The sequence below is a fragment of the Melozone crissalis genome, unplaced genomic scaffold (assembly GCF_028551555.1).
Source record: "Melozone crissalis strain CALT ecotype California unplaced genomic scaffold, PUWL_Pcris_2 ptg000006l_1, whole genome shotgun sequence".
Lineage (NCBI taxonomy): Eukaryota > Metazoa > Chordata > Aves > Passeriformes > Passerellidae > Melozone > Melozone crissalis.
In genome coordinates this window covers 38817895-38925148 of record NW_026535784.1, presented here as the reverse complement: position 1 = coordinate 38925148, position 107254 = coordinate 38817895, and the positions used below count along the sequence as shown (strand labels likewise).

General features: G+C 41.0%; 1 protein-coding gene across 1 annotated transcript; it reads left to right on the top strand.

Annotated features, from left to right (window-relative positions):
* Positions 1-53449: 53449 nt before the first annotated feature.
* EMCN (endomucin) lies at positions 53450-106896 on the top strand. The gene is made up of 12 exons (XM_054295564.1): positions 53450-53633; positions 69422-69481; positions 71772-71870; positions 72270-72377; positions 79231-79353; positions 85250-85282; positions 87962-88033; positions 89551-89646; positions 91307-91331; positions 92313-92374; positions 103838-103900; positions 105168-106896. Exons 1-11 carry the CDS (start codon positions 53450-53452, stop codon positions 103894-103896), a joined length of 921 nt encoding a protein of 306 aa, XP_054151539.1. The 3' UTR covers positions 103897-103900; positions 105168-106896.
* Positions 106897-107254: the final 358 nt, after the last annotated feature.

Here is a 107254-nt window from a genome sequence, read left to right as displayed (position 1 = left end):
CTGGGCTGCTTTTCATGGGGACCAGCATGCAGTCCCTTGAGGAAGCTGTGGTGCAGCTCACATTGCTCTGTTAGAAGTAAAATCTAAATTAAGATGGTGGAGGTGGTGGGTTTCTAGCCGAGGAGAGGAACAAAAAGACTTGCCTCCAAGAGGAACATAACCAGCCGGGCTCTGTAGAAGGATTTTAGGACTTGCTAGACATTTCTTTTTTAAACCTAAAAAATCTGAAAAGCAAATTAATAGGCTCTTTGAGTCATTCTGTGAAACCCATAAAAAGCTGTGAAATTTCACTCAACAGCTAAACTTCTGTGTAGATTATTTGGGCTATTTTTCCCCCACAGAGAGGGGAAAAGCAAGAGCAGGATGTTACCAACTGGGAGGGACTAAGGCCAAAAGAGACCCTATGCCAGAACTAGATTTCATTCCTCTTCATCATTTCAGTGGAAAACCTATGAATAGCTTTAGTCCCAGAAGGCTTAAGTGGAGGACCATATGTGATAGAGCAGTTTTGCACTGGACAGCTATGTGGAGGGGTGAAAATTGTCTTGCAAAGCTGGCCCTTGGCAGGGGGGGTATAATGACAAGGACATATGTGTGTGACAAGGCATTCGTGTGTGCTGCATCCTCTGGGAAAATCAGGACAGTGAAAAAAGGAGTTTTGTGTAAAGGACAATGAGTGTGGCTTGTCTCTGTTTTATGCTACTTCACATCAAATCACCACTGCATCATTTTGGCTTTTTTATCAGACCAAAATTTTGAGCACTGTAGGCCATCAATCATTTTACTCACATGCCAAAACTTTTGCTAGAATGAGAAATAATGAGATATAGCACTGCATCCCGGTGAAAGATGTCCTGGTGTTTTCTTGGGATACTGGAGCACACGCAGGGACTAGCCCCTGTTCTACTGATGGTTCCTTACAGCCTCTCTGCCTCCATGCCCTTCTTTTCTTTCAGGAAATCCAGCTCATCTGAGGGTCACTCAAGCATCTGCAGGTAGAACTCTCACAGCTGACAAGCTTCCCTCATTTAGTAATTTTTTCCTTTCCCTAGGCCCTTCCACATTACATTCACTGCAGGGCCAAAGAAGCCTCATGTTCTTCAGAAATGCATTGTGTAGGTTTTTTATGGTGTAGCATTGACAGAAAGCCTGTGCTCTTCAAAACCTCCCGAGGGGCCTGGATGGATTGCATGGGAGATCTGTATTACTCAGGCTCTGAAACATCTCAATCCCAGATCTCTGCATTTTTTTGAGGAAACGAAACTGTCTTCAGAAAGGAAAGAATTTTCTTCTACTGAAGGACAAAGTCATATCTTCTGTGCAAATTTGAGAGGGCAAATTTCTCCTCTCAGATCAGCATGACAGATTGTATCTTGGGTTGGGAGCAGCTCAGACATATGGGGACCGGGATGGGGAGCTGGTTTCCATGCAGTGCGCCTGTAACCCTACAAGGCTGGTGCTAGCATGGCAATCCAGTAGTCATCCCCTTGAAGTTCAAGCTGAATAAGAATTCAGCAGCTCTAGTCATTATTTGAAACTCTTGAACTGGCAAGATTATTCTGATATTTCAACCTCCAGACCCCCAAGTTCAATCCCCTAGGATTTCTGATACTCGTTATGTCCTTTACTGATGGAACACAGCAAATAGACAAAGCCAGGGATTCTGCTGTGACAAGGTCACAGCAATCCAAGGTGAAACAAGATCTGTTCCATGCCTTTACATAAGTAAAATTCGAATTTAGGTTTAAAAAAATAGCAAGGACTTGAGAATCCTCTGTTCTTTTTTCTCTCTTGCTCTTCCCATTGCACTCATTATTCTGCTTTCCTGCATGGCATCTGTAGGAGTCCAGCTACTATCCCAGGGGCACAGCAAATCTTTCCTGTCATGATACAGAAACATAGTATTGGGGGATTCTTAAAGCCAGATGGAACTGGTTCAGTTTTAAATAAGTCTGAGGAATAATGCTGCTCAGTTAACATAGAAAAATTTTTGTCCTTTGCTATCAGTATCTTTGTCCCTTTCCATATACCATTATAGCATTTCTGTGCTGTATGTAAAGGCTCACCCTTACCCACACTAAAAAAATCCTTCAGGTCAAAGCGTTTATTGTATTCCACTTGTGTCCTTCAGCTTATTCTAATGAGAAGTATGAAAGTCCTTAACATTATATCCTGTGGTGTTTGGGCAGTCAGTGTGAAATGCCACCTGAGCAGAGGTAATGGGGCCCAGTTCACTGACAACCACAGTGGTGGCTGCTGAGAACCTGGGGTTGGAGGATGCTTTGCCCCCAACACTGAGTCCTTCTGGAGATCCCCTTGTTCTGCACAGGGGTCAGAAAGGAGAAGGATTTCCATGTTTAGCAGAATAAGAACCTGCAGTTCAGGGCTTGTGCTTTCCACCCAATGTTTTACCAGAACCTGTAGCAGATTCTCCTTCAGCGCCTTCTGTTTCTCTGTCCCTACCGTGCCCCTCTCCCAGGGGTGGGGAAAGAAAATATTCTGATGTTTCAGGCCCTGAAAACACAGTGTGAAACCACTGATCACTGCTCTGCATCCCAGTAAGACTGTGAATCAGGGTGGCTAGAAGGTGATCACACAGCTTGGTCTCCTGCCTTCCCTGCAAGAAAGGGAAGGCAGCATCCCAGCAAGAAAAATAATGCTTGCTGGGATGCAGCTGAGGGTGGGAATACCTTTAAGCCTTGCATCAAAATCTTTCAAACTTTGGCTTTAATCACTCCTCCAAGAGGCTGAGTAGGAAGTTAAAACAGCTGGAGCCACAGTTTCAGGATATTCCTGAAGGTGATTAGTCTTTTGCAGGATTTTTTAAAGGGTATAAATATATCCTGTGCAAATTCAAAAATCTTGCCATGGTGTCTGCTACAGACAAGAGAAAACACATTTTTTTCCCCCAAAAAGCCCATCTGAGCCTTAAATGAGAGCAAGCATTGTGACATGTTTATGTTTCGTGGGGAGGGGCGCAGTGGTGGAGGAAGCATAATCAATGCAAGGGAAGATTGTGTTGGCACTGCTCTCTTCTGCTGGCAAAATCAGCACCTGAAAAGCCCTGGAGCCACTCTCATGCAGGAGAAGAGATGCTGCCATGCTGATGAGCTATGACTTGTGGGGAAACAAGTCCAAGAGAGAAGTCTTCAAATCACCCTGAGTTTGAATCTGGTGTTAAGAAAAACAAAAGCAGCCTCAGGTATTTCTGCTAAAAAGGAATGGAAACGTAGTTATAGGGAAGGTGGGAGCTGGGGGAGATGAGAGGTATGAAATGCATTTATTTCAATCTTGTGAAGTACCATAGCATATTGAAGCACTTCAGTGAAAATCTGGAGAGATGGATTTTGACACAAATGTGTCTTCTAAATCAGCTAGATGCACGTCTCCCTGCCAAGATTATGCATAGGTGAACTTTGAAAAGTGCTAGCCTCATCAAAATGAAAAAAACCAGATCTCTTCTTCCCATCTCCAGACAAGCTAAGGTCTGAAGGAAAATATATCATTAGCTGCAGGAATATGAACTTTGATGAGCATATAGGGCTGGATGGACCTCTGGAGATCAGCTACTGATTTCTTTCTTTTTTTTCCTGAGAGTCTGAGTAGCTCTACAAGGAAAATGTAATTTTGTGTTACTGAAATAAAATCAATTTCTCATTTCTTCCTACTTCACACAGGCCCTAACTTTACCAGCTACTGTTGCAAAAATAACTGGAGTGTTCATAACTGAGAATTTAAATGGAATATGAGGTGCTATAATCCGTCAGCACACTCAGCTTTTCTTGCACACGGTGCAGGAGCGTTTTCTGGAGTAGAGGCAGAACCTCCCTTCTAACACTGCCAGGATCCATTGTGCTGCTGTAAACTAAATTATCTCAGACAAACTACGGAGGTCCTACTGGTGTCAGGAAAAATTTTCAGCTTCTTATCTTTTCCTCTCCAATTTTCCAAGTGGGTATTTTCTGTGGAGTACTACCAAATGGAAACCACAACCACACTGGTCAAAATGCTGTTGTGGGGCTCGAGGAGCAGAGAGCTGTGTGAGTGTGTGGAGGAAGGTTAAGGAGGAACTGAGGAAGTGGAGACCAAATCATCCAGAGCTTGAACACCATCTACAGCTACTCTAGCCTGATAGGACTGCCACCTAGATGAATAGAAACCATGGTCTGTCTTTGTCTTTCTGTATTGTGTTGTGATGCTGACAAGATTTGTGTTTGTCTGCACTTCCAACACTTTCTTCTATTTTTTGGATGTTTCTGTGGATGAATTATAGTAGAAAGAGATAAATTATGAGCTAGAATATTTTCTTTTAAACTTAGACCTCAGATTAATAGAATATAAGAAAGAATATATTTGAAAATTATGTAAGTAGATTTTTGAGTCTGCAAAGTACCTTATTTTGCCATGAAAAGGACGAGTAACATTTCCCAAATACTTAATTTTGATTCAAAACTCACAAAACCGTGCTCTGATGTGGTGCAGAGGAAGGTTTGTAAGATGATCTTCTCTGATGTTCACACCTAAAAGTAGCTAATGTTTACATGAGCACTCCATCTTCTTGGCTTGCTGTTGCCCACTGGGCATGCTCCAATCTCTAGTGTACATGTTTCCAGCCAAGACTTCACCCTAAGTCTGAAATTTAGGAAGCTTCAGACTTTTTTACCAAACCTAAAGAAAATCCACATTAGTTGTTGGTACCAGTGACCCTGTGTTTCCTCAAGACTGTGCCTGGGAGCAATGACCCATCACCCCTGTCTTTGCTGATGCTCATGGTAAAAAAGAAAAACATTTTTCTGTTGATTTCAGCGAGGCAAGGAGTGGGCCCAGCTTCATTCACACCCACACTCTATGTTTAATTAGAAACTATTTTCCTCTAAGAGCAGGCATTTGAATTTCTTGAGATGTTGCAAAGAGCTTGAAGTAGGAGCTGCCGAGAGGTGGGGGTGTATCACGTGGGAGGAGGCAAATAACTGTTGGAGAAAAAAAATAATTAGGGTCTTGGATCAGTGTAGTTTTGTAATGTTCCATAATTAAAGGCTGTTTGCATGTTCTTCATGCAACAGAAGAAGTGTTTTCCATCCCTTTCAGTATAAATTTGACCACTATCTGGCAAAATCTATTTTGTAACCAGAATTAGTGTGGGCTAGGATCACCCAGCATCAGGGACGGTACAGCTGTGAGGAACAACCACCTTGAGCCGAAACTCACTTTTCTTTAGATGTCCTTTTCTAGCCTGCCAGGACATTTTTCCATTGTGTGCCTTCAGTCCTGTCCCAAAGGGAATAGTTATTTATTAGTGCTGTAAAGAGAAGGTGTGTGCTTGACTAAATTCACGGAGGCTGTGTCCACAGCCTCCTTACTGCTGGACAGTCAGGATTTAGGAGGGAGCCATTAACCATAAGCCTTGTGTGTGCAGTTATATATGGAATCACTGCAGGTTACAGCCCCTGTGTGACAGCTTAATGGCAGTACTAAAACACAGCTGAAGTCAGAGATTTCACCAGAGTCCTTCTCATTTGTGCCGTAAAGACATCCTTAGAAGTCTGCATTTGTAAATACCCTCATGTCTTGCACAGTGTGCAAAACACAGAACTGGGGATTGAAAGTTGATCTCTGACCAGGGGGAGATAATAAAAAAACCCTCCTTACTACAGCCAACAATATCCAATCCCTACAATGGGAAGGCTGCACCTGAGATAACCTTTGAGACCAAAGAAGGTATAATATTTAGAGAAGTGCAAACATGGAATGAAGTGTCCCCAAGGCTACTCCTTTCCTTGGGAGATCTAAAGGAGAAATTGCCTTTGGCTTTCCCATGAAAGCTTTCAACCCACCATGTCCATCTCAGCTGGGGGAGCACCAGTGCTGACCAAGTGCAAGCACTGCTCTCAGTTAAAGGTGTGAGTGGGGCTTGCTGGGAGTTAATGGCAATTTCAAGCCTCCTTATTAGGCTCTTCAAAGCAGGTAAAGACAGGCAGGCATGTGTGTGGAACCATCCCACGGAGACAAGCTGGACTGACAGCTGACTCTGAAAGCTGGTGATAGGAGTGGCAGGAGGTGCTGGTTTCCTGGTGTTCTGGAGCTGCTCAGAGATGCTGTCTGATGGCAGTGATGGGGAACCCGGGGGGATGATGATAAGGGGAAGATGTGCAGTGACTCCCTGAAGCACTCCAGTGCACACTGCTTTATTGGATCCTGGCACAGCCCTTCCTTCTGCTGCTTAATTCATTCTGATTACTTGGTAGCTGACTAAAATTGAGTAAAACTGTCACTTACCAGCCATGAAAATTAAGATGTGCAGTGCTACTTGTGTTTATTTTCCTTTCAGTTTGGAGGATAATGTGGCGCTGAGGCACAGGAGGCTGTGCCTGTACTGCAGCCTCCCCCTTCTGCTCTGGGGTGCCTTGGCTCCTCTCAGCCGAGTGAGGAGGAGGAGGGAGTGGTGGTGCAGCACAAGGAGTTACCCTCTGAGCGTCTCTCTTCCCAGGGACAGGGTGCTTAAACAAGCTGCTGTAGGCAATGCACTGTGTGCAGCTCGCAAAGTGGAAAATTACTGCTTCACGCTGCTGGGTAGAGGCTACCTTGGAAAAGATGATGGTGTTATTTAGCCTCAGCATGCTGGCTGTGAGGTCTTTTGTAAGAGGAACCAGGGAATGGGATGTCACTGAGGCTGTCAGGGAGGGTTTAAGGAGCATGAGTATTTCAAGGGAATGGCCAAAAAAAAATCTTTATTGAAGAGGCTGTGCAAGGGACTAGGAGCCAGAGCCACCTCACTCTGCAGTTTTCCATCTATTTAACCCTCTTGCACTTCACATTGCTGCTCTGATTATGAAAAATTATTAATCTGTTTCTGGATATTTTAATAACTGAGTAGCCCCTGTTAGGCTCATTGCAGTCCAGTCATATGCTTATAGAGCCTGTCCATTAGGAATTTCACATTGAAATATAGCTCTTCCACAATCAAATTTTACAAAGGAGGAGTTTTGGTTTTGTAGAAAGGAAAATGCAAATGAAGTTTTTCATTTGCTGTAGGGTTACCACTGACTGACATTTCACGTTTGTGGCATAGAAACAAAATCTGATTTCAGATTTTTTTGCCCAGGTGCACTGTAATCACTGATAATTAGTTTGGGACACTAGGCTCTGAGAATCACTCTTTTTCTGTATCAGTGGCTAAGTGAAATATGTTTGCTACACATTGTAGCAAACTCACTTTTGGGGAGGTAAACTTTAAATGAGTAGAGATTATTTGGTGCCATTTTCTAGCTGAAAACAGGGACCAGGGTACAAGGTAACTTTGACTTTCTGACCTGCTCTAGTCTTTTCTTCTGGCTTGACCCAGAATTGCTCTTTTTCTCCCAATGACTTACTATATTGTATTTTTTAAATTATGTTTTTGTGTAATTACTACTTGAGAAAGAGACCTATCCCTCTCTTTTAGGGCTTCTGGCACAAGGGGAAGCTAAGCATAATTGCAGCTTAAATATGTGATCATATTATAATACGGGTTTAATAATCAGGAGCCCATTATTGATAGAGGTGGAGTTTTATCAAGATACAGTTAAAAATGTCCTGGTTTCAAAACAAGCTTAAAAGCAGTATTAAGTTGATCTGCTAGAATTTTATTTTGGATAATACTAATTTCCAATACCCCACAGCCAAGATCTACAGGCTCTTTTCATTTTGGGGAGCCATATAATAAAGGCTGTAGCAGTGAGTTATGTGTCCTCTGTGGTGGCAGGCTGTGATTAAGGGGAGCTGGATTTCCTCCTCACACAACTGAGAGACCAGAAAAAAAGCCAGGCTTCTCACATGGAGCAATCTGATTTCTTGCTGTGCAGCACATTCATGACTAAGTAACCATTCCTGCTGATGCTGCAGTCACAGGGGAAGCCCAAAATGAAACCCCAGCCAGCAATCAATGTAGCTAATTTTCTTTTTACTGTTTTTTTCTCCTTTTTTTTTTTTTTCTTTTTGTGCAGTGGAAACAAATAATTGGATGCTATGGACAGCAGCTTGATCCAAGAACTATATTTTTTTCTTCCTAATAAAGATAAGAATGAATCCCCTCCTTTTTAAAAAATCTTTTATTGAGCTGCTCAGTGGGAAGTTCTGAATCCTTCATGCAGTATTAGGGAATTTATTCTAGTGAAAAATTTACCATTTCCAAGGGCCAGAAGCACAGCATTAAAAATCACTAAAGCAGTGCTGTTTACTCAAGACAATGAGTGTAGTCAAGTTTTGCCTTCTCCTGCTGACGAGCAAATTCATGCAGAGAAGATAAGGGGCCTGGCTAGGGAGTCTTCAGTGGGGAGCAAAGCCCCATGGGCAACTAATTTCCCAAAAATTATGTTTCTCTTTGAAGATATTAGTAAACAGGGAGAAGTTCCTCATTCTGATAAGGCTTATTTTATTTTGTTTCTGATACTTACTGCGAAAACCTCAATCCAAAGGTTCAGTGCCATTCCAGACAAGGGAAAAAGTTCATGAATGCTTCTAAACTGACTCAACATTTGGTAAAGGCCAACCTGTCAACCAACAACCTGCCAATCTTTGATAGGTCATTATCAAGTGATTCTTAAACTGATTTATAGTCTTGGCTCCTCCAGTGCTTGAAGAACTGGAAAATTCAGAACTCAAAGCTGGCTGCTGAATCTGGCCTGCTGAGTTACTGAACTTTGAGGAAGATGGCAGTGGAGACTCTATTGCTTATTGTTGCCTCACTTGAGGAGTTATGGAGGAGATTTTATAACAAAAGTGAAAATTACAAGTAGGAGTTTAAAATTAGGCATGAAAATGCAAATATATCATAAAAATGCAAAATTCAAGATCATAACCTGAGTGTAGGTTGGAGAAATTCTTCAATCTAAAAAAACTGAACATTGTTAGACTGTTAAGGGTCCTTCAAGATAAAATATCTGGGAAAATAGTGGAAAGAATGAGGATGGGTTAAGAAACAAGGATGGCAGTAAAGCTCAAAGAAAAGGACCATTTAAGCAGCATTTTTTTTTTTTTTAATATCAGATAAGGTATAGAGGATTCATGAGAAGAAAATTGCTCCCTTTATAAGATTTTTTTTTAAAATAAATTTAGAAAATAGAGATGAACATGAGGCTGGTTCCACACAAGTAGCAGAGAACAGACTCCAGCCAGTTGTCCCAGCTGAGGAGCCCAACAGTGCTGTTTCCAAAAAGGAAATGAGAAAGGAAGTCTGAGGCACTATGGAAAAGTTGTCTGGCAGTTAATTCCTTCAAATATGGCTCAAAAGTTGTTTTCCATAGGACAATATCCCAGGCATGAGAATTGCAAATCTATGTTTATTTAAGAGGCAGTGACCTGGTCTGTTTGTGGGGGTTTGTAAAATCTTCTGTCTGTCAGAAGGTAGGCCTGATGACAGAACACCAGGATAGTATTCGTATAAGATGTGGATAATTGGAAGTGCAAATGGGAGAGTATCCTGTGTCTTGGGTGAATGCCCTTCCATCTGGCAATTGCCACCTCTGTGGTTTGCCTCTCCCCTTCTTGAATGTCATATAAATTCTGTTCTAGACTTGAGCAGTGTTGCCAGTGAGTTTCATCAAAACCAATGTATTACTGCAGAAAGGGTCAGTTTTGACTTGTAATACTTTTTTTTTTTTAATGAAAAGTTTTTGACAGAAAATTCTCAAACCAGCTCTTATCTCAAATGTCAGTGTTGTTCTTTCTGTAAAGGAAAAGCTTTGTGGAAGCAGGACTAAGTTTTTGTTTTACCCATTTCCTCCAAATATGCATTCCCAAAGACAGATCCCTTCAAATGAGAATGCTTATTCTGAGCCATCACAACCTTTATCCTAGATTTTTATGGCTGCCTTGTTTTGGAAACACACAGCAGCTGCTGGTAGTGATACATTAAAATTTAGACTTTGGCACAGCTGAACCCTAAGTTTAAAGTCTGAACCACACTAAGGTAAAACTAGGAAATAGAAGTGCTTCAAAACAAACCTCTTGTGTTCCTCTAGACACAGAGAAGGCAAAGAAGTGAGCAACCCTGGACCTTCCCCCAGCTGGTGCCGTCACATAATCTCCACACACAGCACCAGGTAAAGAGGATGTGTGCAGAGGAGTCACCCAGGTCAGGGTTTCAAGACACAAAAAAAGAAAAAAAAAAAAAAGCTGCCTGGTCATCCAGGCTTTGTTGGGTCAAATAGAAAATGTGCATTGCAAGGCTCAGCCATGTGGAGAGGTCAAGTGAATGCCTTCAGTGGTTCTCCAGTTTTCTCCTCCTCCTCCTTTGATGACTGGCTTGTCAGCAAACTCACTTGAGCCCAGTGCTTTTCATTTAAAAGCTGACTTTTTGCAGTCATCTTGACTTGTAAGGAATGGGATGGGACTTAAGCCTACAGACCTCTAAAAAGTTAATTTCTCCTATGAAATATCCTTTATTCTGGCAGAAAGCCCTTGAACTGCTAGTAAAGGCAAGCCTGAGAGTGTTGACTGTAAAATGCCCTGCTCTAGAGAGAGCCTTGGTATGCAAACACTGTCACTCAGGTCTGTAATGATAGTGAACTACTGAGAGGAAAGGTGGACAAAAGATTTTATTAAAGACTGAAATAAAGATTGTTCTGTGTGGCTATCGCAGGTAGAAACCTGAATTATTTTCCCACTGAGTACTGTAGCATCAGGTGTCTGACAGAGCACAGGGAGTAGATCTCCATGTAGTACTTACATGAAAAACTCACCATGACTTTTGGCAGACTTTCATATTTAATATTAAAAAACCCCCAAACAACACAAGGCCTTAATATTTGTAATTTAGAGCAAATCTAGACAACAGCCCTAGCAGTTTCACCAATTCAAAGGACAGTGCTTGGCTCATGGACACTGCTGTGGGTGTGCTCTCAGAATTGAAGGTGCCAGTTATATTTTAGGAACAGCTTGGGCAGAAGTGGGAACCTGTTGTTGCAATCAGCAAAGGCCTGTCAGTGAATGCTGAAATTCTGCAGGACAAATCACAATGTTTTAGTCACATATTCTCTTTCTGCTCCATCTTCAGCAATGAATCTGTCCTTGAGAGTGGTGTGTCTGTTTAGCATCCAGTGAATAGGGGTTGATGAGTTTGGGTTTTTAGAATTTGTAATGTGGAGAACGGAAATATAAAGCTTGGTAAATACTAAAAAATTAAAATGTACTGACAAATGTTCAATTGCTTTGAATTATGAAGTGTATCAGTCAGCAGGGTATACAGCCTGTTGTTTAAACTTACTTTTTACAAGGGGGGCAGAAATACAGACTGGAAGAGGAGGAGATTAGATTAAAGAATATTTAGGTGAGATGAATGAACTCCAGTCAGCAGGGCCTGATGAAATTCACCCCAGAGTACTTAAAGGTGCTATCTGAAGCAATTGCTGAGCCATTAGCGATTATCTTTAAGAACTCACAGAGGAGAAAGGAGGTCCCTGAAGACAAGAGAAGGGCAAACACAGTGTATAATATTTTAAAGAGAGGGAAAAGGAGGACCCAGGGAATTACAGACCTGTCAATCTAACTTAGTCCTTGAAAGATTCAGGAACAAATCATTAAGCAATCACTCTGAAGTAGCCAGCTGATACAGGAAAACATAGTCCTGTCAAGAACGTTTGATGTCAAATCAATCTAATTTCCTTCTTTGTCACAGTAGCATGCCTATGAATAAAGAGGGAGCAGCAAATGCACTGGTGCTTGATTTTTAGTAACGCTTTTTGACATACATGACAGACTAAAGAATATGGTATAGATATAATTACAATGGGGTAGGTGCACAGCCTGTTGAAAAATAGCTCCTCAGCAATAGCTATCACTGGATCACTTTCAGGGAAGATATTTCAAGAAGGTCATTCAGCAGTTTCCTTATACTCAGTTCTTTTAAATAGTTTTGGTTTTTTTATTGACAACTAAACAACAAGCAAACAAAGTCAATCTCTCGATGTCAAAACTAGGAGATGATAGAAGTTCTTGGAGGTCAGGATCTGAATTTGAAATGATCTTCACAACTTGGAGAAACTACTCCCAAATATTTAAATTAAATTCATTCAGGAACAATCCAAAGTTCTGTGGTTGGGAAAGAGAGATGTAGATAGATAGGGGTGGGTGAAAGGTGGAGAAACAACCAGGCAGTAGCATATTTGAGTATTGAAGGGAATAATGAATTAAATGTTCTGGGCTATGGTTCAGAATCATCATCCTCGAGATACAACCAATATTTATTTTCCTCTCTTCACTGGAGTACTGCAACCAGTGCTCCCTTTCCCTGCAGGTGAAGAGAAGGACAAAAAAACCCAGGTAAATCAGACAGAACATAGGGCATGGAAAAGCACAAACTGTGAAGAGATGCCAAGGGAATTGGGTTTGTTCACTTTAGCCAAGGGAAGGCTGACAGTAACATGGCAGTAGATATCCAGTGCAGAGGTGGGGGCTGTGAACAAAACAGAGAGCAATTGTTCTCCTTGGTCGTGGAGAGGACAGATTTTTGTGTAGATTTACCAGTTAATGTCAGGGTGAGAAGGGCTGGTGCAGTCATGCAAGGATGCTCCTTTCTGCTGGTTTATTTTTTTCCTTTACCTTAGGACTAGTCAGACACTCCCTTTTGGGAACTCCTGGCTTTGTGTCAGTGTGGGGAACTCATGCCATGCAGTTTCTCCTACAGCTGCACATTTCTACTCCGGAAAAAATATGAAAAAATGTTCTTATATCTCAAGTTTCCATTTAAATGTTGCTTTCATTATGTGCCAGAAATGGTTTGATTTGATGGTCTTGCATTGCTCACCATGAAAATGTCAACATTTATTCCCCATTACCATCCTCTGCATTGAAGATACTGCAGAATTTTAGTTCATAATGAGCCAGCTGGTCCATTACACATACCCTTTTTGTAACATCAATTACTGCCTGCTTTAGACTCTCCTTCCTTCTCCATGGCAGCATCACTCCAAACCTTATTTCGTGGAAGATAAGAGACAAAACAGGCTTATATAAATATTAATTGACAATGTTGTGAAAAAGATTATCTGGGAATCTGTCCCTTGGAGAGAGCAGCAGAGCAGGCTGTTGGATTAAAAACATCTTAATGCAGCTCTCCAGCAGAACACAGACACCCCTAATGCCACTAACTATTGCAACCCAGACAGTCCCTTCTTTAAATTATACATAGGCTGAGAGAAGTCCTTGATTATAGGGTGCATGAGAAATAACCCCACAGTTACCGTCTGCTGGTTTGTTAGAGTGGCAAACACCCTCAGATTTGCTTTCAGCTATTAATTAACCAACCAGTCATTAACTGCTTCTAACAATTGATTTACAGGGAATTATTGCTTAAATAGCAGGAGGTATTTAAGAGGAAAATAAATTAAAACAGAGAACTGTTGGATCCTTGGGCACAAAAAGGACTCCTTGTAATATAGAGCATGGCTGCTACAGCACTGTAATTACAGAGTGATAAACAGTGATTGGGAAGTACGTTCCTTTCCAGAGACAATGACATTATGTCTCCTGGAAAGAGCCCTTTTGTCTACACTAATTGAATGATCTGAAATGAATGATGTTATCAGAAACCTAACTGAGGCAACTAATGTTATATTTATGGGTTATCAAAAATGTTTAATCACAGCTGTGGTCTCTCCGAGATGTGTCATGGACACTGCAGCATCCCAAAAATATGATTGAGGGCTGGTGTGGCACATTATCTTAATTAGAAAAGAGAATTACAAGTTCTTCCATTGGTTCTGCCTCCCTCCACACTGGCAGAACAAATGAGACCTATTAACCTAAGCACAAGAAAACACTGCCTCCTAATGACACCTTTTCCTCTCCCTGGACAGGGAGCGAACTAGTGGTTGCATAATTATTTTCCAAGGAAATCGTGACCCAAGTGAATTTAGGGAGCTTGTGACATGAGAAACCTCACTCTTGAGCCCCACTGTTGAATATGCCCGTGTTTGTGCTGCCAAGGTCAGCGTTTGGGTTGACTGAGCAGGCGCTGCTGAGCAGCTCATGGTGCATCTGCCCTTTCCTGGACAAATTAAACCGTATTTCACTGCCCTCTCCTGGAGTGAGAGGCTGCCTGCTCTGCTGCCTTCCAGGCCTTTTTGGTACCTCAGCACCAGGAAAAATGGTTGTAGTACTGGAGGCACAGGGAGGGCACTGCGGCTTTTTCAGACCTGAGCCTGTGATTTCCCTTGCTCTGAGGCTCTGAGTGAGACAGATGGGAAAGGGATGGGAAATATCACTGAAAACATAGATCCTGTGCTTCAGCTTTTGGGAATATTTGCTTTCATTGGCTATATGTTTCCCCTTCACCTGCATTTTTGGGAGCTGGTTTCTTGTAAATAGACTTGTGAAAGTGTGACCCATCCCATGGGGGCACTGAGAATAATGCTGAAGGTGTTCTGCTGGAGGATTAGGTTACTGAAGTAGAAAGGAGCTTAGGAAAATATCTGACTTGCTGTGGTAAGAAAAGGCACATCTTGGTCATTTTTAGAAAGTAAATTGGCAAAGCCCTGACTAGAGTCCTGTTCTGCTGCCTCCTGCCAGCAGCTGTGTCCTAACCTGTAGTCTTGCCTCTCTCACTTTTGTTTGCCTGGATAAATCAGTGGAAATTCTATACCTAAGATGTGGGGACATGGATTCTCCCTCAGGTTTCAAATCTTCAGTCAAAATCTCAGATTTTGTATCTAAGTTTCATAAACGCTACAATAATTATTTCCTCAGTCCTGAAATGAATGCAGACATTTCTGAGTAAAACTTTAAACTCACAAGCTTTCTCTTGTTCAGCTTCAGCTGGTTTGATCAGCATATATATATACATTTCTTTTTTGGTTTTAGCTTTGTTATGGATATCCTGGAAAGGAAAATCCATGGTAACCTCTTGCCTTTGACATCTCCCCTGCCCTTTCATTCAATACATATAGCTACAAAAGTATTTCACTTTTTGATTTCCTGTAGGATAGAGAGCTGTTTATAAAAGGCTGCAGAGAACAACAAATATTAAGCAGGAAGAGAGGGTTGGGATATTTTGTGTTTCTTCATCCTACCATTCCTGAGTGGCTGGATCTCAGTACGTTTCTGCACCAGGAGGTGGCACTGATAATTGCAGGGATCTGCAGCAGACCCAAACAAACCTCTTGACACAAAGTATGACTGCAGTCATGGAAATCTTCAAAAAGGATGTATATGTGTGTTTTAGCTTTATTTAGCTGCCTGCAGAATAATGGGAGACAGCCTGTATTTAGCCAAAATTATCAAAATTCTCAATTCATTCTCAAAATGACAGGAGTTTTATGAGTTGCCATAGGATGTGCAAAAACGAGTAGCTGCTGGCAAGGAGAGTATCAGTAGCAGGGTTCCCTAATGCATTTATAGTATTTCAAAACCTCATCAAACTGTTATCCAGTCAGACATACCTATTCCTTCCAAAATACGCCTGACAAAGTTCTGGTGTTCCTGCGAGTGGCAGGAGTCATACTGGTACGGCTTTTGGGCTGAAAACTCTTCTGTGATGGTTGTAGAACTAGAGCAAAATCCAGCCTAAATACCTTCAGGCACTGCAGTGCATGACTCCTAGATATCTGGGACAGGGTAAGTGTTTTTCATCTTGATATGAATAAACAGATATTGGAGAGAATCCTGCTAAAGGTGTGTCTCAGACTTTGATCCATGGATGGTGGTATTCTGTAAGACGTCGGGAGGTATCCTGTTTAAAAATTGCAAAATTATTTTAAAACTCTCATATATGCAAGCAAGGAAAGGAACAAATTGGAGAATTATAGTAAGAAGTGAACAGTCAGATGTTAGCATGCCCAAGTCGTGGTTCTGATTGAAAATATTACAGTAACACTGCACAGATTAGTCCTTGGGAAAAACAAATGTTTGTTTTTGATATCTATTATCACTCTTGCTTCTATGGTGTCTTCTCAGGACTGTGAGGAATAGCAGCAGCTCCTGCCTCTCCTGAGGATGCAGCTTTCCCCCACCCTGGGTATGTGAAAAAGAAGAGAGGGCTTTTCTTGTCTTGGAAAATATGAAGGGACCTTGTAGTAGCTCTTGCTTGAAGGCATTTTGGAGATACTAGAAGTGTGTCATTCAAAGCCTAAGAAATTTTACAGCTGCATTTGTGATCTCCAAAGAGTTCTGTAATTGCAAAGCTGTAAGCATGAAAAGGGATATCTTCCTCAAAACTCATTCTGGAGCTTCCCTACTTAGTTTCCTAAGCCTAATGGAGGCATAAGCACAAGGTGCTGAAACTCAGCAGCTGTGCACATGCCCAGATGTGAACCTCTCCTTGCACAAGGCTTGCTTCCAGTTCTTGCCTGGGCATCTCAAGCACAGCCCTCTGAAGGCTTACCCTGGCATGCCTGAGGAGTAAGATATAGCAGGAAAAGTAAATAAATTGTGCTGCTCTGTTGGAGGGTTCAATATTTTTAGGCAGTTGATATGACTGGCTTTGGGGGAATATGAAGCCCAGTTCCTCTCATTAGACAGCCTATCCAACTTGAAGTGCAAGGAGCAAGCAGACTCTGTTTTCCAATTTTAGCTCTGTGAGTATGAAGGAGTCAATAAAACTAATGAAACAATGATTGATTTAGTTTGTGTAGTGATGGTTGCCTCTGATTGTATCACCAGCTCCTCTCTAAACAGTTACCATAGTAATGAAAAATATCTGTAAGGATTTAGAGGTTTTAGGGACAAAAAATGAATAATTTAGTCTAAGAAATATCCAAGAAAGAAGTGATTAGGAGGAGATGATACTGGATTACTTCTCTGGTTGGTATTTCTCTGTGCACATCATGACATAGCCACAGACATATCCATTTGCACACCTGTTCTTTGCTCTTATATCTACATCTCCCAAGATCAGTAGGGATTGTTTATTGAACAAATTTGCTTCCTTCTTCAACTAGACTTAGACAAACTCAGAAGAAAATGCCTTGCCTAAACAGTTCCCTTTTTATGCTGTAGGAATGAACCTGACATTTATTTAATGTCATATCTCTTTTTTTCTCACATTTAATCAATTTTAATTGATCTCTAGTGGTCTTAGTTCAACTTAATGAAGTATGGCATGTTTGAAACAACCATAAAGCTGATGAAGTAGATACAGTAACTGCTTTGTTGGGTTTTTTTCCCCCTGTTGTTATCTAATTAATGCTTTTTCTTCTTTTCCATAATTTCTTCTTTCCTTTGGAATACGAATTCAAGGGACTTAATGGAGATAGAATGATTCCACTGCTGTTATGTTGAACTAAAGTACTAGAAAAGCTGCTAAAATCCATGCCAGAGCATTAGTAGCAGCATTTGAAATGAGCTTATTTTATGTTCTCTCCAGTCAAATTTCTTTTTTTTTTTGTGACTATTAGAGAATTTAGGTCAAACTACAGTAAAAAGAGGCTCTGAATAGAGCCTATGAGTGTTTTTAAGACCCTGATTAGTTTGTGGGTTTCAGGTACTTGAATGAGCTTTGTGTGAGGTGTTGCCTGCTGTCATGGATAATTCACAGACTGGTCATTATATTATCCCTTCTTCTTTTTAAATTTAAAATACAGAAAAGCATTTATTCACCCCCTCAGTTCTTCTTAAAGGCTTGATGTGTCATTAAGTCCCTGTTTAAGAGTCCAAATAAATGTTTCAAGGGTTGAGTGTGAGCAGGAAATGTCTGCAACAAGGACCGTGAGCAGCTCTGAAATTGCCCACAAAGGCTTTCCTTGCTCCAAGCTATGCAAAATATTTGAGCAGAGGAAAGAGGAGAAGGCTGACATTTGAATTAAGAATTGTTGAGCTCTGAGTGTTTTTGAGATTGAAGATCTGGCAGCAATTAAGGTGAACTGAAGTGCAGCTTATCTGTTTGGCTGGATTTCCAGGGCTAACACATCCCTCATCCAGGAAGTGTACAGATTCCCAAGAGAGGAGCTGGGATGGAAAAATATTTTTTTTTACTGAGAGTACTTTCGCAGGTGTTCTTCCCTTTTGACAATTATTCCCAAATAGCTTCTTTCCTTCAGCTGTGTGCAAGGCTCACCTGCACCTGGGTGTCAGAAATTTGCACTCGAAGGGCCATTTCTTGATGAAATATCTGGGCAGGGAGCTCCACAATAGCCTTGAGATTGGTCTGTAGCTGTCTGGGCCTTTTATCCAGCGCTTCTCACCAGAAGTTAATTCTGTTTCCCCCACAGGATTTTGTTCATGTTGATTTAATCCAGAACATTTAAGGTACTGACAAATAGTAAAGAATAACAACAAAGCACTGACTGAAAGCCTGAAAAAAAGAAGAGTCTGGGGTGACCTTATGGTGTCCTTTCAGGGGGCCAACTGGAAAGCTTGAGGAGGACTTCTGACAAGGGCATTTATTGTTAGAACAAGGGGGAATGGACTCAAACTGAGAGAGTATGTTTAGATTACACATTAGGAAGAAATTCTTTACTTCAAGAGGGGTGAGGCACTGGCACAGGTGGCCCAGAGCAGTTGCAGGTGCCCCATCCCTGGAAGCATTCATGGCCAGATTGGATGAGGCTTTGAGCAGCCTGTTCTAGTGGAAGGTGTCCCTGTCCATGGCAGGGGGTGGAAACTGGACGGTCTTTAAAAACTCCTCCAACCCAAACCATTCTATGGTTCTGTGAAAGAGGAAATCTTCCTCTCAGCTGGTTTCATCTGAAACATCTGATGTTATTTCTGCTGAAGTGTAGCTCCTCTACGAAGAAAACACTTCTTAAAGAAAAAGAAGCATCACATGGCATGAAAAGAAGCTTTCATTTGGTATCCATGTTGGAAGGGGGGTACAGATGCAAAATATTGGTCACTGTAAACTATTTATAGAAAAGTATTCCTTAATTTCCTGGCAATAAAATGAAAGGCAGAGAGAAATTCAGCTAAAGCGAGTTTAATAGACTCTAAAATATTTGTAGGAATGAGTCCAACCTTTGAATCTTAGATTATTCAGTTATGATGCTTTGAGGTTTAATTTCTGTATGCAAAAATACCCTTCTTGGGAATGATAATTTGATTTCTGTAGCTTATTCCCACAAGGGCTGAGTAGGTTTGTGACCAATCTGGCCATACCAGGTGAATTTGTTTCAATTTAAATGGCTCCAAGACCACTGAAGGAATGAGAAAGAACACCTCTTACATCTTGCTCTATATCTGAAACCCATATCCATGTACAGGAATGTCTCCTTGGAGAATTAACACTGGCTGTTAAATACATAGAGGTAAAAGAGACCTTTTAAATGCAATGTTCATCTCTTTGTGCACATTCTTTTCTCAAGATGTTTTGGCCTTGAGTGCAGGAAGTTTCTCCTGTCACTTTAGGAGCAAGCTTCAAGTCCACATAAGTTCAGGTATGCTGCAGGAAAGAAATAAAAAATAAAAATATGCAGGTGATAGGATCTGATTCAGGATAGGATCTGGGTACCTGCACTGGGACTTGTCTGAAATTGCTTTGCTTTTCTCAAAGACAGTAGCCTGTGTTTCTGGATGGATCCAGGGAAACTTGAAAGGCATTGTTTTGAAGGGCTGCTGGCTTTTCCTACAGTTCATCACAGATCTTGTTAGGAAAGGAAGGAGAGGAAACTGGGCAACTGCACTGCTCAGCCATGAGGAAATGCACAATGAGTGTGATGAAGCCAGCAGCTGCAGGACAATGGGAACAGGCCGGGGCTATTTTTGTTAGTGAACAATCAATCAAACGTGTGAGACCTTATCATCTTCCCTTCTCGCCTTCTCCCCCCACTTTTCTTCAACACTGGAAATCTTCCCAAAGAGAAACAGCTTTCCTTTTCTCTTAGCAGAGCTGATTACCGTAATAATTTTCTCTTTCATCTCAGAGCAGGTTTCTTCTGGAAGCCTTTGATGGCTTCCTCTGAGCACAGTTATTGTCTTGCTGTGGCTGAGTGACTTGCAGCTGGGTCATGCCTGGCACTGTGAAACCTGGGAGAGCATTAATCAGTATTTACAAGTGAGTAAGGGTCCCCTCACCTCTCACTTGCTGGATGTAGAGGCTGGAAGCATTTCTCCCAGAGTTACCCTCAGGGTAGAAATCTGAATTTGAACTGGGCATAGCTTTCACAGATGGAAAATAAACAGCAAGTGTTTCCATCCTATAAGATGTAATGAGAAAAAATACATAATTAAGATGGTAATCAGTGCTCCAATAGCTGAATTCTCTGTTATTTTTATGAGTCTTTTCTCAGAACAGTCCTTTTAAATGTCATGGCAATATTAGCTCCAACTTACAAATGGAAAAATAGAAGGACATAAACACATGATTTATGGTGTTAAGTAAAAAACAAAAGAAAAAAACATATTTTTTGCTCTCTCTAAACAGAATTGCTTTCTTACTTTATATTCAGATATAAGTGAACCCTCACAGTATAGTTACGTCTAATTTATATCATTACAATATTCTATGTACCAACACTAGATATAGTACCCTAGATTCTCATACTTCATAAATATGAAGGGAATGTTAATTTGTAAATGAGTTTTTCCAACATCTTGTGATATTTCAAGCATGCACTGAAACAGCACTTCAGGTTTGCTATTAACTTTTTTTAAATCTTCAGTTCTTTACTGTGTAAGTCCTTCTCCCTGTGTTAAGCAGCCTATTAGTCATGGAAGATCAATACTTTTTGCTCTTCTATCAATTATCTTGGCATCACTGAGATCTGGCCAGAATTTTGTATCACAGTTCTTGCTACTCCTTAAATTTCATTATAATGATATGTTTACATCAGTAACAGTTCGATCAAAATTGGATGTGTTTATAACACTTACCACAGTTTAGATTAACAGCTTACTTCCATTTTACTACAAGGAAACTGCTAAATTGACTGTAATTCCTAATCAATATAGGCATAATTCTTAGAATTTAAATAGGTTTTTAAGTGTTGCCCGTGCTGCTAAAGGTGACACGGATGTCCTGCAATTTGTTACCCAGCTGCTGCAGAATCCATTTCCAAGCAGTCGATTGTTTCATTCCAATTCCAGTTACCAAACCCAGCAAGACTTAATTACTAGCTCTTTTTTTTTTTTCTATTTCCCAGTGCCTTTCCTTCACCTAGGCTTGGTTTAATGAGCAGCAATGTTATATCATGAAACAATCTCAAAATGTCTAATGACTCAATCCATCATCATTATAACACATCCATGCCTACTGCAGAGGAGATACTGCTGGTGGGTACAACTGTCTGATTCCCTCTTTAACCCCTGAGGATCATAAACTTTCTCTTATCATCCCATTAGAGTGATAACTCAGGGTAATAACTCCTCACTTCACTACACTTGTCCAAATATGCTTCTCTGTTCCCAATTTGTGTCTACCAGTTCACCATGATTTTTCTCAAAAAAAGGCTCAATTTCAGTGGGAAGAGCTGCAGCTTAAACTCAGCTCAGTACTTAGCATTAAGATCACAGATTTCTCAGAGTTTTCAGAATATTGGAGTTGATGGTCTGCCCTTGAATAACCATTCTTTGTCAGTGTTTGACTGTGTTTCATGGGAGGACCTAAGCGTGTTTCTGAGCGTGCCTCAGGCACACGCTGCTCCCATATTAGAGAGCAGCAGTCCCTACTCAGTATATCCTCCTTGCTCTCTTGTGGGAAGAAAACCTACCCACCTGGTACCAGGACGTTTTTGGGATAGGTCACTCAATGAAACTGCCAGGCACTTTCTGAGCATACCGTGGGACTTGGCCACTACTCAGCCCAAATGCACCCAAAAGAGGCTTGACTAACTTCTCTCCCTCTCACAAACCCTCCCTTGTTGCCTTCACAGCCATCACATGAGATGGCAAGTTTTGGACTTGCATGATTGAGCACAACCTTGGATAGATAAACACTGTTCCATTGATCAGAGGTAAGTTGGCATCCTGAGGGAGGCCAGCACTGTAGGCTAGGCAAGAGCTCTACTGAAAATAGATGCCTATTTCCTATTAATTTAATTTCTCTTGCTGCTCAGATCGAGTGATGGAAGCCAGGTGTTGGTCAAATCCTACCAGAGGTATTTTCTTTCTGGATGTAGCTCTACTGGACCAAACTGATACAAAGACTAGAGAATAAGAGCTTCCAAACAAGTAAGTGTCTAAGTGTTATAGCACCATGCTTATTATTTCTTGCCTTTTCTATTTCCTGACTGACTCTTTCTGAACAGAATAAAACAAGACTCAGCAAAGCTTTTTAACAGCTTACATGATTCCATAACTTGATTTCCCTGGTTTCAGGGAAAAAAGGAGCTTCAAAACCTCTTCTCTGAAGCAGCTGGAACTCAACTTATCTCTTGCCCCTGTGGCCCTACCCTGGAAAGATTGCTGCCCTCTGACTTTAGCTCTGAATTGCACAGTGAAATGCTCAGAAACTGGAGCCAGGTTTGGTCAGTGCTTCTGAGTATTTAAGAGCTCTGTCATCAAGACAAGAACTTTCTTTTCAAATCAACTCAGAGAGAAAAAAAAATACACGAGAGGAACAGGAAAGATAATCTCTCAGCTCACACAACACAAAGCTGATTTTGGTGTCCTTGGAGATGGACAATATTTTTAATCTAATTGTCACAAGCGAGTCTGAGTTTAGTGAACCTGGGATCTGTTTCCACTCTCTCAGGCATAGTGAATCAAAAGCAGTTTCATAACAAATCCCAAATATACTGGGCTCTCCATCTTATTGGAGCAGGCAAGACTGATGGGCCCCAGCTATGTAACTATCACCAAACCTGCTTCAGGAGTTCCAGTGTGAGCAGATGGGCCCCTTCAAAAGCACCCATCCCTCTCCACTGCTCCCTGCTTTCACAGGCATGGACTGAGTGGGTGTAAACAGTGCTCAGGCTGGGCTGCCTGGATCCTGTCCCATCTTCTAAGCAGCTCTCCTGTATCTAATGATGGAAAAAATCTTTCCCATTTCCAGTCTTTCTGCCTGAGATTGTAAATGTGAGTCCTTTTCCCAGTGAAGAAGTTTGACAGGCTAGCAATGGCAGGTTGTTAATACTTAGATGACTTCAAGTACAATATCAGATTTGTTGCCTGGCTTGGGGTTTGTCTAGACGAGTTGTTTTATTAGATAGCAGATAGTTTGGAAATCGTTTGCAGTGACAGGGCCGAGTATAATTGGAATTCTCTGTTCCCAGATCAGAAGAAATGGGGTTGGGAAAGTGGGGACCAAAACTCCCACATTTCTCATTCAGATGGAAAAATGCATATAGATGTAGATTTAGATATAGGGGGGTGTGTGTGTGTGTGTGCGCGCATTATTGAGAGAAATGAGGTTCACTCTGTTTATCGGGGATCCTTGAGCACCTCTGATAAATCACAGGAAGAATTTCCTTGGTACCCCCTTAGTGCCAATATTGGTATAGTGAATTTACAATATTTGAGAGTTCTTCACTTTGGGTCATTCTTCACCTTTCTCCTTTGCCCTTCTCTTTCTCAGTCCCCATTCCACCCCACTCTGCCCATCTGTCTCTGCCCATTTTCTTCGGCCTTCATTCTCCTCTGCCCTTCTTCTCTGCCCTTTTTTTTCTTCTCCTTCCTTTCTCTGCCTCCCTCCTGTCTCTGCCCTTCTTCAGCTTTCTCTGACCTTCTCTTTTTTCCTGATCCTTTGTACTTCTTCCTCTTTCATCTCCACCCCTCTTCTCTGCTGTTCTGTTCCATCTGCCCAGCTCTCTCTGACCTTCTCTGACATTCTTTGAACTTATCTGACCTTCTCTTCACTTCTGTTGTTTTCTCTGCCCTTCTTTAACCTCTGCCCATCTCCACTCTTTCTGCTTTTCTGCCATTCTTCTCTTCATTTTTCACCCTTCTTTGCTGCACTCCTCTGCAGCACTCACCCCAGCTCTGCCCCACTCTGATCTTTTTTGACATTCTTTGATTTTATTGCCCTTCTTTCTCCCCTTTACACACCTTTCAGCCCTTTTCTCACTGCCTGTCCATCTCTACACACTGCTCTCATCCCTCTTTTGCCTTTCTCTGTCCTTCTTCACCTCCTCTAGCCTGCTCTCCCACATGCCATAAAACCATAGCTACAGGCCATACCCTCAACTCCCTTTCCCTTCTTCTCTGCCATCTTCTCTGCTGTTCCCTGCTTTCCTGTGCCACTCTTCTCCCCTTTCTTCCCCTTTTCACCTGCCTATATCATCAGGATACCTGGAGTTAACACTGTTAATTTATTTAGTGCTATTCCCCAGGATGAATAAATGTATTTTTTCTGTACACTTGAAGCTAACGCTTGATGATAGCTGCACATCACCATAGAAACCAGGACAGGTTCTTCTGTAAGTCAAAGGTTAATTTATAATTATTTTTGAAATCATCTTGCTCAGATGCATCAGTGTAGACAGGACTTGTCCAAAAGGACTTGTCTTCTCCTTTACCAAATTATCTATCTTTCTATTCTAGCTCTTCCAAAAATACATTAACATGGCTCCTATTTACTTTAGACAGAGTTTCCATAAGGTGTTATACAAGATAACTGTCTGGTTTTGAGTGTTCGTAGCTATGTTTGCAATTGACAGAGTTACTGACAGCCCCAGCTCTCTGTGGGATGGCTGTGGACCAGAGCACAGATGACTCATTGTGTATGATGTTGTTTCACACCAAAGTGTTTGCTCTGTGTACCGAACATGTGTGCAAGTCAATAGCAAAAAGTTTGAGAACAAACACAGCTTAGATGGAAAAAAAATTCAAATTGACTGAAATCATTGTGCCCAAGTCAGAAACAGCAATATAAATGTCTTTTTAAAGGACAAGTTTTACTTGGGATCGTTCTTGCATCTTCTGCCACTGTTTGAGGGTCAGGCAGTGTGAAGAGCTCTTGGCATTTCCTTGCAGCAAAAGTCTTTTCATTCCAAAGATGGGCAGAAGGGGGTTTGGGTCACTGCTCAGATTTCCCCCATTCAGCAGCAATACCCAATCACTGGATGGTATTTTTCCCTTGGAAACACAGACTTTTGCCAAAACTGTTTTTCTCCCCCAGCTGCCTTTTCATAGTTCAGCAGATATCTGAATAACTGGTTTTGTATTTGGAGCTATTTAGTTGCCTTGTTGCCAATTAACCCTCCCCTAAAGCCCTTGCACATCTATAAGGTGTAGTTAATAAAGTCCTTTTGATCTGTTAATGTCCTCCTAGGAACAGCCTCAGTCACATGGAGGTGTCCCCTCAGCTGCCTCCTCTCTCCCCAGCTGAACTAAAACACATCTCTGAGAACAGCACATTTCTTCAGTCCCTCAGAATGCTTGACTGTACCTCTGGGCCACAACTTCTTTTATTAAAAAAACCCTCTACAATGTATGTTGGAAGATTTCCCATCTGCAGGACACTATACACTTACAAAGGCAATCTCCTAGTGTAGGGGCAATCTCCCCTTTATGAAGATGTGGTAAAGGACATAGAAATAATCCACTTATCTGGTTGGCAGAAAACAAATTGCCTTTGTGCTAGTGTAGGAGATTAAACTGTGTAATTTACTTATAAAATCAGGTGTCTCATGGAGTATGGGTATAAACCTACAAAGACTTCAGGAATCTTTACTGGGCTTTGGATGGTGTCCATAAGATCTTGTTGTAGGTGACAGCCAGGTTCAGAGAGTGCTGTCTCATGGGGATCACTAGGATGAGTCATTCTTACTTATGTGGAGGCTTCCGTATGTGGTAATGTGCTCAGGGGACTGGGGAGCAAAGGAAATCCTCTCAGTAATTTCCCCCAGTCTGTGGCAATGTCCCTTCTGCAAAGTATTTCCACACCCTAGACCTGCTCTTGCAGCTTGTGTGTTTCTGGAAGCACAGCAGCCAATGAAGCCAAGATGTTCACACCCTCAAGGAGTGTCCTGAGACATGGCTGAGCTTTGTCAGCTGCAAGGCTCCAGATATGGCCAGGCTGGGGCAGACAGGGAATTCCCATTTTCCTATGCTACAGACAAGCCACAAGGCTGCAGTACCATCCCTTTCTTTTCTGTGCTTGCAGAGGCTGAGCTGCAATAATGTCAGTTCCACTGCAGGCAAGGAGCCACCTCCTGGGACCAGCCTGAGGGACAAATCCAACCTTGAAAAACAGCCAGCAGGATGACATGCAGATCAAAGGGGTATTGCAGAGCTCAGCTGCAAGAGATCCCTTAGAGAGTTTTTAAAGCATTTTAGCCACCCTTAACTTCCTTTAAATGGAGCACAGGTTCTCTCTGGAAGAAAAAGAAGAGCAGAGTTTGGTACATGCCCTGAAATGCGCAGGCACCTGAGGAGCAGTGCCATCTTCTACACCTGTTTGCTCAGTGACTGTGATGTTTGCAAGAGGTTTATTATTCCTATTGTACCTTTAGGAAAATTACCCCACAAATCTCTGAAGCTGGAAAAACTCTGTTTTGGTGACATTTAAACTTTTTAGGTGTCATCACAAGAATTTTAATGTAGTGTGTGTGTGTGTGTATGTGTATCCAATGTCCCACAAAGTGTGGGCAATGTGTATGGGTGTGAAAGAATTTTCCCAAGAGCAAGAGGCAGAGCAGTTATTTCAGTATTTCATGTGCCTTGGTAAATTTGTTTTTAATGAGAGAAAGAATGGGGTTTTTGTTTTGTTTTGTTTTGTTTTTTTTCCCAGTTTCCATGCTGTAGTTGGATTTATCAGTCCGTCAATGGACATAAACAGTGTAAGTGCGTGACAGTATCTGCATGCCAGTGCAGGTTTCCAAAAACGTACAAGCTACAGTGAGCCATCCTATTTTGCAGTCAAATTCCATGTCTCTGATGGATTTCCCCTCACTGTTGCTAGGAGATGAAGGTAATGCCTAACAAAGGATATATTGACAAGAAATTTTCCAGAACAAATCTATCTTGTTATGGTAAGTAGAGACTGACATAAAATGGATATTGCTGGATTTATTTCCTCAGTGGTGGCACTGGCAAAATTGCATACATCAAGTGAAGGTGAAATTTCCCCATCACAAATGCAGTTTTGTTTTGTTGACATAAAGACTTTGAGTGTGTTTAATGCCGAAAGCACTGCTGCCTTCCAGTGTATTTTGTTTCTAGGCTAATAGGATGAACACATCCTACACCAGCAATTTTCCTTCTTCCCTTCTCTGCTACTTCTCCCTTTCAGGAAGAAAAAGGGCTTATCAGACTGGTTCCCCTCTTTTCATGACTCTTCTGGGAAACGTGGATTCCTTCGTTTAAAGCAGGGGAAAAATGTGCATGACTTGGGACATGTTGAGATTTGGCAAAGAAGCACCTAAATGCAATGGAAAAGCAGATCAGCCTCTTGCTTTATAGCTCCAGGCACATCTGCATTAAAACAAAACAAAACACAAAGTTAAATGGAAATCTGATAAACAGAGGAACTTCAGGAATTCTCATGGAAAGTTTAAATTCCTAGAGAATGACAAATTTTCCCCCTTTCTTCTGGTGACATAATGAACACACAAATAGATTTGAACAGCAAAAACCAACATGACTTGAGCCATATAAAATATAAATTTTGCTGGGGAAAAAGTTTTGTTCTGGTGTGACATTTATATTTTCCCATCCACTGCCATCCCAGCAGTTCCTATGCCACCACAGGAGTCTCTGGCTCTGAACACATGCAAGTAAACAACTTGCTGTCTAGAAAGATGAGGCCAAGGCTGAAAAGCAGATTGCCTTTTTCAGGGTAGGAAAGGAGTCAGGGAGAAACACATTCCCCTTCATTTTCCTGTATGCATCATTGCACAGAGGGAACAGAGAATCTAAACTTTTTTGAGTTTAAGCTACTGTGTCCCTGACTCCACAACTATTGGGTGCAAATATTGGGCTGGTTTCATCTTGGGTGTGAATCTGCTCACACAGGCAGGGCCATCTGCACAGGCCAGTGGCAGGTGTGGTCCCCTCCTCCTCTGTTCACAAATGAATGGTGTGGAAGCGAATGAAGGCAGAAATTGTCACTTCTTATCATCTCACTCCTTGGCTGGTCCCCTTTTGGGATGCCTGTTTTCCTTCTGCCTTGCAGGGCACCATGAAGGTGAACCCACCAGTTGGCCAGAAAAATGCAAGTGGGAAAGGAGGTGGCACATCCTGCCTGGAGTCACTTGGTACCATCACAGCCCTTCCCTGTTTTGGGAGGAGGGAGGGAAATGCTGTTTCTGTGGTATTGATGAGAAAGCCTTGGAGAAGCACTCTTTCCACCACAGCTCTGAACGTCTGTGTCAACCTTTGTAGCACTGGTAATCACAACCAAAAGTTGCCACAAGTCAGAAATGTGCATTAAATTTGTCAATTCGCTTGCACAGGGTTTTAACTAGACAGGAATGCACTGAGATGTTATCTCTATTTGTTTTGATGGAGAGAGGGGACAGCTGGGAAGGGCCTTGCAGCTCCTACTGTTACTGCACTTATCCGGTTTTCTGCTGTAATATCCTGTTTTTAGATGCTTACATTTCAGCCAAGCATTAACCATTTAGGATGAGACTGACCATGCTGGGATGGCGCAGGCCTGCACCTGTGAAATAGAAGTTTTAAAAAAAAGTGATGTAATTTTTTTCCAGATCAAAGCCAAGTGAGGGGGCGGGGGGCAATATTTTGTTCCATATTAAAAGATCAGTGCAATTTCTTTGCTTTGAGATTTGGCATGGTGGTAGCCGTTAGGTGAAAAGGCTCTTTGCTGAACATATGGCAAACCAAGCACATTTAGCCAAAGTAAAAAAAAATAGTTACAATAAGCCCTTAAAGCACAGGCAGAGCACACTTGCATTCAGCAGAGACTTGTTTCTCAAGACTGAGTTGCTTAAGGATTTGCTCTTATCGATGTGTCCTGTTGGTTTCCCCCAAGTTACAGCTCTGCAGGGTGTGGATCCTCTCCCCACAAACCTGTGCAGTGTACGAGGCACCTCTTGGCAATGTGGAGAGGTACAGCTAGAGAGTGGAAAACAGAGCAGAACTTGGGCAGCTTGGGCAGCCTCCACCAGAGCCTGAAACGTGACTGCTCTCTGCTAGGTAGCAATGCCTCCTCTGGGCTGGGGCTGACTGCAGTGGGACGACAGACTGCAAACAAAGCGCAGCACCTTTACAATACACCAGGCAACCTGGAGTGGGAGGTTTGGGAAACAGCCTTTTTGATGGGGAGAGATGGAGAAAAGATAGCAAAGATGACAAAGGAGATTTTTTGAGGAAGGGAGATTTGCTGGGTAAAATCTGAAGGCAGATTGTGAAAATCAGGAGCTCTGAAGAGAACCAACAAGTTGCATATGAGAGTAGAGCCATGGCACAGGGAAAATGACTACCAGGACACAGTAAAGTAACAACATCAAGAAATTAACAGAACAGGAAAGGAAAAACAGAGAAGAGAAATCTTTTCCTTCTTCTTTTACATTTATGCCAAGTGCTTATTTTCTTTATCCAGCCCAGTGTAGTTCATATCCAAGGGTCATTCATGGGGATGGTTAAAAATCAGAATCAAATTTTCTTCAGCCCTTTGCAGCTTTAGGCTGAGCACAGTACCCACTCTCTCTGCTAGCCACATTGGTTTCTGCAATCTTCAAGGCACTGGTGACTTCTTTTCCAAAGGTTCAATAGGTAGGATGTTGTTAAGCTCCCATTTTCTACTGTCTGTTGTAGAACAGCAATTTGCAGATGCTCCTGAAAGCCATACTTATACCACTGCTCAGCTTCAGAGAGCTCCAAGTGCTGTGAAAGGCAACACTCTTTGTGACTTTTGGGTGTCAGCCAAAAGTTGAACATGGACATTCAAAGCACTCGAGTCCCTATTAGTTTAAACAGAGTTTAGACCATCAGGTGTGATGGCCACAAAGTTTTGGGAAAATATTGGTGACCAGGGTGTGCTGACAATGGAAAATTTTTTACCAAAGAATTCATCGGAAAAATGCTTTTTTATGGCATTGACTCTGCATCACTGTCATTTGTCAGGTATTTACTGAACTTCAACAAATTGTCTTCAGCAGGCTTGAATCAGCATTCAGTAAGTTGGTCAAATGTGACTGAACTCTGTGGCCTCTTAACTGTGAGGCCACAGGTAAGATGTTAAATGTATTTTGCGTTCCACTGAGTGTTTTTTGAAAAAAAAAAGCATTTTTCCGGCATGTCCCCAGTATTACACAGACTGCCATTACTCACATATTATTTAGCTCATGCACTGGCAAATTAAAATGGAAAAAGCCTTTTCACAGAAGCTGCAAATAGAAGAAAATCTTAGCTGTATGCAAAAGTCTATTTCTTCTGTGGTCCTGCCCTTACAAGGAGCAGCCACAACTCTTTTCCTATCCATCCAAATTAGATATTTTTCAGTACTTGAACATAATATTCATCTGCCTTGAGTGGCTCCTGACTTTGTGAAGAGCAGATGTCCTGTGATAGCTGTGGGCTGCTGCACTGAGTGTCTCAAAGCTCACCAGAGTGACTTTAACTGCTTTAGTTTCTCCTACATTCCTAACACTTCTGACATCTTAGTTTATTAAGTGTGTCTTGTGTTCTTCTCTTCTATTTCCCTCTCTCCTCTGCTCACCTGTGAAGAGTGTTATTAATTCAAATATATTTCAGCTACCTCTGTTCACTGAAACCATATATATGTATTATGGGACTCTTTACAGAAATGGCTGGAGCTGGCTTCACTTTTGCACTCTGCTCTCTGAGAGCTGGCATTTCTGGAGTCTGTCCAGGTGTATAGACATAAGAAAAGATTCTAGAAATTTTATGGAATATGTAGAGTATAAGACAGGAAAACTCTGGAAACATAAACAGTAGTTTATAGTTATCTGTAAACTGTGAAATACCAGATTATTTTCTGATTCAAGTATGAGCATACACACATGGTGTGATAATCTTCATACGAATTATATCGAACCCTTAAAAAACCATTGCAATGTCGCACAAAGATTTTTTTGAGGAAAAAAATATTAAGGTAACTTTGTTTTCCCTAACAGACATTATGAGTTAATTGCTTTGAAAGGAAAATCTCTTCTTGTGTTCCTGCTTCACTCTGTGTGAGAGACTAAAGTGTTAATAATGGTTAATGACTCAAAACAATCGGCCATTTGTGGAGGTGAGTAATTAGTTCATGTATGCTGACCTAAGAGGAGCTGTCATGTCTTAGAAGGGGTTGTAAACCATCAAAGACCCCCAGAGTGCCCACAGACTCCTTTCTGGAGCCTTTCATCCCCACCCCTGATGAATGAGGACTGCAGCCATCACCTTAACCAACAGCTCATCACAGGATCCATGTGTGGTGACATCTTTCTACTCTTATCTTTTATTACTCTTTCTTTCCTTTTTTTACACATTTTCTTGTTGTTTCTATGCTTTTATATTGCTGTATTCCTACAGGTAGTAACACAAAAGGCTACATATCTTTTTTTCTATTGCAACCAAATTGTTCAAAAATAAGCCCTACATATATATATTCATGAACACTGATCATTCAGTGTTGTTTCAGTCTAATTCACCCCAATGGACCTATTAAGGAGAACCTGAGTTACCCTTTCCTTCAGAGGCAGGTCATAACGTGAAGATATGGGTTCTTTTCTAAGAGAAAAATTTATTTATGAGGCAGTAATTAGTTCTTAATTCTTCATTGCAGTTACCTCAGTCAACCCATTAGCATGAACTTCATAATGTATGAAACCTGCCCTGTTTTTCAAAGCACAAAGTCTAAAGACAAAAGTCTAAAAGTTCCTTTTAGGAGAAATAGTGGTTGTCTTTAGTCACTAAAAAAGTTTCTTTATTGCTTTCTCTTCTATATTCAGAATGTCTTAGAAACTGCAAATGTACAGTCTGTATTTAATGTAAAAATTAATTTCTAATAGCAGAACCTTAATGAAGATGTTCTAGAGAAGAATACAAAGTTAAGCAGATTGTGGGAATATAAATTCTATGTAGATGGAATGGGATGTCAACTGTAATTTCAGAATTTCTTTGACAACCAAGGAAGGATATTCAAAACCTTGAAAGATATTCAAAATTAAAGTGGAACCTTTAATTCTTATTGAGACATAGCTGTGATAGCACTGTTGTGGTCTCATTCCAAATGGGGCTTTATAATTAATTACTAAGTCATGAAGATTGTAACATTTATTATTATTAGACCATATTTTTAAATTATTATTATTATTATATTATGATCTTCCTTTCTGCCTTTCATTTGTGTCCTGATGATGTGGTTTTCCTTCTGTACAACTGCTATTTAACTCATAAAATATACAGGATAAAGTCTTGTTTGGATCCAAGTGTGGCACGCAGAGCAATCTAACTGCAGTGCTGTTAATTAGACTACAGCTATTTTGCATATCAAAAATATCTGTTTGAATTTCAGCAGGAGTTGGTGTAATTTTTATACAAAGACTGCAAAGACCTGTGGAGGCCTTTGTGTGTAAAGATACCACTTAAATGTAAACCACTGTGCTTTGATACCATCTACACAAGGTTTGATCAACAAAGGGGCCAGGGAGCACCAGCAGCTCCCAGTGGAGATGGAGCCGCTTGGATCCTCACTGTGGGGGAAGCAGCTCCTCTCCTTTCCTCCCAGGACTTTGCTCAGGGTGCTGGGCTCAGGTTTCTCAGATCTGAGCAGCCTGGCAGAAGGACCTAAGGGACGATCTAGTGATTTATTTTTTTTAATTAATTTTCTGCCTATGTTCCTCTCTTTACTTCTCACGCAGCCTTTGCTGTGATAGAAAGAAAACTGCCTTTCTAGCACACTTCCAACTCCAGCCCTGGACATGTCGCTTAGTGGGCTCTTGCACAAAGCCCCTGCTGCTGCAGCTGTGTGGCAAACGCTTGTTGTTTATGTAAGTATTAACCATGAGAAGTTTTATTTCTCATTTGCTATTTCCTTGCCAATTTCCAAGTGCAGAGACAAAGGATCTAGGGACTACACTGTTTTTAAACCTGCAAAAACTCAGAGAAGGAAAACATGTCCACGATTCCAGGTGCAAACTCCAGAGCAACATTAAGGGTGAAGGGTTTTCTTTCTCACTTGCTTTTCAATTTCTTTAATTTTTCCAAATGGTTTAATTAGTTCAGGTGATTTAATTAACAATTACACTGCTTAAGTTTGCTCTGAAAAGGTTTGACTGAATCAAGCCCTTGTCCTTCCTTTTGCATCAAACTAACAATATAAAAATCCTTAAGGAGCAGGGAACTAAGAGCAGTAGGTTCACAGAAAATGAAGCCTGGAATCAGAGTTTGGTCACCAGAGCTGCTGGCTTTGGCTCCCTTCACATTGCAAGGGAGAAGGTAACATGTAGTTTAAAAAACAAAGAGGATTTTTTCTTTCAGGTATAGGCAAGGAATGTTTGGGGGTTTTATTTTGTTTTGGGGTTCTTTTATGTTACATTCACCATTCACTTCAGAAGGCCTCATCGTGGGGCTCAGTGACCAGCGCCGGCTGCCTGCCGGCCTAGCAGAAGCAGCCCAGCTGGAATCCCGGCTGAATCCCGGCTGGAATCCTGGCTGAATCCTGGCTGAATCCTGGCTGGAATCCTGGCTGGAATCCTGGCAGAATCCCGGCTGGAATCCTGGCTGAATCCCGGCTGGAATCCTGGCTGAATGCTGGTGCCACCTGGTGAGGGCCGGGGACGTGGCAGCACTCTTCCCCTGTGAGCTGCCGTGCGGAGCCAGGAGCATCACCTGCACTTTGGCAGCCACCGTGTGTCATCCCCCAGGGTGGTCACTGCCCCCTATTCCCTCCCCTGGCAACACAGGGATGGGGGAACAACCCCAGGCTCAGGCTTCTGGGATGGCTGGACATGCAGCAAGGCCTGGGCACTTCTTATTCACAGCTTCCATCATGGTTAAGGTGCGCTTCAGCACCACTGGTATTTATTAACAAGGGTCATTCTCGACAATATAGTGATTTTGTGGTTTTGTTTCCTGAGGATTGGCTGAAGGCCGATGGAATGCCAGCTTCCACAGAGCCCTCTTCACCCAGCAGGGCCTGGGGTGAAGTCACCCACACGTGGCAGAGAGACTAGAGGCCTCAGAGACACGAGCTCCTGAATAATGAAATGAAATCTGGCGTCTGGAGAGAGGAGGGAGATCTCCGAGTGGGGCCTCTGGTAAGGGAAATTGACACTGCTGACCTGTGCTTTGCCAGGCCAGGGCATGTGTTTGGAAGCTGGGCTGAGGAGAGGAGCCCAGGCAGAAGGTAGGGCTGGTACGAGGAATATGTGCTGGGAGCACGTGGGGAGGGGTCGGAATAGGGAAAATGAGAGCATTCTGAGAGTGGGAAAAAGGAGAGAGAGGAGCTGCTCAAGCTTCTGGAACACCAGGCTTTGCTAGCACATCTCAGAGTTTGGTGTGTTGGCTTCTCAGACCTACACCATCCTCCCCTCTTGCTTGCCTAAATGGAGCATGGCTAAATTCCTGCAGCTGCAAACATGTGGTTATTACTTAAGCTCCTTTTCCTCTTGACTTCTGTTTATCTCCTCTCTGAAAGTTTACTGGTATATCCACACATTACAGATTTATGTTTGTTTGTTCTTAGGAATTATCATCCAGACAATTTGGGATGTACCAGGAAGGCAGGGAGCGGCGTTGCTTTCATTTTGCTGACAGTTGTCGTGATGGGTGGTGCAGCACAGCTTCCATCCACTGTGTGGATAGGTTAGTTATTGGAATGTGACATGACCTTCAGATTAGGTAATCATGGGCTGCTGCTTTATCAGATCCTACAAGAAAAAAGATTACTTCCTTCAAAACCAAATTAGAATTCATGATTTTTCCCAAGGAAGCGTCATACTTTTGGGGTATAATAGGGAGATGGGGTTTTGTTTGTGACCAAAATTCTTCTCTTGTATGTATGAAGAGAGTAAAATATGACCTTGACATTTCTTAATGGTGCTCTGTGCATGCGATGGTGTGCAAGACAGTGGTTCCTGGGATCCTGGAGCTTTAGATAATGTAGGCACAGGCTTGTACTTCATTTGATTTTTAATCCACTGGGCAGTATTACACAAGGAAAATATTTATTCCACAAAATAATCAAAGAGCTGCTATTATTCAGGGATTATTGCAATTCATTCGTATGCAAAGAAAATATTCCAATAATTGCTGTTCAGTGTTTCTTGGAACAACAGTCTAAAGTCTGCCTAAGCCTTCTCCCTTCTGTATTGAACATTTTGGTGTAAGATTTGTCAAAATATAAGAGCTTAGCCAGTTTGTCTGAACGCTGAAGTCCCTTGCACATTGGGTTCAAACTGTGGCAGGGTTTTCTTCGGGGAATATGTGTTAACTGCTGCCAAATATTGTATTTACATCAGGAAGTGAGATTTCCGCCACTGGAAACGTGCACTGCCAAGTACAGCATTCCTAAGTAAATATGGAAGCACAGGTCATTGTTTGTGGTCCACCTATTCACCCATCTGAACCTCTGTAACCTGATGTCTGAAAGCAAAAGGGAGTTTCAGAAGTACACAAGACCACTTTTCTCCTCGTTTGACTTAGGCCCTGACCAGACTTGTGAAATCAGTGGGTGGAGATGCTACCCCTCTGTGGCAGGAACCCCTTCCAGAAGCTTCATTCCTAATTTGGAAGTGGGATGCAATTTAGCACCAGTCTCAGGGTGACTGATCTGAATGAGATGCAAATTTCACATTATCCTAACTAATTCCACCAATTTGAGGCCAGCCACCTAGAAATTCTCACTGTCATAGTTTTTTGGTTTGAATTTTTATGAAAGGTGAACCATGACAAAATGACTTGCAATTTTTACATACATCAGTGTGTCTATGCAGTGTGAAAGCCTTATTAATATAAGTTCATTAATTTGATAGAACCTGAAACAAAGGAGTGCTTAACTGACTTAGCACTCAACTCAGTTCTCACCCTGGGAGAAACTCCCATGAGCTTTGCTTGAGTAAAGAATGAGAAAAAAAGGAAAAAAGCTATGCAAGGTAACACACCTCTAGTTAAACAAATAGCTTCACTGATTATGAAGCTATGTCCACTCTGAGGCTATGTATTCTAGATTTATTCAGGCATTTGTCCACTTGCCACAATTGTCATAAAAACTTCCATTTAAATATGGAAGGAGCTTAGCATAAAGAAGCTTATTAATTAAATGCAGGGTCATGATTACACCTGTGTGGGTGCTGTGGGATGCGTTTATTGATTCAGATGGACCTGTTCCTGGTTATACCTGCCAGGAGTCCTGTGTTAAAATCTGGTGAAAAGATTTTTTTATTCGAATGGTTTCTCCTTGCTGTTCTGGCCCAGGAAGGCAGTGGGCATTTGGCATGGTGCAGGGCAATGTCAGAATCACTCCTGCTACTTACCAGCTAGCTCTAAATGAAGGAAGCTGTGTTACTGCCAGGTTTGCTTGCTTTTCCCATTGTGATATGCACCCAGCACAGCTCAACTGCTCCAAAAGGCCTGGGACGTTATTTCAGTTTCTATCAGTCCTTCACAATTGCTAGCTAACGTCATTTGTTTGTTTGAGGAGATAGAGCATTGTGGCTGCTATGGTATTTATCCTATTCAGGGATGTTGCAGAATGTCTTTAAACAAAAAATGTTGATGCTTTGTTTTATCATTTGCCTGAAGAATTAATCTCTTGTATGTTTAAACCTTGCTCTCACCAATGCTGCTCTTGCATGCACGTACACATATGTTCCTGTAAAAAGTGTTTTTCGTCCTATGCCTCTTTTAACGTGCTTAAATAACAATGTTTCTATTATATATTTATTGCACCTAAAAACATATGTACATAAATATGTAAAGCTATTAGTGTCCTTCTCCTTTAGGGGCTGTTACAGTCAGCTTTTCAGTAGAGGTTTAATGTGTTCTAAAGGTCCAATTAATCAGCTTTTTAACAGTCCTGGAGCTCCACAATGCAGTCATGACACACTTTCTGTGCAAAGGTTTGTGAGACTAGCTATTGCTGAATTGTGTGACTTGTTAAGTGTAGTTGAGTGTGGTGGGAGCCAGGGAGGCTGCATTTTGATCATTACATTTAATAGTGTCTGCTTTTTTTTTTTTGGTGGAACGCAGATATATGCAGTCGCTTCTACTATACATCATGTACCACTGTAGTTTGAGCTTTGGCCAAACATGTTTAAATCTCCAGTCTGTGCTTAATGACAGGATGAAGAATGGTGTTTTTCTGTCTCTCCTAGGAGGAAAGCAAATCAAAGATATTACTTGTGGTGGCAGCATGCTTACTATAGACACTATCTTAGAAATGACTTGAGATAATTATTAACTGTGATTTATACTTGTATGACTGGAAAGAAAGAAAATCAATTAGTGCTGGCCATTACATAGCCCTGAGCTAGTAATATATGGGCAACAGATCCTATGTGTTCTTTGGGGATTGCCAATTATCTAGTTTAGACAATACTAATACTATTAGTATTTGGAACACAACTCTGTTAAGAAAATTCCTTCAGGACAGCTCGGCACCTCTGACTTTGGAATTGGAAAGGCTGCAACAACACAAGTAATGAAAAAGAATGAAGCCTAACCAGCATTCTAAATTTAAAAAAATGCCTTTGAAACTGAAAAAAATTACCATATTTTGTATTTAAAATTAGTTTAATTAAAAATAAATTAACATTATTACAACAGTGATGCACATCCTCTCTACATGTGTTATAACATCCTGAACCACTTGCAGTGAGAAAAGACAGCTGGATTTGAACATGAGTGAGAACCAAAGTGTGACTCACAACTTGCACCTGTAGGGATAGACAGTGCTGCTTCTGGTTTGTTGAACAAGTTTTCAGAGGCTGGTTGTGTCAGTCTGACAGAAGAGTCGAGCAAGGCATTCCTTCCCATAAGTGAGGAATTTCAGCACGTGAAGTTATGCAGCGCAGTAGGATCTGTGTGCCCCCTTCAACAGCTCCAGTAGTGTTGTCTTAAACCCTGCTGCTCTGCTGGATCTTTGATGGGCAGCAAGCCATTCCCAAGTTGTGAATCTTGGCAGTGGCTCCAATGTCCTGTAGCTGTTGTGTAAAATCCAGGGGTAAATGGCTCTTCCTTGTGTCCTACCCTCCTGTTCTGGCTGGGGCTATAGCTGCTCTTTAACTTTCACAGCCATGAAAACACCCTCTCATGCATAGCTAATTCATTATCCAGGATATTGATTTGGAGGAAAATATGAGGAAATAATGCTTGTCAGTTTTGTGTGATCTGAAACCCACAGAATTACAGAGGACCAGAGGCACCACTCATGTATCCTGGCTTAGCAGTTCCGTCTTACTCACAACATCATTCCTGAGACTTCTGTTTGCAGAACATTATGCCAAATATTTTTTTCTCATTCACCCTTTGGTTGCTCTGTCTAAAGAACCTTGAAGAGGTGCAGAGAGAAAAATCACTTTATCAGTTTTGTTTTGAAAGCTTTGGAAGGAAAAGCAGAGCAAATTCCTGAGAGCCTGTGGGAATTCAAGGCTAAAGAGCAGAGGGGCCGTGGAGGAAAGCTCAGAGTTACAAACTTGTGTCTGATTCAGCTTGCAGGATGAAATGGAAATGATTTTACTGATTTTGCTGGGAGCTGAGCCAAGTCCTTTAGAAGATAGGGTGGCATTATGCCACTGCAAACTTGGCGACAGGACTCTGAAATTGAATATACAGAACTTTGATAGAGGGAAAAGTCTGGACAAGAACAGGTGATGAAATCCTGCTCAAGAGAGGAGGGGAAAATAGAGCAGTTGAATCATTCTTGCAATGCAAATAGGGGATGTAGGAACCTAATGGCAGCTCTAGCTTCCATTAAAATCTGTAGCTGTTTTGCCATGGCTCTTAATAAGGCAGGAGTTACAGCCGTGAGAGATCAGGTTTTGCCTCTTTCCAGATTGCTGAGAAAACTCCAATTGACTTTAGAAAGTGGGGAATTATGCCACTCAGTTTGTAACACATAAATTATGTTTAGTCTATTTGTTTTGTGCAAAAGTTGCTACAAGAAAAGAGTCAAGATAAATGAGGAATGACAAGTTGAAACATCAATTCAGTGAAACTGAGGAGCTGCTTTTAGCATTTTTATGTTAAAACTTCCTGTTGAAATAGTCCCACTGATCTTACATGAGTTCTTTGAAGATAAAAAGAAGACTAAGGGTGGCCTTTTCAACAGGGATTTCCTTCTCAAGTCAATTGGATTTTCACACTGGCAGGTCAGGGAAATGCTTTATAGAGAGAACATAACCTAAATCAAGGCCCACTTACAACCCCTAGTCCAGTGGAAGTCCTTCCCCAATGTCAATTCCTAATGGGAAAAAAAATTAAAGAAGGTTAGCATTTCTATTCTCTATGGTTGTCTGCAGTGATATGTGTAATTACTGCTATTAGTCTGACCAGTAATAAAAACATACTGCTAGTTAGAGCTTACTGTACAAAAATCTCGATAAAAGTTATTCCAGCCACCTTGAAAGGCTCCTAACCTTTTTTGTTGAGGTTAGCCTATAAAAATCAAGGAATTCCAAAAACACAGGTAAAAACTCAGTTTTATTCCCTGCACACAGCTGGACTATCCGGCAGCCATTCAGCTGGGACATGAGGATCCTGGTGTGTTTCACAGTCATGAATAGGCAAATAAAACCTTGTCACTTTTTTAAGAAGTGTTGGTGTACAGTTGGAGAAATCAGTTTATTGCAGGACCTTTCCAGGACATTTTGGAACACCATGTCCTTTATACCCCTGCAGATATCACAAGCTCATATAAGCCATGCCACAGATTTGAGATCTCCTGGATTAAATTGCTTATATTTTTATTTTTAGTTTGAAGAAAAAATCAGGCCTGGAGAGCTAATACTTGTACATAGTAACACCCTACCAGATATCTCTGATCTCACTGAAATAGCCAGGTCTCTGTGGGAGGGTTTTAGCACATTTATCTGAATCAGTGCAGCAAAGAGATGCCTTGGAGAAATCCTGCATGACAGCTGAGGGAAGAAAACACCTTCACATTTATTTAAAATTTATATTTTTCTTATTTTACAACTTGCTTCTGTGGGAGATAGAGTGAGCTGGTGATCAATCCCCTTGTTTCTCAGGCACACAGGATGGAGAGGCCTGTCAGGCCACAAAAGCAGGACAAGGCTGGTGGGCACAGGCGTGCTGCAGCACCTTGCCTGCTGCAGGGTTCACTGAAGGGGACTGCAGGGTACCCCTGGAAGTGAGAGTTGTTCCTCAGAGAGCCCAGTGGGTCACCTGGGGGTGTTTGTGGGACAGTGCTGGTGCTGCCACTGCTCTCCCATGGAAGGCAAGTGAGGAGCTGGTGGCTCTCTCTTGCACTGGGCAATACTTAGTGCAGCACCACACTGGTTAGTGTGCAGACTTGTCCAGTAAAACAGTAGCTGGGGATGGAAGGAAGGAAGTCAATGAATCACCAGGAATCTATGCACAGCCCTTCCTGCTTTCTTTTCCTTAGAGAGATTTTGTTAAGCCTTTGACTAATGATAGAGCTGAAAATGCATAAGGCCCTGTTAATTACTGTGGGGCTATGCTTTAAGCAAATCATAGGTGGGATATTTTCATAATTGTAATAATGTTTGCTCTCATAGCTTCCTTTGCTGCAATACTGAATTACTCTTCAATCACAACCAAATCAGACGTATTAGGAAAGAGCAAATCCAATCCTGCATTTCTGTTACTGCAGATATCTACCACTGAACAGTTCTTATCAGTTTACTCACTTTATTTTACCAGCAACAATGATGAAAATAAAGCTAGGATTTAGGAATTCCTGAATTAATGATCTGAGTCTTGCACACATGGCAATGCTCCAAAGTGGAAGCCCTTGAAAATTGGTCTGCAATGTTTCTTGACATTGTACTTGAGCACAAGTGTGCGTTAAAATCCTTGAAGCAGCTGTGCCTGGGTGAGCTCTTGAAAGTGCAGCTTCAACAGGGCACTGCAATTGTTCATTAAATGTTATCTCCCACTGTCACAATCATAAAATGGTTTGGGTTAGAAGTCATCTCAAAGATCATCCAGCCCCAACACCCCATCCCCATGGGCAGGGACACCTTCCACTAGACCAGGTTGTTCAAATCTCCATCCAGCCTGGCCTTAAACCCCTCCCAGGGATGGGAATTAAACAACTTTTTTGGGCAACTCTGTTCCAATGTCTCACCACCCCCACAGTAAAGAATTTCTTTCTAATATAAAATCTAAACCTACCCTCTTTTATTTTTAAGCCATCCCACCTTGTCCTATCCATCCTTATTTAACTTTTCACCCTGCTTTCTGCCCTTTTTCAGAGGGTAAGCAGTTCTAGAAGATAAACCCAAAGTCATTTTACAACGTTGGTGATCCTGTAAAAGGTTCTCCTGCAAAAATGTTTTCTCCTTTTATCCAGGGAATATTAAAAGGTGTAAACTCATCAAATTCACATGGCTTGCCTTTCTGACTTTTGTTTTCTCAGTCCTGTCAGTAAAGAACACTTGCCACCTTGCTCTACACACTGATTAAGGTGGCTACAGTTTTAAAAAAGCTTCTTCTTCATGCTATTTTTAGTGCCTTTTTGGATTAATTCCCTACTTGTATATGACCAGTCAACACTATAATCTTACAGTCTGCGTTGCAGTCCTGCAGAGGATGACTTTTGTTAATTCATCTTACACTAAATTCAATTAAGGAGTTCAGAAAGATTTTTTGCTCTATGTAAAATTATTCAAATGTACTCACTAAAAAAATTCCAGACAGAAAACGTGTACTATGTGCACTCTGAGGACGTCAGAGACAAAAGCTGCCCTGGTCTGTAAGGAATAAATTAAGACAAATCAGTGCAAGGTGTTCTGAGGATAACCAAAAGAATAAAAAAGGGCTGTACTAATTAAAATAAAAGTCAGTTTCTTAAAGGGCTTAGTAAAATGGTTACAGCTTTGTGTATAGGCGAGACATGACAAAATAAGAGCGTAATTACATTTTTATTGGAAAAGAGGACTTTCTAGGAATAGAGCAACACATTTGGTTTTGATTTGTGCTTCTGGTTTGGCTTTGGCTTCTGCTTAAGTTTAGCCTGGGTTTTGATTTCAAGCACACTCTGGAGTTAAGCTTTTTGTGTTCTGGAGGATCTTGAGAAGGAATACAGAACCTCTTTAAAAGTAGCCAATTAAAATAGCTTATTTTGGGTTTTTTTCCTTCCCATTTCTTGTAGAGCATCCTGTTACCAGCTGCATAGCAGAGGCAAATCCACTTCTTCAGCAGACAAAGGCAGGTCATTCCAGCTGCTGGAGTGTGGGGGTTCCCTGGGCCCTCAGTGGTGCCTTGTCTGGCAGAAGGTGGGAATGGTGCCCCTGCCTGGGCTGGAAGCAATGTGAGAACCTGTGTAGCCCTGCTGGAGCCCTGGCAGACAGATAAGCCATGAGTGCCTTTTGCAGAGATAACGAGAGGAAAGGAAGGAAGCAGCTGGGGCAAATGCAGCAAGAGAGCATTCACAAGAAGCCAGGAGGAAGGGAAGCAAGGCTGTGGCACCAGAGTTGTTCTGGTGCTCAGTGTTTCTCCATGGGCTCCGCCATCATTCCTCTCATACACCTACAGGGTATTATGGCAGGGTGACATTTGGAGTTGTGTCTGAAGCGGAAGTAGAAGATTATAGCCCTTCTGATTTTGTGTTTGACCTGAAAGCAAAACTCTAATAGTAACTGAAAATCCTGATGCTCTTATTTTAGAAGCTGAAATTAGGTTCCTAAAGCTGACATTTAGGTGCCTAAATGAGCAACTTTCTCAGAACCTGCTGGGCAATTACCAGTAGCAAAGATCAAGCTACTAATCCTGGTGGCTAAGAAGGATTTAGGAGCCTAACATTAGACACTCATTTTTGGAGCATGCTGACACTGAGTTTTAGCTCATTCCTGATTTATGTATTTTTATTTCTCTGAAGTTTTTTTTCCAAATGTAAGAAACTTCTCTTAATGTCTTGTGTTAATAGATAGTGTTGGCAATACATTTGTCCAAACCTATCCCAAAGACCATCACTGACTATTACAGGATTTCAGATTTACTGACTGGAGTCTGCCAGCAGTTCTCCCTGCTTTACAGACCAAGGAAATGCATTTGGCAAAAAGTGAAAACTGCATTAACTGAAGGAGGATGTTAGCAGTAAAGTAGCCCCAGCTTTTGCACATCTGATATAATTCTCCATAGTAACTTAAGCAGGAATATCAGCCAGCTGCAGAAGTGTGAGCTCTATCTTCATTTTTTCTATCCTTGCCAATTATTTATCATATTTTCATGATCTCCAAGAGGATAATTTGGCTGGGGAGACCTTAGTTGTGTTGGTCAGCCATATGGCCAGAACCCACTCCAGCTAAGTATGAACTGTATTGCCTGTTGTATAAACATGGAAAAATATTGCTGATTTTCAATACAAATGCAAAGGGGAGAAGAATATATAGGGGTGCAACAGAGGGGGAAAGGCCAACAGAAGTAACATTTGTTACAGGGAAATGGAAAGCATGTCAAAACTGTTGAAAACTGTGAAACAAAATGTTAGAAGTCTTGCAAAAGTCAAAGCAAGGAAAAAGAGGTGTTCAGCCAAGCTTTTAGCTCCATGTTGTTATGGCCACCTTAGAGGGCTTTCTTTATTACCATGACAAGTCTGTGTGCAAGGGGGTATGTTTGGTTGCAGCTGGGCACTCAGGTATCTGCAGATCACGTTAGCAAGGTCACATGTGGTTATGAGAGAGAGCTGATTCCTGCACAAGGAGCAGCTGAGTGCAGAAGGGCAATACCAGGTGCTTTATTGAGGTATAGATCACATCTGCCTCACCTTTCCAAGGGAATGGGATGTATGCTTCTCGTTCCATGCCCTAATACTTAGAATTGGATATGCTTGCTTATTTTCATGCTCAGTGAATGTCACAGGCTAGTGGTTCATGGAGTTCACAAAAACCTCAGCCTTAGATCTGATGTGATAGAAAATTCCTGTTGTTGTTGGTATTGTTTATAACTTGCAGGTTCCGTTCTGTCACATAAACTGGGCTAATGCCTAATGGAAATAAAGATTATCCCTATTCCATATAATCCCCACCCTGAGTGAGGCCAACCTAGTAACATGTATGGGAAAGCAACATGAGACTGGAGTAGGATTCTGGAGATTTGCAGAAAATAGAAATACAGGACTGCTGTTTGCATGGCACTGTTCCTTTTCCAGGGCCTGTTTCTATGAACACTTGAATGTGTAACTTTCAGCATTAAGATGTCCAGCTGAATTTAATAGGAGTAATGATTAGGCACTCAGAATACGGATTTGTTAACCTGTCATTGAAGTAAATATTGAATAGGCATGAGAGGATTTTTCCAAAGTAATCAGTCCTGTTGCTGGTCACCAAAATTGTTGAAAGGATGGTTCTGGATTTTTTTCATTGATTTCACTGGGGGTACAGTTAGACTGGTCTGGAAGAATCTGATGAATCTCCAGTAACTTTATTTGGAGAGCAGATCTGGCCTGGCTTGAGCACAGATCTGGTGTGGCTGGGCACCAGGAAACATTATTTTCAGTTAAATTCCTCAGCAAATACTGCTATTTACACCCCAAAACATGCACTGAAAGCACATATATCACCAGCTGTGAAGATGATCAAATATTTAAACAATTCTTTATCAAACAGATCTTTTAGCAAAATGTAGAAAAACTCACTAAATTTTAAGCTTGATAAATAGTATTCCATCAGCTCTACTGTTTGAAAGATTTGTGAAAACATTCAATTTTGCAAGAGGGAATAAAATAAAAATATGGTCTGAAAGAAGCATAATTCTAATGCAGTTGCAAGAGTTGTCAGCAACCAGCAATCTAGCCTGGATGAAGGCACCTCCCAGACACTGCTGTTCTTGAAGAATTTTGTGACTCTTCTGTTGTTTTGTGGTGGATGGCTCAGTGACTCAGCCCAGGGCCTCCCAGCCAAACAACAGGAGCCCAGGGAAATGAAACTACCTCTGAAACACCAGTTGCTACCAAGAGACTGAAGTGCAAGAGCTCTCCTTTCCCCTTCCCCATCAAAAAAACCCCCAAAAACAAAACAAAACAAAACAAAACAAAAAAAACACACAAAACCAAAAAACCCTAACAAACCAAAGGAAGGTATGATTGCTATAAAGATGTGCTCAATCAAAGTAGGGAGACCACAGAGCAGGGGCTGACTGTGCCTGCAGTGAGGTGTTGCTCCTCTTGCCCCTTGCTCATTGGTGTTCTGCAGGAGCAGCTCTAATGTCTAGATATTACTTCTGTAACATATGTACTTTCCAATGCTCTTTTTTGCTTTCGGGTACTGAGCTGATCCAGCCCTAGCTGCAAGCTGATCCAAGTATCAGGTCATATAGTGGTTATATAGTGATTTCCAGCAGCTCTAAGCTAGGTTGAAACAGTCGCTTCTCATAAAGTTCTGTTGTGCAGTGAGGGTGACAGAAAATGGTCATACCAATTAAATGAAATAAAAATCTTAGGTTTCCTCAAGGAATACTGAACAACTGCCAATACTTTACAGTTCTCCTAATGTAGATGAGGTACTCTGCAAAAGTGAACTTTCTGTCAGTACAGTAATACTTCTGCAGAGGAGGAGTTTTGTGCAGTCATTATGTCCACTTCGGTAAATGGGACAATACAGGATGTCATGTCACAGGTCTGGGCTGTTTCTACCCATCTTTTGCTAACACATGGGTTTGACAGGCTATGTTGAAGAATTGACAGCTAGAGCAGCCAAAGGTAGACTTTGCACTTCATCTTGTTACTCTCATGGACTTACCCCCAGGATCCCCAGCTATGGTCTGCACATGCAGGCTGAAAATGGCTCTGTGTATCTGTGGGTGATTAGAGAAGTTAAATAAGTAGTGGATTACTAAATTGATAAATGATACATTTTCCAGACTGAGATTCTACCTCAAGACTCTGAGAATAGCAAGGCCTCTACAGAAATACAGGTCAGATTTCTGCTTGAAACCATGGTGCTTTATCTCAGATAGACACTTAACCTGCTTTTACATGCTCCCAGTGATGGCAGTTCTCCATCTTCAGCCAAACTATTCAGACAGTAGAAAGTCAGATAAAAACAATATGCTGTGCTTTTATTGAGTGCTTACTTCCTTCATTAACGTGATGAGGGTACTCAGCCTGGAATGATGGCTGTGTGAATAGCACTGTCACAGCCTTGACATTGTTCCTCCTTTCTTTGCCCATCCCTCAAGGAACAAAAATAACTGTCTGCAGAAGTAATTGCTGTCCTCTTGCTACTCCCAGCACTGAACAAAAATGAAAGTTAAGTACTAACTTCAGTGTCCTAAGTGCTGAACTTGTGTGTGTAACTCCTGTTTTACCAGAAGTCACTGGGGTTTTGCATTCTAGATGGGCCATAGGAATTAACAGTCTTCTAATCTAATCCAGCTGTAAAGGAAAATAAATTATCTTAACCTGCTGGAGCATAACTTGTAGGTTGTATGTGGTCCTGTTCTTCATGGAGAGATGCAGGAGAGAAGCAATTTCTAAAAACTGTTCTTTGCCTAGCCATCTTCTCGTGGCACCCCAAACTAATTTGTATAGGTCTTGACTGTAAATCAGCACTTTTGAATGTTAAATTGAGAGTGTTGCTGCTGCAAAGACTCCATGGTGTTAATGTCCCTGAGCATAGTTCTATAACTCCAAATATCTGCCAGTGTATACCATAAAGTTCATTTTAAAAAGTGATTGGCATAATATATAGTGGTTTATTAACAGCTTTTAGTTACTACAGGCAGTTTTCATTGCTACTGGTCAGCCTGAAGTGTAGTATGTGCAAGCATGAAATGCTGGTAGTTCATTTTTTCTATTGTTTGGTGTAGGGTTTTTTCCCTTAAAAAAGTAATAATTTTATCCCAGCTGTCTGGAACAAAAGTTTAGATGAGTGTAAGCACAGATGAATGTCAGTCAGTGCATTCTTGATGACAAACTGCCCAGCAATATAAGAAATTTCCAAAAGCATGGAAGTGTGAAATATTTTTGTGAGTTTTCCAGCTATTTGTAGATGATCTAAAAGATCTGCTTCTAGCAGGTGCCCAAGATGCTTTTATTTTCAGTTGGCTACTTACTGCCTAACTCTTAAATGCTGTGGAAAGCATTTATTCCCAACTGGATTGCTGAATAAATTGGAAACTAGAAATGCAGAGAACAGGAAAATGTTTGCTATCTGTGAAGGGGCAGATACGCAGTCTTCTAGGAAGCTGGAATGCTGGGGGTATATTTTGGCACAGGGATTTTACCTACTTTTCTTGGCAACGTTGTTTCCTTATCAGACCAGGCACGCATTGTATTTTGCATGTGTCAAAAAGTGCTTGCCATCAGGACTCATTCTGATAGCGACAACAGGAAGTCTGAAATACACCAAAGGAATGAAGGCTTGGGAAGCCAGACACAGAGGAGCAGCAGTAATAGCTGTTCTGGATAAGGAGGTTAAGCCACAAAGAGTTCAAGCCTATCAATGCTGTCAGTTGGATTGCAGGAGATTGTAGGTAGCTGCAAACAAACCAAAAAAATTGCACAAGGAAAAATGCCAAGCAGAGAAGAGCTGTCTTTGTTTGAGAGGCTCTGTTCAAAAAAATGTCTGATAGATATTGCTTTGGAGTATATCTTAGTCTCAGATTCATGACATGTGAATTCTGGCTTCTTGCTGTAAGCTCCAGAAGAAGCTGTTCATTATGAAACATCCCTTTACCTCACTTTTTTGATGGAATAAGAGATGCAGGAAATGAGCGTTCTGGCCCAGCTGTTCCTGCATACTCTCTATCTGCCCAACATTAAATTCTGCGCAGCTGCCAAATCTCCTGTAACTCTCCCTTTTACAGCCCCATGACCTGCAGCTCAGAAGCTCCCAGGGTCTTCTAAGTAGCCCAAGCCCTCCATATCCCACAACGTTTATGAACAGGAACAAGACTGAGCAATGAGGAATCTGGATACATTTTTATCAGTGACTCCTTTAATGAGTGGATGAAAATTTAGGTTTATAATACATGCTGGGATACTAGCACAGTAACAGTGTTGGCTGCTAGGAAAGCTATAAATGCTTGTATTTAAGTACAATAGGCTCTTTATAAACAGATATTTTATAATGTTCTAAGATGTTTCTGATGTTAGTGGCCTAAAAACAAAGTTGACACTGTTAGAAACTGTAGCTTAGAGAGATCAATGCACAGAGTATCCCCTCATAAGACTGCCAAGAAATCCGATACATTTTTCCATTGCTTGTGTAGAGGAAACGAAATGGAAAGGAGAAACCACAGAAACTCAGCTCAGCAGCTTAATGTCTAACAACATCTTGCACAGTAAAAATGACAAGTACTATTGGAACAGAAAACACATCTTGCTTTTCATTTCTGGGGTCCACTGCAGTCTCAAACTACTGCCTGTTTTTTAACCAGGCTCAAGAAGAATGAGCTCATTGCAGTTTACCACAATAAAGATGAGATATCTCTCTGGATAGATAGCAGTTGGTTTTGTCCATCCTTTTGGAAAATTAAGGCATGGTTCAAACACATATTTGTGTTTTGTTTCTTCTGAGACAGCCAGCCATAATAATCACTCCATGTGCTTCGAATAACATGAGAAACTGAGACTGACTCACTGTTTCCCATTTCATTAGCTCAGGACAGGATGCAGATCCTATAAACACATTCCGTGTGAGGCTTTACATGGCATGGAGTTCCTTGCTCTAAGTTTGCAAACCCACTGTTTTTCATATCCTTAGAACAACTTTTTATGGTCTCTCTCTTCCAGCTCTTCTGACTGCCCATATCTAAGCATGAAATATGACTTAGGACTGCAGTAACGTTTCCCTTCATAACTTCCTTCTCTCAGCCACAGTAGTTCTGCTTAAGCTTCCCTCTGACTAACAAAATCAAATATCTACCCACCAGTAGCTCACCAACAGTGAAAGAATGGACCTTGGATGGTGCCCCTGGAAGGACCTTGGCTGTTAAGCTGCACATTGCAACTCCATTTCTACAAATATGGGCCTGAGTTATACCTGCTGCAAGTGAATAACCATTCAGCCAGATCCTTCAAGCATGTTTTGAGTCCCCATGGTGAATCAGTAGAGTTCCAGGTGTGTAAGAGTGGGAAAGACATGGAGTAGGAAAGAGCAGGAAAAACACGCTCTGTGGTAGTGGATTTTGTTACGGAGTCTGTTGGTAGAGCAAATAAACAATCCTCTGAGAGCCAGAGATGCAGTAGTTCTATTGGCCTTGAAAACATGTTCTGTAAAAAATAAAAAAAAAGCCAACAGGCTAAATGTGTTTTTGTCTTTAGTTGCCTACATAAAGGCACTTAGAGATTTAGCGGAATTTTTACATTAGCAGCTGTCTCTAAATCAAGTCACTGAGAGTGAAGCAGTTCCATCCTGCAAAGAAAAGGTGGCTAGCTTGGGTTTTAAAGCACCTGAATACATTTATGAGCCTAATGTTTAATATTATTAATATTATTTTGTGCAGCAGGATTTGGATACTGACATTTCTAGTCCATTAAATATTCCAGTGTTTCCATTAAAAAGTTCAGAACAAAATATCTACATTTTAATATGTCCCACAGCATGAATTTTTAGAGAAACTTCTATACATAGCCATTAAAATATCTTGGTTTTCTACTGCTAAATTCAAGTTCTTTGAAGTTCTACTTTTATGTAAAAATTTTAATATATGTAATAGGCAAAACTCAAGTACTTTTAAAAACAATTTTTAAAAGAACAGAAAGCATAATGAAACAAAATATTCCTGCACTGTTACAACTGCATTTTTCAATGCAAATTTACCCTGTTTATAGAAGTAAGTTTAATGAAATATACAGGTAAGTCGTAGGTAATTTCTGGTTTTAGCAAATTTCTGTATTTTAACAAACACACCCAATATTGCTTTGAGTGTGTTTGCTAAAATACTGATGGAGCAAAACAATAGAGTTTGAGGTTAGTTTGCTGTTTTTATATTATTCTGCTATAAGAGTTAAAATAACCATCAATGGAAAGGATAGCAACCATCAGTGGGAAAGGCTGAAAAACTTAGTGTGGTTGTTTCTTCACTTTAGTAAAACACCAAAGGCTGTATTTTTTGTACCTTTTTACTTTTGCTTTTGTAAAGACTTTGACAAATTGACTCTTCACACCCACACTGGAAATTATCAGCAGCCCACAACAAGGTAGCACTTTGCTGTCCACGTTATTACCTGTTTTATGCAGTGGTGCTTCAAGGATATTGAACAATATGTAAAATTTTTACATTCTCTAAATCTGAAGGGGATTATTTGAACCTCATAGGAAAACTGAGCATGAAAAGGCAGTGTTATGCTCCAAGCAATGTGAACTAAGAAAGAATATATAAATACAGCCAGAGACCAATAAAGCTGCAACTGCAAATCCACTGTGGCTGTAAATGGTTTCCCTTTAATAATGAAATACCACACTGGCAAAAATGAATGTATAACTCATGCTACCCCAACTCTTATTGGACTACAAAATAATGGTATTTTAAAACAGAGAGTCCTTTCATTCTCTAGAGTGCTCTTTGGTCATGTTTCAAGTTTTCTTCTGCAACTAGGAGGGCTAAAATCTTACATGAAAAGTTGTAGAAACTGAGTCATACAGTCACTTGTTCTGGGGCCTGAAGTGAAACTCCAGATATCCCAACACTGGCAGGAACACCACAGTTGGCAGGAGTACCAATGACCAAATTTCTCTGTGAAACAAAGAACACGTTGGCACTGAAGCCAAGTTTTGCAGTTTGAGGAAAGAAAGAAAAACATTTATTCAACAGAAGAAAACTTATTTGCTGATAGGAAGGGAAAAAAGAATTCTTTTCAGTGAACACATAGAAGAATAGTCTTTTGCTGCAAAGACCTCTAGAAGCTTTTGAAACCTTAAATTATTTCTTCTTAAAGAAAAAAAAAATGTTTCCATTGACAAGAGTTGTGAGAATCTCTTCTGCAGCTCAGATAATCCAAGCCAGAAGCTGCAACTCAGCTTTAGCCAGATTTTTTCTTTCAGTGAGTTATTTGAGCCATCCCTCTTCTGTTCCTATTATTTCTTACGTGCATGCTCCTGCTGCTGCCCAAGTTTGATCTAGCAGAAGTCGCTGCCTTTGAAATTGACACAAGCATCTGAGAGGGACATTGTTCTCATGATGTTCCGGGGAGCAGAAAGTTGTGTTAGAGCTCTCTGACATAGAACCTGAGGTGCATGATGTGGTGTAAGGCAAAGACACTTGGCTCTTTCTCTTTCTTTCCCTCTCAATCCCCTGTGTGAGGCTGGGGAGGCTTTTCCACACTTGTATCTACAATATGCCTGCCTTCAATGAGTTGCAAGGAACCACCACAGTCACCATCTTAAGCTGCAGCAACTCCTTGGGGAGCTGTTGTTCAGATAAACAGCAAACCATTACTCATTTAGGCATTCAGACAGTTTCTCTGGGTCTCAAAACCCAAGGAAAGGATTCTGTCCTCGTATTTTCATGCCTCCTAGATCTTGCAGAGATTTCATTTCAGTCAATAAAATAATATCCCTTTCTGTATCCTTCTTCTGCATTAACATTTCAGGTGGTAGCAATAAAAGGTTAAAGTCACTCTTATTACATTAGGAACAGTACTAACCTGGGATGAATTCACTCTCTGTGTTCAGATTTGTCATCTTTATTGAAGGCTCTCTGCTGCAGCAGTTATTGCTTTCCTAGGCCATTCTAACTTTAAGTCCTACGTCAGCAGAAAATGAGCATAAAAACAGAGCACTGGTGCAACTCCCTTGCATAAACTCTGATGAACTTGGCAAAAATGTCATTGTGTGGCCCACCACTTTGTGAGTCAAGTTTTTATTTCTGTGGGATCCTCTCAATAATGCTGAGAACACAGTCCAGCTATGGAGAACTTACATGTTTGCATCTCTCATGGGTGCAAATACCCAAGTTTGTCCAGATGAAGTGCCAGAAATTCGTTGCCTGCCATCAGATTTCTGTTGAGCACCAGCTTCTGTCACCTGCAGAGGATGTGTCAGAGTCTTAAGATGTAGCAATGTAATTTCTTTAAACAAAAGTTGTGTCAGTCTTCTCCCAGTTAACAAGCAGTAGGACAAGAGGAAGTGGCCTCAAGTTGCATCAGGGGAGGTTCAGGCTGGATATAAGAAAGATTTCATCACAGAAAGGGTTGTCAACCATTGGAAAAGGGTGCCCAGGAAAGCAGTTGATTCATCATCCCTGGAGATATTTAAAAGATGTGTAGATGTGGCACCTTGGGACAGGGTTTAGTGGTGGCCTTGACAGTGTTGGGTTAGCAGTTGGGTGCAATGATCTTGAAGGTCTTTTCCAGCCTAAAAAATTCTGTGATTCCACACATAATGCCGAGCTGCTGCCATTTTCCTCATCTCATGGATAAAGCAGCACTGTGGCTGGAAGCACTGTAGGTTAGCTATTGGAAGTTCCTGCATGTGAAGCCATTCCAAAATTTCTCCTTATAGCTAGAACCTGTCATGAAGAAAAAAGTTGTTAATTACTGAAATAGGTAGAGTTGGATATTTAATCAGTCAGGCTGTTTATGAGGTCAATTTTTCCAGTTTTTCCCGAGAGCTGACAAAGAGGGAGAAGAGCAAACATACTGCACTTTATTCTCATTGTGGTTGAAGGTTTATGATTAATTGCCTTCAGCTGCATTGAATCTCTAAGGGGCAGAGCACAGGACTATTACAAGATCATGTTTTGATAGCCTTCAGCTCTAGAGTTCTGCTAAGATTTCTTCCACAGACATTGAAGAAATTGCTGTAAGAAAGAGGGATACCAAAATTTTGCACTCAGTCCTGAGGAGAAGAGAGAGAATCTGTGCTGGTTGATTAGACAGCTCAGGTAAGAGGCTTGCTTTGGGGGTCTGTACTCCCATCCCATGGCACAGCCAGTACCTAAACAGAAGAATTTAAAAAATCCTTTCCATTACTAATGGAGCAGATACAGTCAAGGCTAGATGCAACTTCTCAAAGTAAAAAAAAAAAAAAAAAAGTACCCATTTTCATGTTTTCTTTACACCCCAGCTCTAACTCTGCACAGCCCAGAGCCCCTCTCTGCTGGGGCACCTTGTTGGGGCCACTTCCTCTCCCTATTCTGGTGGCCCTTGCATCCTGTTGGTTGCAGGATGGCAGCTCTCTCAGGGAGACTCTCTGCCTTTAACATGAAGCAGCTGTGATTTTCAGCAGGGCCACTTTAACAGCCCAGAAAAGAGCCAGCTGAGGGCTCTTGTTGCTTGTTTTGCTCCTCTGTTCCTGGCTGTGTTATCCCCCTCTACCTGGGCTCACTTGCTGCTCACAAACATGTGCTTTAAAAGTGTCCCAAGCTCCAGTATGAAAGCTGGTGATGTATAATATATCCTAAGGAAAGATTTGCCTCTGTTCAGAAACCTTCCTGACCTCATGACTGAAGAAGAACAAAATAATGTATTAACAAAAACATGGTTCACTGCCAAAGAAAAGGAGTTCCTGTAAGGACTGAAACAATAAATCTCCTCTGTACTGAACTCCCAGAGGGAGTATGTTGTGTTTCCTCCTGTTCTTTATCAAAGTCCCCAAAATAAGCAGGAATGGGCAGTGACCAGGCACAGTCACCACACACCTTTTTCCATGGAGTAATTAAGGCCTGCCTCAGAGTGAGAGCACTCCCTGCCCAGCTGCACAAGGGAGAGCTGACAGCACTACCACCAAGCATGAAGCTCCTGGGGACTGCCTTCTTTTTCCTTGCTGTACTCTGTGTTTGCACTGTGGGAGGTAAGTTCTCTGGCTTTTTTGGATAGACTTGTCACATCTCTCAAGTGGTTTGTGAACAAAAGCTGAGCTGTCAGTCGGTGTGTGCTTTTTCTTCATTTCTACTGCAGTGATTGAAAGACTGTGTGTTGGAGGAGAAGGTACTAACTGGCAGCTGAGTTATATGTGCTCTGTGAAAAACTTTCCTGCCATTGTATTTTTGTGACAGTTTTCTTTCTAGGTGTCATGAAGCTCCTAAATCTGAGAGGAGTCAAAAGCAGAGGTGTATTTACAAAAGTTTGCAGTTCTGTTTTTCTTCTACATGTTAAAGCATTTTTTGCAAAGATGGCTTTAAGGGGGACAATTAAATGCCTGAAAGATTTTGCAATTTTTACGCTTGCAAATTAGATCCATTCTGATAGATTTCCCTTGCACTATACCAGCCATAGGTTTGGCCAAGAATGTCTTTAAGAAATTATTTTAGTTTTGCCCCAAAGATATAGGGACTTAAAACATCTGTCAAGTGTCGGATAATGAAGGGTGCAAGCCTAGGGGTCACATTGGTTACTGGGCACAGTATCTTTTAGATATGATTCTTAAATGCACAGATTTAATACAGCTTTTGGTGTTCAGGTGGTCACTGAACTGATGTTTTTGTTATTCTTCAGCTTAAAAGATCTTGCTTTTAAAATGGAATTAACTAGTAAAACCTGAAAGGGTGAAAGAACCTGCAACAACGGCCAGAGTCTATCATCACCTATGAGTCTATCATAGCCCAAAAGATACATTTGAAGTAAAATCTGCCTTTTATCTGTACTTTCATTTCCCATCTCTTTGGGCTACAGCTTCCACAAATGCCTATACATTTCCTGAAAAGGATTTATTAACCAGAATTAAAATTTGATTACACTAGATTACCTGATCTAAATGAAGTTAATCAACTTTTCTCAGGTTATGTGTTGAAATCTAGTATTTTGTGGTGTATCTTATTCTATTGCTTAGGCTCATTGCTGTTAGGAAAACAGATCAATAAAAGAGATTAAAAATAAACCTATGCCACAGAAAGAACTGCTTTTAAAGTTATGTTAAGTACAAGCCCCAAAAGTCTGTCTTGAGGTGCTATTTATTCTCTGTCTGCTACTCCTTGTAAAAATAGTCTTCCTGTCATTGTCAAAGCTTTAATTTCACAATTTCTGAAAAGCAAAGTGGAGTTGCATCAAAAAGAGCATGTTTAACACAACAGTCCATAAAGCTTACCAGAAAGCAACATGCAAAGGTGGGAGGAATCCTGCTAATTTTGTACAGTCCTTTCTTAAAAAAGGATTTTTCCTCCTCTGCATGATATGAACATGGCAGAAATTATGACAGTGAATAAGCAGATTTTATATATGATACATTTGTTCTGAACAATTTTGGTTCTGTAAAACAGGGAAAAAAAGTATTTTTAACACTTAATTGCAAGGTAGATGTGGTAGTGAAATTCTATTGGTAAATTCATGCTAGAAAATTAAGAAAATTTATGGGGAAATTTGGAGTATGTTTTTTTTCTACCTTGTGAAATAAAGTTATACGCTCTGGTCAAGCTTGCTTCAGGCGGCCCCATGCACCAACCTGTTAATACAGAAGTGGTTTTATTGTCTGTTGTGCAAAGCTGGACCAGATTATTTGGATTTCCACTTTTTGTGATCTCTAAAGTGCTCTGGTCATCTGGGCTATAACAGCAGAATCTTGTAATCTGAAGCTGGGAAGTGATGGTGAGGAGACTCACGCCAGTCTCCCTTTTTTGAGCATTGGAGACAGCAACAAGACTTTTCTCCAGCTGTTTAGTATTATTAAATGATAAATAATAATATAGTTTTTATATATAATATGATTTTTAGAGAAGGCCAAATTCCACCCCAGTGTTTTAATACTCCCTCCCAGGTTTTGGAGTAGTTTGCTTTCAAAGCTCACCAAGACAAATGTGCGGGCTTCCAATTTTTTCATTTGCTACACACAAGGTGTTGGTCTGTGTACTTTTTGTATATCATACATAGGACATTTCCACTGTGGTTAGTAAAGAATATACCTGGTCTTCTGTGGGGCTTCCAAATTTCATACTTTTTCTTCATCTGTATGCTCATAGTGCTTTTCTTTGCAATTTTCTAACTTGTCCTGGGATCTTTCATCCTCAAAAGCCCATAATGTTTCAGCGGAGTCTGCCCTCTGTCAGCACATTACTAGAGACTCAGTTAAGTACAGATGTGGAGGCTGATGGCCTCCTGACAACTTGTTCTTCCTACCTAGACTTTCCTCAACCCTCTGGGAGTTAAATGGCACGCTTAAAATAGGAGCATGCTCATCTCAAGATGTTCAGTTCTCCTGGCATATTGCTCTTTATTCTTACCTGTTCCAAAATGTAGCTCAAATAAAAATGCTTTCTAGGTTGGTTCATAGCATTTTCAGCTTTAAACAGGCAGCACTGGAACGTGTCAAAAAATACAATGTCAAATTATAGTAATCAAATATGAATGCTCTTGAATCTGCCTTAGGATATAATTACTTTAAAAATGTGTAAAGGTGAACTTGTTTCCTTCTAAAAGATGAGAGGAGAAGCCTTGGCATGTGCTTATAATGTAAGTGTTTAGATGTTGCATTTTCTTGTGCCTTGGTCTTGGAATACAGCGTGGCGTGGCTGCACAGCACAGCAAACATCCTCCCCACAGTGCTGGTGGCATAGCACTGCATCCTTCTCACCCAGGCACCCAGGCTGGTGTCCTGCAGAAGTGGTGGCAGAGGACAGAGGGCTGTGCTCCTCCTGGCATCGGGCTGGGCATGTCCAGGTTGTGCACCGGAGCAGAGGGGCTGGAATGAATCACCCTGTGTTGGACATGTCCAACATGGGTGTTAACACCAGATTGTTGACCCCTGTTGACAGCCAGAAGTAGCTTTATCCAAGTGCTCTGTCAGTGTTGATGGCATCACAAAGAAACAAGGAAGTTCTTTTTTTTGAAAGGGAGGAGCAAATCTTGGCATTGAGAGTTTGGTCCAAATGCCCCTGAAGTAATTTGGAGCTGCTCTGTTTCACTGTGGATCAGCCCTAAAGTATGAGTTTCCCAGCCCCTTTCCTCATTATGGGGATGCTGTGTAGCATCCCAAACCTATAGCACAGCTGATTAATCTTGACTCCCAAGCTGATAGCTTGAGAAAAGTTCCACTGAGCCAGGGCTCCTGTAGTTACTACACACATTTGCAGCTGTCTGAATGCTGCTCTTGTTGATGTAAATTAGAGGAGATGGATAGCCTTTTCCTTTTCCAGCTTCTGTGCTCTCTGCTCACAAGCCCTCAAGTATTTTAGAAATTAATTTTTAAAATTAAATACTAACTAAACTGTTTTGAGCAGTGAAAGCTTTTGAGAATGGTCTCACCTCACTCTGGGTTATTATTCATGTTTGTTCTCTGGAAAACCAGCAAGGCACAGACAGCCAAAGTTGGATCATTTTCTCATTTCTGAAAATTTGAGAAATGTGAAAGGGGTTTAGATATTACTTTCTTACACCTTTAACTTGCTGGAACCAAAAGTTTGGATGTCTTGAGAATTTGCCTGTTGTGAAAAAAAAAAAAAATTGTATTTGGTGCTTTCACTGTTTCCAGCAGTTTGCCAAGATTAGTTTTGTGAAAAAATCAAATTATAGTGCTGGAACTTATGATACCCTTTAATGGAATATTGAATTTTTATCCCTGTGCAGATTTTTTTTTTTCTTTTTTTTCCCCTGCTGCCACATTCCTTTCATTCATTAGATCCTTTGCATTTTGGGGCACCTTTTGACTAATGGAGTTTAAAGGTGTATTTATTACTGGACAGAAGGAAACTGCATGTTGTATCCCCGAACCTGAAAGCAAGTGTAGTGCATTTACTGAGGATAGAAGCAGATGGCTTGATACCTGCTTGGTTATGATTTACAGCCAAAATAAATGGAAACTGAGTATGAAGGGCAAATTGCCTACAGCATTCAGTTCCAAACCTGGGAAAACATAATCCTGTATAACATGCCCAAAAATTTATTGTCTTTTCTGAAAATTTACCGGAATGTTTTATCTTTTCTTGAGCTGACTCTTTTTATCTGTGTTCAAAACTAGAGTTCTTATTAATCTTCACTAGTTTATAAATTAGGAAAAAAAAATCTGCTGAGGTTTGGTTTGGTTTTGTGGGGTTTTTTTCCTAATTAGGAAAGTAACTCGAATTTGGACTCAAATTGTTTATACATCTGAGTCCTGTGTGGAAAAACCTGCTGAAGTACTTGAACTTTTTTTTTGGTACTTTAATTTGTACTGCAAAAGTAAAAATTGAAAATAATCTCTAAGAATCTCTTAACCTTGAGATGGGAGTACATTTAACTGGTACTATTTGATAGCCAGACTAACTTCAACATGTAAAATTAGTAAAATCTCATGGAAAACCATCATTTTTATTTATGGCCCATGTGAAAGGGGGTGGGGGGAGAAGGTGATGTTGTTTGTAATTTTTGCTGCAGCAGCTCAAGGAAGACTCATTAATGGGTTTATTTTGCAATTCTGTAAACAGAGAGACAAAGTTGTATTTGTGTGTAGCAGGTGTTATTTCCAAATACAAGTGAAGAATTAAATACCTGGCTCCTTTGGAAGACAAACAACTACTTTTGTTTTCAACTAGCACTCTAAAAATGGGTTTCTCTATTAAAATAGGTATCCCTTTAAAACAGAAAGGTCAAAACTCTGATTTGCAGCCCTGCAAGTCACTGTCATTCTTCCAGCAGCTGGCATATCACGTAGTAATACCTTGGCACTCCTCTTGGGAAAGTGGATCCTTGGATGCCCTAACAGTGGCATGTGGTATCAGCCAGACCTACCTGCCACAGGAAAAGGGGTTTGACACAATTTAATATGATGTTCTCTCCACGCTGTGCCTTCTGGTCCGACCTCCCCATGAGAGAAGACTGAGCTGATGATCACTTGCTGATATGATGACTTGGAATAAAATTCAGCAAATGTCATCTGCTGGGGTGTTGTAGGAATGGGTAGAAAGCTCTCTGCTGCCACCCACACATGTACTAGAGGCTGGTCTGGAAGGATCCAAATTAATTTCAAAATACTTTTTTTCTCAGCAGTCAGAGTGGCCAATGACCCCTTTTAGGCTGGTGCTCCAAAGGTTATGTTTCAAACTAGGAACAGGACAAGGATTTTCTGGCTGCTTTTATGTGGAAAATGGATACTTGCCTTTGGTACAAGTGCAAATTCTATACTGTTTATCAGTAGATCAGTAGAGTAGTTTTACAACAATTTTGAATCCTTTTTTTTTTTTTTTTTTTTTGATAAGTAAAAGTCATTCTAAAAAGCACATTCAATTTGTCTTAATGGTGTGATTTCTCAGTGTGATTGATGGTGTGATTTACTTGGTGTGAGGAGTGTCAGTGTAACTTTAGGGTTAAATCAATTAACATTATGATATTAATGAGATGTTTGTTCTTCCTGCAGATTTCTTCTTTCATAATCTTTAGCAGGAGATTAATGTTGGTTTTGGGCTTGAGAAATTCAGCTATTGAAGCAACAACTGATAAGAATGGCAAAAACTTTGGATTTTAGTTGTTTTGAGGAAAACAGTGCCAGGAGATTTTCTAACCTTCTTGGCCAATTTGCATTATTTTCCTCTACAAAATACTTATTTGTTGAGGCATCTTTCCACTTCATATTAATTACCTGAAGTGATCAGAACCCCATATATTCCTTAATTTTTTGCTACTTTTCCTACTTTTTCTCATGCACAAAATTGAGTCTAAGGTTTTGTTTGAAATACAGTGTTGATAACCTTCTAAACATTACAATATGGGTGCTATCTATCCCATTGGGAGGATAGCCTGGAATAATCTTTCCTAGACAGATGAATTACTCCTCTTCATCTCAGCATGGGTTATATATCACAACAATATAGATGATGTAAATATAGGTGTTTGCAACCTCATCCAAAGGTTATAGAAGCAAAGATATCACCAAGTATTTCTATATAAAATGGCAAAAATAGGTGATGATTACTCTGCAAAGAAATGTGTAATTCAAATCCTTTCCACCCAAATTCCTGGTCTCATGTCCAGTAGAGAGGGGCAGCTTTTGACATGATACATGGCTGATGCTTCCATGGCCATTCAAAGTCCACAAAAGCAATAATTTGGGGGTTTTCTTTACCCAGGAATTCTAGACACACTGAAACTCCTGCCGAGTTGTCAAACCTCATCTACCCCTAACTCCTACAGATGCTCATAAAGTCAGAAATGTGTGGTGTGTTGAAGGAAATGTTTGGGACCAGTGTGCAATTCCACTCTTGTTACTCATTCTTGCAAAGGACTGTTAAAACCTCTTTGTGAAAACTGCTGAATTCTTTGAGTTATGGAGCTTTCTGGACGTCCTATAGAGTCCAGATGGAGTCTGGACATCCTCTGTTTTGACTCAGATCACATAACCCTTGAAAGTTGTAGCTACACCAAAGGCTGGCTGCCCAGAAAGGCTCTTCCAGCAGAGCAATTTTAGGTTCTCTTTAGGAAGTTTTTTTCCTTATAAGAGTAGTTTATAAATATATTTGCTGTTATTCAGAAGATAGCAAATGTATTTTAAAAAATGTTGGGCTTGCAACAACTCACTAGTTTCCAACATGCCAGCAACAAATTACTTTCTCGAGATCTATGCCAAATAACCCAGTCCTTGAGATGTGCAAGGGAAGGACACAGGGCATGTACTAGAGGCAAAAAAATCCTCCCAGTGCACAGTGGTTTTTTGGTTCTCTGCACATTATATCCTGTCTAGTTCAAATGGCTCCAGAGGATTCCACTACTTTTGCAAGCCATCCCCAGTGCTAATGGAGTCATGTGGCTGGCATGTCTTAATGCTCTTTAATTTAGGTGAACTAGTGCACAATTTATCTTACTGACTTAGAGATGCTTTCTTGTAGTGCACTGTCTGCTTCTTCCCTATTTGCTTTCTCCTTGCGTTTCCAAGAGCTGGCAGGAACTGCTGTTTCCAGATGCAAAATGGAAAGTGGGGATTGATCATTCATGGGAGGAAAGGTTGAAGAAGAGCAGAAAGGTTTGTGTAGGAATGGAACAGCTTATTTACAATTGTAATGTAGTAGTTGTAATTGTCCTGGGAATACAATTGCTCTAATTGCCAATGAAAGTACAAGGGGTATCTATGGCTGTTCACCAGCATGATGGGATCAGCTCCCAGCTCACCATGGCTTTCCAGTGCACTGACTGGGAGCTGGGATTTTGACAGGCCTGAGAATCCTGAATGTGGGCCTCTCTGTTCCCCCTGGAAGCTGTTTTTCTGAGTGGGAGCCAGCGTGGCTAATGCAGCAGTTCCCACTTCTCTTTGGTAGGATGAGTCCTCAGGGCTGACACTCTGTTTCAAGTGCTCTTTGTAGTAACTTTGTTTTTAAATGGGAATACTTCGTTACATAAAGCATGTGAGAAGATTTTCAGTTTTGCATCTGACCTTAGCAGTTGTATAAGATTGGTGGAAATTCAGAACAATGTGAGGTATAATCAGCTTGGCAAGATAGAGACAGGCAAGAGAAGGTCTTCATCAGTTGTATGTGCCAATTAGAGAAATGAGATTTTCAAAGTGTTCCCTTCATCCTTGAGTATAAAGTAACTCCAGTGAGACTGCGCTGCACGCAGGGCTTGCAAAGCCCATTTGGGGCCTTCCCTTTGGGATATTCTGTACCATTTAACCTTTGTTCCAGGCAGTGTGGAAAAGACGAAGAGAGTCTCAATGGACCAGTGAGCATGGAATTACATTAATTATAGAAGGAATTTACAGTGTTTCCACAGAGTTTTCTGACAGGAACTGCTTTTTGATGTTCCAGAGGCTTTCAGAGCTTTGTCAGGAACAGAATGGCATGGGCGGGTGTGGCTAAAATGGGTGTCTGGCCTGATCCCGGATGTTCTAAAAATAAATACATCATAGCAGACACTGCAGTGACCCTTTCCTGAATTATACAATTAGTCATGCTGTTGGAGATGCACTTGGGTCACAAACATAGCACAGAGCTATATGACTTTCCTAACTTCTGCAGCACATGGAAAAGGAGAGCTGCAGATTGACCGGGGCTCAGATTCCGCTCTGGCTGTTCTGTATCTGCCCTACCCAAACGTGCTCTTTCACGGGAAACAATAATAGGCTTGCCAATAGCACGTTAAGGAAAAAGCATTGTAAGCATTACAATTTTCTCTCTGCCTTCTGGGTGGGGGTGAATTGCATCAACACTTATCCCTTCCTGTTGCAAGGAAAGGGGCTCTCCTTTATTTCTATTTCTCCTTCTGCTCAGCAATGCACAATATGTATAAAGCTTTCTATATAAAATTGCACACTCTAAGGACATTTTTCAAATTTATTTAGCTTGACTAACACAAGGGGAGGGGGTTGCAATTCATTTTCTGTACTACAATATAGTCCTTAGAAACTCCTAGCTTTTATCTTACATGTGGACAAACAAATATATCACAATCAAAGGGTGACAATCTGGTGATTTAAATAGCTTTAAGGGGTTTAATTAAAACCTATTAAATACTTTTAACAGGTTTAAATAAAAAGAAGAGCAGAGCTTGGAGTCTTCATTCAAGGAGGGCTGGAGTGCTGATGAGCATGCTGAGCACATTTATCGTTCTATGGAGTGCAAACAATGTACTCATCCCTCTGTAGTGCACAGCAATAGAGATATCCACCAACCTTCACGTGAGCAGAAGGCGCACTGAGAAAACTTGTGATTAAAAACCTTTCATAGGGAGTTTGCTTTTCTTCTAAGGCAATAAAAAAACCCCTTAAAACTGGTTATTTAAGTGCCCAGATTTCCATGTCCACACATGCAGAGAGGCAAATCATGCTGTGCTTGGGTTGTTTCAAATACTCAGTAACACAGGGCATTCATCCAACATTTCACACTAATGTTTTGAGGAGGGGAGCCTCACAAACCTACAGCCATGCTGGCTGAGGCTGGTCCTTGGCATCTGCCTTGTCAATATTTCTCTGTGCAGCAGGTCCCTAGGCAGGAGCTGTTTGCTGGGTGCTGTGAGCAGGCTTTGTGGGAGCCTTTTGCCTGGGGGTTGGTGATTCCCAGAAACTCTCTGCCAGTGCTTAGTGTTGGGTCATGCTAGCCCCATGCCTGGCTGAGCAGGAGGAGCTCTGGGGCAGTGCTGGCACAAAAGCTGAATTTCCTGCCTTCTCTCTGTTCCCTGCTGGAAAAATTGTGGCAGCTACCTCCCTTTCCTTCCTCCCCTCAGTTCTTACTGCTGGCTGCCTCCAGCCCACCCAGTTTATGTTTCCTCTTCAGAAACCAAATCCCACATTGCCCCATTTGCTGCTGCCCATTCCCATGCAATGCAGGAGGAGCCCTGGCCCTGTCTCCTTTTCCAGCTATGGGGCTTCACATTTATGCTCTCCCTTCCTTAATATCCATCTCTTTTGGCTGTTTTCAGGTGCTTTTGCCCTTTGTGGGGAGAGTGTTATGTGTCTCTGGCCCAGGAATTTCTCCCTGCCTTTGTGTCCTCCCCATGCTCATGCCTGTATGTTTTCCCCACTGCTGTGCAGCAGACTGTCTCTGTCGTGTGACACCAGCCTGCAAACCAGGACCAGCAGCTACAGAGAAGAAGTAGAAAGTTGACCCAGAGTGTAAAATCTCCCCATGTAGGATTTGTATAGTTTGTTTTTAGTTTGTTGCTGAAGAGAGATGTGACTGGAAGGAAGGTGACAGCTTGGCAAACCGGAGGTGATTTCCCACCTCCCTAGGCAGCGGGAATCTCAGGCTTCCAGCTGGTTGCCATCAGGCACCAAAGGATGTGGCCTTTCTCCCTGCCCTATGGTTTTAGCATTGCCTGCAGTATCTAAATACACCTCACAGGGATTCACCTCAAACATGGCCAGTGTAACTCTGCTCAGGATCTGCATTGTCCTTCCAGCTGTCAATATGAGAATTTCACAGCGGGGAAAATCCTGAGGTGGAAAATGCCTTATGTTGCAGGAGGCTGTGTTAAGACCTTTTGCAGCAGTGCAAAACCATTGTGAGACCAGGCTGGAAAAACACTGTGCAATTCTGGCTTTTGGTGATAGTGAAGTGGCAGTGACCAGCATGGGGCTGTTACTGGGGACACAGCTTTCTTTTCACTCAGCCTTAGTGGTTGTGTGCAGGTTCTGTTACAGGCACAGCTGAATGTGTGTGTGAGGCATGCCACACTTTGGATATTGCTTAGTGTACTAAAGAAATGTGGAAACACAAAGTTTGTGGGGTTGTTTGAGTTTGCTTCAAATTCATGAAGTTTGCAAATGGCTTTGTTTAATTTAATATCCTTCCACACACTTATCTGCTGTGTCAGCTGTTATCAGCTTCAACCATTCACAGGATTACATGTGAACCTTGGTTCCCATTTAAAATCTAGTTTATGTTACTATAGAAGGAAAATCTAAAATACAAGTCCTTAAGGATGAAACACTAGAAACTATTAAATACTAAAATCAGTACTACTTCTATAAGATTAATTTTTCAGAAAAAAAATATCTGGAGTTGGGGGGATTATTCCCTTTTTTGTAAAAATTTATTTCTGGAGTATTCAATGTTTTTTTTTATTTGTGATCTTTGAATAGCAAGAAAGGAGTTGATGTTTCCAAACAGCACTGTTAAAATTGCACTTAAACCTCTTCTATTAGTGTATCTGTATTTTTTTTCTTTGAATAATGTATGAACCTTTATACAAAATGCACTACAAAAGAAAAAATAAATTTATCTCAAGAGTTAGGGTAAATGGTCATGCACTGGAAAGAAAGACAAATGAGTAGTGAAAACAGAAATAGGAGAAGTGCAAGGACTGTACTGGGCCTGGGGAAAAGTGAGATAAGGGAATGTAGAGATGAAGCAGCATTAAATGAAAGAGAAAAGGTAGCAGACAACAGAGCTCCAAGGTAAGAGTAAACAAGTTGTTTACTTGGTGTCAGGCAGCAGCTATTTCTTGGGACCTCTGAGTTCCCAGATCAGTCCCAGAGTGTCTACAAGGACAGCTATCACTTGCTTGAAAAAGGACTTTTTTTTTTTTTTTCTTTTTACTGGAACTGTGGTTACAGGAGGCTCTTTCATGGTCACGAGGGCTGGCAGAATTATCATGGGCTAGACAGAGATCACTATTTATTCCTGATGGTGGAAATGGTGGAAAAACAGAAATGAAAAAGGCAACTTTGACTTCTCCATAACTTGTGTGTAGTTGCAAAGGCCCAGGGTCACACAAAAAACCCCATAATATAACATCCTGAAAGAGAGTAGGTTTAGATCAGATATTAGGAAGAAATTTTTTACTAGAATTAGAGTAGAATTAGTTAGGGTGGTGAGGTACTGGAACAGGTTGCCTGGGGAAGCTGTGGATGCTTTTTCCCTGGAAGTGTTCAAGACCAGACTGGATGAGCTCTGAGCAAACTGGTCTAGTGGAAAATGTCCCTGCCAACAGCAGGGAGACTGGGCTTAGATCATCTTTAAGATCCCTTCCAACCCAAACCATTCTGTGATTCTATGATAATACATAATACACAAACATAATATAAACACCTGTAGGTTCTGCTTTATAACCTTAAAGCAAGGAATTATCATGTGCAGCTTTCCCCAGGACACCTCTTTGGTAATTGCTACCAGGTAGAGCCTGTAGAGCATTGGTCAGGTTTTGAGTAGGAATATATCACATCCTCATCAGCAAAGTGGTGAAAGCACCAGCTGCTGGCTGTTATGCCAACAGTTTGACACAGGCACTGAAGTACCTGCAGGGTTTATGGTCCAAATCCCTTGTCCATTACCTCTCATTCAAACTGCAGTGGACATAAGTTTATTCCTTTGCCTTGGCTGCAGCTCCTCCTGCACCTACTCACTGCTGTTGTTGTGCCTTCTGCTAATCCTTCCCTCTCTAGGCTGAGCAAATGTAATTTTTGCAATCCTTCCTGAGATGTCATTTTTTTCTAGACTCCTGATGATTTTTATGGTTCTCTGCTAACCCCCCACCTCCAGAAATCCACATCCTTTTTCACAAGCTGGACCAAGTACTTCATCTGAATGAAAGGATTTAGCCAGGTGGTTTTGGCTATCTAGTGCACTATCAAGTGAAAGAAATATCAAACAGGCCATTCCACTTGTTATCTGTAACAAGAGTGACTTTTCCATAAAAATAATTTCTTTTCAAAGTTAGGTATTGATGCCAAACCAGACAGCACTTAAATTCAGTAACTCATGTAATGAATATAATCAATATATATTTTGAACTATCTATTAATCTTTAAAAATGTTTTTGCTTTGGCATTTGGTTTTGTATTATCTCGTTCGTGTGATGTTTCAAACTTTGTGGTTCATAACCTGTGATATCCTGTAGGGTGTAAACAGAAGTACTGAACATGCAATTGTTCCCTTTTTTTTAATGTTTTGATTATAGCAATAACAGGCACCCAATTAATAAGAGGTCAGAACCTGTCTATCTTTCCAGTCTAAAGGTAACAATAATAAGAAAAAGAGAGAGAGAAAAGGTTATGAGTACTCCAAGCTCAGATCTTAGAGACTGAAGAGCCTACATCAAAAGCTGCAGTCTGAGGACAACTGTGGCCATCAGTCAGTCCTGTCTAAATTCAAGGGCTCCTTCTGAATTTAAAAGGAGAAAGTAAGTTCAGTGTTCCGGGTCATCCTTTTCAAAATCTGAAGATCAATGCTTTCATTTTAGAACAAACATGTCATTTAAATCCAACCTAGGAAAGACAATAAATGGAAATTCTGTGAACCTGAAAAAAAAAACCCAAACAAGACACAACAGTTACTCTCTTTTCAGTTTGGTAGTTTGGTCTTCTGGCCATGTGTCACATGTTCTTGGATCTCAATTCCTTCATATTTTTCCCTGTGACCCTGTCTTACTGTCTCTAGACCTTTCTGCCCTTCTCTTCTTCCTCTCTTGTTGTGTTTCTCCCAGTCTGGATTTCTTTTTGCCTTATTATCTGCTTTAAAACATGGTGGGTTTGGGTTTTTTTTTTCTTTTTGGATCTTACCACCCCCAGCATCCCCCCTTCACTCAGCACAGGGTTGTGTCTGGGAGCCTTTTAGCTCCACGTGTGTTCCCTGGACACAAGGGTGCTGTGTCGTGGGTTGCCCATCCTCCTTTAGCTGGGTTTATTGCCAGCAAACGGCAGTGGTTTCTGTGTGGAAACAGTGGCTGAGTAGATTTAGCTACTCCTATATCAGAGTACATCCAGGTGCTCTCATATCAGAGGGATCACTGCATTCAAATCTGCTAAAAAAACAGGCAATTGTAACTTTACTTAGTTGTCCATCATCTGAGCCTGCAGCCAACCTGACATGAGCAGAAAAATGAAGATTTCTGTCCCTTTCTTTGTCTATCAGCCATCTCTAATGGTGAAAATTATTTTCTGTATCATTTTTTTGATCTCTTGCTTTTATCCCCCGTAGGATTCTCGGTAGTTACAATTTAACATTGCAAATAAGAGCATGATAAACCACCAGTTCTATCATATCTTTTAATCAAACAGTTCCCCCCACAATCCTGTCAAGGTTTAAACATTTTTGCATGATGTGTTCAACTTAATTTTAAAGTATAGTTAATTATTCAACATTTTAAGAAAACAATTAATTCATAAAACTCTATTGTACTCTGTTAATTGAATTTATCTTAGTTTATCTCTAACCTGTGATAAAATCAACAAATACTGAGTCATAATAGAACTGTGACTTATATTCACTTTTTTTTTTTAGTTTTGAGGAAACCTTGGCCTATCAACACGGTTATTAAATGGAACACCTTTAAAGGATGAATAATCTAAGTATTGCAATGAGCTTCCTACAAAGTCACGCTGAATTAGAGGAAGAGTTTTGGGAAGAGTGAGTTTGGGAACGAGCTGATTGGCCAGCTAGTACATTTAGCTGGCATTACAGACATGGTAGCTACTGAGATCTGTTAAAACAAAACCAGCTGAAATGTAGGCACTGTTGAAAAAACATTCTGTTCCAGTGCTGTGGCCTTGTGGTGTGGGGGATTACAGGAGCTTTGTCAGCAGCACATAATGAGATTGAAGAGATGGAAAAATGCTTGCTGTTTAGGGAAACAAGATTGCCTTTAGGTCTCTCTGGATAAAATTTGTTTTCCAAGTTTTTCAAGTGTGGGCTATGAAGCATCACTCTGACTGGGTAGCCATGTGGCAAGAAAACCTGTGTTTTAAATGCGGTGTGCACGAGTCTGTGCATGGTGTGACTGTGTCCACGTGTTCTGGGGAGTAGAGCTGGGGCAGCAGCAGGCCCACAGGGGACTCATTTAATTTTATATAGGACATGCCCATATCAAACTGGGTCAGCATGTGCTCTGAAAAGGCATTATGGAGGCAGCAGCATACCTAGAAAAGATGCCCAAGAAAGTGGGGCTCACTGGGAAGGGGCTGAGACCCGTTAGAAACCTGCAGGTGCCAAGAGCACTGATAACACACTGCTTGGAGAGGAGTTGTAAGGGCTCATCTGGTTAGACCTTAATGCATTTCTGCAGAGCCCCTGCAGTTGTATTATGTTGTGTGGTATTTTTTTCCAGGTTAGGTCTGTGGCTCTTGCAGGCTTCGGGTGCTGCTCGTGAAATTTTAATCAGAGCTCAGTACACCGAGCAAAGGGAACAAAACTGACTGTTCTGCCCTGTAGCCAAAAAAAGAGAGAATGCCAGCAGATATTACCATGAATGGAGTCACACAAGAACACTGACATGCTGTCCTGACTCAGTTTAGCATGTCTGTATTACAGCATGCTAATGCAGCCTGACAGGATGCTTCAAACCTGACAGAACATAGAGATTAGCCTGTGCCATTTTCCTCTCCCATTCAGTTACAGACTTGATCTATTCCTCCACAAATGTACCCATACTTGTCTAACAGCAGTATAAAATGGTTGAGAAATGCCTGTTTCTGAGTCAGTGCAGCTTTTTCACCCCTTTCAACACCGCCTAACTTCTTTTAGTAAAAAAATATGAACACCACAGCAATAAGAGGGAAAATCTTGCTTGAAGCCAAAACACTTTTTGAGTTATGATGTTACAACATTGCAGCACAGTAAGAAGAGACAGAAATTATTTTTCTTGTTGAAGTTTCTTTTTTGGATTATTTATTTGTTTATATTGAAGTGCCACCTACTAATGATGTTTTAAGACTGTCATCGTTTATGGCAGTAAAACCCCAACAATTGTGTTGAGGGCCATGGGGAAAGTCAGTCTTTCAATGTGGTGCTTCTTGAGCCATGTTCTGGGAATTCTCTTCCTCTCACATTTAGGCATCAGGATGATGCTAAAAAGCCCTCCTGAAGTGCTTGTACTAGCCAGGGAGCTGGTACAATTTTGTTACTGCAAGCAGGAGAAGGGCTGCTTACTCCTGTGGCCAGTTATTTTAGTTAATCCTCCACCCTGAAGACTCGGAGCAGCTGTGGTTGTATTCAAGAAGAGGAGGAGATAGCAAAAACCACTTTAATTGTCTCCATTTTCCCCCTCCCAACTGGTCTGGGAAAAGAGCATGCAGTCCAAGGTGGGAGGCAGCAGCAGATGCTTCCCATTACAGCAGTCAGGGCAAAATGAAGAGATTTAGGCTATAGCTTGAAAATGTTGGTAGCAGTTATATTATTTGGTTGCTTCTGCTGATAAGTTTCTGAACTTGATTTTCCAGGAAGGTCCACGCTGCTCTCTGTTATTATGACTGTGTAGTGCTGAATAGATCTGGAAGGTACAGAAGTGATATGATTCTTTCTGTGTTTCTTTCAGAAGGTGGCATTCAAACCCCTACTGTCAAGACAGCCACTTCTTCAGTAGCATCAAAAGCTGGTAAGGCTTCCAATTTGCTGTTATCTGGTGTTCTGAAGATCCTGTTGTCTTTCTAGCTTTCAGCTTTTCCAGCTTCTGGGAGAAACCAGGTGAATTATTTCATGAAGGGTAATCATAGAGCAATGTATTTCCCCAAATCTCTTATGAAACTCTGTTGCAAAGAAAGGATTGAAGTATCTTAGTATGGAGACACTTAATTTGAGCAGGCTGCACTTTTTGTTTGCGGTGAAAAAGGTTCTCCGAGTTCCTGTGCTCTCAAGGAGTGGTTCAGGTGAGATCAGAGATTCATAAATTACCAAAGACTCCCAGTTCAAGAGGACTTAACAGAGAAAATACATGCTTCATATGTTAAAAGTCTGTGATTCTGGTCTACATCTTCAACTGTCACATTCAGTTCTCTTTATTTTGCAGCTTTATTATGAAAATGTATGAAAAATCAATACTTACCATATTTCAATCATGTGAACTTCTTTATTGGTCTGAGTATTGAAGACTGTTGCATTTAATAAGTTATACATATGAGAGAAGAAAACATGGACAGAGTGTTCTATTTTTTGATAACTGGGGTTACTAATGGGTGTGCTGTGGAGCTGAAAGCACTGAGAGGATGAAGTATACACTTGAAATGCTAGTAATGGAGGTGGATAAGATGCAACCAGGTGAAATATGTGTATATTATGTTTGTTACAGCAAAGGTTTTGACCTGTTCAAATTGTGTTGCGGCTCTTTTATGCAGTTCTCAAAAATCCTGATGTTTATGTCAGTTTAAAAGACACTTCATAAATGTACCTCACAGTGAGTTAACTCTTTGAATGCTTCACTGAAATTTTTCTTGCAGTTTTTTTTTCATGGAAGGGAAAGCAGTGTTGGTATTTATGCCATTATGAGAAAAGCATTAGAAGGCAAGTATGAGATTAAAACAATTTGTGAGTGTGGAACAAGGAGCCCCATTCCTTGAGGCATTGCTATTCTAGGTGAACAGCCATAAAACTGAGAGCAGAGAAAGGATGTATAAGTTATATTTCAGAAGTTCCAGTGTGAACATTGCATTTAGAAGTACTTATGAGTACTTAGAGTCTTATGAGAGAAAATTACATGGGGTGCAATGATTTATTCCTATTCTTTCACATACGTCATCCATTAAAAATGCTAGAAGAGGTAGTATGTAGGTCGAGGTAGTAGTCAGGTGTTCAGTTGAGCCTATTTAGCTGGCAGTAGCACTTCCTGTTTGCATTAGATCACAGAATTTAAAGCTGAACTCATAAATTGATTGGTTATAGGGTTTTTTAGTCCAGATTCCCTGGTTGTAATTTGGTAAATCCATTCCTTTGAGCCAGTGCTGGGGGTTCATGGGACCTGCAGTAGGCCATCCATGCACAGCAAGACAAGGTGATTTAAACCTTGCTATCAGTGATGTTTGGGCAACTCTGCTCCCATCTCTTCATATCAGCAGCAGTGGCTGGGAAGGGATCCCTGCTGCCTGCAGGAGCCCTTTCCCCTCCCCTTAGCGTCCAAGTCTCACTCCTCTTGAAGACACAACTAGAAGTCACCTTACAAAGGGCACTGAGTTCACCCCAAGAAATATAATTTACTAGAGAATACTATTCATATCATCTACAATGTCCTAAGCTCTACTGTACTCCAAAGAGGAGGGCCTGCTGGGTGCTCCTTTTCCCCAGAAATCTGGGTGCAGAGCAAGATGGTCTGGGAAGGCTGGCCAATGAAGAAGACTCAAACATGTCTCAAAGTGGGCAAACACAGGGAAAAATTGCCAAAAGACAAGGGGAGTTTGTTCCCCTTCAGCTCTTTACCTGTGATCTATAAACTGTGCTCCTGTGTGCCACTCACACTTATTTATGGAGATTTTACATCCCTCCTCCTGCTCAACAGGTATGCAGCAAAGTGCTGCTCAGAGGGGTAGTCCAGCAGCACACTGAACCCATCCATCCACTCCAGGCTCTGTTCCCCTCACTTCTTCCCTTGGAAGTGAAGCCAAGCACCTCTGTATAACCCCCAAAGATCATGTGCCTCTCCTTTGGGGCTGGCTGGAAGGTACAATTGCTCCCTTTCAGTAGGCACTTGCAGGTTGTTCACAGGCCAAACCTCCCCTCTGAAACCAACCACATGTACTTTGAATCCTCTTTCAAAATGTGTGGGTTATAAAGCTCTGTGAGGGCCAGCCTTTAAACACAAATTCACTGTCTTGGTAAGAGAACACAGATAAAACAATGTGATGTTTATTTAGGCATGATTAAATAAATCCATAATGATGTGAATGCCTTTCTTGCAGAAGGGGAATCTGTGACTACAACAACTTCACAAGCAACACCATCAACACCAATGCTGACAACAACTGCAGTCAACGCTACAAATGAAACCACCACAAGCAGTAAGTGAAAATCTCTGAGTTAATTGATGCTGCTCTAGCGGTCACTGAGGAGATTAATTAGGTAGTACTTCTTGGCTTGGGAATTTGTTTTACAGGGAGTGTACTCTTTGGTGAAACCTTACAGGTGTGTGCAGGAGGTCCCTTCTGGTCAGGCTTAAAAGCAGCTCCAAGCTGCACCTTCCAGCTGCATTGTCACAGGCTTGTCTGCAGTGGGATGACCCAGCTATGGACCAGGGAGTGGCTTTCCCTGCTGTCAATGGGGCCCTGCCCCTGTTGACCTTGAATTTCAATTAAATATCCTTTTGATAATTTAAAGTTAGTCTGCAAGCAGGGCAGTAGGTGTATTTTATGAGTGTTTACAAAATCAAGGAAATAAATGGAATGTCTTTCCTGTGTTAGGCCCCACGTCTTCTTCACCTAATGCTACATCACAAGCAGCACAAGGCACAACAGAAAAACCATCAACTGTGACTTCAGCAGCAAATACAAGTCTCAGCACAACAAACAGTAAGTGATGATTTCAATGAGCCATTTCTGAGTCATTCTATGCTACATTTCTGTAAAACTCTGCAAAACAATAAAAGGAGGTCAAAAAGAGTTGTTTGATGGTTTAGGGAATCAGAGCTATTCATCCTAGCATATTATATATCTTAAATGAAACTTGTCCTGGAATCCTCCACAAAGAGTAATATATCTTTAGTTTGTAATGGAGGTGATCTGAAGCCATTACACAGGGTGTTCATCTCCCTGTAACAGAGAGATGTATTTGGAAGGGTTTTAATTTTTTACTTTCTTCTCTGTTTTTTTTTCAATAAGTATGAAATAAAAAATAATTTTATGTGATCAGAAAGTTGGCAGAACAATACCCCTTTGTTTCTTATTTTTGTATGTGTTAGAACACTATGCTTATTATGTTTCATATTATTGGTAGCCATAGTACTGAAAGAGAGGTGGTACTAATTACTCTGCATCAATCTAGAGAGATACTTTTATTTCCCATAAATCTTTGGAATAGCATGTGTGTTGGCCTGGAATATCAGATTGGATTTTAGGAAAAAAAAAAAACAACAGACAAACACAAACAAAAACAAATGAAAAATGAAAAAGAAAAATGAAATGAAAAAACAAATGAAAAAACCCACAAAACCCCTAAACAAAACCCCAAACAAAAAAATTAAGCCCACATATCCAGCAAGTAGTTGGGTTAATTTTAAATAGTATAATACATCCCAAAGGAATCCAGTAAGCTTAAGATAAAATTCAATCTCCCTTGTCTATGATATGCACTGTAAGTGTTTGCTCCAGTCTTCTGATGAACCAGAACTTTGGAATGCTCCATTTTTTTTAGTTTTAATTGGCTAAAAAAAATGAAATACACCAGATAATTACCTCAGCAGTCAGTGGTACACCAATGTACTCAGAATTGATGTTTACAGCATACTGAACTGTTACAAATTATTAGAATGTGACTTCTCTTCCCTTGGTTTATTTGTCTGGAAAGGTACTCCTGTGAAGCAGTCTGCATGCTTTTTTTGTGCAAATTTTCCTTTAAAGCCACCCCTCATGGCCCCAAGCCTGCCAAGCTTCCTGGAGAACTATTCCCCTTTCACTCCATGGTTTCATTTTCTACTGATGCAGCTTTCCTGCTGTGTGTTGTGTAAGGAGTGGCCTGATTGTCAGCCCAAAATCTTTGGGGTTTTGGCTTGGCATTTAAATGCCACTGTCAATGAGTCACAGAATCCACACAGCCTGGCCAATGCACAAGCTGCTCAAAGTGATACCAAAGCCCCCAAAAAATCTCTTAAAACTTGCAATTGTGGCACTGCAGGCCTGTCAGAAGCCACAGCATGGCACATTGCATTATGGATGTAATTCCTGCTCCTTTCAATTTGGCAGAGGTTCCTGGCTCGTGGCTACCAGAGCAGCACAGCCACCTGGAACTAAACCTTGGTGACAGGTAGAGCTCCCGGCAGGGGAAGGAAAGCTAATGAGGAAAGGCATGCCTGCCAGTGCAGCTTAGCTCCAGCCACTGCTCTGCGCTGAAAAACTGCTGCTGGAGGTGTGATGGGCCTGGGCAGGGAGCTTTCTTGCTTCCTTTCCATTCCTCTTGAATTCTCTTCCCACCAGGTAGAGTTCAGTCCCTAGCTGCTTGTGTTGTGGTTTGGTTTTAAAACTCCTCATTTTAGCTAAGCCCTCCTGCCCCCCCCCCCCAAACTTGTGGTTAAAAAATGCTTGGTAAATTAATCTAAAAACAGGGCTTTCCTGCCTCTCAGTCCCCTTTGTAAGAAAGAAAACTGGCACAGCGTGTCCAGGGCATTAGAAATGCCCTGCATTAAAAAATAATTGTATCATCTTTTAGTGTAAAAGTAGTACTTGGGAATGTCTGTATGTGAAAGCCAATTTTAGTGGGTTTTTTAAGATAAAATTGTGGTCTACATTTCAAGAAAATCTTAGCCTTGGCTTCAGCAGAAAGGAGTGGGATGGGGCTCAAGGTGTTGGTGCTGGGACAGGGCATGGCCCTGGGGCTCTGTGTGTGTGACCAGCCTTGCAGAAAACCCTCAGAGCCCCTGGCCACCATCCTGCTGCTGGCTGCAGCCACCCTGCATTCCCAGCCCAGCACGGGCACAGCATTGGGGTGGCCCTGGCTCCATTCCCTGCATCTTCCCAGCCCCTGCCACACCCCAAGAGCTGTGCTCCCTGGAGCCAGCGCAGGCACAGCAACACTCCTGCTCTCAGAATGGACAGGAGGGAAAAGCTGGCTGCTGTCTCTTTCTTTTTCACTAGCACTCATTTCTCCCTGTTTCTGCACTGGTTGCGTGCGGCAGAAATTGGTGGTGCCTTTATGACACGTCAAAATTTACTTTTGCTACACCTGATTTTTAATAAAAAGCAGGCACCGTTGTCGTTTTGTAATGGAAACCATCCCTTTCTCTGCTTCAATCCCTGCTAAAGGCTCCAGCAAACGATTGCATTCACACAACTGAGATTTGACAGGGCTTTCTGTCACTGCTGCAATTTCTGTGGCTGCTGTCACCTTTTATTATAGATTCAGGAAAAGCCCCCAGTGCTTCATACATTGAAATAATGCAAACATCTTTGTCCTTTATTTTTTTTTATAAGACTTCAGTGTTCTTTTCCTCTGCAGGCAACAAGTACAATCTCTCCTGCTTGCTTTCCTACCCTGTTTATTGTGTTAGAAGCCTACATCAGACTGGTCTCCTTAGCCGTCTTATTTTCAATATAGGGTGTCAAATCCAAGAGTTCACATTTAGTCAGTGACTTCACTTGTGCAGTTCAGGCCCTTAAACCAAGAATTTGTAGTGTGTCACACAACAGAAAATTGCATCTGCAATCAGGATTTCATATCCTGGGACACCTGAAGTTATCAAATAGAATAAGAAATGAAATGCAATGAAAATTTCTGTTCTTCCTCCCTTGGATATGGAGCAAGCATCTTATGTAAGATCAGTATTCAAGGTGTTATGTGATAAATAAGAGTGGATTTTTGGCTGTTGTGTTTCTGAGTTACACCACTCTCCTGGATGGTGATACATTATGGTGCAATGGTATATTAAATATTAAAAAGTGACAAAGGGAAACAGTGGATGATTTTTTTTTTTAAATCAAACTACTGGTAATTAAAAAGTAAGTTTTACCTCAGGAACACTACCAGAAAAGTGTTCTTGTAACAGGTATTGCTCAATTCTCCTCAGTTTGTTAGCACATGCTATAGGTAAACACTGGCTGCCGAGACATTTCATGCAGAGAGAAGTTTTAAAATATGTATTTTGAAATACTTTGGGGTTTTGCTTACCAGCAACTATGGATGTAAACATTAAAACTGAGATCTGTTTGATTACCTCCCTAGCCAGTTTTCATTCCTCTGAATGGGCAAAAATGTCATTGGATTTGCTACAATGGATTTTTCAAAGCTTTTGTGCTCTCATTCGTGCAAATGGCTTTTCAGGCTACTGATTATGGGGGCAAGGCCTGCATGTGTGTTAATGCTAAAAATACAAGCTCAAAGGAAAAGCTTTAGTCTTCCATTTAAAGGAGCTTTTGTGCTGGTATTTTAACATGGTTTAAGTGGAGTTCATTTTGCTCCTTCAAACGTTTCCTGGATTGATTTATTGGTCAAGGAAGGTTTCAACACACATAAGGATGTCCATATTCTTTGCAGAGCACAGAATATATGCAGGGTGTTTGTGGGTTACTTGAAGCATCTTAAAATGTCAAAACTAATTAGGTAGCAGCTCACTGTAAAGAAAATTCAAAGTACTGTCTGGAAATGCCAAAATGGATGTGGATTATATGTAGGTTAAGCAGAAAACCGTGCTAGGATCAAGTGAGGATATGTGTCGAATTTCAGCTAGTTAAAGAAAATTAAGGGTTTTCAAAGCATAGAGAGTAAGGAAATTCCTGAAGCTCAGACAGCAGCTTTGCAAGGCAGCTTCAGGTTCCCTGTTGTTGATTACCCCTTTGCCAAATACGTGTTAACACACTGTCACTTATCTTATCAAAATATCAGCAGGGAGAGCTGCATCACCACCAGAGTTCTGTCGCCCAGCCATCGTCCCCATTTGGACAGCTATTTTACACTCTGTACTGCTTTACCATTTTTATTCGTAATCAGCTGTTAACAGCAGACCCATGAGCCCATGATGCGAGCTCTGCAGAAGCAGGAGCAGCAGCAGCCGCCCTTGTGCGCTGTGCTGCTTTCCTGCAAGGCCAGGCCTCCCCCTGGAGCAGCAGGGATCGGTGCTGCAGCTGGCGGAGGCGAGGCGTGATGAATGACTGCAGCGATGTGTCAGCGGCGATGGCGGCACTGAGTCACCGCGCCCGCCCGCCCCCCGCCTGTCCCTGCCGGAGCGCGGGCACCGCAGCCTGGGCTGCCGCTGTCTCCTGCCGCCGGGACCCAGTTAAAGCTCGCAGGGACACGAGTTACGGGATTTAGCGAAAAGGCACATCTTTGTTGAGTACATGAGCAGTGGCTGGGTATGGATGCTCCCGTTCCCACGGGCTTTGGTGCAGAAGCTGTCTCATCTGCTAAATGTGTTGGTGGTAGAGCCTGTGCTGTGCATTGGGCGTGAGGTTTGGATGCTGCTTCAAAGCCACAAGTCAGCAGAGAATTGGGTTGCTAGGATTTAATCTTGCAGTGGAATTAAGGGTCGCGTTTTCCCGCCAGGTCGCGTTTTCCCTCTTGGAAGTGGTGAAAACTGGCACACGGATTTTTGCCCTGTAGCACCTCTACTTTACCCCTTGGCTGGGGCTGTTCTGCAGTCTGGCAAAATAAATGCAACAACCTTTGTGCCAAGCCCTAGGTAAAGGTGCAAGTCATACCTGGTGCTACTTGGGTCACTGGGAGAATCGTATCCAGGCTAAATTAAAAAAATAAAATGAAATGGAAATGCCATCATCCCTCCTCTCCCGATCCCCTGCCAAGGCATATCCAGTGCACAGCCCATGTTCCTGAGAACAATCTGTTCTCACAGCTCCCAAACACAAGAGGAGCACCCGAGGCTGGGTTGCTGCCAGGATTGATAGGATGCGTGGAAGGAGTGATCCCCATGGGAAAACAGCCCTCTGTGGGGTTACAGGGTAACTGGCTGCCTCCCTCTTCCTCTCTCCCACACACCTGATTGTTTTGCAGTGTTCACAAAGTATATTTATGTTTGAGTATCTCTGCACTGTTATTCTGAGTTACTTTTCATTTTCCCATGCAATCCTTTTCTAACCTATGACAAGGGAGCCACAAGATGGTTGCTGTTACTGCTGCAAGCCTGTGCATCTTACAGGGAGAGGGAGGTGCCTCAGTTTGAGGGTTTTTTCCTTTTTGAAAAATTGATCTCAGAATAAAATTCAACATATAAAATTTGAGTCTGAAGCCATGACAGTAAAACTCAAATATGGGAAAAGTTTGCTTCTAAAGATTGATTCAAATCTTCCATGAAGAGAATGTAGGAATTGTTAACATTATCAGATCCTTGCGCTATACTATAGTATAAAATGAGGTAGAGGGGCTTTTTACACTCCTTTCTACTGCAGGCAGACCTGTGTATTAAAGGGGTACAATGCTGAAGTTCCTGAAGGAAGCTGACAAGAAATTCTGCTTCCCCTCACTAGAATCCCAGTGAAAGGGGGGATCAAGTTGTTTTTCATCATTTTCATGCCTCAACCTCAAAAGGCACCGTGCCTGGCTGTCTAGCTTTTCTCAGTTTCCAACATTGTATGAATCCCCCTACTCCAATGGCTTCGGCTCACTCTCTCTTATCTTACTGATTTTTGAAGCTTGCCTTTCTAAGGTACTACACTTAACTGAACAAGAGGGGAAGGGAAAGGCCAAGTTAAAGGTGTGTAGTTGTAGAATAAGATGCTTTGGGTTCTTTGATTACCAAATAGGTAATCAGTTTCTAGATAAAGTGTGTGATGAAGCATTCTTCGAGATTTTCATATTGCATGTGTGTGTTGTTGCTCACTGACTGAAACATGTCTTAGTTGTTTTAGTTCCAGTGTTTAAAATTCATATGAAGAAGCACTGAAAACAGTTTACAACTCAGTAGCCTCTCTGATTTATATCAGACAGGAAGTACAAAGTTACTCTTGAACACCTCTATGTTTTATTCAGTAGGCACTCTCTTGCCTATTGTTATTCTGAGGTTTGAGTACAGACGTAGGAATTATGGGCAGTGCTGGAATATCTCAAATTTTTTCTGGTCATTCTGTGACCTTCAGTTCCACAGGTTCAGGTCATGTCCTGCACCATTGTCATGGCCTCACCTTAGGCTGCAAATCTTGTGACACATTAGCCTTGATCTCCTGTTGGCTGAGTGAGAGGAGAAAAAAGACAATTTCTTTTTCATACATTAATATTCAGGGATATGTTATTTCCTAGGGCTTAACGGCACAGAATGAAATAATTAATTCTATGCTTAATTGCAATCCCTAAAATTTGTACTGTATCACATTATGTGACAGTTGTAGCTGAAGCTTGATAGATTGATTGATGGATTGATTTTAAAATGAAGGAAAATCATAGAGGGCAGTAAATTGAGCTTCTCCTGCTCATGTTGCTCTTGGTACAACACTGTCTAACTATTCTAGGGTCCCAAGGGTTGTTTTCTGGCACAGATATGAGGCTGTTTGTCTTGCTACAATGTGCTTTGAAGGTGCCTCAGCTATGCCAGTAGGAACAATTCCATAGGGATGGTTTGTTCCTTGGGAGACAGTTACCAGAACATGCAGTGCTTTCTTACATTTAGTCTTTTCTATGATGGCCAGAGCTTTTGTCCGAGGGATGTTCCAGGATCTAAGACAATGCTTGTGTAGGTGTCTCTTCCCTGAACATCTCTCTCATTTCCAGCTACACAAGCAAGTGGAGCACAATTGCCACAAAATGAGAGTTTGGGTGCTGCACCTACTACAGGACAGTCTTTTATTTCTACGGTCTCTCCTAAAACAAACACTTCTGCTTCTGGAACCTCAGGTAAGTCTTGAAAACATGCACTTTCTTTCTCTGTACAAGCAGTTAAAAGATGCAAATAATTTTGAGTGTTTTCTCCATTTGCTGTGCATTGTGATGGAATGAGGGCCACATCTCCTTATTCATGCAGGGTACATTGTGTCCATGTCACCTAGCCTTGAAGTTGTGTTGAGTGATGGGTGAACTTCCAAACACTCAGTTGAGATACATGGTGTCATCACAGGAGGATATAAATTACAAATGATAATAGTAATCTTCATATATGCTGTGTGAGGTCATTGTGTAGCACTGGCTGTCAGAGGAGGTCAACAAGATAAATTCTCTGGCTGCAAGGCAGAGGAGACAAAGGAGAAAACAGCTATAATTTTTGCAGTTGTTATAAAATCTGGAGAGAAATTCTATGCGTATCACCAATTAAATGATGTTGTTCAAAGTACAGCATGGTTGCATGCAAGGTCAAAAATGTATCAATTCTTCTCAGCTCAAGTCTGGTCTTACTGTTTTTCTGAGTGTCTTTTGGTGTATGTATTCACTAAGAAATGTTGTGGTGAATGCAGATGCCAGGTCATATGAATGATCATTTATTATACTTCCAGCTGGCTTAACTTCCCTAGGTTTTGAAGAACCACTTGTTCAGGTTTCCTTAAGGTCTCTTGGGCCTTCCCTTCATTTAGTACTTACTCTTAACTACATGTGTGTAAATCCAACAAGGACAGTCTCTTTGTTTACATATCCCTATTATTAATGGTAGTGCTTAACATCCCCCAAGGGATACAAGACTCTTTTTGCAACCTCTGGATTGTGTCTGTGGGAGATAAGCATGTGTGTATACTGTGATTTTTCCTCGTAAAGGAGAGGATTGGATATAAAAGTGGAGCAATATGCTCACTATGCACTGAAATGCCTGGAAGCATGCAAAAAGATTATAAGCATTTTAAGGAAGTTAAAGTAAACCCAAGGCCACTGATTCAGAGAGAAGTCCTTGCAATTATTTCAATAAGCCCATTCCCCATAATGCATATACTGTGACCTGTGGTTACTTGACTTTCCTGTTGGGTTTCATGTCTTTTGGCAAATGTAGGCATAGTACAGAAACCTCATCATTGCTATACTGCCATAAAACATTAAATTATAACATTTTTAATTAAAAGTACTCTCATTCAGGTAAATTCCCCAGGTTAATATTAAATTGTAATGCATATCTGACTGTGCATCATGTGTATTGAATCGCCTACTATGCTGTGTATATAATAACATTTTACACTTAAAATTTGTCAAGGAAGTTTTACAGCCTTCCTGGGCTCTGTTTGCAAAAGTCATCATCTTACTCAGCTTACTCTGCTGTAAAACCAATAAATCTTCTTGAGCTCAGAGACTACCCAAGATGCCAGAACTATAATTGCCTGGCTGAGACAGAAAGAACCTGTCCATCCAGGGGTAGTCAGTCAGTCTACGTATCATTGGCATAGCCAATGCTCCAAGTTCCCATAAAAATGCCATTTCAAAATCACTTCTGCCCACACCAGGATTTCCACACTATCACCTTTCCTGTCTTCTTACAGCACCAGCCTCTGGCTTCTTTCTTGAAGGTTGTATATGCAAGAAATCATCATTTCTCATCCTGATGTGTTAGGTAGCTTATTCCAAATGGTTAAGCCTTAGACCACCCTTGCTACCTTATTCCCTTGTTCTCTGTATGTGTTAAAAGCTTAAAGAAAAATGTCTTGGTTCCTTCTAAACAGATTTCTTCTCTTCTCTGCTCAGGCCAGGGAAAGCCATATGCTGCACCCTAATGACTTTAAGGCAATGCAAGTGTGAAGCCAGTTGTTTCATCCTGTGCTGAGACTACAGGAAATGCCACCTCTCTCACTGCCATTAGATTATTTATTTCTGGGTCTCCAGAATTTCACATTCAGGGTCTGGGTGCCTTTTGTTCACCAAAGCAGGGGGCTGTGTGTGCCAAGGCTGCAGCCCTTGGGGGACAGAATAGCTTGCAAGCTGGAGGTGTCTGAGCCACATCTTCTGCGTGGGAGCTCAGGAGAAGACAAATTAATGTGAAATGGATCCAAACCAGAACATTTCTATTTGGTATGCCCAACCAAAATTATCCAGCTGGCTAAATATGTTTAGTTTTGAGACCATTTTCCATTTTTAAAAAAAAATGCCATTTTGGTGAAAGTTTCCTTTCTTGATGCAGAAAAAGAAGAAAGCACATTTTGCAGAGAAATTTCCAATCAGCCATATCAAAAGATCAGGGTGTGGGAGGAGTGCTACAGAGAGCTGGAGAGCGACTGAGAAGAGTGGGGGAGCCTGGGAAAGAACGTGTAGGAACATCAGAGAACAGAATTGCTGTATTAAAGGAGATTGAAAGCACCAGCCACAGAGGAGGTGCTGCGTAGTGCTCACCCAGGCTAGGGGAGGCAATAAGGGCTGTTTTTAGCAAAGAGAGCCACCTAAATGCGTGCCATTGACACATGCTGCACTTCTTTAACTTTGGCTGTCATGCAGAATATATCTCCCACTTCTCCTCCACCTCCACCTCCAAGAAGATTGCTTGCTAATATTTCATTTTCTCCTTTTGTTTAATTAATGAAAAATTGGATATTAGAGTCTAAATACATCTGAGAAACTGCAAGTATTGTGGCTTTTTATTCTGTGATCTAAACAACGAAAAAATCCATAAAGCAGTATGAGCTTAAGTTCACCCAGCAGGGTGGTAAGATTAAATGATCTATTATAATAAACTGTCAGATGAATCAACCTGCTTCATCTATTGATATCTTTATTGCTCTCCTCCAATTATAAATCCTACTCACTTGATTCACAGGAGGCATCTCCCTAAGAAAAATTTTTATGAGTAAGACTAGTAGGGTTTGACTCTATCTGTACACAAACTGCAGGAACTCTGGATAGTGATATTAGATAAAAATTACCCACTGTATCTTCAGCTCCTTCACAAAGAGAGAGACACAAAACCAGAAGTTTCTGGGAGATGGAAAACATAGCAAAGCCTCAGTTAACACTATTACAGATCTGTGGTGTGGTCAAGGCAAGAAAGGCTTTTTCAAGTTTTTAATTTTGCTTTGATTTATATTGTGGTATATCCCCTCTGAGTAATCAGCCAAATGTATTCGTTTGTTTTGCCAGTGAGCACAGTTGGATGTGGCTGCACTCCAAAACACAGAAGTAGCAAACTGCAGGGTATCCAGGCTGCTTAGGTAGCGGCTGTTGGAGAACAGAGTGGGGAGAGTTTAGTTATTGGTCTCTTCCTCCATCTGTCGAGCTTCTCACCAGTGCTGAACTGACTCAGGCAGGTAATTTCAAAACAAACCATGGTCATATGCCAAATTTTTTATCCTTGTCCTCCTTACCGCACAAGGAGGAACCCAGCACAGCCAGTGTTGCACACCTCACTTTTCATGATGAATCTGGAAATCTTCCCAGATTATTTATGCAGAGCATCTTGCTTGCAGCCCCAAAGAGGGTAGCAAGCTCTGTACAGGCAGCTAGAGCAACTACAGTAACTGTTACCAAGTGAAATGCTGCTTTTCCTTCTGTCCTTCTCTTTCTGGAAACAGCAGTATGTGAGGCCCACACCAAGAAGGGCACTGGATGGTTATTTGGAAAATGCAAACTGAAAGCACCTGCTGAATCACTCGGATAAGCACAGCTTTGTTTGCATGGCAGGACTGAGCTATCTCTGAACAGAGGGTGAGCTGGTGCCTTGCTTGCATGCTGGAGACAGGGAGAGAGAGGAAGGCGTGAGATTTTTCCAATTTAATTTTTCATGCTCTAGCACAACCTGGGTGAGATACCTTCCGGAAAGATGCTGGTAGTATTATTGTGTGTAGGTGTATGCAGTTGTTAAAAAATAATAGAGGCCTAGAAAGAGAGGGCAGGCAGCTACTGTAATATTTCCCCCCTGGGATAATTTCTGTTCTCTGGGTTTATCAAAGAGGCACGGTTTGGCCAGGACAGCTACATGGCTTTTGTTTGTGCCAGTGGGTACTGAAGCACATGTCCCCCAGCCCTTCCTGTTTGCATAGACTTGTCACCTGTGCTTATGTCACCAGCATTCAGGTTTGAAAAGCTGTTAACCCTTTGAAGTGAACTTGGATATCAGTCTTGGGCTTAGTATGCTTTTTCTATTTATTTATTTGTTTCAATTTGAGCCAAGATGCTTTATCTTGTTTGTAAGAGTGAATGTGAGGGAAAATGTGCAATTATGCTATAATGTTGAAGCTCTTTCAAAGGAAAGTTCCACAGACTTGAGAGACAAGGTTCAAAGTGACTTCATAGAGAAGTGACCTATTTGTAAAACTTGACAAAATCTTCTGCCTTTCTTTGAGAATATGCACACACAGGGCCTTACAGTTTGCTAGTTTGCCCAGATGCTGTGTGATCACATCGTGTTTTTATCATGGCCTCCCACACCTTACAGGCTGAAGGAAAGGCAGTATTCTGGTAATAAGCAATCATATCATATTTGGATGTTTCCTTAATGCCAGGTGTGTGTCCTCCTGCATTGTCTACTGTGTGTTGCTCCTTTGACAAGTGATTTATTAACTTCCTGAAGGCTTTTGCTTGGTAATGTTGCCCAAACATGCTATAAACATTGCCTAATGATTCATCACAGAGATCCTCTTAAAGCACAGTGATATTGCTGTTTGCAGATGGATTGATGAGATGACAACAAGCTTAGGAAAACAGTCTCATCTGCATTCTAGGAAGCCAGGGTGAGGTAACTGTATACATTTGGGATACTTAGCATTACAAATATTTAGTATGTTCAAGAAGAGCTCTTACTGTTGACTTTTAAGTACTTAGCTTTTCAACCTAAACATACTTTTCATGAACATTGGTGATTAAAATGCAGTTTAAGTTTTGTCACGTGTACCATTAGCAAAAGCGGCTATTTGCACCCCAGTGGCTGAAGTGATCCATGGTTTTAATTGTGGGTAGGGAGAAGGAAAAACAAGAGCAGCATTCTGGTTTTCAAAGAGCATGTTCACAGCAATAGAACAATGTGTGTTATAGCTCTGCTGGTAGGAGCTGTCTTTGTGCACAGCACAGAAGGTGTAGTGAGGGCATGAGAATGGATTTGTGCTCCCAGGGGAAACTGGTTTGCAGGAGGAACCTGGGCAGGCAGGGGACAGGCTTAATGCCTGCCTGGAGTTACAGCGGCCTTCGTGATGTTGCCTCTGTGATCCCCCACCCTGGGCACAGCTGGGACACAGAGGACACAGCCACTCTAATTTCCAAGCCTGCTACAGTCTAGACATGTAGGAGCAGCAGCGTGCTAACAACAACAACAACAACAAAAAATGTTGTGCACCCAAAACTTCTGAAGTAGCTGGAGGAAGCTGACAGTAGAGCCAGTAAGCATTGTGCCCAGTGCTCTGTAAGGTCAATTTTTTCCTCATTAGCAGTGCCTCTTGCTTCTGCTGCTTGACAGTCTGCTAGCCAAAAGCACCAAGATAATAAACAAAGATTCCTTTTTAAAGGGTTTTGTGACTCTTGAAAATGTGTCTCAATTAGTTTCTTTTATTAAAACACTTACTTGTCAGTTAAATGTCAGCTATTCACTCCCAGGCACTTTTTCAATTTTGGAAGGAGGAGTTTTTAAGGAATATATCTATTAATTCAGTATTTTCCTCTCTTGAGCAGAATAACAACCTAGCATAGACTTTGGATTCTGCTCCCATCTATAAGGGATGCTGGAGACTTTTACAGCTCAGACTTTCTGGGCTTGGGAACAGTGTAAGCTTGTCACTCCTGGGGCAGCGTTTGTTGTGGGTGTTACTGAGGATGTTCCTAGAGTCTGCCAGTTTACATGATGTGAAGACTCTGGACATCTAAAGCAGACACTAACAAATCTATTCTTTCTGTTTTATTGCAGGCCTTCCCATGAGCTCTCCAACACATTCAACAAGTAAGAGCAATAGAAGAGGTTGCTCTATGCACAGTGATGAAAAAGGCTGGTGTGGGATGGGAGAAGGACAGCCTCAGGAAAGGAAATGTTCAGGGAGCAAGAAGGATCTAGGGGAATAATGTACCTGAAACACAGACCAGAGGAAGAGTGATGTTCAGCTTGTAGCATTGAGTAATTTGCTGTGATTTCAACTGAATACTATGTTGGACTGGCAGATACTGGAAAGAAAACAGGGTGGGACCACAGAAAAAATCAGGCCTGGTATATTACGTGATGCAATGGGAAGCTGTTATAAATAGAGTGTTTACCAAGGAGCTTGTTCTTGTCAGTGGCTCTCATTCCTTGTCCTGTAGTGAGAAGCAGCAAATCCCAGAGTAAGGCAAGTTTCCTGTGCTAATGAACCTGTATTGTCCTATTTTCCTTTCTCTTGGCTTATCAGGAAACAGTCTCTTCTGTACTGGTCCCTGCAGTTCTTGCTGCTGCCTGCAAAATCGTGGCCCTCCTGTTACCATGATGGATGCATTTTTCCAATTCATTTTTATTCTGATCCCAGATTATTCCATAACTGGAAAATACCTTCCAGATCCAGACAAACTAGACAGGAGGGGCTGATTTGTGGGAAACTTTAATGAAAGAAGTGGGGAAATGAGCTTAAAGTTTTAGTTCCTTACTCTGTTTTATTCAGTAATGATTCTTTTCAGCTGTCATATTTCTTATTGATGGTCACAAGTAGTTAAAATGCTAATTTGTGGATTTTTATTTCCTTTATTACTCACATCTTGGTAAATTAACAGATAAACAAGTAAAAACAAAAAGCAACAGTGGATTTCAGTCCTCAGTTTTTCTCCTGAGGAGAGGCACACATCTCCTGCACAAATGTGGGGACACACATTCCTATTTTTCAGTGCAGTTTGTTTCTGTTGACATTTCCAGTCAGTATCCAGGGTAACTCATTGCTGTGATAATTGCCGGCTTGCCCTGGCAATTGGTAGTATACCAGATAAGGTAACAAAAAGGCAGGAGTATTTCCTTGGGAAATCTGAAGCAATCACATGGAATTAAGAATGCATAGGAATTATTTTAGTCACTTGGTGATGGCTCAGCTTCCAACCTTACATTATCACCCCTCAGCAGACAGCACCAGGGGAAAGAGAACTTCTGCTTTAAAGAAATAGTGATTTTTCAGAGATAAAGTCTTGGACAATGATTGTTTCCTGCACTATAGCATCAGAATGTCTCAGCTATGACTGTATTGTTTGGGCATCACACAAGCACTTAGTAAGTGATCATTTTTCCCCAGGAGGCTTCTGTCTGTGTCCAGACAAATGAAAATGGAGGAGTGGGGAAGGGGGAAAGAAAGCAACCACCAAAATATTTTTAATAGTGGGCATGAGTTTAAAATCAGTTTTGCAAGGAAGAGGAATTCCTACGTGGTTGGGACAAACAAACCTTGTTACGGTAACTGCATGGATTAGAGTTACAAGTACTGCCTACATAAGAGTTTCTGTAAAAACAGGGACGTGTCTTTCAGAAACTTAGTAGAACAAAATTATATTCTAGACCTCAAAATGGCCATAGGATATTGGTTTTAATGACTTAATAAATTTCATAGCTTCCACCCTACAATTTGAGCCCTCTTCCGTTCTTGGGAGGAGGAACCATGCAATCCTTCAGGTGTGGATTGTGAGTAGGTACCTGACCAACAAAACCTCAGTGGTTGCCACCATGTTCTCAGTATATGTATATGGAGCCATAAACTCTGCTGGGGCCCTTTTTTAACAGATAACCTTCCCCAGATGCCTCTGTTTGAGAGCCACTTCTGATATTTGGCCAGGCAATGGAAATGCTTGACCTTGCATCACATCTGTCCAGCCAATGGCTCCTTCAGAGGCAGTGAGCACTTGTTCACTCAGGCCTCCATCCAATATGGAATGAAGTCCCATGTGCTATATAATGTACCTAGGGAAATGCCAATGGTTGCATTTTCTCTCTGGAAGTTCAGTGATTGTTTCTTCATGGCCTGTATGCAGCAAGGTGATAAATAATTTGTGTTGTTGATACCTGACTCAAATTCAGATTAGCACCTGAAGGTAGAAATACATTCCTTTAAACCTAGCCCTAAAAGATGGCCCAGAGACTCACAACATTGCTGTCTCCAAATGGGGCAGAGAGCAGGCAAACTCCTCTATACCAACACTCAGGAAAACTTGCTATCTACTAATATTGCACCTCAGACTTCTTCATCTACTATTAGCACTTTTTTTTTAAATTAGCAGTGAAATATTTTGGTCTTTCTTCTCTTGGAGACAGGTCTAATTTTCACCTGCTTTCTTGTTTATTTACTTGTTAAAAATTCTCTTGTAATGTTGAACAGTACCATAACCTCCTAAAGTGGAAAAAGTTTGTAGCTCATAACCTGTAAGTGGACAAGCAGGGGATCTTAGGGAAATCTGCACCCATACAAAGTGTGTGTTTCTTTAGGCCACCCTAGACAAACTTTTCCACCCCTCTTGCTGAGTTATCCATGTATTATTGAAAAGAAATATAGATGTGAAGCAGTAAGTGAAGCTCCAGAACTGGGAACACAGAAGTTGTTTTGTGAGGGTAATTTTTCAGAGGGAGTTGTTTGGGGAATTCTGGCAATACATTTTTACCTGAAAGGCACTATTTCTTTTGCAGAGCCAACTTCTGAAAGTCCCAAAAGCAGTTCTGGAAACCAGACTCATACAGGGAGTAATATCAGCTATTCTAGTGAGTATTCTTCCTTAATTGTCCAGATTTTGAGTTTTCAGTTGATCAGTTTTGCTTTTGATGAGTGATTGGAGTAGCAGACAAATGAAACTGGCAGTTTTATTTCTAGCCTTACCAGACTTGGGCCCTATTACAAACCAAATTTAAATGCTGGTTATAAAACTCCTTCCTCTCAGAGAGAAACAGAGCTCAATAAGCTGACACTGCTCTCACTGTGGAGCAGCACAATTATTCCCAAGGACTGATTCAAAGTGGTGAAATTGAAAAAAAAATACCAAAAATAGTTATCTCCTGTGAGAGAAGACCTGAGGAAATATATTAAAAAAATTGCTCATATACATGTTGTACTTATTATATGAATGTATTGTTATGAATGTATGATATTAATGTATTATTCATATTGTCATAGGAGAAAAGGTCTAGGAGGCAGTCTTCTGCAGACTCTTTAAGGACTTGATATTTGCATGATGCATGCTACTTAATCTTTCATTTTAATATTATGCATCTCTGGGGCAAGAGTGGTGCTGCAGCTTTGCTATTTCCAAGCCAGAGTACTGACTAAGCAAAGTATGTTTGATGTTTTCCCACTGTAAACTGTCTCCCTCTAGTTCCACAGATGCAAGGATGCATCTATATGAACATTAAATATTAATTGCATCAAGAGCCATTGAATGCAGCCTCCCCCTGACACAGGGCTTAGGCCAGCAGGCAGGAGAGTGCCTGCTGAATTTGAATGTGGCCAGTTACTGCCAGAGAAATGATAAAAAGGGAGAAGCTCGGCTTATATATTTCCCAGGGAAAGCTTCTCTTCATTACATAATTCTTTCCTTTTTTTGCTTCTTGGCTGGGAAACACCTGTCAGGAAATGACAGATGGTGGGAAATAATAAAAGGAAAGAAATGTCCTCATTTTAAAAGGAGATCTTGCATTTTCTATCCCTGGTTTTAAGTGCTGTGGGGAATGTTACTGAATTATGCAATTCCTTGGTGTCTTTCTGGGTGCACAATGTTAAAAGCAAAATAATTGCTTCAGTTGCTGAATTTTAGACTGCTCTTTTTTTTTTTTTTTCAAAAAAAGAAGAGGAAAAAATAAATTGCATGTTTGAAAACTATTTCTAGAACACAACTTTCTCACAAAACCTTTGGAGGCCATCAGCACTGGGTTGAATGATGACAGTTTTCAAAATTAAGGTGGGCCTAGTGGAGCAGGTGCTGAAACCTTGTTCTTTTACTAAAAAATGGGTGAAACCAGTTCCACAGGGCAGCATGAGTGTCAGGGAAGGAGTAAGGGTGGGAGAAGGAACAAGCCTGTCTTCCCTCCACAAAGCATCCAAGCCTGAGGCTCAGTGGTGGCAGGAAGAATAACAGGAGCAGTAGGTTATCCTCTCTGGAGAAATGGGTAGTGTTTGGTGAAGTGGAGCTGGAGGTGCCTCTCACCTTAGTGTGTGCAAGTACCTATACACAGAGGCAATGTACGTCAGAGGCAGCAGCCAAAATTATGTTCTCCCTCTTTTGCAGATGTTATCTTGCCAATTGTCATCACCCTGATAGTCATTACCCTCTCTGTCTTCTCACTGGTGGCTTTGTACAAAATGTGCCAGAAGAAAACTCCAGGTATTTGGTTTGCTTTCTCTGCAGGAGGGGGGAAATCAATGTCCTTTTTATTATTAAAAGGTCTCTTTTGGATTACTTTAACCATCACTGTTGTGGTATTCTGATGGGAATGCTTTTTGTATTTTGTGTTTTGCCTGAAGTGGGAAACTAACACTTCATTTTCAAAATCAGTAGGAAGACCAGAGTGAGCCAAAATGATTTTTTGATAATAAATCATGCTGTAAAGCTTTTTGTTCATGCTTTTGCAGCTACAAAGAGCTAACAAACACTTCTGCTAACACAATCAAACAGATAGAAATGGACAGTGAAAACTAAATTTGAAGATATTCAACAAAATCACTTTATTTATTTTATCTTTCTTCTAGATGCAGGCAAAGAAATATCAGTGGGCTTTTAAAGGATATATCTGATAGATACATACACACAGGCACATGATGTATGAGTAACATTTTCCATTTACAGTAAAATGTGCATGGAGCAAAATCCCTGAGAAAACAGTATTTTCAGAAAAAGTCATTTTGACAGAGCAGCTAAAGTCAGTATCTGTTTCTCTGCTGTCCATTAAATACTTAAGATAATGGGTTATAATTCCATCATAGTCCATTTGCCAAATGTTTCAGGGTCGCCCAAGTAGGCCACAGGTATGTGTAAATTTCCATTAAGTGAAAACCCAGATCTGAACCCTACTCTGGTTTTTCTGTCCCTGTGAGCTGGCATGAGTTAGGAGACCTGTGCAGAACTGTGAAATCACCTGGCCTTGGAAATACAAAATCACAACAGGGTGTTGAAGCTGTAAACCAAGACAAACAGTGTGTCACAACCAATTTAGCCAATGACATGGAAAAACAGACCCCAGATAAACAGAGGAAGGTGTGATCCTTACTAAGGAAATGATGGAATATTCAGAGTCAGGAGATAAAGACGTGAGATGAAGAACATTTCCTTACCAGCCTCCCCTATGCACAAATGTCATCATTCTATTAGCAAACTCATTTGGATGATGGAATAGATAGATAGAATCTGTAATGCTTCCTGCAGGATTTGCCCAGGTCTGTCCAGAGCACTTCCCCTGTGCTTGGTGCCATGGAGTTGGCTCCATGTCTCTCATGTAACCCCCTGGCCCCTTCCATCTGCCCACACTTGCACATAAGCATAAAATACATTTAGCATATGATTCATTTTGGAGACAAACCTGTTCCTCATTGATGGGGATGACAAACTGTTCCCAGACATCATGCCAGGCTGTGCCCCCAGGGGGTACAGCCTCAGGAACACCTTGTTCCCTCAGTCCCCTTACCCTGCATCCTTTAGCTCAGTTGTTGTGTACTTGAGAACCATGGCATGCTCATATCCTCTGTGCCAGCTACCCAGGGATTTGGGAGCTGCAGGGGAAAATGTACTCCTGTTGTGCTCTTGGACAAGTCAAATGTCATTCTCCCTGGTTTCCAGAAGTGTTGGTACAAGCAACATCAGTTCACTTCCACAGATGACCAGAAAAATAACAATTACTATTCAAGCTGGTTGATTGTGTTTATGAACTTAATGCAATACTGCAAAATTACAGCTGAGCCTTCTGCTAGCAACTGCAATAGTCATGTCTAAATGCTTGAGGTTTGAGTTCCAGCAATCAAAATGATATTAACTTTTTTTCTTCTTCCAGAGAGACAAGAGAATGGCGCTGAACAGTAGGTTGAATCCTTTTCATTGCTTTGAGATCTGTCACAGGACACTTGTAAATGTAGCAGATTTTGCATAGAATCTTGTTTGATCTTCGTCTGTTTAAATATCATAATCAGTTGCCACCCCAAAGAGAAATATCCTGAAAGTGCTGCACTTGCAGTTATTGTAGACCTGTATGCATGATAAGCAGCTGTTTCAGCATGGATAGAAATGTGATGGCTCTTAACTGTTTTCCAATTGATCCTTTTGAAGGGGATAAACAGCTTCTGCTGTGCCACAGGACTCACTTTCCCAGTCTTTTTTCTTTTTTTTTTTTTCTTTTTCCCCCCATTGATCCCTCGCCTCTACCCCCACATCTTTTCCCACCCCACTTCTTTTGTTCATGTTTTCTCTCTTTTAACATGTTTCCTTTTTATTCTGGATTATTTATATATATATTTCACTGTTCCCCATTATATCATGTTCTTCTGTCCCATCTTGTTTCCACTAGATCATTTGCATAGTTGAAATAGTAGTGGCTTAAGGAGTGTAAGGAGAGGGAAACTGAGAAAGATCCATTAGAAGATACAAACTAAAGGCCATTGAGCCTGGCAGTGGCTGCTTGCATGACCAAAAGCAATGTTTAGGCTGCTGGTTTACTTGGTAGCCCTGACTCCCTGGACATCTGAAGTGGTCCTTCTTTGCAATTCAACATGGCTAAAAGGTTTGCATTGACAGAAACAAAATATTCCTCCTTTTCCCTTCTCTTCTGTGAAGTCCTAGATTAAACCTGGAGTAATTAAACCTAATTTATTACATATTTTAAGAGAAAGGTATTTTCAGAGATGTTGGCATATGGTATTTTCTGCTACCTGACCCCATGCAAAGCCCATTTAAGCCACTTAAGACTGGAGTAGATGCTATCTCCTCCAGGACCAAAATCTTAGAGTTTTGTTTGGACATGACCAACATAAGCTGACTGCTTAAATGTTTTCTGACTTCGACAGGGCCCAGTCAGATAAAGAAGGAGTCAAACTTCTTTCTGTGAAGACAACTTCTTCTGAGACTGGTGAGTGTTTCATTTGTATGTCTGTTTCCCTGTCTGAGTTCAGAGAAAAACAGTTTTTGGGATGTCATTTCCAATAGCAAACCCATCTTCAGCTCCTGTCAGGTAAAAGTCACTGCAAACAATTCTTCTACAGAGCAAATCCCCAGACTGTGATCCTGTAGAGCTGCTGTTCAACTGTACTGTGTGTGCTGTCAGTATTTGGGAGTGAGAAGTATGACTGGTTTAGGAAAATATTTTATTTAAATCATTGATGGTAAGTGATCTAGCTAGGGATCTTCAGGAATAACAGTGATCATGGCATTTATCAGCTAGATCTGTTTGTACAAGGAAGTTTGAAGACTGGTAATATCAGAATCACAGCATGTTCTGAGTTGGAAGGGACCCTCAGGTGAACTTAAGTGAATGGCCCATGTGAAGATCAAACCCACAACCCTGGTGTTATTATTACCATGCTCCAAGCAACTGAGCTAATATCCCAGGGATCAAAAGGTTTGGGAGCCAGTGCTGTATGTAATCAGGATTCTGTTGGAGTTGGTGTCAGCAGGGTTCAGTCAGCCCCATACTCAGTCACCTTTTGCATTCAAAATACTGCTCTCCTTGCAAATCCCTCTGTCCTGTGCTTAAGGTTCTTACAAAATCTGTGTTAATAAAGCCTAAAGGAACAAAGGTTACTGATAACACACACAAAAGAAAGAAAAATCTTAAAGCAAAGCGATGGATGCAGTTATAGGTTCTGCAAAAAACGGAGTGGCGCAGAATAAGACTGAGGCAGAATTGAATTCTGACTAAAAAACCAAAACCCCTAAATCTCTCATGGTAGAGGTAGTCATGGTGAAACTTCACACCTTCACCCAATGCTCTCTCAGTCATGTAGGTCCCACCTCACCTGCAAAAGTCCTTCCAGAAAAGGTGTCTTACTTTCTAGTTTTTAAGTATAATACTCTTATTTGGTTTTTAAGCTTTTTGGCCATCTGTTTCTCCTACTGACATTTCTTAGTCTGACCAATAGCTGCTATCTCCTTTTGTCCAAATCCTTGGGAACTCCACTGAAATACAGCCCTTCATCTGAACTATCCTCTGCTTGCTGGAGAGGCACAATTTGGTATCTCTAGCATTCTCTGTAACTCCCAGAAGCTTTTGTGCAATCCAAAACACCCACAGGGCATCTCTGGCAGCCCTTGCAGCAAACCAGAGTTGTGCAAGGGTGCAAGGTCCCCATGGCCTCTTGACACAGAGCTGGGGGCTAGAGGGGGACAGGAAGGGCCTGCTCCATCACACGACACATCAGTTCCATCCCACTACTGCTGGGTAAAGGCAAACTACACTTTGGCACTTCAGAGGCTGCACTTCAGAGCTTCATGGTTTGCGAAATTTAATTTTTTTATTATAGAGAATGTCTTTGGGAATGGACTTTATTTGGAGTATCAAGTTGTGTATATGTTTTCTTAAAGTTGCACTTTTTTGTTTGTTTGTTTGTTTGTTTTGAAAGCTGAATGAAGTTAGAAACTAATTAATGGACTATTTTTGATTGATTCTGCCCTCATGCCATTTCAAAAGCAAAGTGACTTCACTGACAGTAGCAGAATTGTTTGTGGTTTAAAGCAGAGTAAATTGGAAAAGACACAGGCTCAGTTTTGGGGGATTTTTTCCCTTTTTCCACAAGGTTGCCTGTTAATCAGCTACTGGTTCACCAGATAACTGAACATCTTCCATCCAGAGAATGCTTGATATTCTTTTTTTCTGAACTATGATGTGTGCATGTTATAATTAGAAGGTTTAAGTCATAACCACTTAGAAGACAAGATTCTTGCCCTCTTCTCATTAATACAATTCATATTTAAACTAGCTGCCATTTTCTCTTGAATTCTTACATGGTTATATGTTTAAAATTAAACATGCTTTCACAGAAATTGAAGTCCTGCTTTTGCCTAGGTTTTTAGAGTCATTTTACTTCTTAAATTAAAAACACTCTGGCAGAGGGGTCTGTTTCTTCCAGAAATATTTGTCTCTTATAAAGGAATTTAAAATATGTGAGGATGCCTCCCCATTTGAATCAGATTTACTTGCTTTATTAAAAGCTCAGGCATAAATGCAGATGCTTCTCATGGTATAGATCCAAGAACTGCCTGACTCCTGGGCCTTCTCACAACTACTGACAACAATTGTCCTGCATAAAACTCCTTTACAAGTGTTCTTCTTTATCCTTGGTCCAGTTGTTTAGAAAGTGTATTTTGTGGCTATCTCTGTAAGTACCAACAAAACTACAAAAAGTAATGAGTATAAAGGCTGAAATTAGAAAGATCTAAAGAGCAGCAGCCTTAACTTCACAGGCAGGGCTACATCACCCCTCACTATCAATAAGCAGCTCCTCCCTAAGGTCAAGCATATCTACAATGAAGTTCTGCTCTGATATGTATTCAAATTAAGCTTTATTAGAAATATACATTCTATTTTTTTTCCTTCATTTTTGCTTTTCATTCCAAACAGAAGACTTTGAGATTGTATAATTTTGTAAAATATATGCAGGACAACTAAGGACCTATGAACTGTTCAAGCAAGCAACCTAAAGACCCTGTATCAGTGTTGTGCATAGATCTTGATCAAAGGTTATGGTGAGTTTAATCTTGCCCTCTTTTATCTGTCTAAAAACCATGCTAGCTGCACATAGTTGAAAGAGATGTATGTGTCCAGAGGGCTGTTTATCCCATCTGCCTTGGACATCTCTCTTGAGCTGGAATGGGCTGACCTGTGGCAGTCCACTGACTCCTGAAAGATCCTATTTTAGGACTTCTAAAATTAAGATGTGAATATGAAATGAAAGAAAAAGGAAAGACTCCTTTTTCAGAGGCACAGCTGAATTAAATTTAATCAAGAATATTATTTCAAATACCTACAATTAATGTGAAAGAATGCAGGAAAAGAATAGTTTTCAATTAAGCCTGGACTAAAGTAATGTTTTTAATGGAGTAGTATCATCAAGAGAACTAGGTAAAATGGAGCTTTAATCTTGTCATTTTTTATAACTCTTCTTAAAAAGATGGAATTGCTAATTGTCTTGAGCTCTAAGGCACAATTGGTGTAGAATGGATGTAAAGTATAAAACCAGAGAAAACTAAACTAGACTCAGAACATTTTTCATGCATGTTTATCAGTGAACTGCAACACCTGATGCAAGATAAGTGCCTGTTCTTGCATCTTACTTGAGAATTCAGCTAGGATAAAAATAATCTCAAAGTTTCACAGTAATGTACAAATGCAGGACTTTGGGCAGCTATTTCATGTTGATGGTACAAGCAAATTTAGGGCGGCTCCCTCTAGGGAGCATAAATGGTCTTTTACAATACAGCGTTCTAGGAAACCTACCTGCAAAAATATTTATTTGTGATTCAACACAGCCCACAGAACTGCACACTTAGCTTGTCAGTGATAGTTATATTTCCTGAGAATATAAGATGAAGGGCTTTAATTGATGACTAAGAGATCAATACCATCAGCCATGAGGTTAAAGTGTTGCCTGTCTTGAAAACAGACCTAACTTTTTCTGCAAGGGTTCTTGTGTATTACGCTGAAAAACAGCAAATTATTGATCACCTTTTTAGGACTCATGAAAAATGTTGAGGGATGAAAATTGCTCAGTTACAGAAAGGTTGGTGAATAGAAATTTGGGTAAGACTACTACATACAGGTGTATGATGTGTGATAGAAGCATTGATACCTGACTTCAGAATTTTCTTGTATGGCCCTAGCCTGGAATAACTATTCTAGAGCAGGTAAAATGTGTGAAAGGCCTTTTCAGTATTTCAATATTCAATGTAAAGTCTCATAGGGATGTGCAGGTGACATAATATCTCAGACATGTTAGGTATAACCCTGGCACCTAAGCATAAGCTGATCCAATAAAGCATGATTTATAAGCAGACTGAGCTGTTTTGAGGTGAAAAGGTAGGATATGACTTACTTGGCTTGTAGAGATATTGCCTGTTCTGCACTGAATTTGCTGAAAGGGTGTTAAATGCGTCAGAGCTGAGGTACCTCAGACCTTGGTGAGGCACCTGAAATGGAAGGTGGCTGTGGAAGGATTTGTGGCACATGTCTGCATGTGGGCTTCCTGAGATACCCACTGTGGACAAAAAAAGGAAAATTCAATGTTGTTACTAAACAGAAATAGAAAAATGTATCAGGCAAGAATGGGTATTTGGGAGACACCTAACCTGTTCCTTTTGAAACCCCTTTAACTTATTGCAATCACATTGAAGAAAGAGATCAGTTAATACCTAGAGGTGCTCTCTGATGGCAGTGCAGTGCAAAGATAGCACAAACTGAGGAAGCAGGAAAACTTGCATTCTCCATGTGCTCCACATCTCTTCCAAAAGCTGCTGCTGTTCAAAGATGGCCTTACAGCTGTTACCTGCTGCTTCAGCTGAATGTGCCTCAAGACAACCCACTGCAGTGCTAGGGCTTGGACATGGAAAATCCTGTGGTGTTCTGAAACAGTGTGGTGGGATGACAGTGTCTTCATCACTGCTTTCCATAACCCTGCAAGTGCTGAGACTAATTGTTCTGCCTCACTCACCAAACCATAGATGTGGTTTTGGTACAATGGGACAAATCAGGAGCTGGTGCAGACCTTGTTTCCTGTTATGCTGAGTACGTCTAAGCATGGGCCATGGCATTTAAGTAGGTAAGAAATCTTTGGGATTTCTTAGAAGAAAGAAACCTCATTAGGGACCCAGCCCAGGGAAATTTACCCCTGTGAGGGAGCATGACTTCATGGTGAGCCATGAGGTTTCTTATCATGCATTGGGACTTTGACCTCTTTCTGATTATGTCTAGGGTCTGTATGGATGTCTCTAGGAGCAGGTGAAGAATCTGAGTCCCTAGATGAGTCCCTCTGTCAATGGAAATCCCCTTCCCTCTTCCACTTCCTTGCAGGATAAGCAGTGTAGGTCAGTGAAGAGCAGTCTGCTGTCATGCTGTGTGCTTAGGAGTGGTAAGAGCAGGTGCTCCTGCTAAAGTTATGATAGGGTTATGATATTGATTATTTCTGTTTCCTAGTCTGAGATGTAGTTTCAGGGTCTTATGTTTTTTCCCTGCACATAGAACACCTAGAAGCTGCTTTATAAAAAAGGGTCTCCTGATATAAGGGTCTCTTCAAGCCAGGTCTTATAAGTTCTTGGAGATCTATATCACACCTGAGATAGCTCAGCCAACTCAGATGGCATAAAATCAGCAGGACGGCTTCTGTGGCAGTGTTTGAAACAGAAAAGTTTTAATAAAAGGCAAAATAACAAAGCTCTTTACAGAGAAAAACTGAGCCAGGGCAAGAGGCTCTTGCTCTTGGTAAAACACCTCACAAAAGCAAATAATTCTTTTGCTGTCCTCTTTTTCTAGTAAATTGCCTAGCTGAGACTTTTTGGCTTCTGTCCAATTTGCTATCCTTAAGTTTGAGGTGAAGTCCCCAAGGTCCTATGAGGTGTTTTATTAGTAAATTGAGGAGAGAAACTTCTGGGCCTTTTTCCTTTTTAAGGAGACAAAGGATAATTTGGTCATTCCATCAACAGGGGGCACACTCCTACAGTCCCCTTGCAACAGAGAAAGGTACCAAGTACCTCCCTCCCTCTCCTTTTCTCTCTTATTTGCTGATACTCTATTTTTTTAACCTTGTGTTGTATAATAGCCTGAAGTTCTGTTTCTTCTTCACAGGAACTGTAGAATAAACTTTCTTAGCTTGTGGTTGGACTCTGTTTGTGTTTACTCACACCACAAAGTTCTGACTGCACACACTTCCAGCTGAAACTTTTGCACAAAAATGTTGTCAAAAACACAGTCGAACTGTAGTCAAAATAGCATATGTTTCCCTCTGTATTTCTAATTTGGTTTGTGAGCTGTGCATATTTTCAAGGGTTCTTTTAAGCAGTCTCTTGCATTCAGCCTGCTGAGGATCAGGTGATGTTTTCCCCTGTGGAGCATTTGCTGACTTTCCAGCCTGCAGCTTTCTGAGATGCTCCTTGTGAGGGAGCCATCTCCTGCCCTTTGCTGCCCGTTGAGCAGGAATTGCCTTCCTGTACTTCACCTGAACGTTTCCACACACCCTCTCTTGCCATGGTGGATTGTTCAGACCCTTCTGTCGTGCTGGCAGAGGTGAGGAGCAGTTTGCAGGGATATGGTGAAGTGTGTGGCAGGGGAGCTGCAGCACATCGCAGGTGCTGGACCCACTGGCCCACACCAAACCCAGCCAGTGGTTCCCACTCAATGCTGCTCTCCAGCATCTTTCTTTTATTTCAGTCTGGTAAAAATAGACATTTTGATTCCTGTGTCTGCAGAGGTAGTTTTATACTTTTATAAAAGATAGGCTTCTGCAATCAGATTTTATTAAAAGCTTGCTTTAATTCTTTGCTCCAAATCTGATTGCCACTTACAAGCAATTTCTCAGCAGCAGATATTACAGTGAAATAAGAGCACAACTAATTTATTCTTTCAGACAATGTAATCTGAGATGCTGCACAACCTATTTTTTATATGAAAGACTGTTTTTACATCCTTTTTCTTGCAGCTTTCCCAATAATGTCAGAGGGCTTTACCCAGGTCAAAGACTTTCTGTAGTCATAGTACTCAGTCTATACTCTCTTTTATGTCATGGTGTTCTGCAGTGTATGTATATTCTGAATAATATATTCAGATTCTGAATCAAATGTGGAGGGGCAAGAGGAGAGGGAAAATTGCAATGAGATTATTACAATAACCTTCTACAAAAATAAGACAAAGTAATGTTTGTTTCAGAGCTTCAAAACTGATCTTATTGCAATCTGTAATTTCAGCTGATTGTACCCATTACTTATTCACATACACTGGCGTGAGAATGCAACAGTAATGGTTGGAAATGAGTATATTTGCGAGTGAAAAATCAAAACAAATACTGCACAAGTGAAATTTTAATTAGGAAGAAAACACATTTTCACTGCAGCATTCTTTCTTTCTTGATTGTCTTTCAGCTTGGAAGAGCCCTCAGTAGCTGGGTACAAAGTCTACTTTCCATGCACTTAAAACAAATATGTTGAAGGATGAGGATTTATGAGTAAAATTATTTTTTTTCTTGTCCATCTTCCTTGTCTTTATCCTTTTGAACCATGACCATGTTTTAGAGGAGGAAGTGTGCAGGGCATATTGGATCAGACCCAGTGCCCACACTGCCAATTTCTTTGGGAGGATCAGTGTTACTGAGGCTGTGGCAGAAGTGTTCAAAGGGTGCCACATGGAGGCTGTGTGTATGAAAGATCAGTGCTGTATTGTGCAAGTTGTCAGTGCCCCACCTCCTTCAGTACTGAGGCTAAGGAACCATCAGCTGAGCTAGCTGTACCTGCTGGGACCCTGCATCTCTGTAGGCTCAAATCCAGTCAAAAAGGATTTCTTAGAGGGTGGATCACATGAGGTGAAAGGAAGTGTGACAAACAGAAAAGAAGTCCAGTAATGTGTCCTGCACCATAGTCTTCCAGCAGCATGTGGCTGGAGACATCCTTAATCAAGCTAGTTATCCTTGGTGTTTCATACTTTTCAGTGGCCTTTAATTCCACAAATTTGTCTTGTTTGCTGTGGTATCTGCAGCCTCTTGCAGCAATAAACCTGACAGTTTAACTACAGATCTGTCTGTTATATGACAGTAATAGAGACTTCATGATGCCTATGCCTTGGTTTTTGCAATCCAATTTCAGACAAAAATCAACAATCAGATGCAACACTGGAAGATCAGGAAGAGAATATAGGGTGTAATGGCAGGCTTTTCATGTCACCTAAAACTTCCATGCCAGAAACTGATTTTTTTCTGATTTTCCCTTTCATGAAAGGGAATAAAATCTTGTGATTTCAATGAGGATTGATTGGAAAGCTTCGGGCCAAATTCCTGCACTTCAGGTCATCCCATTGGCTTTCCTTGGTTTCACCTGGTATCACTTTTTTTTTTTTTGAAATTTCAATTCTTCTGTTTCTCTTCTGTGTCTATGTTTTCATTTCTTTCCTGATCTTAAGGATTTCAAAGGGAATAATTTGGGCAAGTTTTGGTCCTTTTCCCTGCATCACATTTCATCTCAGTACAATTGGTTGTAGTCACTCCATTTCAGATTTTCTGGATTTTCAATTTCATTTTTTATTGACCATATCTCCTTTCTTGAGTATTTGTTCAACTCTGTCCTCCGATTTCAAGATTTCATTCCCTTTTGGAAATTTATTGCCATAGCAGCTGTCAGATTGGATCAACTAATACCTTATGCAAGACACTGAATACTTATATCATGAGAAGCTGATGGTTCAAGTTTCTCCTGATATCTTCCATCTCCTGGTGCATAACACTAGAGTTTGTGTGTCATCCTTCCCTAAATGCATAATCCAGAATAAATAAGATCACAGTTTTTTACTGATAATGTTGTGCAGCAATTTTGCTCTTGTTGGTTTATTTTGTGGAACTATAGCCTTTCTCTTTCAATGATGGCCTCAGGTTGTGCCAAGGGAGTTTAGATTGATATTAGGGAATACTTCACAAAAAAGGTTGTTAAGCATTGGAACAGCATGCTTAGGACAGTGGTAAAGTCATCATTACTGGAAGTGTTTGAAAAATGTGTGGATGTGGCACTTGAGGACAAGGTTTAGTGGTGAACATGGAGATGTTGCTGGGTTGACAGTTGGACTTGATGATCTTAAAGGCCTTTTCCAAACTCAACAAATGTATGATCCTGTGACAGCCTTCAAGGCCTTGTAATGTATCTGTGTAGTAATTATATATCTTCTGAACAGAGAGAGACATAATTCTCCCAGAATTTTAGAAGCTGTGGGAAACTTAAAAGAAAAAATTCAAACAATTGTTATCTCTCTTTCTGTAACCATTGTTTATCAGTATAGTTCTCCAGAGTGTGTATTCATAGTTCACCAAAATTCCTAAAGACAAATCAAGTCTTAAGTCCACCATTATTTCTATAAAAACTGTAGATGTCTAATAATAAAGTGTCTTTTTATACCTTCTAATAATAAAATGTCTGTATCACATTTAAGTATTCCCAATACCCCTTCAGTGATATATCTGGACTGGTTGAGCACTTCCACCACACCCTCTATTTTCTTAGTCAGCAAAAAATTCAGTGTGAAATGATTTCTTCAATCTACTAAAATGCCATCTGTTCTAACAAAATACTAAACACAAGCATTGGTTTTTCATTTCCCTTATGGGAAGCAAGGTTCAGTCCATTTGTTTTGGTGGGTGATGGTTAGGGGACAAGTTTGGGTCTTGGAATCCCAGTCTTGGAATCTATTTGTGTCAGTTAAGGCTGTTTTGAGATCAATATAAATGTTTTCTTACTTCCAGCTAACCTGAATGTTCTTTGTTTGCCCTTTGAGTTGCAACGGGGTATTTAGCAGAATATCAAACTGATGAACCATTGAACTCCAAAATTGATCTGGGCACTTCTCTGTGCAGTCTCCAGGTGTACTGCAGCCCTGTATCTAAACCCATCCACCACCCTTTTATTCCTTGAACAGACAGCATCTGTGACCACTCCTTCTCTGGTGTATAATCATCATGTCTTCATCACTGAATTGTTGGCTGGCACTAATGATTACAGACCTACTATGCAATTATCTTCAGGCACTTTTGCAACCACGGAGTAGCCCTAAACTTCCTTTTGTTTCCCAAGGCTTGCAGGCTCTTGCCCTCTTGGAAGTGCAGCAGCAAAGCAACGTAGAACACCCCTGCCTGCATCCATCCCTCAGCAGACACTGCTATTGTAGGGGGCATTGCCCCAGGCAATAGCTGGGGGCAGTTCCCTGGTCCAGGGATAAGGGGTAGAGCACCAGGACATCGGGATAGGGCGTGTGAGTGTCTGTGTGCCGCTGTCTCAGGCTCTCAGAAGGGCGGAGTCACCCCTCTGGCCCGGCCACCACTGCTGGCAGGTGACTCAAGCACTCTGCCTTCTGCAGCCAGGGCTGCTCCCCTCTCCATGCTCTGATCCATGGTCTATTGGCACAAATGGGATGTTACCCAGGGAGCTACCTTACTCTGGAGCCTGTCCTTAGACGTGTAATTTTCCTGGGGTGCTTCCATGTAAATCTCTCTGCAGAACAACCACCTGAGAGTGGAACTGATAACAAAGTACTGATATTTATTACTACTACTGGATTTTATCTTCTGCATCATAATATATTTCTCCAACACCTTATTTTTTAAACAGTTTTGCCAATTCCTCTCTTCTGTCCCCTATTTAATCTTCTATTTCTGTATATTAAAAAAGGAAAGTAGAAACATGCAGAAGGAAAAATAAAAATAAAAAAAGAAATGAGAATTCTTGAAAATCTCACTCCTTTGCTAGAATGAAACTGTGCAATATTTGAGCTGGTTCATTTTATTTTAACTTTTCAGTACAAGATTTTTATCTAGCAAAAATGTTTCACCTACCAAAAATATGTCTTGTTAAGATATTCCAGTTTTTTCCTAACAAAAAATTGTGCTTTGCTTTGCCCTACCTGAAATTTGACATAAGAGCTTCTGAAACTCCATCTTCACAACACTTCAAAATTATTTTAAATTTTTTTTTTCCAAAATTGAACACTTGGGAAGTGAACACCATTTCAGCACACTATTGTTTAACAGTTTTCAGCAGATACTAAGTCTTTTACTCATCCCCAAAAAGCTGCACTCAATTAAAGAGCCTTTTTTTGCTGTGAAGAAAAACTGTCTGAAAACTATTGATAAGTCTTTTCCATTGTCTTCAGAAGTGCAACTATTTAATTTGGCTGCTAATTATTTAAATGCCTAATCAGTGATTTTTTTCATAATCCTAATTTGTATTACAATTTGCAACCCTAGGCCATTGATCATTTGTAGGTTTTTAATACATATTCATTTCTCCTGGAATGTAATACATCATTTCCTTGCCTCTCATGTGGGCATGAGAAATTAAATTGTCTCCTGCAGGTGAGCAGGGAGGCAGAAGGAGATATGTGGGTTTCCTGTTTCCATATGCCTGTTTCCATGTGGCTCTGGCTTCTCCAGAGAAGGAATATTGAGAACTGTGTCAAGTTCTTAAATGTTCATCCTTCTGCTTTGGAGGAACTGAGCTGATGTCAATGTTACTGGCAAAAATTAATTGTATTGTTCTATCTTCTTATTTTTATAATTCAATGTTCTAATCATAGCTATAAATTAATTAAAATCTTATTCCTCTTCAACCCCCTTGAGAACTGCCTTGGAAAATATTTTGTGGTAGCAGCCCAGCATTAATGAGCAAATCACAGGGGAAATAATCTATAAAATAGGAAGAGTGGTAAAAATCTATTTTGTGAACAGTTTTTGCTGTGAAGCAAATCTGACAAGGAGACTGGTTAGTTTGTACACTGGTCAGTGATGTGTTCCTGCTGGACTCATTTCCATATTTATCTGTCTTTCCATGTTTATCTGATGCAAATGTATTTTCTGTTTCTTAGGAGAGCACTCATCTCACGGGAAGAATAAAACCCGGCAAATCTTCACATCTCAGCAATAAAAATGTAAGTTCATTGCCTTTGTTTTCCATCCTGTAACATTAGTGTTTGTTAATCCTTTTAATACTTCTTAGTCTTAGTATTGTGCCATGTAACAAAAAAAAAAAGGGTTAAAAAATGCAAGCCAAAAATTACTTTATAATTGGCAGCAGCCTCAAGGAAAAGTGGCTTAAACAAAGCTCAGCTGGAGCACCCCATGGTGACCAGATTCACAGGCACACTGAGGGGCTGAAGAAGCTGCCAGCTCGTAGAGACAGATATTCATAGGGAAGAGCATATGACTTTAACTGTTCAGCATTTCCTGGATGTAAACCCCTGGGTGAATTTTCTTTCTGTTTGTGTGAGAAATAATAGATTTTTAAGGGCAGATACCTATTAAAAAAAAAAAAAAAATTGGTACCCAGAAGTTTTTTACTCCTTTTTTTTTTTTTTTCTGTGAAAAATCTGAATCTTTTCACTTCATCGCTTCATGCAAAAGCCAGGAGTTTTATTGAGGTGGTTTATTATGGCTTGAAATCCTAGATGGTTAAATTATAGCAAGTGCTGGATGGTAATCTTATGTGTGAGAGGACAGAGACCATCAGAGCACTCTGAAACACAGCTTTCTATGTGGGTGCTGAATTTTCCTACATGTCTAAGGGCATATATGAAGCTTTCTCAGGCACCACAATATTCACTTCCCATGGAGCTGCTTTTCCTATTTGTGGAGAACTGTGGAGAGCTGTGGTCCTTTGCTGAGTGTGGGAGAAAGACGCAGCTGTGGAAGGGCCCTGTATGACCAGGGTGGAGTGGGAGGCAGGGGACAATGATGTCCTGAGGAACTGGGTGTCACAGCACACGTGGGATGGACCCCACAGAGACTCTGGCGAAGCCCAGACTCCCCCCAGCACTGTAGAATGAAGCCCCACTAGAATGGGTCCCATCAGTCTCCATTGAGAAATACACGGTTGGCCAGAAATGTGAAGAACACCTTTGATGGTTTTGACCTATTCTCCTTTCCCCTAGGTAGAGACTGAGCTTTCCTGATGCCAATAGTAAGGACAAAATGACCTCCTTTGTTCCTTGAATTAGAGCAGCAGAATAGAGTTTTGCCTGCATTACTGAAAACCCAGAGGTGGTTCAATTTTGTGTGGACCCAGGACAAGGGCCTGGACAATAAATCCTTATTGTCTATCCCATACTGGATTTATTCTGTCTTCCATTTTAGCTTACTCTTATGTTCCTGAACAACCTTACCTGGAATAATAATCTTGAGATGCTCTTGTCATTTCAGATGTGAAGCAGCCTGTTTTATCACAATATGCAAGAACATCTCACCAAAGTTGTGTTTCAATGGGAAATGTGGAGAAGCTGAAGCTTTTTACCACCAGGCCACTTGTGTTAATGACCAGGTTTTGACTTCTAAATTTCAAGCATCTCCTTTCCCTTCTGGAATGACATGTAATTTTTTGATGGCTTAATAACTGGTATACCATGTATATTTATTATTTTCACATATAGTAAAAGCAGGGGAACAAGGTTGAAAAGAATGTAAAAAGATGAGTGAAGATGATGTAAAAATTTGGTGATGTTTGCATAGTAGCTACTAAAAATGTTTTCTGCACACGCAGGAAGGAATAAGTCAGCATACTTTGTTGAACTTATGATAGCTAGGGAAATTTTAGTTGTATATAGCAGAATACAAACAGGACCTGACCCTTGAAACAGGACTGGGCAAACAGCCACTATGAAAATTAATTCAGTGATTTGCATGAGACTCCTCACTGTAGCACATGCTTTGCTTGTCATAAATGTTTACAGGGTGGGATGCCTGGCAGAGATGCTGAAGTGTGTGCTTCTTTTCTGTGAAGGGAGGAATATACCTTGCACTGAGGCTCTTTGAAATTCTGTAAATTACTGAACATAATCCTTGCAATGTAGCAGGCAATAGCTGGTTTTCACCTGCTCCTTGGCTAATTGCATTGTGTGCTGCAAATATGACTCCCATATAGCCTGGGGCACACAGTGGGAATCAGCAAGGTAAGCAATTTCACAGATGAACCTTCTTGCCAGTGTTCTGAGTAATGCATGGGATTCCTGCGGGTTATTGAATAACTCTGGAAGTTCAAAGAGTGTTTCAAGTGCTAATTACAGACACTCTTAATTTGTACAGAGCCGGCAGTTCCAAAATATCAAGTAGTGCTTCTGCCTGCATGTACCCTACCTTTCTAGAACTATAAATGCTTGAAAGTTGTATTACTGTGAGCATCTGCTCAGTCTCAATCCACTGACTGTAACATTCCAAGCATTACGTTTTTTTAAATTGGGAAATGGAAGGAAGACAACTGGTGGTCTAAGTACAGGGCCGAGATCTGGGACAATCATCTAAGTTTTGATACCTATTGATAGAATGCTTTTGAGGAACTTTTCTCTCCAATTTCCTTCTCTGAAATATTGAAACTTGCATAACATGATGGTGAGAGATTGAGCAGATTTATTACTTCATGTCTATAGACAAATCTAAAAAGTGTTTATTTCCCTGTGCTTGGCTGTTGCTCTTACTTCTGCCTTGGTGGGTCTGATAATCTTTCTTAGTGGCACCATGAGAGACTTTTGGTGAAGCTCAATAAAAGATGGGAAACTAACAAGTGTCCATGCTGCAGCTGAACTTATGTGGTTCATTCAGGTATTCCTGGATAGCTTGTGTTCCTCGGGAGCAGAGAAGTCTTGGATGCCTACTTTGGAAAGGTCAGGCCATCTAAAATAGGCTAGTTGGCATCTGCAACTATTCTGGTTCCTGATTGATGAGGTTTCCTTCCAAAAAAAGTAGTCATTGTGGATTTTCATGTTGATTAAAAACCCAAGGTATTTTGTAGTATATTGTATCATAGTGAAAGGACAGTAGAGAAAAGCAGAGAAATATTGTGAAATATCTGTTTTTGTTTTTGTGCAAAATCTGTTCAGAAACTACCATGTTGTGTCAAGAAAAAAAATTTACTGCCTATTAAAATTTATTATCTTTATTAAGTAGCTATGCTTTTCTGTTTGCAGAAATGCAATCCATTGCACATGTCTAGCACAGCTATTGTCCATTACTCCACATTCCTGTTTCACAGAATGAGGCGGACCCTTTATGACAAGCCTGGAGAGCAGACATTAGATATTCTGGGCATGGTGGTGGCAGGGGCTCCATGAAACCTTGCAGAAGGCATTCTGGAGGTGGCAAATGGAAACTCCTCATTAAAATCAGTGATGGGGAGAGGACAGGCCTCTCTGCAAATCATGATACTGGAAAAGTGAAAAACAACAAAACAGGGAAGGTGTTTGTGCTCTTTGTGATAAGGGGCATGGCAGACATCCAAGCACTCGTCAGAAGGCTGG

Excerpts from the sequence above, each read along its gene's own strand:
- EMCN (XM_054295564.1), top strand. The coding sequence starts at position 53,450 with ATGGGCAGTGACCAGGCACAGTCACCACACACCTTTTTCCATGGAGTA. Across the intron at positions 88,034-89,550 it reads GAGTAATATCAGCTATTCTA|ATGTTATCTTGCCAATTGTC; the intron begins GTGAGTATTCTT and ends CCTCTTTTGCAG. Across the intron at positions 91,332-92,312 it reads CAAGAGAATGGCGCTGAACA|GGCCCAGTCAGATAAAGAAG; the intron begins GTAGGTTGAATC and ends TGACTTCGACAG.